The 124,078-nt window shown below is 41.8% G+C and overlaps 2 protein-coding genes and 1 long non-coding RNA gene across 6 annotated transcripts; 2 read left to right on the top strand and 1 right to left on the bottom strand.

The window, feature by feature from the left end:
* Window positions 1–647: 647 nt before the first annotated feature.
* C28H2orf15 (chromosome 28 C2orf15 homolog) lies at window positions 648–7,066 on the bottom strand. The gene is given in 3 exon segments (XM_032469550.1): window positions 648–1,785; window positions 6,806–6,926; window positions 7,063–7,066. Coding segments are annotated over 3 exon segments (471 nt in total). The 3' UTR covers window positions 648–1,439.
* A 192-nt stretch (window positions 7,067–7,258) lies between these two features.
* Window positions 7,259–66,290, top strand: TSGA10 (testis specific 10). 4 transcript variants are annotated; one of them, XM_032469545.1, is made up of 20 exons: window positions 7,259–7,405; window positions 14,424–14,552; window positions 24,262–24,477; window positions 24,749–24,814; window positions 25,815–25,982; window positions 26,378–26,533; window positions 30,080–30,250; window positions 30,339–30,416; window positions 31,359–31,510; window positions 38,222–38,337; window positions 40,770–40,924; window positions 44,793–44,848; window positions 45,977–46,145; window positions 48,671–48,781; window positions 51,750–51,935; window positions 56,369–56,578; window positions 57,885–58,087; window positions 59,615–59,719; window positions 59,898–60,047; window positions 64,783–66,290. In XM_032469545.1, exons 5-20 carry the CDS (start codon window positions 25,932–25,934, stop codon window positions 64,805–64,807), a joined length of 2,094 nt encoding a protein of 697 aa, XP_032325436.1. In that variant the 5' UTR covers window positions 7,259–7,405; window positions 14,424–14,552; window positions 24,262–24,477; window positions 24,749–24,814; window positions 25,815–25,931; the 3' UTR covers window positions 64,808–66,290. The 4 variants fall into 4 exon arrangements, with proteins under 4 accessions (XP_032325436.1, XP_032325435.1, XP_032325437.1 ...); XM_032469544.1 differs by lacking the exon at window positions 7,259–7,405 and adding an exon at window positions 7,536–7,665; XM_032469546.1 differs by lacking the exons at window positions 7,259–7,405; window positions 14,424–14,552 and having other exon boundaries at window positions 24,412–24,477; window positions 25,859–25,982.
* Window positions 66,291–77,560: 11,270 nt separating this feature from the next.
* On the top strand, window positions 77,561–105,347 carry LOC116660400. Its single transcript, XR_004315907.1, has 3 exons — window positions 77,561–77,820; window positions 95,514–95,624; window positions 104,912–105,347. It is a non-coding gene; the product is annotated as an uncharacterized LOC116660400 (long non-coding RNA).
* Window positions 105,348–124,078: the final 18,731 nt, after the last annotated feature.

A 124,078-nucleotide genomic window follows, 5' to 3' on the forward strand; every position in this document is an offset into this window, starting at 1 on the left:
TCCCGTACTCACTCTTTTCCCCAGGGAGCCTCCGTGCATCCAGCCTCTTCTTCCTCACTTCCCACTTCCAAACCATCACTGTGTCCTGCCAGACTTCACCTGGACTCTGTCCCCTTCTCACCTCGACACCATCACCACTATCTCACTTGGACAACCATGTCACTGCAAAAGCTATCAATGTCATGTCCTCTGAGAAGCCTTCCTTAAAAATCAAGTTTTGTTTATATCTTCTTTTCTGTCTCTCTAAACATTTTAATTTTCTTCACAGCACATCACAGTTTGTATCTTATGTAATTACTGTCTGATGTTCTATTTTGCTCAGTAGACAGACAGTAAACACTATGAAGGCAGTGGCTCTTTGGTTCACCACTCTATCCCTAGCACCAAGCACAGTGCCAGGCTCGATGAACAAATGGATGATTTGTGTATTTTTTCCCTCCCAAAGAATTATGTTCTATAAACAATAAAAGGCATCACCTTATTGGCTTATGTTCCACTCAATGATTTTTTAAAAAATTCTAGGCCCTACAAATACATTATATCTGTTTAGTATTTTTCTGATTTAGAAAATATTTCTTCCTCTAAAAGAAGATGCTTTTTTCTCCTTTGAATATCCCTTTGTGACTATTAAGGAGATTACTCTAGTTGGTCATTAGAGATCATTAGAGATTAAAGTACAGGAGAATGTTCAGAACATACATAATGGAAACAGCTAGTCACTATATGGCCAGACACAAATGATTTTAATTTCATCTAACATTATTTGAGACAATACTGTTGTTTCCAAATACTAGATATTTCAGTCAGAATGGCAAACTGATACATATATACAATAATTTTTTTAATAGTAGGCTGTTTTCTTTATATTAAATATCGGTGGTATAAAATGGTAACATCTGCAAGATAAAGTGTTACACGTGGAAATAACTATTTTGTAATGGAAATGAATTCAGTGTGGGTAAAAAAAAAAAGTTTTTAAAAGGATGATTTGAAACGTGAAATTCATGTTGAGGTACGTAATTTACCAGTCTTTTACAGAGTTTACCTGCAGTGATCTTTTAAAGAACAGAACTGCAAAAATGCAGGAAAATAATGTATTCTAAAGCAAAACCCCCAATTGGAACTCCAACATACAAAATCAATACACCAGAAATAATGTGAAATATTGATGTCAAATCGTTTGGGCACTGTTTTTTGATCACTTGTTAAGGAAATACATTATAATTAGAATGTTTTGGTGCCATTTAAATACTGTTACACAAAAACTTCTGATTTTTGACAATAAAAAATTGTAGATTTATAGATTTATAGATAGTAAAAAATAAATAATCATCTCCCTTCATTTTGTCAGGTTTTCCTAATAAGGTTAAGTTCTCATTCAACATGCCCTCTTAGTCAAAAGCAAATTTTGGTTTCTTTGGTCAGATACACGGATAACTTCATTCCACATCTGTCATTTCTATCCCATCACTTTCTTTCACATATACCACCGAACCCAAGGCTTTCTCTGAAAAAGATCCTGTTCCAGTGTCTTTACTCCTTGTAAAGTTTTCTTGGTTTGTATCTTCTAATCTTACTTTCTTGGTGTTTTGAAATAACCGAGTCACTGGTTCCAATTTGCTTTTCTCAGTTCCTTGCATTAAGTGATCATCCACTTTTGAATCCGCACGCATAGCAGATACTCGAGTAGCAGATTTACTAAGAGGAAATCCCATTGGGGCAGCTTAATAAGTACCGTTTGCCGGCACCTCTTTAAGTAGTAGAAGCGTTTCTTCAACTTGATTCCTTGGGGAAGAAAATGGTAACAAGTGAATACAGTGGGAATGTCAACTAACTTCATGGCAGTGTTTGTTTTAATGAAATTTCATGGTGATGATGGCAAAAATATCAAGTAAAATCTTCCACCTTTCAGGAGTTACATTTTCTGTTGGGGAGGGTTTGTAGGTTCTGTAGATTCTCTTTCTGAGAATTCCTTTTTAAATTCCTTTTTAAACCTTTTTATTTTTTAAAGGAATTTACCAGATTTTATATTTCATCACCTTGCAAAAATAATAGAATTTCTCTATGTAGTCTTTTCTAGGATTCTTACTATCAAAAACTTTTAATTTATTATTAATGGATTAAAGAAATAATTATTGAAGGCCAAACACTCTGTTAGATGTTCTGGACAAAAAATAAAGATGCCCAAACAACAGTAAACATTTACCAACCTAATAATACATCATCCAAATATATGAAGCAAAAACTGACAGAAATGAAGGGAGAATTAGACAGTTGTACAATAACAGTTGGAGACTCCAAACTCAACTCAATAATGGATAGAACAACCAGACAGAAGACCAGTAAGGAAATAGAAGACTTAACACAATAAACCAACTAGATCTAACATATGTTTAGAGCACTCCACCCAACAACAACAGGATACATATTCTTAAGTGCACATGGGACATTATCCAGGATAGACCATATGTTAGGCCACAAATTAAGTCTCAGTAGATTTTAAAAGATGGAAGTCATACAAAGTATTTTCTCTGACCACAATGGGATGAAGTCAGTAATCAACTACAGAGGTAAAACAGGAAAATTCACAAATTTGTGAAATTAAACAGCACACTCTTAACCAATGGATCAAAAATATCACAAAGGAAATTTTAAAAAATACTGACAGATGGAAGTAAATAAAAATACATAAAAACTTAAGGGATGAAGGAAAATCGGTGCTAAGAGGGAAACTTATAGCTGTGAATACATTAAAAAAACAAGGAACATCTCAAATCAGCAACCTAATTTTACAGCTTAAGGTACTAGGAAAAGAACAAACTTAACCCACTGTTAGCAGAAGGAAGGAAACAAGATCAGAGCAGAGATAAATGAAATAGAGACTAGAAAAACAAAAGAGAAAAATCAATTAAAAACAAAAGTAGTTTTTTGAAAAGATCAACAAAATTGACAACCCTTTAGATAGATGGACTAAGAAAAAATGAAAGCTCAAATTACTAAATCAGAAATGAAAGGGGTTATTACTACTGATTCTATGGAAATAAAAAGCATTATAAGAGTGCTATGAACAGTTGTATGCCAACAAATTGGATAGCCTAGTTAAAATGGACAAATTCCTTGAAATACGAAACCTACCAAGACTGAGTCAATAAGAAACAGAAAATCTGAATAGACCTATGACTGCTTAGACCATTCAGAGGGGAAAAGGCAGTCTTTTCAACAAAATGTGCTGGGAAAATTGGCTATCCACATGCAAAAGAATGAAGTTGGAAATACTAAAAGAACAATGAAACATACCACATTTGAAATCAACAAAGGTAAAATAATGATAATGTATGTGATTATCAACTAGCACATTAAGCTTCAGTCTAATAGAGGGACTGAGAAAGAATTAAATGCAATAGGGTAGGTCTGGTCCTATGAGTCTCAGCTTAACCTCTCTGGGCTCTTGAGGATATGAGAGGAGAAGAAGTCTATTGGGGACCTCTTTGACCTGGTATTCGGGTTGCCATTCAGGAAGGCACCTTGAATGCATATGGAAGAATAAAGATCCATAAGGACTAAATAAATTTGGATACACACACACACACACACACACACACACACACAGAGACTTGCCTGACCATATTTTAAGATACGCTACAAAGTCAAAATAATAAAAAAAAGTTTAGTACAAGTGCAGAAGCAAATAAATGACCTATAGAACATGACAGAGCTCCAACTTGGATGTAGGTATGTACAGGAGCTTCACATATGATAAAAGTGGCAACATACAGCAAAAGGCATGGAACAGAATAAGTTTAGTGTGAACACTGGTTCACTATGTGGATAAAAATAAAGCAGGATCCCTATCTTACATACCAAAGTGGACTCCAAATGAAGTAGAGACCTAAATGTTAATGGTTCAACTATAAATGCGATTTTAAAAATGTAGGACAATGTGTTTGTCACTTTATAGTGCAGAAGGATTTTTTGAATAAGAAATAAAACAAGGTGAGTCCTATGAATGCTCACTGCCTAGAATTTCAGGCTTTAGCACAAATAGGGAGAACACAGATTGAGTCTGGTCATTTCAATGAGTTGAGAAGAAAGTTTGTGGAGGCCAAGATGGCTAGAATTTGTGGAGAGAGGAGAGAGGTGCAGCAAGAGAAAGGGCTCCAGAGATCTGCAGAAGATACCCCACAATTCTTTGGCTGAGTACTGATCAGTGAATGTGCGTAAGGAAACTATTGGGCCCTGGGGAAAAAACACCAAAAAGGAGAAGGCAGAATAGTCCTTAGAGCTTACACAGGACCAAGAATAGAGTTCTTAGAAAGGTATTGTCTCAGTAATAGGGTCAAATTAGCCCTCAATAAACACTATTTTGGACCTAACAAAGCTTAAGAGCAAGCTTCTAAAGCAAGTCTGTCCAATAGAACTTTCTGCAATGATGGAAATATTCTCTATGTTTGACTAATATAGTAGCCGCTGGCCACATGTACGTGTTGGCAAGTGGAATTCTACCGAACCACCAGGGAAAGCTGGCTGTTGGAATTTGAAAAGTATAGGGTACCAATGAGGAACTAACTTTTAAATTTTATTTAATTTCTTTATCATCACTTCAAATAGCCACATGTAGCTAGTAGTTACTATTTTCAACAGGGCAGCTCTAAAGAACCAAACTGTTTCCAAATAAACTTACTGCATCTCAGAAAAAAGCCTAAATATATTTAAAGAAAAACCAAAACTGAAACCTCCAGCACCCAACCATGTCAAATCTGCAATGTCTGGCAGCCAGTAAAAACTTACCAGAAATGAAAACAAGCAGAAGAATGTGACTCATAACCAGGAGAAAAAAAGTCAGTTAATAGAAACAATCCCAGGAATGACACAGATGATAGAATTAGTACACAACCAACAGCTCTTTTAAATATATTCCATACTTCCAAGAAAGTAGAAAAAAGCATGAGCATGATAAGTGAGAGATGGAAGATATTTTTTAAAAATTCAAACTTCCAGAGATGAAAAATACAAATCTGATATGAATAAATGTTGTAGGTGGGATTAACACAACCAAAGGAAAGAAGAGTGAGCTTTAAGATAAATCAGTATAAGTTGTCCTGTTAAAAAACAAAACGAACAGAGCATCAATTAGCTGTAGAACAACAAGCAGTTTAATGTGTGTAACTGAGTCCCAGATTTTTTTTTAGGGGATCAGGGAGGTACTGAGGAAGGCAAAAGGCAAAACAGAGGTTTTTGTAGTGAAGCTTGTGAAATGATGGAGAAACCCAGAACTTAGACTTACACAGGAGTATCTGTCACAACCGAGAGAGCAAACCTACTAAATAAAAGGGTTTCATGGGATAGGATGGGGCACTCACCACTCTGCATATCCACAAAGGGAAGAAAATTTTCACTTTCTTGGGCTGGGGGAGGGAGTCAATAGTCAATAGTTCAGTCAATAGAAGGAAAATCTTCACACCCTGGTTTGGTTTTAAAATGATCTTTTCCCTACATTCTTTCCAAAGAATCTTCAGTAAAATCTAGGTGGCAAACATAAATGCTTAACCTTTTCATGTTTTTTCCCTAAAGGAAGTACCTTCCTACCTCCTATATTAATAATTCACTTCTCCCTGCAGACCTTCGACTCCATCTGAGAGTTCTGAGGTTTATACACTTCTCCCTATTTTTTTTTTAACAATGCTAGCTAATGAGAACATTTTATTCAAAATAATCGTAGTATCTAAAGAGGAAATAAGATTATGCTTTGTTTTGTTTCAGGACGGTCTTTGAGAGCTCATGCTTCTTTGTAACTTATTTTACCAGTTAGGTATAATTGTATTTTGCAAGAAATGTACCTGTTGGGACCTCTCACTTCTTTATCTAAAATAACAGGGAAACTCAATTTAATTTTTTCCCATCTAGCTATACTTGCAAGGTATATCTGAAAATAAATGATACAAAATATGAGAAAATGTACTGGCACAAATAGGGCTAAAAAATCAGAGGAGAGATCAGAAAAACATATCGCACATATTTAAATGTAATTCAGTGAAATTTGTTCTAATATAAAATGTGTTTATGCCTGCCAATAATATATTGTGGGGGGAAAATGAGTACTCACCTGGCAAAACCAGGAATTGTTAGTCTCTTCAAATGTGAGATTACTTTTGGAATACACAGGCGAATACTATGTCAAGATCATCAGAGGACAGCTATAAAAAACCTAGTTTATCTATTTCATCTGTAGGAAAAGACAGGGAGATAAAGCCACCATTAGAGTTCAGCAGCCCTTGAGTTATTTAAGAAAACTGGAACACGTTAAACACTAAGAAATGTTAAAAAGACAGTATTTCTTCTTAAGCTGGGCTCCAAAAATTTGGCAGAATAATTCAGTTCTCATTCTTTTTTACTAAAAAGCTCATTTCTTCACTTTTAGGTAATGTGGTCAATATTAACATAGATGGAAGGCCAAAAATAATATTACACCTGGCTAAGTTAAATGAGTGTTCCCAGACTGAAGGCTCCTAATTGACAGAAGACAAGTTTAAATGGTATTAAACAGGAAAGCAATCGATTCAACATTAAATGTCGAGTGAGATAATACACTTTTTCCTTTTTTTTTTTTTTTTTTTTTTTGTTAACCATCATTAGTTTCCCCGAAAAGGGGATTCGGAGAAGGCCTGGCTTGTGGAGAAGGTAGGTATACCGGTGAGAAACCTGCGCTTTCATTGCTAGTTCTGTCTCTCCCCGCTTCAGCCCAGACTGGATCGTGCCGAGGACCGGGGGCCGCAGGCTCCCCAGACTGCAGGCTGCCGGTGCTCACCGAACAGGCCGGCTCTCTCTCCCGAGGAGGCAGCAGTGGTACCGGACCTGGATGCTCCCCGCAAACCGGCCCTTGACTGCGGCGGGAGAGCGCACTGCCCTCCCAGCGCCCACGAGCAACTCTAGGGAGTAATGAGTTCACTGAACGTGGGTCCAGAGTGGTACCCGATCCCCGGGGAAAGTGGCACAAAAAAGCCGCAGCAAAGCGGCAGGTGCTCCAGAGCTAAGGGAAGGTGGCCGGAGGCAATATAGCCCTGCGCATGCGCGTTCCGCCCAGGTGCGGCCGCCGCCCGCAGGGAGTAAGGGAAAAGTCTTGGGAAAGAGGGTAGCTGCTGGTTACTAGGAGACAGGACGCTCGGGTGGGTCGTCTAGACGCTGCGTGGGCGTACGCCTGCGCGGCGCGGATGGACCAGGAAGAGGCCTTTGCTGGGCGCCCTGTAAGGTGGACGTACGCGTCGCTACGTGCGTAGGTGCGCGCGCACCGCTTGTAGTCCCCGCTAGAGGGAGTGTCGAGCCAGGTACGCGTGCGCACGGGGACTTGGGGCGCGCGGGACGGAAGCGGAGCGAAGGCGCCGGAGAGGTGGAGGACAAGCCCCCTCAGGTACAGAGCGTGAGGGCGGGGCCGACGGCGGCGCCGACCGGCGCTAACCGCCCCCGCCTCCTTCCCGCCGGGTCCCGCCTCCCTCCGCCCCCTGGGGCGGGGCCGGGTCGATTTGGGGTGGGAAGGGAGGAGAAAGGGGCGGAGGATGGAGTCGGGGAGGGACCTGGATCCCCGGCGGAGGCCCGGTCCCGGCAGTCAGCGAGATGAGCTCCGGGGAGGACGACAGGCCGAGGACCCCGGGGAGGGACCCTCAGCTCCAGGTAGAAGCACCGGGATGCGCTGGGTTGGGGTAAAGCAACTCCTGAGCCCGAAGGTCTCTGTGAGGGCAGCTGCAGGAGGGCGGGTGTGGCGGGGGGGTTAGGGGCCGCGGGCGACCCCTGAGGTGGGTATTCTCTGCGGGAGCCGCTGTGAGGGACAGTAGCGGGCAGAGTTGCGGTCCCGGGAGGCCCTCTGGGAGCAAGTTTTGCCCCTGTTGTCGTTTCTTGGGAGCTTAGGGTTGAGCCCAGTTCCTATGGTGACCGCTTCGCTTCCTGCCGCAGCTCTCCGGTTGGTTGTTGGGGGTACTGTTCTGTTTAGATACGCTCTGGAGTGGAGCTGAGGAATTTGAAAGTCAGATTTGGGAGTTCAACCTGGCTCTTCCTCACTCCCAGTCTCTCAATTCCAAGCCACTTTATAGACTGGGAGGTGAAGGGCCCAGATTACGTAGGCATTTGCATGAAAATCTCATATAATTACTGTAGAAATTATACACAAGAAAGGCAGGGTAAACTGGCTTTCTTTTCAAAAAATATTTGAGACTTAAATAACTTTGTGGCGGTCGTGGACCTGATACCTAACTACGTATGGGAATACATTTTTGTTGTTGTTGTCCTTTAAATAAAGTCAAGGATAGTGGTTTCAGGAAAAGTTTGCATAAGTGATAGGGTCTCTGTGTTTTCCTTCTTCCTTTCCAGACCATTATATATCAGAATATTTCTTGTTTTAAATTTCCTCTACGGGTTTGCAGAATTTCAAGTACACTTTTTTTTTTAACCTGTAAGGAAATAAATCGAAGAATAATCAGTTTGAAACTAGAATAAGTTATAACTATAAAAGGAAAGTGTCACATTATTCAAATCTGCTTCCAGGATAAAACTGAGTTTTGTTTGTATTTTAATTGATCAGTGAACTAAACCATTCAGTCTTAATTAGTGGGACATAACTAGGGAGGTACATTCATGAAATATTTAAACAGTATACATTTTAGCATTATTTAATGGCAGCTTCCAAAATATATGTTGTTTACCTTCTGAAAAAAAAATCACTGCTTATAGCCCGGCATATAATCAGATGCAGGTATGCTCTAGGCTCTTTGTCTGACTTCTTTTTCAGTTGCTTCCTTTTCAGTTTGTTTTAGGATAATCTGCTTTTAAAGTACTCCATATACAGAGGCAATTAGAGCAGATTTTATTATTTATTACCCTTTCCCCATCATACGCTCCTTTTTGTCCCCAGATGTAGTCCCTATGGTGACTTCTGTGATAGCCACTTCCTTGTTTTTCCTTATAGTTTGACCATCTTTGTGTGTGAACATGCACATACTAGTTTGGCTCGTTTTTAAACTTCTTATAAATGAAACTGTACTAAGTATTCCTTTGTATTTTGCTTCGTGACTCAACATTGTTTTTAAGATTTATCGTTGTCACCTGCAATTAGTCTGTTGTTTGGTGTTACACTGTAAGAGTATACCGCAATTTATCTACTGTACTGTTGGTGGACACCAAGATTTCTACAGTTTTTGATAAATGGGAACAACACTGCTGGGAATTTTCTTGTACGTGTACCCCCCTATAATCTTTTGAAATAAGCTAGTTAGTAAGGTGGTTCTGCTTGTCTTAGTTATGCTATTAACATCAGTCTATATTATTAAATTTTTTTGGTTCAGAAAAGCCTCTTGACTACACTATTTAACCCCTTCTTAAGTTTCCAAGAGGAAATGATAAATGATACTTCTCCTAAGGCCATTGTTTTCTGCTCCTTAAAAAAGGCAAGTTATTTCTTTACAGCATGGTCTGGATTGAAGAGAAGTGAGGAGCTTGGGTTTGACTGGAGAGATTATTTGTTTTTTAAAAAGATTAAACAAGTGGCCTTAGTATTTTGTTTGAAGTGAATTTCCAAAACATGTATTCACTTATTTTTATTATAAATACAAAGCCTATCTCAAAATTACTCATAAAATTTTATGTGGTTTTCTATATCCTTCTGTTAGTGAAGCTATTCCTTTCTAATTCAAAGTGTCTTATGTTTCTAAACTTTTGGAGCCAATTTTATAAAGAGAGAACAAGTTGACCTTTTGTGGAACCAGATTTCAGAATTTCATATAATGTACTCCAGTATTTTCAATTATTCTATCAAAATATTCAGTAAATGTTTGTTGAGCACATGTTATATGCCTGGTCTTTTGCTCAACTCTAATGATTCTTTTTAGCATGTGGTCTTACCTCCTATTTCACTGAAATTAAAATTCTGCCAGGCAGGAACTTCTTCAAATTTCTACCCCTTCTCATCTCAGTCTTCACCCAACCTTGCTTTTCTGTCTTGACTCAAAGGACAGTGCACATCCTTTACCTGGATTTCCTCTTATGAGCTTAGTGGCCTTTCTCCATTATTTCACGTTAACCCATGTCTTGGGAATCTTCGTTGTGTGTATACTGTAAGGATTCTTAATTTGGAGTACAAGAACTTTGGGGAGTTCTTGAACCCCCTGAATTGTAATGTTTTGTATGTGTTTGTATTTTCCTGAGGTGAAGACTCAGGGCTTTTGCTTAATTCTGAAAGAGGTCCTTGATTTGAAGAGAATTAAGACACAAGTTTTTCTCCTCTTGTATTGACCCTTCAACAACCTTGGTCTTCTTCCAACTTTCGCTCTACATCTTTTCTTAGAATCATGCTTTCTAAAAGAAGTCTACATATTCTGTTTCTTTTTCTTTACTACTCACTCATTTATTAGTCCTCTTCAGACTTGCTCATACCCCATCCCTACTGTTGAAACTGCTTTGTTTAAATCATCAAAATTCATTACTTGGGAAATGTCTTATTGAGTGCTAACTTTGTGCTCAGCCTTTTTCTAGGCACTAGGGATATAACAGGGACCAGACAAGAGCCTAGATCGCTTGGAAATTACATTCTGGTAGAGGGTGGCAGACAGTAAACAAATGAAGAAGTAAGTGATATAATTTCATATAGTGTTGAATGTGAATAACCTAATGGCAGAGTTACAGGAGAGAGGCTATTTTAGGTAAAAGGTTAGGGAAGGCCCTCTGATATTTTAGCCAAAATGCTGAGGGGAGGAAAGAGCCATTTGTGCAAAGGATTAGGGGAGAGAGCGTTCCTGGCAGAGGGAACGCAAGGGAGGAGGCCTCAAAGTGGAAGGAGATTGGCACAGTAGAGGAACAGAAAGGAAACCGATAAAGCTGGTGGGTGAACAAAGAAGAGGGCACTAGGTCTGTTTAGGGAAGTGAAGGCAGGGGCCAAATCACGTAGGATCTTAAAAAGTTTGGCTTTTATTCTTATTGCTGTGGGAAGCCATGGGAGTGTTTTTGAGCAGGATCTGATTATTTTAAAGTGATTTTTACGGTTTCAGTTTGGAAAACAGGTTGTAGGGAGCAACAGTAGAGGCAGAAAGACCAGCCAGGAGACTGTTGCAGTAATCTATGTAGAGATCATGGAGACCCGAACCAAGGAGGTGATAGTAAAAATGTACAGAAGTGGATGGATTGGGCATATATTTTGGAGGTAGACCCAAAAGGGCTTGTTGATGGATTTGATGAGGTTCAGGGTAAGAGGAAACAATGATAACTGCTTGGTTTTTAACTTGTCACTACAAAAATGATGGTGTTATTTGACATGGGAAAGAGTGGGAGGGAGCAGAGTGGAGGCAGGGCTGAGAGCAGGTGTGCAGGTCGGGGAATTAAGAGGTCTGTTTTAACATGTTACAGTTGTGATGACTCTGGACATCCAGTGAACACAATTTAATGTGTTAAGTTCTGCAGTGGAGATATGTTCATAGTTTAGGGGAACATGGAAGATATATCCTGAGTCTTTTGAGGGGAAGTAGAAATCAGAAATACTTTTTTGTAGTCCTTCTCTCTGTATTTCTTGTTCCTCCCTCTGATGTGGCACTAATCATGCTGTAGTGTAATTTCTGATTTATTTGTTCTGGACTTCTCTAGATTCACTGAGGGCTGAAATTGTAAGTTTTTATTTGTTTTCCATCTTTCTGTCCCCCAAATCTAATATTGGTTGATCCTTATTCTAGCTGTTTGTAAATTTGTCTGGTAAGTGAATAAATGACTTACAGTCTGATAGTATGAACTCAAACAGTGATAGTAGTGATAGAAGAAATGTATTTGAGAGAGATTGTAATGAGAAGACTGGTAGGATGTGATGGCTGATAAGATAAGTTGAGTCAGTGAGAGGAATTAGTAATAGTAGTAATTGTAAATAATAATAATATATAACACTTATTATTTATTGCCAGGCACTGTTCTGAGTGTTTTACATATAATAACTCATTTAATCCTCACAACAACTCTATGATGCAAGCACTATTATCATGCCTACTTTGTAGATGAGGAAGCCAGGGCCAGAGAAGTAACTTGCCCATGGTCATGCAGCTCAGAAGTGGCAGGACATAAGCAGTCTGACTCTACAGAGCATGCTCTTAACCACTGTCTTGTGTCCCAACTGCGAATGACTGTGCTTCTGGCTTGGGTGTTTATGATGACAACTTGCTGCTTACAAAGTACTTTCCTTGCTTTCTCTGAGATCTGTACAGGGACACAAGTTCCATTCAAAGTTCCATTGAAAGATCACGGGAATGTGAAAGAAATTTAGGTGGCCTGAGGTGGAGAAATTGGCAAGCCAGGCGTGGGCAATTCAGATACACTGATTTCTTTCCCTTTTTATTGCCTCAAAATCTAGTGCAGGGAAAGTAGCAACTCTAATATGACTGCTCACAGTTATTGCGTTGACTCCTGGTCTTTTTCTGCTTTTAATATCTAGACTAGCCTGGTAGTTAATTTTATAGAATACCCATTTAACTTTTCAGTTTACCAAAGACGGACAGTTCCATTTTCTCTGCTTTAGTACACTGGTTCATTATCAGCCTCTGCAGTTTGTATTGTACCTTCCTGTTATCTGAAGAACTCTGTGCAGGTTGGTGGGAATACAGAACGCTGTAGGGTATTACTTGTTAAGATTCTAGTAAGTGTGTGAGGAAGACATACCCAGAAAAAATAAATAGCTACATAAATTGTTCTATAAGTGATATACACAGAAGTCTTAATGCAGAGGTGATCACTTCTTGATGGAGAAGACAGAAAACCTAGAGAATATGGAATTCAAACTGAGCCTCAGAAGTGTCTTTAATTAAACAGAAGAGTGAGGGCAGATGGCAAGGCTCATGAACAAAAGATAGTATGTTTCTGAGTGTATGTATAAAGAAGGTGTAGAATAGTTTGTGTTTCACACAGGGGTTCTTGGGGGTGTTACGTAGGAGCTAACTTTGGAGAAGTGGGGCCGGACCAAACATGAGGACCTCTGAGTGTTAGGCAGGTTTAGATTTTAGAAAAAATATATCCTTACTATTCAAGGAATAGTCTCTACTAGCCAAATAGCAGACCAGCTTTTTAGAAGTGCACTATTTCAGGCCTACTGTGAATAAGAATCTGCATTTTAGCAAGATTCCCAAATGATTTTTATGTTCACTAAAATTTGAAAAGCACTGCTATAGTGAAAAGTCACTTGATTCTGTTATACTAAGTCAAATGTTTATAACTAGGAACACATTTTTCAACAAATTGTGGAAGAAATAGTAGTTAGGATTTCAGCCTTAACCCATAAAGGCCCAGAATGATTCTTAATTAGAAATACTTTCTGAGATATAATGCTGAAGTTCCGGGAGAGTCAGTAACTGCTGGAATGGAGAACAGAAAAAGCAGATTTGTGTCTTGTTTAGGGAAAAGGAAAATAAACCTGTCAGACTGTGAAGTGCTGGGTTGCACAGAGTGTAACACAGTCAGTGACTGGGGGATCCAGATCCTATAATTTCCGAAGCCCTAGATTTGGGAGAATAGCAGCGTGTTGCCAGGAGAGACCTAGGATGCTTGTAGTGAATTCTCTCTCTCTTAACAAAATGGCAGCCCTGATTCAGAGAAAGAACAAATTATTTCCCTAAATCATACTGTTTCTAAGATACATAGCCGAGTAAAAAAAGCACAATGCAAGATAGTATATATAGTATGCTAAAGTGAAAATTATTTGTACAGAAGCTGTGTGTATTTGTAATGTTGCTAGATTTCACACAGCTATTCTCCATAAATATTGTATCAATTTACACTGCCACTAGTCATGTATAAGAAAGCTAAATTTTATATCCAACTTTATGATCTTTGCCAATGTGATGGTTAAAAAATGGTATCTCAGTGTTGTTTTATTTGTATCCCTTTAAATGGTGAAACTGAATATCTTTAAATCTATTTAAAAGCCATTTCTATGAAGTATCCATATTTTGACCAATTTTTCTGTTAGGGTATTTCTTTTCCTTTTTTATTTATAGAAATTATTTGTATATTAGGGAAGTTAGCCCTTTGTGATGTGGGTAGCACATTTTTTTTTGTTAATACACGGAAACAATAATAAACAGGTAGCTAGTGGCAACTATATTGGATAACACAGACCTGGAAGTAGACTACTTAATTTGCTGCTGACCCCTGTTTCCTTAGATAGCAATGGGGTATGTCTTTTTTGAAAAGCATGTTTGATATTGTAGTTTTATATTTGAAAACCACAGGAAAGGCTTTATAATATAAATTTTTAAGAAAGTAAATCTTGATGAAATCGTTTTAACTGATCAGACAAGGTTAAAAACAATCTTTTGATTGAATGTTCTTAATTTTCAGAATTTTGATTGTTGTGGGAAATCACAAGACTGTTTTAAACTTGAATGTCTCTGTATTATTCCCATTCTTTCCACTAGGTTACCACCAAAGAACATGATTTTGGTCTAGGGGCTCCAGTTTCTGAAGCTGAAAAATACCAGAATATTCTCCAGCTAGAACAAGAAGTGAGAAATCAAGACAAACTCATCTCTACACTGAAATTACAGGTTACATTTAATTTATGCACATACTTCCCTGAATTAATTTGGGACAGGGGCCTATATTAAAATAAGATAGAGAATAAATACTAATTCATTGCTCATGTAAATCTTATGGGTGTAAAATCATTCCATTTTTTTTTCCTTTTTAAAAAAATTACTTTTTACTGCCTTGTTTATTTCTTTTTTTAATTTTATTTTTTTGGGGGTTTATATATTTATTTATTTAGTTTATTTAAATTTTTGTTTAATGGAGGTACTGGGGATTGAACCCAGGACCTTGTGCATGCTAAACACATACTCTATCACTGAACTGTACCCTCCTCTCTCCAAAATCATTCCATTTTTGCGTTAGCCATTTTGATGCACATAGATTCGGAGTTAGTGAGTACAAACTATGTGCCAAGTATTGTATCAAGTGCTCTCAAATGCGTAATCTTCCTTAATCATCCCAACCTTGGGAAATTGTAATGTTATTTCCACTTTATAAACATGAAAGCTAAAGTTCCAAGAGGTTAAAGAATTATGATATTTAACTACTGAGTGACAGAGCTCGGATTTCTTTGAACTCCCAAGTTCAGTATTGTTTCTGTTCTGGTGCCTGACATGTGGTATTAATAAAGGCTATTAATGAAAATCCCTCTTCTTGGAAAATGGAGTAGACTCACTTTTCCTTATTCTCCCACTAAGTACAGCTAAAAACCCCTTAACATTATGTATAAAACAAACATAAGAACACTCTGAAAGGTGGGAAGAAGGAAGACTGGCCAGGGGCCTCAGCACACAATGTATGACTAGTTAGTGAGTTCCTGGATTTTCTTTTTGCTCCTTGTATCCCAGGCAGAGTACTGGAAAAACTGGCATCCAGAAACAATGGGTGCAGACAAAAATAGGTCTCAGAAAAGTCATCCGTCTCTAGCCAAAGGACTAGGAATGGGGTGGCCTAGAAAGGCAGACTACTTTTAGACAATAACTGCCCACTCTAAGCAAACACCATGGGAAAAACCTATAGCTCTGTTCCTGCCAGCAAAGGCTGAGTAAAGAGCCTGGACATCTGCCCTTGCTAGGCTGTAACAAGGAGCCCCATCCTTGCTTCATCTCTCCCCACCCTGCCCCAGAAGGCCCCCATCCTACCAGGGTGGCATCAGAGATGAAAGCTGAGTGGGGAACCAAGACTTTTGTGCCCATCAGGCAGTAAGGAAGTCCCCAATCCCATAGTGTTCATGGAGACCTCAGGGGGAGCCTAGAAATCCACCTTCACATGGCAGTAAGAGATGCCCCCTTTCCTCTTTGCTGGGGCGATGTCAGAGAGACTTAATGCATAGGCAGGACCTTTACCGCCCTCCAGCAGTAGCAGGTCTACCCGTCTACAGTGGCAGTGAAGGATACATGGGTGTAGTAATGAGGGGCCTCTGTTCTACCTAGCTCGGGTGGTATCAGCAGAGGCCTAGTGGGAAGCCTGAACTCCCATTTCTGCCTAGCAGTAACAAGGAGCCCCACCCTCCCAAGGTGTCAATGAAGGCCAAGTGGAGAAATAAGACTTCCACTCCCATCCAGCAGTAACAAGGCAGTCCCCCTTTTCTAGCTTAAGCAGTGTCACAAGAAGCCTACTAAAAGACAAGAGCCAGTGTCTTAGAATACCAGGTCTCAATTAAAAAAAAAAATCACTCCTTATCCCAAGAATAAGGAAGACCTCAACCTCTATGAGAAAAGGCAATCAGGAGATGCCAGCACAGAGATGAATCAGATATGACAATTATCTGACAAGGATTTTAAATCAGCCATCATATAAATGCTTCAACAAGCAATACTGAGTGTGCTTGAAACAAACAAAACAATAGAAATTCTCATCAAAGAAATAAAAGATATAAAGTAGAGCCAAATGGAAATTTTGGTAGCAAACAAGATGTTCTTCAATAGGTGAACAGATAAACAAGCTGTGATACGTGATAGAATGTTATTCATTGATAAAAAGAAATGAGCTATTAAGCCATAAAAAGACATGAAGGAACCTAAAAGCACATTGCTATGTGAAAAAAGCCAATCTGAAAAGGTTACATACTCTATGATTCCAACTCTATGACCTTCTGGGAAAGACAAAACATAAGAGACTGGTTGCCAGGGATTTGGAGGGAGAGGGGTGAATGGAGACCCAGGGACTTTTAGGACAATGAAACTATTCTGTATGATATAGTAATGATGGATATATATCACTATACATTTGTCAAAACCCATAGAATCTACAATTCAAAGAATGAACCCTAATGTAAACTGGACTTTAGTTAATAATTTATCAATGTTGGTTTATTGCTTGTAACAAATGTATCACATTAAAATAAGATGTAAATAAGGAGAAACTGTGTGTGTTTGGGGGCAGGGGAATGGAGAAAGGGGTATGTGGAAACTCTTTGTACACCCTGATCACTTTTTCTGTAAACCTAAAACTACTCTTAAAAAAGTAAAGTCTATCAAAAAAAGATATAGAAGAAGGTATTTCTGAATTATATATCTGTTAAGGAATTAATATTCACACTATATAAAGAACTACAAGTCAACAACAACAAAAACGAACAATCCAGTTCAAAATTGGACAATTTTGTTCAGGCATTTGTTCAGAGGAGACATACAAATAGCCATTAAGCACATGAAAAGATGCTCAACATCACCAGTCATTAAGGAAATGCATATCAAAACCACAGTGAGATACTCCTTCACACCCATTATGATGGCTATTACCAAAAACCAGAAAACAGCAAGTATTGGTGAGGATTGGAGAATCTGGAGCTCTTGTGCATTGCTGGTGGGAATATAAAATGATGTATCCATGGTAGAAGAAAAGTTTGGCAGTTCCTCCAAGTTAAATATATAATTACCATATGATCAACTATTCCACTCCTAGGTATGTCCCCGAAAGATTAAAAGCACGGACTGAAACATACACTTGTACACCAGTGTTCATAACAGTATTATTCACAATAGCCAAAAGGTGGAAACAACCCAAATGTCCATGGACAGGTGAATAGATAAACAAATGGAATATTATTCAGCCTTAAAGAAGAATGAAATTCTGATATGAGACTACAAGGTAGATGAGCCTTGAAAACAGCATGCTAATTGAAATAAAGCAGGCACAGAAGAACAGATATTGTATGATTCCACTTATGTGAGGTACCTAGAGTAGGCAAATTCACAGGTAATTATTTAATGGGTACAGAGTTTCTGTTTGTAATGATGAAAAATTTCTGGAAATGGATATGGGATGGTTGCACAACATTGTGGATGTATATAATGCCACTGAATTGTACACTTAAAAATGGCAAGAATGGTAAATTTTATGATGTTGTATTTTACCACAATAAAAATGTTTTAAAACATACAATAACTGAAATTAAAAACTCAGTGTTCTCAAACAAAAAAATGAAGAGGAGAGAAGAATGAATTAGTGAACATGAGAATAGAAATACAGAGATTACCTAATCTGAACAATAGAAAACGGATTGAAAAAAATGTGAACAGAGGCTCAGGTACAGGTGGGACTATAACAAAAGATCTACATTTGCATCATTGGAGTCCGAAAAAGAGAGATAAGAGAGTGTGGGGATGAAAAAGTATTTTGAAGCAATAATGGCTAAATGTCCCCTAAATTTAGCAAAAGACATATATACAGATTAAAGAAAGGGAGTGAAAACCTCCCTGGAATCTTCCAAGGAAATCTACACCAAGACACTTTGTGTTCAAAGTGAAAACTAAAGACAAAAACCAATCCTGAAAGAAACTAGAGAAACAATTCATTACTAATAGGGGAGCACCAGTTCAAATGACAGCTGATCTGAAAACATGGAGATCAGAAGGAAGTGGCACAACACTTTTCAAGTACTGGAAGAAAAGAACTGTCAGCCCACTACGTGTTCTGTATTTAGAAAAGTATCCTTCAGAAATGAAGGGAAAATTAAGACATTCTCAGGTGAAGAAAACTAAGAGAATTTGTTGCCAGCAGAAAGACCCTAAAAGAATAGCTAAAGGAATGTCTCTAACTAGGAAGAAAGTGATAAAACAAGGAAAAGAAGAGCAAAAATATGGATAAATGCAATAGAATTTCTACTTTTCTAAATTATGTTAAATGTAATTCTCAATGCATGTAGAGGAAATAGTTAAGACAATTATTTAATTAATACAGGATGGGGAGGGATATAAAGGGAGGTAGGTTTCTACACTTCACTTGAACTGGTAAAATACAGGTTGTGATAACTTATGAATATATAATGAAACACCTAGAGCAACCACGAAAAATCTGTACAAAGAGATACACTCAAAAACACTGGATAAATCAAAATGGAATTCTAAAAAAATGTTCAAGTCAGCCAGAGGAAAGCAGGTAAAACAAAACAAAGAAAAATCAAAAAATGGAAAACAACAAAAAAGTCACTCTTGAATTTTAACATAAAAGTAGTTACGTTAAATACATAGTCTAAATACATCAATTAAAAGAAATTGGCAGAATGGATTAAAAAAGCATGACTTTCTAATTACCTCTCTTCCCAACCTCCCCCTCCAAAAAGAGAGAAACCAGAAAGGTGATTTTAAAAAAAGCATGACCTAGCTTTATGCTGTCTATAAGAAATTCTTAGAAAATCTCATAAAATCTAAAGTCTACAGTGTAAATACTAAAACTAATAAATGAGTTTAACAAGGTCATAATACAAGACAAACATAATTAATTGTATTTTTGTATGTTATCAGTTAACATGTGGAAGTAAAAATTAAAAATGCAATACCACTTACAATCACTCAAACAGAAAACGGAATCCTTAGATGTAAATCCAACAAAATAAGTATGAACTTAAATTCTGAAAACTATGAAATGCTAATAAGAGAAATCAAGGAAGTGCTAAACAGATGTTCATGGATTGGAAGCCTCAACATAGTAAAGATGTCAGTTCTTTCCAAATTGATACACAGATTTAATGCAATTCCCATCAATATCCAAGCAAAAATAATTTTTGAAAGAGAACAAAGTCATTGTCCTTGGTTTAAAGATTTAATATATAGCTACAGTAATTAAAACTGTATGATGCTATCACTAGAGGAATAGACACAGATCAGTGACACAGAATACAGAATCCAGAAATAGCCTTACACAAGTAAAACCAAATGATTTTGACAGGTGCAAGTGCAATCTGATGAGGAAAGATAGTCTTTTCAATAAATGGTGCCAGAGCAGCTGGATATCTGTTAGGGAAAAAACTAAGCCTAGACAAACCTCACACCTTGTACAAAAATTAACTCAAAATGGACCATCGATTTAAATGTAAAGCATAAAACTATGAAACTTAAAAACCAATTTTTTTCAATGGAGGTACTGGGGATTGAATTTAGGACCTTGTCCAAGTTAAGCATGTGCTCTACCGCTGAGCTAAACCCATCCCCCAAAACTATGAAGCTATTAAAAAGTAACATAGGAGAAAATCTTTAGGACCTTGTGATTGGTGAAGAGTTCTTAGACATGACACCAAAAGCATGATTCGTAAAAGAAAAGAATTGATAATTTGGATTTCATCAACATTTAACCCTTTTGCTCTTCGAAAGACCCTTTTATTTGATAAGATGGAAAGACAAGCTATAACCCCTATTTCTGTCAGAGGAATCGTATCTAGGACACACAAAGAACTCTCAGAATTCAGTAGTAAAAAACAAATAGTCCAATTAGAAAGTGGACAAAAGACATGAAGAGATATTTCGCCGAAGGATATATTTTTGACAAATAAGCCCACAAAAAGATGTTCATCCTTTCTAAACATCAAGAAATTGTGAAGTAAAACCATGATGAAATAACAATGTATACCATTAAGAACAGGTAAAATAAAGAATGACGATACCAAATGCTAGCAAAGATGAGGAGAAACTGGATCACTCATATGTTCCTGGTGGGAATAAGGAATGGTACAGCCACTCTGGAAAACAGTTTAATCCTTAAAAAACTAAACATACATTTATCATACAACCCAGCAATTGCACTTTTGGAAATTATTCCAGAGAAATGAAAACCATATCCACTCAAAAACCTGTATACAGTTGTTCATAGCAGCTTTATTTGTTATAGCCCCGACTGGAAACATCCAAAACTTCCCTTAATCGGTGCATGATTAAAGTAACTTGTGGTAGTCCATATTATGGAATATTAATCTGCAATAAAAAGGAATGAACTTGATCCACATAACAACAGGGCACTCTGCTGAGTGAAAAGCCAGTGTCAACAGATAACATACTATTTTCTGTATCATATAACTATTTATGTAACATGCTCGAAATGACAAAATTACAGAGATTAGTAGTGGTTGCTAAGAGTTCAGGGGGTACGGAGAGGCTGTGACTATAAAGGAGTAATGGGAGAGTCTTTGTGGTGATGGAATAGTTCTGTGTCCTGTTGAGGTAGTTACAGCAGTTTACACATGCGGTGAAATGGTTTAGAACAACAGGCACACTTTGTACCAATGTCAAATCTCTGGGTTTGATATTGTACTATAATTATTTAAGATGTAACTGTTGGGGGAAACTGGGTTAAAGACACATGAGACCTCTGCACTAGGTTTACAACTTTCTGTTATTTCAAAATAAAGACTTTTTAAAAATAAAAGCTACGTTTTGAGTACCTGTTACCTGCCAGAAATTTACTTGAACTCTGATACTCTAACCACAACCCTGCAAATTGTAGATACTCTCTCCATTTAACAGATGAGACTCAAGGGGCTTCCATTTATTTTTTCTGAAGTCAGATGCACCTCTTAGGATCAAGAAAATATGATAAATTGCCTGAGGTTAAGTGATTGGTGAGGAACTACAGCAGGACTTAAACCTGCCTACCTCAGTCTAAAAGCCCACACGCTTTCTAAACTCTCCCTTTAAAGTACTTGTGTCTTGGAGTAAAAGTAGGGCTTGATGTCGAGGTGAAGGGAGTATTCATTTATTTATTTGCAATGTATTTTATTCGTTTAATAATAATTTGAGCAGTATATCCTAGATATATAATAAATGATTCAGAAATTAGAGACATTAGCCCTTTAAAGTTGCTTAGAGTTTAGTAGAAGGGACAGGGAAGTCAACAAATGATTATAATACATCTTATAAAATGCTAAGATAAAATGATATGAGAAGCTTTATGGGAGCACAGAGAGGAGATGCATTTAACCTCTCCTGGTGCAGTGGAAGGTTAGCAAATGTTTTCAGCATCTCTTGTTGCTCTGAGAAGTAGCACTGTAGAAGCCATGAACAAAGACGAACTGACATAAATAGATGAATTTTGCTTATCTCACATTCTATAGTTAAAAAAATACTAGTAATGAAAATAGGTAATAAAAGTAGAGAAAGTGAAGAAACTTAGTGAAAGCATGGATGAGAATAGCAAACAAAAATCATTATACATGGTTTCTGTACTAGTCGCTACAGAGGTGTGTTGCAGATCGCTTTAAAATTCCTAGACACAAAGGCAGCAAATTAAATAATTTATGGTCCAAAGAATAAAAACCAACCAGGTATACAAAAGAAGTACATGTTTTCCTGAAACTGAGACCTGAGCAAGAATTCTCAGCATAGATCAGAGGATTCTTATAAAGTATATATGTATAACATTTTCAGTGGCTTCCCTAATACAGGTTTTAAATGAATTTAGTGAGATTGTTTCTTACAGGTCTGGAGCTTAGGTATATATTAGGGGTGGTGGAAAGGGCTGGACAGGGCAGTAGGGCTGGAATCACAAATGGTATTTTTTCATCTTATTGTCAATGTGATGAAGCACCATAAGGTTACAGGAATTACCTCAAATTTGCATTTCAACAGATTTTTGGCTGTAGATGGGAGAAGGCCAAAAAAGAAGAGAGTAGGAGAAATTGCTGAAATTCAGCCTAGTTGTGATAAAAGACTCAGCTAAAGAAATAAGTGCATTTACAGTTTCCCTTTTGCTTTTTTAAAAATACTTCAAATTTTTCTTGTTTCCTGGATTTGACAGTTTAAACTCTTTACCTGTAAATCTCACAAATTAGTGTGACTTACAGAGTACTAAGGTGAGAGTTGGATTAAAATAATGGCTTTTATCGTGCTTCTTGGTGTGTACTTGAGTGTAATAAATGTCGTTGTAGTATACTTAGTTATATATAATTCATGACCTTTAGGATATTTCCTTATATTGTGACAAATAATAGATAGTTTATATTTTTAAAGAAAACTTTGTTGATTTTGGTGGCTTGGAAAGAGCTGTCTCTATAGTTATTTGAAAAGGGCGAAGTAAGAATGATGTCAGGACTAAGAATAAAGTTATAGAAGGGATTTAGCAATTTTAAATGCTTCTTAAAGACCAAGACTGTTTTTATTTTTACATCTTGCACAGGGTACCAACACAGTGCCTTGAATATAGTAAGTGCTCAAAAAATCTTTGTTAAATACACAAAGAGAGACAAGTCCTATGGAAAAGGACCTTTGTGCTACCACTTTATCTCATAGATACTTCTGTTACGGCACTTAACATACTGTGTGTTTTCTCAAGTAAACAGTACATTCTCTGAGGGCAGATCCTAACCTATCTTTGTATCTTTTGAATTTAACATAGTTCCTGACATATTATCGTTGTTCATTGGGTCTAATATTTTTTTTTTCCTTTAAAGGCATTTGGATACCTTCGTGATAGAAAAGGCCCTTTTCTTCATCCGTTGATGGTTTGATAGTGGGCTGGGAAAGAAAACTGTGGTCCTCCACGTTAGTCAGCAAATACTTGATTGATTTGGTATTTAGCTTAGTCAAGTAAGTTACTGATGCATTCAAAAGGGCTTTTCTAAAGAGTTAACATATTTTGATAACAATAATTAGAAATTCAGTTCTAAGGATGCCTAATTGATACTAATGATTAAAATTAAATTTCAAGACTGGTTTCTGTTTTTTGAGGGGGCGGTAAAATTTATTCTAGGAAGAGCAATTCATTGAAAGATAAAACTGTTTTAAAATTAACATATATGTATTGTTCATTGTTTCTAAGAACAATTTAGAACTTTAGCTTTTTAAACTTACACAGCTATCAAAGGAATAAAGCCAACCACAAAATAAGAATCAACAGAATGCAGTAATCCAATCATAAAGGACAGTCAAATATGCTTACACATATTCAAGGAGTCAATCATCTTAGTTATAAATAAGTAGTTCATTTGTGTCCTTTTTTTTTTTAGATTCCACATATAAGCAATATCAAATGGCATTTTTCTTTCCCTTTCTGGCTTAGTTCACTTAGAATGACGATTTCCAGGTCCATCCATGTTGCTGCAAATGGCATTATTTTATTCTTTTTTATGGCTGAGTAGTATTCCATTGTATAAATATACCACATCTTCTTTATCCAGCAAGACTGGTTTCATTTTGCAGATGTAAATATCTGGCTATTTTTCTAATCGTTTTGTTAAAAAATCAGCAGTAATTAAGTTCATTTTTTAATTATTAAACTGTAAATTGTCTTGAAAAATATAGCTATAAACCTTCACATTTTCACTTAACATGTTTTTTTTCAGATAGGTAATACAGTCACATGGTACAAAATTCAGAAAGTAAAAAAAGATACATAGTTAAGTCTCCTTGTCAGGGAAGCAAACCTCCCTTCCTGATTCCAGTCACCTAGTTGTTCTCCTCAGAGGGAAGCTCAGGAAGTATTTTAATGTGATTATTTTCTTTCTAATTATAACAGATTGAAGATCTCAAACAGACAAATCATGGCTTGGAAGAATATGCTAGGAAACTCTTGGATAGTAAGGAGGTGGTAAGCAGTCAAGTAGATGATTTAACCAGCCACAATGAGCATCTTTGTCAAGAATTGATTAAAATTGACCAACTAGCAGAGCAACTAGAAAAAGAGAAAAATTTTGTGGTGGATACCGCCGACAAGGAACTTGAAGAAGCAAAGGTATTAGATTTACCACTATTGTTCCAGTTTATAAGGGATAATTTGGGAAAATAAAATAAATGAGTATTTTAGACAATACAATGGATAATTTAAAGGAACTGCTACCTTTTAAAGTAGGTAAACATAAAGAAGTAGATTATCTTTTCTTTCATAAAATATTCACTGCTTGCATGTTTCCATTTTTAAGTGGCTTCCTTTTTCGATGCTCTTTCCAATTAAATTAGTTTAAATATTTTACACCTAAGTAACAATATTTCTGGTGGTTTTTCAGATTGAACACATTTGCCAGCAAAATAATATAATTGTATTGGAAGATACAATAAAACGGCTTAGATCTGTAAGTATATTTTTTATAAATATATGTTAGGGAATCATTTTTACTCTGTTAGTAAGACTACAAACAGTTGTATATGTTTTGGCCCTCATGTATATTGTGAGCAATAAAAAATGTTTGTTTTCTACAATCATCCTGGTGCACAGGGGTCCTCCCATTTGTAAGAGCGATGCTGTTCTTGCTCCATTTCATCATCACTCCTTTCTTTCCTAGAGGTGGAGAGAGCTTTTGGTTGATTTTATTATTGCCCTTAGCTGTTACTTGATTAAAATGATGACTGTGAGTAATTTAATTCTCAAAATATAAGATGTATTTGTCTACACATTAACTTTCATTCCTCTTAGTAATAAATATTTTTAAGTCAAATTCTGTTACTTAGTTCTGAGTTATATTTCTCTTTGTCTAACGATTTGAAATGAAAACTGCTCTGTTTAGACATTTTAATTTTGTCCTTTAAAATATTTGAAACACCCTCTCTGAATATGTATCTATACTTTTTTCCCAATCAAGTATTGGTAAAATAAATATTGTAAAAGAAATATTTCTAAATATATTAAAATGAATGGGAATGCACTTGAAAGTATATACAGGTATAAAATATCCAGCATTCATTTATTTTATTCATTCATTGAACAATTATTGAACAAAACTTGGAGGCTATGAACAGATACAAGTTTCTCTAAGCAAATTAATTCCACTTCTAGAACTAATGACTAGATCTGTTACAAGAGACATTTCTGGCCTCTCTGAAATTTGTTAAGTATTTTTCTTCAAAATTATTGGGTAAATTTAGGGATGTTTTCAGTGAAATAAAAATTCAGTGTACATTCAAAAATGCTGGAAAAGAAAGGTATCTAACTCCTTTTTTGAAAGTATTAATGAATTATTTTTAAAATACCAAATTTGTTATTTTTAAGGATCCTGTTTGTTTTTTACTTTCATTTAGAAAATGGTGCTATAGTTTAGCTTGAAATAATGGCCTAATTTTTTCCTCCTTGGCAAGATAATTTTAGAGACTGAAAAAGCACAAAATAAATCTCCTTCCAGACTTGATTCCTTTGTCAAAACTTTAGAAGCAGACAGAGATCACTACAAGAGTGAAGCTCAAAAATTGAGAAAGATGATCAGAAGTAGATCTAAAAGCCCGAGACGCCCATCTCCATCTACCCGGGTAGGTTTTGGAAACTTATAAATATTTTGGAGTTTGTTGCACAAACAGTGACATTTATTCTTTGATTTACCTAGTCTGGAAGTAATTAATTTTAACTTGGCATGAATTGGTGTATCAAGGAGGCTGGGAGACGGAGCTCTCTTTGATGTCAGGGTGAACCATTGAAGTTGATTCTTCATCCCCAGCATTAGTAGTGGTTGGGAGGTGACCAGACAAATATGCAGCAGTTTGGGATGAAGCTGTTGTCAAGAGAGATGATTTTTAAACTTTTTTTCATCATTTTGTTATGTCACCGTATTTGCTTAAGTAGAGATTGTGTCCTGCCATCAGTAGCACCGTTCTACTAGTAACACATATCAAAGAAGAATTTCATATTTCTTATATAATAATTGTAGGGTACAAACTGTGATGTTGAGCTTTTGAAGACCACAAGAGACCGTGAAGAACTCAAATGTATGCTGGAAAAATATGAGCGTCATTTGGCAGAAATTCAGGGTAATGTCAAGGTTCTTACGTCTGAGAGAGATAAGACCTTTCTTCTGTATGAGCAGGTAAACTTATATATAAGCAAACAAAATATGTAAATAATAACATTCAGTTCTAGAAATAGGTAATTCTTTCCTATAAGAAAGTTTAAATCTGCCAGTCAAACTAATCTAACTAACATTTGGGAATTACCTTTGTTCTTAAGATTTTCTCAATGAAATGGAATGTATTTCCAATATAATAAGTGTGTGTACACACACACACACACACACACACACACATTATCCGCATACCCAAACAATCAAGTTATACTTGCATAGAAATAGTCTGATTTTTGGAATAAGAAATGGAGAAAGTGCTAAATGTTAGGGTAGGGGTGAGTTCAAGGGAAAAAGATTTGGATTTGGGGGTTAAAAAATACAAACACATCACTTTGATGCACTGTCAATCACTTTAGGAACTGCTATATAATTTGTTTCAGAGAGTAAAATTAATTTGTAGTTTATTTTTAGCTTAAGGTTATGTAACCCTTATACCAAATAGCTTCTTTACTCAACAAATATTAAACCCCATATATCACCAATATAATTTCTTTTAAAAATATCAAATTTTATTAAGAATTACAACTACTAAGTGCAGTGTTCTAGGCTTGATACTCTAAAAGATAAAAATTATAATAAGACAGACACTGTTTTCTATATCTGCAGTTTAGTTGGGGAGATTATTAAGTCTTGTGTTTATCTTTGTTACTTACTGTAAGTGGTGTAGAAGATATTGTAAGAAATAAAAGAGATGAATGTTTTTAGTTATGGTAACCAAGAAGATCTTTGCTAGATGATGTGGAGTTTGAGTCCTGAAGGATTACCTTTCTGTTATCTCGAAAAGAGTAAGAAGGAACATTACAGACTAGAGGAATGGTATGAAGCAAAGGATAAAGACAGGAGAATCAGTACTTAAATGGACCGGTTATTACTAGAATAAAAGGTATGAGTGAGTGGAGTAAGGGGGAGCTAAGGCTTGAGAGCTGGATTGGACTGGAAACTTGTTCTGTGAAGGCCAAGATAATAAGCAGCTCGGGCTCTGCAGGCCATGTGATCACTGTCACAGCTGTTCAGCTCTGCTGTCATGGTGTGAAAGCAGCCATACATAGTATACAAACGAATGGGTCTGGCTGTGTTACAGTATCATTTACGGACACTGAAATTTGAATTTCTCAGCATTTTTACCTGCTTTGAAATATTTATCTATTTTTGATTTTTTTTTCAACCATTTAAAAATGTAAAAAAACATTTTCAGCTTACAGAGCTATAAAAACAGGAGGGAGGCTGAATTTGGCCTGTGAACTATACATAGTTTGCCAACTTTGAGCTATATGGTGGCGGCTATTCAGTGGGCCCTCTAGGGGTTTATGCTTCACTTTATTATAAGAAATGGATAGTCTGTTTTTTTAAAGTGGAAGAAATATGACCAAAGCCACATTTTTACAATTTTAACCTGGTAACAGTTCTACATTATGTCTTACATAATCTTTCTATGTTGTCATCTTATATAACAATTTCTCCTTTAAGAGAATTGGAGGGGGAAGAAACCATGGACTCTTCAGAAGGCTGTTAGGGTAGTCCATGCGTGAGGCATTAAGGAACTAATCTAGGGTACCGTCAGTGAAAATAAAGATAGGACAGATGCAAAAGACATTGACAAAGAATACTTGACAAGATTTGATTTTAGCATAAAGAAGGACAAATGGAAATAACTGGAGTTTCGTTTTGAATGACTGAAGAACTGTGCGAATAGAAACACAGGAAAGTTATTGGTGATTTGAGGGAAAGATGTGTTTGGTTCCAGAGAGATAGGGGAAGATGATGGTCCTACATTCAAGTGGTAATTGCCATCAGGCAGTAAGAAGTGTGGGACTGGAGTGGTAAGAGAGGCAAGTGCTGAATATGTAGATTTAGAAGTCACCTGCTTAGAGGTGAGTTTTGATCCTCAAAGTGGATGAGGTTTCTGAATGAGAAGATTATAAATAGCAGAACAGAGAAATCAAACTGTATTCTTGAGAAGTTTTATTCAGTTGATAGAGGAACCGTTGAAAGAGATAAAGAGGACAGGAAATCAATGTTACCTGCCCCAAGAAGGAAGGAGTCCCAAGGAGGGTGTTGAAAACAATGTCAAGTATTGCCGAAATATCAAGAACAGGAACTGAGAAGAGGCCATTAGATTTGGTGAGGTCATTAGTTGAAATTCTGTAGAGTGGTGGGTCTGGGAGCCAGGTTAGACTGTGGTGAAAGAGTGGGTAATAAGGAACAGGCACTGGGTACAGACTATGGCACTTAAAAAAAAGGTGTATCACAGGAAGAAGAGACGTGCATTGATAAATGGGACAGCAGGATTAAGTGACAGTTTTTCAGAATATGGGAGCCCTGTGCATACTCAACAAGTAGAGAAAGAGCCAGTGAAGAGGGTATTCAAAATGATATTCAAGTGAGAGCAAATAGTTATAATTGAGTCAGGGATATCTTAGAAATCACTTCAGGAAACGAGGTCCAGGATTCTGGTCAAGACTTAGCTGTGGAATTTGGGAAGTGATATGCCTTCTTCTGAGACTCAGAGACTAGTCGAATAGATAGTGATCAACATCAAGAGGAAGGAACGCAATGGACGTAAGTAGCGAAGTAGGATATGAAGTCATCTGCAGATAGAATAGATGCGGAACCCGAGGATGTTGCTGAACACGTGTGTGAAGAGTATGTTGGGTTGTCAGTTAGGATTGATGAGCCTTTCTCTCAGGGTAAAAGTAGCCAGCACATGGGAATAGCATATACATTTTTGTAGAGAAACAGTACGATAATATTTATTAAACTAGTATTCTGCCTGAATTGTGCTGAATTCAAATTTATATTTCAAAATGGATGGAGTACACCATATATATTTCTTCGTGAAACATTCTCTCTTGTATTGACTGCCTCCAAGTTAGTTTTTAAAAAAAATTTGGCAAAGATATTGTAAACCAAACTTCTATTTGTAGACATTCATTTGCATTTGGGAGCATCATTTGCATTTATTTGCATAAACTCATTAAAGAATTATATCATTATCTTGCTGCATCCAGATTCATATATTCACATGGCCTGCAAAGCCCAAGCTATTTATTATCTTGGCCTTTACAGAAAAAGTTTTCAGACTCCTCCTCTAGTCCAATCCAGCTCTCAAGCCTTAGCTCCCCCTTACTTCCCTCACTCATACCTTTTATACTAGTCATAACTAATCCATTTAAGTCCTGGTTTTCCTGTCTTTATCCTTTGCTTCATACCATTCCTCTAATCTGGAATGTTCCTTCTTACTCCTTTCAAGACAATAGAAACCCCATTCATCCTTCAGAACTCAATAGGGAATATATATATTCTATATAAACAGAATTAAGGGAATTCAATTTTCTGTTACCAAATTTAATTGATTATGAATTCATCTGTAGTATGTTGTTATAATGCTTTTTAAAAAAACAGTAGACAGGAGAAAAACCAGCATTTTAACTGGCTGGTTGTAAGATAGCTATATTTATTTAAGTCCTAATGCTTGTTAAACAGAAGTCTGTCTGTGCATTTTAATATTAGGCACAGGAAGAAATTGCCCGACTTCGACGAGAAATGATGAAAAGCTGTAAGTCTCCCAAATCAACAACAGCACATGCCATCCTCCGGCGGGTAGAGACTGAAAGAGATGTGGCCTTCACCGATTTACGAAGAATGACCACAGAACGAGATAGTCTGAGGGAAAGGCTAAAGGTTTGAAAGAATTTTATCTATATGAGCATTTGTGAAACACAATGCAATGACTTGAAGGCACTTTGTTTTGTTTTTGTTTTTTAAACAGATTGCCCAAGAGACAGCATTTAATGAGAAGGCTCACTTGGAACAAAGGATAGAGGAGCTGGAGTGTACTGTTCATAATGTAAAGAAAAATCACTTTTGCACTTTTGGCTATAAACTGTCAGAGGCTTCCCCCTTTCCCCTTTTTCTATACTAAGAAGTTATTTTTCTAAGATTGTGTTTATAATTTCACAATATTTAAGGTGGTATGTATGGTGTAAATTGTCACTTTTTCATTGTTTATTTCCTTTAAAAAATGTGAGTAAAGCCATTTTTGTGTTAGGTTGCAAAGTGTTTTTTTGTTTTTTGTTTTTGTAAAAAGCACTAGGGAGGCATTCTCAGGGATTTTAGCAATTTTCTCATCTCCCTATTTCATTAAAGACAACATTGCCAAATACAGAGAAACTGGCTTATTCTACCTAAAGAGTAACTTGAGTAGAGAAAATTATGGTGAACTGAAAATTAATGAGAAAAATATATTTTAAATGAATTTAATTGTGAAGCATCACCTTTTTACTAATCAGGGATTTGAGATGCTGTGAGTATGTATTTGAGATGTTATGACTATATAAACAGAATTAAGGGAATTTGACTTTCTGTTACCAAATTTAATTGATTATAACTTCATCTGTATTATGTTGTTATAATGAGTTAAAAAAAGCAGTAGATAGGAGAAAAATAATTTTTTTTCATAATTCCACATTATATGTGTAATTTGTTAATGTTGAGCAACAAATAAGAAATCCTGCAAATAGAGTATGTGTGCTAGAGTCAAACTGAACCAGGTTGAAAATGCAGATGCATGTACTGTGATAGGCTTTATGGGAAAGCTGTGCTGGGCTTGTCTGGGTTCCTCCTCCCCAGTATCTTGTCCATACAGCCTCCCGCAGTGGTCATCTGCTCCAATTATCTCATCGTGTGAATCTTGTCACATTTCAGTTTGTGCAAAGAGAAGCTGTCTCTTTAGGGAGATCCCTAAGATGTTTTTAGTGATGGCAGTAACCTTGTCACTCTGCTTGTGTAGCTTGATGATGAACGTATGGAGCAAATGTCAAACATGACTTTGATGAAGGAAACCATAACCACTGTGGAAAAAGAAATGAAATCACTAGCAAGAAAGGCAATGGACACTGAAAGTGAACTTGGCAGACAAAAAGCAGAGAATAATTCCTTGAGGTAAACTAAATTACCTTTAACAACTAAAAGTTTACTATAAATAATAGCTCTGCTTTTTCTGGTGTATTTTACGATGATAATTAAATTAGTTGTTGACTTTAATTTCTGAGAGGATTATTATGAAGCGATCATAGAAACCTCAGCACACATTGAATGATTTCCTGAAGGTCAATGATAGGCTGGTAATGCCACACTTAACTAGGAATCAAACTTTTAGTAATCTTGTATTTGCAGAAAGCCTCAACGTTTAACTGAAAGAGATTTTACAAAGCCCTTCTGGGTAAAGAGCATATGTGACTTTGGTATTTCATTGTTTAATTATTAAGTCTAAAGCTAATACTTGGTTCATATATGAGTTCCCAGAGTCCTGCCTCTTTGGTCTTTCAAGGCTCTCTGGTGCACGCCTTGGAATCACTTGTCAGGACAGAGACCCACTCAAATTCTTTCCTTTCATTTATTTTTTACTTTCCTGCTTAAAGGATATTGCAAACTCAGGTAAAATAAAAATAATAATAAAATAAGAACAACAACAACAAAGAAAGCCTTGGAAAATAGAGAAAAGTATACAGGAAATTTAAATCACCCATGATTCCATAACCCAGAGAAAACTATTAATAATAATAGAGCTGTTATTTCTAACCAGGAATACTTCTGTGTGTATATAAGCTTTTATGTAACTGATACCATCCTATACTAAGTTGTATATTTGGCCGATTTCACTTAATTGTATGTCATGAACATTTTTGCATGTTATTAGAAGTTCTTTGAAAGCATTTTAGTGGTTTATTAAAAATACATTCGAACAGATAAATGTATAACAATTTTGAGGGGTTTTTGTGTATATTTGTTTTCAGTATCGCTAAGGTATAATTGACATACGTACAGTAAACTGCATTTTTAAAGTGTTCAGTTTGATAAGTTTCGATATGTGTATGTCTGTAAAACCATCACCACAATCAGGATAATGGCCCTCTCCATCACTCCCAAAAGTTTCCTCATACCCCTCTAACCTTGCCCCTCCCCAGGCAACCACTTACTTGCTTTCTGTCATAGAGACTTGTCTTGATTTTCTAAAATGTCACATAACTGAAATCATACCGTATGTATTCTTTTGCAGGGCTACTTTCATTCACTTATTTTGAAATTTATCCATGTTGTCACATATGATCAATAGTTTATTCCTTTTTGTTGCTAAGTAGTATTCCATTGTATGAATATACCACATAAACATTTCAGTTGTTTCCAATTTGGGGCTATAACAAAACTTATGAGCATTCTTACATGAGTCTTTGAATGGACATAATGCTTTTATTTCTCTTGGGTAAATACTTTAGAGTAGAATGACTGAGTCATATGATAAATGTATGTTTAACTTTTGAAGAAAGCATTAAACTGTTTTCCAAAGTGATGTACTGTTTTATTTTATGTTTACATCAGCAGTGTGTGGGTATTCCAGTTGTTACATATCCTCACCAACACTTGGTATGCAGTATCTTTATAATTTTAGCCATTCGGATAGGTGCATGTCATGGTTTTGATTTGCCTTCTCTAATAATTAGTGATTTTCAGCATCTGTTTATGTCCTTATGTGCCATACATATATCTTCTTTAGTGTCTGTTCAGAACGTTTGCACACTTTTATTGAGTTGTTTGTATTATTAAGTCATAAAAATTCTTTCTGTATTATAGATAGATTCTTTTGTCAGGTTCATATATGTTTGGCAAATTTTTTTTTCTCAGTCTGTGGCTTGCCTTTTTATTTTCTTAAGTGCCTTTTAAAGAGGAAATGTTTTTGATTTTGATTAAGTGAAAGTTACTGAGTTTTAAAAATTTATGTCCAACTTTTGTGTTTTTTTAAAGAAGTCGTTGTTAAGCCTAAGGTCACTGAGATTTTTCTCCCATGTTTTCTTCTAGCAGTTTTATACATTTAAATCTATAATCTTACATTTCTTACATTTGAATCTGTGATTCAAGTTAATTTTTGTATGTAGTACAAGGTGTAGACCAAAGTTCACTTTCTTTGCATATGGATATCCAATTGTTCAAAAACTTCCTACACTAGATTGTTTTGCACCTTAATAGAAAGTCAATTCATATATGTATAGGTATATTTCTTGATTAACTATTTTGTTTGATACATCTATTTATACATCTTGATGCCAATACAACACTCCTGACTACTTTTTTTAAAGTCATCAAATTAAGTAGTGTTACTCCTCCAACTTTGTTCTTTCTCAAAGTTGTTTTGGGTATTCTGGTTCCTTTGCATTTTATCTTAATTTTAGAATCAGCTTCTACAAAAAAGCCTGCTTGATAATTTGATTGGAATTGGGGAAAAATCCCCACTCATGAACACAGTATCTCTCCATTTCTTTAGGTCCTTAATTTCCTTCAGCAATGTTTTATAGTTTTTTTGTGTATAGGTCTTACATTTTCTTTTGTCAACTTTGTCCCTATGTATTTTCTGTTTTTTGATGCTGTTGTAAATGGAATTTTAGAATTTCACTTTCTAATTGTTTATTGCTTGTATATGAAAATAAAATTGTTTTTGAAAATACACTTTGTATTATAGAACAGTTTTTAGATTTACAGAAAAATTGTGATGATAGAGCAGAGTACTTACATACCTCACACCCAATTTTCTCTATTATTACCATCTTACATTAATATGGTACCTTTGTTAAAATTAATAAATCAATATTGATACACTATAATTAACTAAAGTCCATAATTTATTCTGATTTCCTTAGTTTTTCCCTAATGTCCTTTTTCTGTTCCAGGACCCCATCCAGGACACCACATTACACTTAGTTGTCATGTCTCCTTAGGCTTCTCTTGGCTATGACAGTCTCAGACTTTACTTGTTTTTGGTGACCTTGACAGTTTTGAGGAGTACTGATCAGGTATTTTTAGAATGTATCTCAACTGGGGTTTGTCTGATGGTTTTCTCATGATTAGACTGAGTAATATGGGTTTTTTTCTTATTTTTTATTGAAGTATAATTGATTTACAGTATTAGTTTCAGGTGTACAGCAAAGTGATTCAGTTATACATACACATACATACATATATATTTTTTCAGTTTCCTTTCCATTACAGCTCATTAAAAGAAATTGAATATAGTTCTCTGTGCTATACAGTAGGTCCTTGTTGTTTATCTGTTTTATGTATAGTAATGTATATCTGCTCATCTCAAACTCCTAATCTGTCCCTCCCTACTCCCCCCAATAACCACAGTTTTTGTTCTATGTCCGTGAGTTAGTTTTTGTAAATAAAATTTGTATCTTTTCTCTTTAGATTCCACTTATAAGTGACATCGTATGATATTTATCTTTCTCTATCTGACTTATACTTCACTTAATGTGATAATCTCTGGTGCATCCATGTTGCTGCAAGTGGCATTATTTCATTCTTTTTTTATGGCTGAGTAATATTCCATATATCACATCTTTTTTATCCATTCATTTGTCAATGGACCTTTAGGTTGTTTCCATGGAGACTGAGTAATACGTTTTTGAGAGAAAGGTCACACAGGTAAAGTGGCATTTTAGGGTACACATACATCCAGGGTATCATGAGTACATCCTATCAATATGATTTATCACTGTTGATTTTGATTTTGCTCACCTGGCTGAGGTATTGTTTTCCTTGAAATCATATAGTTAATTGCCTTCTCAGAATGGCTTCTTTCATTTAGCAATGTGCATTTAAGGTTCATCTATGTCTTTTCATGCCTTGATAGCTCATTTCTTCTTCTTATTGAATAATATTCTATTAGATGTATGTACCACAGTGTTTATCCATGCATCTATTGAAGAATATCTTGGTTGCTTCCACTTCTTGGCAGTTGTGAATAAAGCTGCTATAAACTTTTATGTGAAGGTTTTTATGTGGACAGAAGTTTTCAGATCAGTTTAGGAAATACCTAGGATCACAACTGTTGAATTGTATAATAAAACTATATTTAGCTTTTTAAGAAACTGCCAGCTTCTCCTCCAAAGTTACAGCACCATTTTGCATTCCTACCAGCAATGAATGAGACTTTCTGCTTTATAACCTTGTCAACATTTGGTATTGTCAGATTTTTTATTTTAGCCATTACAGTAGGTGTGTAGTGACACCTCATTGTTTTAATTTGCAATGCTTTAGTGACAAATGATGTGGAGCATCTTTTGATATTGTTATTTACCATCTGTTTATCTTGGGTGAAGTGTCTGTTTAGATCTTTTGCCTATTTTTTAGCTGTTTGTTTGTCTATTATTTTGGATCATATTCTTATCAGATATGTGTTTTGCAAGTATATTCTCCCAGTCTATACCTTGTCTTTTTATTCTTTTTGTAGTGTCTTTTGCAGAGTAGAAATTTAAAATTTTGTTAGAGTTCAGCTTACCAACTTTTTCTTTCTTTATTTTGGTGTAGTATTTAAAAACTCATTACCAAACCCCAAGAGCACATATTTTTCTCCTGTATTTTCTTTTAGAAGTTGTATAGTTTAGCATTTTATACTTAAGGTCAGTGATCTATGATGAGTTAATTTTTATGAAAACTGTAAAGTCTGTGTCTAGATTTCCTTAATATGCATATGGATATCCTAAAATTGTTTCAGTACCATTTGTTGAAAGACTGCTCTTTTTCTATTATTTTTGCTCCTTTGTCAAAAATCAGTTGCCTGTATATATGTGGGCCTGTTTCTGGCTCTCCATTCTGCTCCATTAATCTATTTTGTTTACTCTTTTGCCAACCATGCTGTCTTGATTACTATAACTTTATAACAAGTCTTGAAACTAGGTTGTGTGAATCTTCCAACTTTGTCTTCTTTAATATTATATTGGCTATTCTGGGTCTTCTGCCTTTCCCTGTAAACTTTTGTATAAGTTTGTCAGTATCTGTAAAAGACCTTTCTGAGATTTCAGCTGGGTTTGCATTGAATCTATGGGTCAAGTTGGGAAGAACTGACATCTTAACAATATGGAGTGTTTCAATACATGAACATGGAATATTTCTCCATTTATTTACATCTTTACTTTCTTTCATCAGTGTTTTGCAGTTCTCTGTATGTAGATACTGTACATTAATTTTGGCAAGTTCTAAGCCATTATCACCTCAAATATTTCTTATGCTCTTGTTCTCTTCTTTTTAATCCTGGTATTTCAATTATACCCACAGTTCTTGGATATTCTGTTCTTTTTCAAAAAATTCTTTTTTCTCTTTGCATTTTAGTTTGGGAATTTTTTATTGACTTATCTTTAAGTTCAGTAATTTATCCTTGACCATGTCCAGTGTACTGATGAGCCCATTGGGGCATTCTTTATTTTTGTCACAGTATTTTGCTTTTCAGCATTTTCTTTTGATTTTCTCAGAGCTTCCATCTTTCTGCTTATGTTACCCTCCTGTTACTGCATGTTTATTTTTTCTGTTAGTGCCTTTAACTAATTAATTTGAGTTGTTTAAAATGTTTTGACTGATAATTTCCATGTCTGTGCTATAGCTCAATCTGGTTCTGATCCTTCAGATGGTGTTTTTGCTTGACTTTTGGTATGCCTTGTAATTTTTCGTTGAAAGCCAGACATATTGTATTGGATATTAGTTAATTGAGGTAAACAGGCCTTTAGTGTGAATGTTTATGTTAATCTGGCTGGGAGTTGAAGTGTGGTCAGTCTTTGTTGTAGGTGCCAGAGGCTTCAGATATCTCTATTGCCCTGTTTTTTCTTTCTCCTCTTGACGTTAGGCTTCCCTATGTACTCCTCTTCAATGAGCGTCTCCATCTCTTTCAGCCTTTTCAGTTGTAATTCACTGCGATTCTCCTGGAGCCCTGTTAGTGGGTTGGTGAGGTGAACAGAAGGGAACATGTTCTATAGTCTTGTACTAAAATCTCAGTCTTCTGTGGGCCTGTGTCTGTGGGCTGTGATATTTACAAGTGTTTTTCCAGTGTTATAATTTTGATTTATTTTACCCATTTATGTGAAACAGGAAGGCTCTAAAGAGTAAAGTGGGAGTAATGTTGTTCTCCAATAAAGTCTTTTCACTTGAAGAGTAAGTCTTTATTATGAAGAATGCTTTAGGCATATTTCCAGAAATTATAGTCTGTTTACTTGTTTTTTATTGACTAGGAACTCCAGGAGGGTAGGATCACTGCCCGCCTAGTTCACCGTAGCTTCCGCAACATCTAGTGCCCGGTGCATACTGGACACTTAATAAATAGATTGAACGAATTGCTGTTCATTACAGATTTATTTATAATAGTGAAAACCTGAAATGAACCTAAATGTATAATATTAGGGGAGTACTTAATTAAGTGGTTATGTTTACTTAAAAGTAAATAGTATATTGCTCATATAATGTTTTTCAGCCAGAAATTGATGATTTGGAGGGCTGAATATAAGACTGAAAAATATTAAAGATTAAGTGTAAGTTAAAAAAATCAGGACTTAATTTTCAATTTAGACTATGGTAACTTTAAAATATGCATTGCAAAAAAATACTGAACAGTAGACATCAAAATGCTAATAGTTGCTTATGTTGAAGTGGTGAATTGTGGGTCCCTTTTTACCCTTTATTTTCCAAATCTCCTGTCAAATAGTTTTATAATGAAAACACTAAAAAGAAAAAAAATGTGTAGTAGTGTCCTTAATAGTTTTTAGATTAAAATACACTAAAAAGTTGATAAACATAAAAATTTCAGAACTAGTTTTATTATTAAAATATTTACAGACTTTTGTATGAAAACACAGAAAAAGATCTTTCTGATACTCAGCGACACCTTGCTAAGAAAAAATATGAGCTACAGCTTACTCAGGAGAAAATTATGTGCTTGGATGAAAAAATTGGTGAGTTTTTTTCCTGATGTTACTTTTTTTAAGTCTGGATTTTAAAAAAGTGTCTTCTCTTTAGTTATAAAATAGATAAATTTGGAAATACGCCCTTAAATTAAAAGTTTTTAATAAAAAATCATGGGAAAATGTATTTTTTCTTTGAAAGTAAATTTTTTTACTTAGATTTAGGACCATAAATGCTAAGATTATGGCTTTATATTTTTCAGTGAAGAAATAGCCAAACAAGTCAGCAACAGTTTGTAATTTTGTGATGATTACTTTTAAATTTACAAGTTTTTTTGTATTATATTACAGCCTGCCCATAATTGTTGTAATTAAATATATACAAATATACTACCCTTGGTGGGAAGTGTATGTATATTTGGCCATATCTTTGATATCACTTGAATTTATAGAGAAAATTATTTTTATAAAGTCTCCTATTATTGTGTCTTACCAGTGATCTTTATGAAAATATGGTCATAACTTAATCCTGTAACTGTAAGTAAAATTTTGGTTAGGACTATAAAAGAGCCTATTTTAAAACTGAGTAAATATTTTTAAGGTTTGCTGTTACGCAGTTCAAAAATATCTGGCATAAGCATTAGGTGAATGGAGGTGCTTTTACTGAGATAGGAAATATTAAAAATATATAAAAGGGGAATATTGAGGAACTCATTTTTGGATGTTTTAAGTCCATGTGAAAATATAGGGTAAGCAGGTAAAGAGTTTATATTTCAGAAGAGAAATTTAAGCTAAAGATACACATTTGAGACACATCAGGATATAAATGATACTTTAAAACCATGGAATCACCCAGGGGAAATATAGAGAATGAGGATTCCAGGGGTGAGTAAGAAGGAGCCAAAGAAGTGGGAAGAAAACCCAGAAGTGAGTGTCATTTTTGGAGGCAAGAGAGCAAAATGTTCTAAAATGGAGGATATGATCAATTGTCAGATACTTTTGAGAAGCAAAACAAGATGAGGATGAAAAAATATTGATTGGATTTGGCACATTGGAGGTTTTGGTAACACTGACCAAAAAACCTTTGAATTATAGTGTTGGATGTGGAAGATGGAGTAGGAATGACTGGAAAGTATGGAAGTAGAGGCAGGAGAGGAGAGGTCTTAAGTTTGATTAAGAGTAGCCGAGGGCTGGGAGGGTATAGCTCAAGTGGCAAGAGCACGTGCCCAGCATGTAAGAGGCCCTGAGCTCAATCCCCAGTCCCCCGCTCCAAAAATAAATAAACAAACGTAATTACCGCCCCCCGCAAAGAAAATAGAAAATTTGAAAATAAAAGATTGAGGCCTTGTGGTGACAAGACAAAGAAAAAGCAGAAAAACAGGGTTGTAGCTTAAGTGGGATGTTGGGGTTGAGGATCTTTTTAAAACACTAGAGCTGTTTCAGAGTTCATTTTATGCCTATGGGAATGAACTCAGATATCATAATACCCACAACATGGTTTGGGCTTGCCTGGAAAAGGGACATGATATATTATATAGATCACCCTGTTGTCATATGGGATTACCTCTCAATGCTGCAGTGGATGGCCCTTGGTGAGAGGTCTAGTCACAAAGAGCTTCCTTTGTAGGGCTCCAGACCAGTGGTGCTCAAACTTCTTCACCTGGAGAGCTACTAAAGCCCACTGGAGCCAGACTCCTAGAAGTAGGATATGACCAGGGCTTTTGTATCTTTACCAGTTTCCTCAAGTGGTTCTTAAGCTTCGTTGTACATTAGAATAACTTGAAGGGTGCTTGTTAACTCTTAAATTGTTCTGCCCACTTAGAATTTCTAATTCAGTAGATCTTGAGTTGGACCTAAGAATTTGTATTTCTAACAAGTTCCCAGGTGACGTTGATAGTGCTGGTTGAGAAACCATAACCTGAAAACCACTATTCTGTACCACTCAGGCCTTCAACACTGACGTTGGCTTGCCAATCAAATCAGCCTTCCTGGGCTGATTTTTTTCTAGGAAATTTTATAACACTATTATAGAAAAATCAGAGTATTAGAAGATATTTGACTCGGAAGATGACTTAATTGCATATTTTATTAATCTCTGTTAGTTACCAACTTATATACAACAGTGATTCTAAACTAGAGGGAGGGGTAGAGGAGGAAAATGAACAGTCCACCTACTTCATCCACCCACCCTCTCCTCCTCCAACACATTTAAGTCTGCTTTAAGAACTTGTGGTATAGAGCTTTCCTTTGCTGTTCTAATTCTAATTCTGTGCTTTTATTTTTATAAGTTCTTTAGAAATTCATGATTCATCTTCATTTTTAATCACTAACAACAAAAGCCATTTTTTATGTGGGATACAGTATTTTATTTTTAGTCATTGAATATAATATCAGAGAACTTACTTTGAAAAGTACTTCAATCTGCTTAAGTCGGAAAAAAACTTATCTTGATTAAAACAATGCCTTTATGATTACACATTTAGATAATTTTACAAGACAAAGTATTGCCCAGCGGGAAGAAATCAGCATTCTTGGTGCAACCCTCAATGATCTGGCTAAAGAAAAGGAATGCCTGCAAGCATGTTTGGATAAAAAATCTGAGAATATTGCATCCCTTGGAGAGAGTTTGGCAATGAAAGTATGTTCTAAGTGTGGTTTAAAAGAAATATTTAAACTTGAATCTGAATAAAATAATAGGATTTTTTCAATTTTTTTCCCTAGAGAACCGAAACTTTAAAAAACTGATTTTGAAATATTTCAAGATAGTCTTAGGAAATATGTGTTCAAATTCACTAGCTAATATTTTTAAATAGATTTTTCTCATCAATTTGTGATTAACATTCACTAACAAAAAGTAATTCAAATATCAAAATGTAAAGCATAATAAAAAAAAGACAGTGAGACTGATTTCTTTTTAAAAGCACACCAGAACTTATATTTTCAGGTAGCTACCTTGGGAGGCAATATGTTTATTCCATTATAACTGCCTTTGTAATTGTATGCAGAACTAGGGGCACATTTTTACATCATCCTCAGCATTTGAGAGTAGATCGTAGGGAACTGGTGAATGAAGCTGAACGATAATCTCTGTCCTGCATTTTGTTGTTCAAACAGCAACAACAAAAAAAAGCATTTTCAAAAAGGCAGGGAAATACTGATCCCCGTTTCTAGCTCATAAACTGATTCTGAAGGCAATTCCTAAACTGTTTTCTACATATGTCTTAAGCAAAGGCAGCATCATTGGAATAAGTTCTTTCCCCTCTCTAAGGGAACTACTTCATTCATTTATCCAACCATCCATCCAACAAACATTTATTGACATGTACCAAGTATTGTGTTAGAAACGAGAATGAGTGGGCATGCCTTCCAAAGGCCTATGGTATAATTCAGAGAAAGATAAGTGAAAGATCCTGTTATGACAGAATGTGCTAAGTGTCATAATGACGAATGCACAATGTACGATTGGAGTTTGGCAGAAACATACCAGCAGCCTGAGGGTTGGAGTAGTGGAGGAGGAAGATTTAGAAAGCCTTCCAGGAAGTGATGCTGCCTGGACTGCCCTGAAAGAAGACTAGGAAAGCCAGAAAACGATTTAGAGAAAAGAGTGATCGAGGCAGTTAGACCACCTTTTAGAGAAGGGTGATCCAAACAGGTAGAGCAGCTTATATGAAAGCCCAGTGGCTTTCATAAGAGAATTTCATGAGATTTCTTGATAATTTAGTATGTCCAGAGAATGGAATGCAAAGAGGTGAATATAGGGGAAGGAAGGGAGGCAAAAGATGAGATGGAATAGATAAGCAACAAATCAAAATTACATGGGATGTTGAGTTTAGATTCTATCATCGTGGATATAGAGGATCATTGAAATAATATAAAGGAAATGTTACAACTAAATCTTTATTTTGAAACATTATCGTGGCACTTGTTAATCCATGTAAAAGATGCATTGTAGGGAAATGAGAATAGTGACAAGGACACTAGTTAGGAGCACTATGATATGGACTGTATTGGGATAGTTGGCAGCACCTGTGAGAGAAACAGACAGCTCTGTTAAGGAAGTAAGACTGGCAAGATGTACTATCTGACTTAGGAACCACATGAATAGTTCCTATGCATGAAGGAGGAAGCACAGGAAGCAGAACGAGCTGAAAGGAAGATTACTGACATGCCTTCCGGACATGTAGTTGAAATACTTTTAGGCTCTTGAATTTTAAGATTCGGAGAGAAAATTGAAGTTAATAGATTCAGGAATCATGAGCATAATTGAAGTTATCAAAGTACATGAGGTAGTAAATTTTGGTTTACTTGTTGAAAAGTCTGACTTACTACTTTATAGTTAATACCTTTTAATATTTTAAAAATTTTATGGTTTTTTTTGCAGGTGGGATTTTCGTTTTTATTATATTCCGACCACTTTTTGAATAGTTAAACATGATTTTTTTAAAGAACATTAACATTTAGAAACAAATTATTCATATCTTTCTGAATCTCATTTCCCTCTGTTATAGCTCATATTTCACATTTCTCTCATTCTGCTAACTGTACCAAAATTATCTTTTCCTTCACAAGGAATATTGAGTTGCAAGTCCATTTCAAAATTAAGAGCTTTGTATTGCATTGTGAATGTAAACACATCCATCCTACAAAGGGAAAAATAACTTTTAAAAACAGTGTTAAACATTCAGAAGAGGAAATGATCTCTACAATGATATTTCAGAACTGAATTTACAATACCTTTTAGTGAAAAGTAGTAATTTTATAGTTTGATCTGGACATTACAGAAATAAATTATTATGGAAAAGTCTACATTATAGTGAATAAGGTGCAATTTTTTTTCTGGTAATCATAGTTTGAAAAAATGTTCTACTACTTGCTACCAATTAAAAGAAAACTCAATAGCAAGATTATAGATTTTTGAGCCATATATGTGCAAAATTTTAAGTCTGTTTCTTTTTTTCTAAGTAGATTTATGACCATCCTGTCTAGATTGAATTTTTAACAACTTGAATTTATGTCTCTGATTAGACAAACATATTGAGGGACGAGGAATATCAAATTGATAATGATGGCATAAATTTCAACAGTTGGAGAAATGGTGCAATTAGGGTCATATTAAGAGAAAAATAGACTACGAGGTATATATTTTGGATTCTACTCAATTACTTTGTTGCCTTGGATACTTTACAATGTTCTTAGAGAATCTTACTTTCAAGATGGATTTCTATTGATAAAGGAAACTCCTTTTAGTCTTATGAGCCACATTTAAAGCTTAACCAAGTAATGACTGTCAGAAGCACTTTTCAGAATTTAATGTTAAATTATATTTCAAAATCTTGTGTAAATATTCCATTTTAGGCAGTATTTTCTCTTTTGAGCTTTTCCTCCATTGGCTTCTGCTTCTTAAAGGGATTTAACAGTTTTGCTAATGGATATTTTAACCAGACTTCAATATCCATTGTTGCCAGATGTGGAATCTGCACCATTCTACCAGAAACCCAAGCTAAAAATACCCTGGAGATGAGCACATGAATAAAGAAAGATAACACACACACACACACACACACACGCACACAACTGTCTCTGTTGAATAGGAAAAGCACTGGTTGGGAAATATAGGTTTACTTTTTCATCTTGTTACTTGGTTGCTAAGGATTTGAAAATTCAAAGGGCAAAGTGAAATCTAGTTATTTAGTGAAAATTAATTTCTTATTTTTTTAAGACTAATGTTTGTCCTAAGTATGTGTAGATTTGTAACTAGTTCAGAATCAGTGAGTTTTAAAAGGAGGAGGCATGGGAACAATATGGATGGAATTAAGATATTCATCTTCATTTCAGTCTTGACTGACTCAATTCACTCTGCTCCCTCACCACACCCTTGAAAAGGAAGAATATTCATAGTTTATTTTTTTATACCTTTGTTCTAGGCCTAATGCTTACCTCCTTATTAGCTCACACCTAAAATTAATAGTACAATTTAATAAGTAATTCCACTGGGGCAGCTTTTTGAAGATGATATTGATGACTAATATAAATATTATACTTGATCAAAGTTATTATTCTTAATAACTAAATTTAGCTTTTCGTGATTTGCTTTCCTGAGATGTGTAACATGAAGAAGTGAGGAAGTAAAACAGTCCTGTTCCCAGTATAGAACACTGCAAAGCCAAACCACTGGTTTTCTTCCAAAAACAGGGTGCTTATGTGTTCTTGTGCTGCTGGGTGACTGCACAAAACATCTTTTAAACAGTATTTGATATGATGATCTCATATCAATAATCCTAAGTATAGTATTTGCTTTAATAAGTATAATCTATTATTTGTATCCAGTACAGACACATTGATATATTAGGCTTTAGTTTTAAAGTGTAGCAAAAAAGAATAGAGCATAAATGTTTAAAACCAAATGGAAATCAAAAAAGGAGGGGAAATTCTTTTAGTTCATTCAGTTTTAACAGAAATAACAGTTTAAGATAATTTTTTATTTAATACTTATATTACTTTTCAAGGAAAAGACCATTTCAGGCATGAAGAATATCATTGCTGAGATGGAACAGGCATCAAGGTAAATCACTTATTCTACAAGAATTTGGGCACCTACTGGGGGCAAAGTATGGTAGGTACAAAGATAGTAAGAAGCAAGGGGCTTAATGTTATGTACAAGATGATAAATCTCTAATGTTGAAAGGAAGCCTAAGTCTGTGGAAATAAAGAGAGGCTATGGTGTTTGCCAAGCAAAGGAAAGAGAAGGGCATTCAAGGTGGAAGGAATAGCAAAGAGCCACAGAGAACCACAGACCATGTTCAGCAGCCTGTTGAATGACAAGTGGGCGAGTGTGTTGGAACCCAGAGCGTAAGGGGAGAAGTAAAGGGAGGAGAGTAAGCAGGCAGGAGGGGCCTGTGTTACAGACAGATGGGCCTCGATTTTACCCTTTGGGCAATGAGAAATCATTAAAGAATTCTGAGGTATTTATGTTAGAAGGATTACCCAGGCTGAAGAGGTGATGATAGATTGGGGTTGAGGTGTGAGGACAGGAGTGAGGCACTTTGAGGGAGAGAATCTAGGAAAATGCCAGGGTTCTGGCTAAGGAGGAATACTGGACATGATGAAACTATATGGGAAATTTTTCTTCCTCTGAATTTGAAGAGCCTTTGAGACCTTCTTGTAGGTATGTCCAGTAGACAGTTAAACATGAGTCTAGAGTGTAAGGGAGAGGCTGGGGCTGATGACTTCAGAGTCGTCTGGGGACAGATGTGGTTGAGAGTCATGGATGTGAATAGGATTTGTCTGAGAGAAGAGGTGGAGTGAGCAGAATCAGGAGGCTGAGGCTTAAGCCCTGAGAACCATTACTTTTTAAGAGGGCAGAGGAAGAGAAACCTGCAGAGGAGACTAAGCCAAAAAGGCCAGAGGTAGGATGAAGGCTTTCTTACACTTGAGAGTCAGAAGTTTTGAAGTAACTGAGCAGATCACTGACTGTTGTGTATATGTGGCATCCGTTTTCATAGTGAAATGTTGGCAACACAGAGAAACTCTAATGCACTGTCTTCGCAGCATTTATTCCTACAAATTTAAATGCTTTTAAAACTTCTTCAAATTTTTTCAGTGCCAACTGTCCATCTTCTGTCTTGTGATAATTTGTTACTCTGTTTCGGTAAAATGTCTCTTCTGATGTACTGTTTGATCTGTGGAATAGACAGTCGACTGAAGCCCTGATTATGTGTGAACAAGACATTTCCAGAATGCGTCGGCAACTGGATGAAACCAATGACGAGCTGGCCCAGATTGCCAGGGAAAGGGATATCTTGGCTCATGAGAATGACAGTCTCCAGGAACAGTTTTCTAAAGCTAAACAAGAAAACCAGGTATATTTGTTCCTAGAATCGTTTTCCCTAAGAAAAACAGACATTTCTTCTGAGGCATAGCCCTCATTTCATTTTGTTGAAAACCTCAGGCTTTAGAACCAGCCTTTTTTTTTTTTTAACCTTTATTACACAGAATATACTGCATAATTTGCTAAATGAAAATTTCAGACATATGGTGTTAAATATTAAAGAAAAGAGGGAATAGGGTTATAATTAATTTGTATTAAACTTTAGGAAGTATTTCCTTAGTGAAGGAGAAATATTTGAATAAATCAACAAATGAGATAACCTTCAGAAACTTTTAAGAAAAGGGTTCATTTATTTGATGGACTATCACTCTGTTTGAATATGAGTATATGGACTGTGCCACATTATTTGGTCCTCTTTAGCACTATGATTCTTTTTCTTTTTAGGAAAATTTCTTTTATAATTGCTCCTTCTCTAAGCCAGTGTATTTCAGCTTCATCCACAGCCCTCATTTTCAGTACCACTATTTTATTTATTTATTTAAAAAAATTTTTTAATTGAAGTATAGTCAGTGTCACTATTTTAATTTTAATATTAAAAAATTCTGTCTGGAAACATTTTCCCCCCTTAAAATTCTTCAATTCAAGTCATTTCCCTCACTTTGCTATCACTCTCAATGTGTTTGCATCATAAAAGTCTGTATTTTTTAACTGTTAAATATTTTAAATTTACATACACAGATATAAAGATGCAAAGCTTTGTTAATTATTAAAAAGTTTCCTGTGCTGTTAATGTACTTTGTTCAAAAGTTAATGAATAGTAGGATTCTGGAACACAAAAGGGACATTACATCGACATGAAAGAAATCTGAATAAAATACGGACTTTAGTTAATAATGTAGCAGTATTGGCTCATTGATTGTGACAAATGTACCATGTAATTTGTAAGGTGTTAACAACAGAGGAAGCTGAGTGTAGGGTCCATGGATACTCTCTATACTATTTTCACAAATTTTCTGCAAGTCTAAAACTATTCTAAAATAAAGATTATTTTGTAAAAATTAATAGCAATAAAAACAAAAGATGTGAATTATAGGATCTACTTTTGTGTACTCTATTTATAGCTAGAGCAAAATAGGCTAATGGTAAATATAACTTACATTTATAAAAAATTAGATTAAAAACTCTCATCGTTACCATCCACAGTTAGCCACTGTTAATGTATTTTTTACTGACTTTCAATGTACTTAAAAAATTTTATATTATATTTCACATGAACTTTTTAATACAGCTGGCGTAAAACTATATACCACTTTATATCATGCTTTGTTCTACATGAGAAGGCAGCTTGTGAGTGTGAGTCCCCCTGCCTGGCTTGTGATCGTATCATTTAATTTCTATAAATCTCTTCATCGACTGGAAACACGGAGAGTAAATGAGAATATGTCTAGCAAGCACTTGCCAGAGTGTCTAGCATAATCACTCAATAAATGTTTTGTAGCTATTATTAGCTTACGATACCATCATACGTACCTCCTTGCTTTGTTACAACTTCATAAACATTTTTTATAATCAGAGGAAAATTAGTATTATAACAATTTACCAATGTTCAAGAGTATTTTTTCCTTTGTTTGGGTCATAGGTTCCAAGGGTTAGAAGGTGGGTCCCTGTGCACTGCAGGCTATTTAAGAACCCATAATAGAAACCTTAAAAGAATTTCTCCCTCAGTGTCACAACTTTAAACAAATTGAGTTGAGATGTTTTTAGTGTTTATCCTGATTTTTTTCACTAAATAAACATTTCATTTTCCTCTGTTATTAAAAATCATTCCAAACATTTCTCATGGATGCATAGCATTCTATGTGGTTTTACCGCTACATAGATACTATTATTTACTGCATCATTCACCTAAGTGAATAAATACTATCACTATAGCAAATAATGCCTTAATGCACATTCTTTTTCTTTCAGTTTTATAGATTTAATTTCAAATTGAATCAAGCGCTTATGAGATTTCTTTATCAAATTAAGATCTTTCTAAGTGAGCATTTTCAAATATAATGAATACCCCGTATCCATTTCCCACCTTTAACACAAAGCAACATACCTGTCTTTCCTGTTTTTATGAACATTTAAAAGTGTCTTTTGATACATAACTAGGCTGCAGATCACATATTTGCTTTTTGCAGATTTTCACTTACTCCAACGATATGTGGAAATGCCCATTCATTGCTATGACAGAAAAGCTTTAAGTCTTTGCTAATTTGATAGGCAAAATAGTATTTTATTAATTTAATTAGCATTTCTTTGATTACTACTAAATTTTAACTTTTTTCAAGTATTAATCGACTTTTGCTTCCTTTCTGCGAATTTAGTTTGGGTTCTTTGCCGATTTACTGTTTGGTCTTGTGTTTTCTCACTGTCTTTGTTTGAGTTTTATACATTAGGTACATTAGCTTTTATTTACTATGTTTATTGTAAATATTTAAAAATTTATTTATGGGGCTTTGACAGAGTAATTTTTAAGTTTTTCTAGTCAAACTTGTCTTTTTCTTATAGGCACTGTCTAAAAAATTGAATGATACTCATAATGAACTTAGTGACATAAAACAGAAGGTCCAAGATACTAATTTGGAAGTTAATAAACTGAAGAATATATTAAAGTCCGAAGTACGTATACTTATATATATTTTTTTCCCTTTGCTCATGATACCTAAGAATTTTCATTAAAGTTATTGATTGACTATACTCATAGCTGAATCAAGTGCATTTTTAAAATACATAGCATATTTTAGTGTTGATAATGATACGTTAACTATATATTCAGAATGTCACCAGTGTCTAGAAAAGTAACTCAAGTTTTAGTTTGCCATGAAACAATGTTTGGATGAAGGACAGGGGGCCAGAATCAACTTGAGCCCACTTACATTTGAAAATGGTAGTTTACAATTACAAACCTTTGACGAGAGAGGCTCCACCTGACTGTGTAGCAGGTAAGAACTGATCACTGTTGCGGGGCCATCTGTTTCTTAGGACCAGAGGGCAGGTGGCTCTCTTCTGCATTCTCTGTTAGTAACCATTTGACCAGGCGCATGTGTCAGACATCAGATGATTCCCACTAAATTTGGGTACATGTGTTCACAACCCTGGAATAAACAGACAGCTTGACCAAGGATGTTAGGTACGTCCATTTGCCAAAATATTATCGAAAATAATGTTGGATTAACTGCTGTAGTAGGTGTAGTGTTACCTACATAACAATCAAACCATTGATAGGAATTCCTCCACACAAACTGTTTTTCTTATTTTATATAACATATCATTTAATATCAGTTCACAAACATATCTTGAGCATTTCTTTATAGTGTGCATAAGACTGTTTTGGACTTTGAGAGAGAAGATATTCTAAGGAAACTCCAGAATTGCGATCTTGCTTTCGGGCAGCAAGGAGCCTTACATTGCCAAAGCAGATAATTTCCTACATTTCTTGAATTTAAGGTGCTAGCAAAGCAGTGTCATAAACTGACTGAAGCTTTGGAGTCAGATAGGTCTGACTCCTCTTCTCACTAATGACATGGGCTTCTATAGACTAGTCAGCCTCCCTCAGTCTCGGTGTCCCACCTGTAAGGGAAGAACACCCAAGTGAGTAAAACAGGCCTGCACAGTGAGCCCTTGAAGTCTGTCCTGGAATAGGGCAGAATATAAATAAATGAATATCTGAACAACATTGAACATAGTAAGCGTTCAGTCAATGTTAGACACTTCCCTTTTTCTCCCGACTCTGTCACATTTTCTAAAATGCCACCACTGGGGCTTTCAGATTCCGGAATTGTGTTTTCAGATATCACACATCAAACTTCTCTCAGCTTTTAGCATCCTAGGATGAGTTCCTTTATGAGATTCCCTTTCACAACATAGCAGGCACCCGCCTGAGAGAACGAACCATAGGTCCCGTTTGGTAGGGAGGTCCGTTAAGAACTGTTGAGTAGTTTATTCATTCACTCATTTGTTCAGTGTGCGGTATGCTGGGTGTTGAGATGCCAGAGATGAAAAACTGAGAGGAAACAGAGTGGAACCCTAGGCAGTGAGGACCACGTGAGCAAAGACGTAGGGGTTAGAATGTAGATTCTACAGAGAGTGTGGAGTGTAGAGGTGGCTGGTAACAGAGAGGTAAGAAGGACTCGTTTGAACTATATTTTCAGGAAGCTGTTATGACAGCATAAGCCCAGAAGTTATTTGAAGAGTTGCCTTTTAGAAAGATTGTTGTGGAACTGCTGGAAGAATAAATCAGAAGGGTAACAGAATCAGAAGGAGGAAGAGCAGTTAGGAGACACTATAAAATTCAGTTTAAGTATATTATACCATGTACCTCCTAAGTACATACTCTATGCACAACTGTTATCTTTAGTACAGTAATAGAAAACGCCCATCAGATTCCTACTGGCACATTTGGAATATCTGAATCTTAAAAGCCAGTAGAGTAGTTTTAATATGTTAACTTGTTAACCAACAGACGTGGCAAAGATCTTTTCATATTAGTACAACTAGACCACAAGATGGCAATATTAACTGAATTTCAACCAGTCTTCTACTTAATCATACCTGTGAGAACTTAAATATGATTTGAAAGCCTTAAAGGGTGAGACGTTGTTTATTGCAATTTGATCATTTATTTAGCCCAGTGTTTCTGAGAAGGAAATGTATTGTTTATTAACAAGAAGGAGAGAAAGAGATCTCATGCCTTTTAAGTTAATTACCAAAATTATAAATGGTTTTTTTAGAATGAGTTGGCCAAACCATTCTACTAAAATATATTTTTTAAAGTAGCTTCATAATTATTACTCAATATAGTATATAGTTTGTGGAGCTGATTGTTTTCCTCTAGAAATAAGACCCTATTTAGTCATGATACAACTTTTAAGGTTTTTAAAATGTGGTCCTATAGTGTATGCACAGTATATACATGAATGTGTATTTATGAATAGCGTTTATTGGCACAGGTTTGATATTTTACTTCTGAGCAATTTCATGCAAGGTATTAGAACAGAGAGCAAAAGTAAATCATAGAACAGTCCCTGATAGAGAAAATTAAGGTTGGGGTTATGAAGGAAAGACAGGAACCCGAGAGGAAATACACCAAACCAAAAGCATTATCAGAAGTTGACACTTACGCTGTGCAAGCAGTCAGAAGCTCTGTAGCCATAGTACAACTCACAAGAGTGGCCAGGAACAAGGGAATACACAGATACCAGAGGTCGGTCAAGGCAGAAGCTCAGAAACCAGACCAGCAAGTAGGCAGTAAGCAGATACGTGGGAAAAGGAGGCAATGAAGGGTTTTGTTTGAACAGAAGCCAATATAAGAACATGGTCATCGAGGTCTTGAAGATAAGACTAACTACTTAACTTTACTCGGTGAGTGAGCGTGATTCAGGAGCTGGGGCAGATCCTGGCCCCATTCCCTTTCGTTAATTACAGGATGACCAGTTTTCTAAACTGAGGGTATAGATGGGATTCCTTGAGGTTATGTTACAAATGGTCCTCGTGGCAAGTAAATTCCCAATGACCTGACAATGTTGAATCTGCATCACATGTTTGACATTTTACACTTTTAAACTAATGCCCAAAATTTGCTTTTTAGGAATCTGAGAACCGGCAAATGATGGACCAACTCCGAAAAGCCAATGAAGATGCTGAAAACTGGGAAAACAAGGCCCGTCAAGCAGAGGCAGATAACAATACCCTCAAATTAGAACTTATCACTGCTGAGGCCGAGGGTAACAGATTAAAAGAAAAAGTAGATTCCCTCACTAGAGAGCTCGAGCAGGTAAATTTGGGGAAATGTGCTTGTAGTATCTCCTGCATCATATTTAAGAGAGTTTTGTTTGCCTTTCCATAAATCAAGTATGTAAACAAACACTTAAGTTATTTAAATATACTGTGATTGTTAGCCGGTTAACAGTTCTCCACTCTGGTTCTCTAATCTCTTGCCTACCCTACAACTAGAATAATCTTTAGCATTTAAAAAAATTAGGAACTATTTCAAGCTTGCCAAAACAGTGCCCCCCAAAAAAGTAATATAAAAGATGCACATATACCCATCTCCCAGGTTGAAGGATGCTAACTAACATTTTACCGTATTTATAAAGAGTACATTTATTCTTTAAATAAAGTCTCTCTTTATTTAAAGAAATGAAACATTGCTGGTACAATTCCTCATCCTTTCCCCTCCTCCCTCCCTAATGGTTGGTGTGTAGAACTTTCATACCAGTTTATAAGTCTTTTGCATCTGTTTATACTTTTTCTACATACCTGTCACCCACAAATGATGTGTAACCTTTTGCGTGCTTTAAGATTTTTTAAGTGGTAATATACTGTAGATATTCATTTGCAATTTGCCTTTTTTGTTCTATATTATAATTTTGAAATATATCTATTTTAGCACATATAGTGTACATCTAAACAGTTGCATCTATAGTCATGAATAAAATATTTTATTTTTAAATTTCATTTCTGTACAGAAGGACATTTAACTGTCTTCACTTTTTCTATAGTAGAATGCTGTGGCAAACATCCTTTCACATTTCTCTGTGGGTATATATTCCTCCAGGTGTATGTATGCCCGAAAGTGGAATAACTGCATCCAGGACGTGCAGTTTTAACTCTCTAAGTGTTGTCAAATTGTTCTCTAAAGATTTATTCTTCCACAGAAAATCAAGGAGTTATCATTTTCTCAAATACTTATCAATATTTGGTGTTATCAGACTTTTAAATTTTTTCCATACTTTTTGTTTTGTGTTTCCTTGATTACAAGTGAAATTGAAGCTCTTTTCATGTGTCTTGGCCATTCAGGATTCCTCTTCTGTGAATTTTCTCTTGGTTTTTCTCTTAAATGAATTTTCATAAACTTTGCCCATTTTTCTATTGCATTGCTTATCTTTTTCATATGGATTTGTAGGAATTATCTGTCCTTGATAATAATCCTTTTAAATATATTAGTTATCTTCTTTTTGTCTGTGGCTTGTATTTCACTGTGCTTGCAATATGAACAGAAGTGTTAAATCTGATATTGTCAGGATTATTGTCAGCCTTTTTCTGTTTGTTCTATGCTCTTACTCTTCTTTAAGAATCCTTTAGTATCCCAAGACCAGAAAGATATTTTCTTATATTTTCACTTTAAAGTTCTAAATCCTAAAAGTATGTGAAAATTTGCCCTTCGTATTTAGATCTTTAATTCACTTTAACTTTGAAAATAATTCTTGTCTTTTTTTTTGTTGTTGTTGAGAAGTCTGTTTTCAAGCTAACTGTCATTATTTATAAGTCTGTCTTTTGTCATTGGTTCCTTTTAAAGTCTTCTCTTTCTCCTTGTTTGTGGTTTTCCTGTTATATGTCTAGGCATGGATTTATTTATTTATTTTTGGCTTTGGTTTTGTTGTGCCTCTTCAATCAGAGTATTGATGCCTTTTATTAGTTTCAGAAAATTCTCAGATGTAATATCTTTGAATATTGCTTTCTCCAAATTCACTCTACTGTCTCCTTCAACTTTTATAATATGCCCAAATGTTTATTAATCTTTTTATCATAGTTTCTGTATGTTTATTTCTCTTCTGTGATCTGTCTTCTAGCTCATTCTTTTCTCTTCAGCTGTGCTAGTCCGTACTTTGATGCAGTCTTTTTTTTTTTTTTTAATTTTCTTGACTACTTTTCCTTCTTTCCAGAAATTCTTTTTGATGTTTCTTCAAATCTGGCTTCTTTTTGAAAGTGTTATTCTTTTCTTTTCAATTTGTCTTTAATGAACATTTAAGCATATTTTCCCATGCCTTATAAAATGTCTGTTCAGTAATTTGAAGTTCTGGAAGTCTGACCTTGCTATATATGTTGTGTTGCTCTGACTCTGACTCATAGCGGATTGTGTCCTCTTGTGTTTGACTGTCAGCTCCCCTGAAGTAAAACTACCCCACCCCCTGCTATAGAATCTAATATGGCCAGGGAGATGGGTTTGCTTCTACAAAAGGACTCCAAGTTATCGCAGGCATGGAACAGACTTTAGGTTAAAGTTTAGAACTGGGTGTAGTGTAAAGTCAGATTCCAAAATTGGGTGAATCCAGACCTAATGTTTCAGTTTCTTACAGAAGACATTTTTTTCTCTATCCAGAATCTAGGTCAGGATAAACTTTTGGTTGTCTCCCTGTGAGGTTGAATGGCTTTTTTTCTCTGGAGCCTCCTTTCAAGGGCCCCAGATTACATGCAGATCTCAGTTCTGACTATCCATTAGTCCTAAATTCTTGTCGCCTATTCTTGCTTGAGTGTGTTAAGCCATTCACAGTTACTGGGTCTTCTAACCCCCAGTTCTTAGCTTCAGGCCTGCTCATTTGCTCCTTGCTCTGGTTTTGTCTTCTCTTTATTTTTTTGGCATGTGAGAATTTCTCTTTTTTACCTGAAAGCTCAGCTATGAATTGCAAAAATAATTTTTTGTTCTATTTATCCAGAAGGTTTTCCACTTAGTTTAATCAACTATCTTACTAGAACCTGAAACATCCAAAGTGATCTCTTCACAACACAGAACTGATCACATAACCTCCCTCTGGAAGATCTTTTAGTAGAGATAAAGATCTAAATTTGAACATGGCTTAGACGCTCTGTTTTGTCATTTGTATACCTTTTCAACTGCATCTCCTACGCTCCTCCCTGTGGTCTCTGAGCTCTAGCCGTCCTAGCCTTCTCTCTGTTCTTGCTTTGCACTTAGCTGTCCTCTGATTGAAAAGCCACCCTCCCAACACACAGTGTATATCTACTCACCTTTCAGATCTCAGTTCAAGTGGCATTTACTCAGTTAAGCCTTTCCTGAATTCCTTGATCCTCTTAGTCACTTTCGTCTGTTACACACTTTTGTCTCTAGAAATATTTGCTTAATGTGCATTTACATGTTCATCTGTATGATTATTTTATTGATACATGACTCTACTCATGAGAGCAGGGACCATTTTGCTTTCCATTGGATATGCATCTAGCCACATTGACTGGAACTTAGAATATACTCAATAAGTGTGGAATGGATGGATAGGTGGACGGATGGGTAGATGGGTGGGTGGATAGATGGATGGTTAGATAGAAGGTTGAAGAATGAGTGAGAAGTAGAGTCAGTGAGGAAGGAATAGAGGGAGAAAGATAGGAGTGAATTGTGGCCAAATAACTTATTCCAGGAGCAATTTTTTGTGTGCATTGTACTTGTAAAGGAAGAAAAATTTCTTTATTTGCCTCTCAGTTCTGTTAGCTTCACATAATAGCAAATACTTCTCTGTAGGTGGCAGTGTACTTACAAAAGACATTTTTTCTGAAAACAAAAACAAAAACAAAAAACGAGGGTGGAATTGTCTTGAACATTTAAAAGCATTTACATAACTTCAATTTCATATTACAGTTTTAAAACCTGCTCTTATTTTCCATAATGTGGATGTATTCTTGATTTATACTTGCCCAGAGTCTTTTTCCCTCAGAGTTATTAGTGTTGGATAATTATTGGTCCTCATTTTATGATATTACAGCTGGTATAAACGTGCCATTCAAGAATGGAAAATGGGGGGTGGGAAGGGACTGGGATTTCAAAATGTAGAGTAGATAAACAAGATTGTACTGTGTAGCACAGGGAAATATATACAGGATCTTGTGATGGATCACAGTGAAAGAGAACGTGACAATGAATGTATGTATGTTCATGTATAACTGAAAAATTGTGCTCTGCACTGGAATTTGATACAACATTGTAAAATGACTATAACTCAATAAAAATGTTTACATATAAAAAAAAAGAAAAAGCCATTCTACCACAAAAAAAAAAAAAAAGAATGGAAAATGGGTATTGTGAGTGAAAGTGGCTGATGTTTTGTCTTTAACAATGGTGATATTTATATTATAGAATAATTGAAACTATAGCAAATATAGACAGAACTATAGGCTAAACATGTAAATCTCAACTAGCTTTGGGTCTGAGACATTTAATTGAGATAAGTTGTTTTCTAAGTACATTAGAAAGAATGACCAGTTGACCACTTTCCTCATGGATTTTATATATAGAAATCTGAAACCTGAATTTCTTTCCCAGAATGTTTTGTACATACTGTTATCACCTATATCATTTAAAGTTCCTTGTAATCTAAAAGTACTATCATTAAAAGATTGCCCCACATTGTTTTCCATGTTGTCGTCTTTTTTTTTTAAGTTAAGAAAACGTCTCTATATATAATAATTTTGTCCTTGCAGCACTTAAATGCAGAACGGTCCTACAAGTCCCAGATTTCTACTTTACATAAGTCTATTGTAAAGATGGAAGAGGAGCTTCAGAAGGTTCAGTTCGAAAAAGTATCTGCCCTTGCAGACTTGTCTTCCACAAGGGAACTTTGTATTAAACTTGACTCAAGCAAAGAACTTCTTAATCGACAGCTGGTTGCTAAAGATCAAGAGATAGAAATGGTATGTAATACATTTTAAAATAGTTCTTTCAATATTACTATTACCATAAAATTACCACAATTTAAAAAAACCAAACTATTTTTATAAAATATCACATCAAGCCATGCCTTTCAACTTGAGATTTTATTTTTAAAGTAAAAGAAATTAATGTATGCTGTATTCCAAACAATTCAAGGTCAGAATAGAAACTCTTCCTTTGAGTATGTAATTTGCATTTACTTTTAGCCAAAAGAATTATAAAACACATTGACATATCAATCAACAAAGAACCATGAGATTGAGGATTATCCAGCTAAATTATAACTTTAATGATATTCTTTTAACCTAAATTTATTTAATGATTGGCTGATTAATTACTAATTAATCTTGCTTTAACTTTTATTTGATTATTATTAGTAAGGGTGCATTAATTCTGTATGTTTACTAATTAGCTGTATTTTATAAATTGTCTGTTCATATCATTAGTTCATTTTTCTCATCAATTTGTTCATCTTCCTTATATAGGATATTAACTGTTTGCTGAGTTTATTTTTATCTGTTTTTTTTCCTTGTAAATTTTGGTTGTTTATAATGATAATCAATATGTTTATTTTTTCTATGGTCAAATATCATTTTTTAAATTGTTTCTAGTCTACACCTAATTGTTTCTAGTTCTTCCCCACCCGCCTACTCCTCTCCTAATTATTTCAATTTTATTTAACTTTCTTTTCTTAGAGTTTTATCTTTTCACATTTAACTTTAAAAAATGCACATATAATTTATTATAATGTATATTGTGAGATAGGAATAATTTTTTTTCTAAATAGTGATGTCTGGTTTTCCCCCTCTTGAAGAAACATTTGGCTTACAGAGCATTATTTAGGCTCAAGATAACCTTCAAAAAGTGAAGTTTCCCATAGGATCATGCAAGAGAGGGAATATGCAATTGCTCCTTATCTTAACTATGGAATACGATGACATTCCATCCCTGGTGGTTAGGTGTTTGTAACTCACCTAACTCAAGACAAAGCAGTACTCACAGATACTACCATGTCAGTCTTGCAGAAATATATTCAGAAATATCAAAGCTGAAAATGGGAGTTGTTTGCAGTTTGGGATTAATCATACTCTTTACTTAAATGAATTTTCTGATATCAGAGGGTTGGGGAAAGTGATATTCTGTGTGTGTGTGTGTATCTGGTAAGGAGGACACGATTTGTAATCAAGAAATTAAATTTATGACATAATACAGAAATTTGTCTCTGATAATAAATCGGTTAAGTGAACAAATGGGAATAAGTATAGGTGTCTTCCTGTTATTGTACAGATGGAGAATGAGTTAGATTCTGCTCGTTCTGAAATAGAACTCCTCAGGAGTCAGATGACAAATGAGAGGATCTCCATGCAGAATCTAGAAGCTTTGCTGGTGGCCAATCGAGACAAAGAATATCAGTCTCAGATAGCACTTCAAGAAAAAGAATCTGAAATTCAGCTTCTTAAAGAACACCTTTGTTTGGCAGAAAATAAAATGTGAGTTGGCTAGCAATATGATAACATAAAGTCATATTTCTTAAATTTTGAGTACATTATAGGCTAAAGCTGGAATTTAGACAATTTAGTGCCATAATTTTTTCCATCAGAGCTTTGCGTATAAGAGAACATCTATTGATTTAACAATATTATGTTTAGGAAATCTTATAACCAGATAAGAAAAAAATTAAGTACTCTGAAACCAGAAGAATTTTTCTATTTTTGGACCTACCTTGTATTGCTACCTAGTCTGTTTGTCACACAGTATTTCTCTATGTACCTATAAGTATATACTGGGTACCTGGAAGAACCATGTATTCACAGAATGCTGCAGGCTTCCCCCAGAGCATTGATTTTGACTTTTTAAAAAAAGAATCCCTAGTGCCTTTAGCACCTTATTACAGGACTGGAGGGTTGGGTGGAAATGCCTGCCTGGATCATGAGTATTTTATTGTTAAACTTGGTCACCCCCCACAAAACCTGACGAGGACCCTTAGCCTCTGTTCTTATCTGTCCACCTGCAACACTTTCATCCAGCCTCAACTCTGCCCTCCCATCCTAGTGTGGGATGTGGGGAAGGACAGGAAGCAATGTCTCAGGAATCAGCCACTTGTAGGAGCCCCTGGCTGAGCCAAGGCTGCAAAGCCAGGGCCAGTTTCCTTCCGAAACTTTTTAGGTTGTGGCAGCTGTGATTGAGCCATTCTTTTCAGTCACTGCAGTTGGGCTTTTGTGATACATTCAACCAGTTCTGCAGGATTATTTTCTCAAACTGGAGGTGGAAACCTGCCTCAGTGGAGTGTGCCAAAACTCCCACCTTAAGGGGGACATTCTGTTTTAGACTTGCTGGTAAGTACTGCCACTTAGAACTGGTAAGCCTGATAAGCTTCTGTGTTCTTATTCTCTAAAGTTTAGACTCCAGCAGTCTACAATGCAGTCCTGAAAGCCAGCAACGAGGATAGAATGTCCTGTGCCAGCAGCGTTTGTCTCTGTCATTATTGTCCTTATGATAGGGGCTCTATCACAGGGTTTTTGAGCCATTGTTTAGCCCTAAGGACTATCCTGTTAAATTGAAGAGAGTGGATATATCAAATTTCACTACAAATATACATAAGGCATTTGGTTGCTTAAATGTTTATATACACACACAGAGCATATTAATCATGGTGCTAGTGTGTCCAGTCTTATATGCACTGGAATATATGTATAATACCTGAAAGTACACTTGTAAAAATGATCTGCAGTAAAGAGATAATAAATAATATCACCCCATCTAAACATTGGGAAACTGAGACGGGGAAGGTTTAACTAATTGAATGGGGCTGGGACAGTTTAGGCTTTTAGTAGGCTACTTTGCACATTTACTACATCTAAACTTGGCATTATTTTCGATGTGCTAATACGTCTATTAAAATCACAATTTTGCTTGGATCCAGCGAGAAACCATTGCCAGCATGGTTTCATGTACTCTAGGAGTCCTAGCCATATTTTACCTTTAATTAGCTGTCACTCTTACATTCCTTTACACAGGGCCATCCAGAGTAGAGACGTGGCCCAGTTCAGGAATGTCGTAACGCAGTTGGAAGCTGATTTAGACATTACCAAGAGACAGCTAGGGACAGAGCGCTTTGAAAGGTAAGCCTTTCAAACACTATGCAGTGTTCAGCCTGGAGAGCATTGCTTCTTAGAGAACAACAGATTTTGGTTATTTCATGATGGTTATATTTTCAAGTATGATTTTAACTACAGTTTTATGACAGTATTAATAATGTCACTGGAGATAAAGTTTGAAAGCCTCATTATTTTGCTTTAGGGAGAGGGCCGTGCAAGAACTTCGCCGCCAGAATTACTCAAGTAATGCTTATCATTTGAGTTCTGCGATGAAGCCAAATGCAAAATGTCATTCACCAGAACGTGTTCACCATCGATCTCCTGACCGAGGCCTAGATCGATCATTAGAAGAGTAAGTGCGTTAAGGATCCATTCTTCGGGAACCACATAGCAATAGAAACTGCATATTTGAGGGGATAAGAAAACTCAGTAACAGTCTGTCATTAGTAGTGCTGTTTAAACATGATTACATAATTAGATATGTTGACCAAAAATATACTGCTAATCAGTTTTATATAAATATACCAGAGAAAGGTGTCTATTCTATCTAATGTTTACATAAATTATATTTTTAAAATCTGATTTTTAAAAATTTCTACAAGACACATTTTTCTCATATACCTTCATTAACAAAATATTGGCTAATTATTAACAGCACCATAAAATACATATACTCTAGGAAAGTAATAGGCTAAATTTTCAGGGGAAAATATCTTATATTCCGGTATTTTACAAATTTTATAAAAATATTTTTATTTGGAAATAGCTTCAAGCTTACAAGAAGTTAACAAAAATAAAAATAAAATAATACAAAGAACATCTGTATACCTTTTACCCATACTCACTATTATTAAAATTTTACCCCATTTGCTTTCTTTCTTTTTGGGGGAGGTAATTAGATTTATTTGTTTATATTTAGAGGAGGTACTGGGGGTTGAACATAGGACCTTGTGTGTGTTAAGCATGTGCTCTACCACTCGAGCTATCCCCTCCGCCCCATCCCCATTTGCTTTTTACGTGTTTGAGACCACATACGAGCTATCTCACACACTCTCACATGCTACGTCCTCCTTTCTCCCTCTCTCTCTCTCCCTCTCCCTCTGTCTCTTGCTTTCTTCCCACCACCCCACAACAGACGTTTTTAAACAGTAACCAGTACCTCCAGTTGGAACCATCGTCACAAGTTTCTTCCTTGCCTCCTTCCACTCTGTATTTGTGTGTCCTTTCTTCAGTGAGAATCTGGTTCAACATCAACATACCTACTCAACAGCAGTGGCACAGTTACTTATTTGCTCAGTCCCAGAATGCATCTAAAATACTTTCAGAATTTCTTCACCTATATCACTACAATAAACAGACCAACTCAAATGCTCAGAATCTGTTTACAGTTCTTCCTTCCCATCCCTGTATACACCCTTAACCGAGTCTTGAGGGCATATAGTCAAATACTATGTTCCTAAACTACTTGGATTAATTTTCTTTTTTTCCCTTTCACTGTGGTCATCGTATACATTTGAAATAACATTAGATTCATTTGTCTCAGTTTGCTTTCATTTTTCACTTTTCTTGATTATGTTGAGACATCCTAACCAAGAAGAAGAGATTTCTTCCCATTTGTTCAAATTTGCTTTGTGTCTTTCAGGAATGGCTTGTAATTTTCTCTATATAGGTTTTGAACATTTCTTGTTAAATTCATTCCTAAATACTTTATTTTGTTGTTGTTGCTATTGTAAATGGGGTTTCTTTCATTTATTGTATCTTCAAAAAATGCTATTTTTGCATGTTAATTTTCTATCATGTTACCACGCTAAATTCTTTTATGGTTTCATTAAGTTTGTCTTTGATTCTTTAGGGGTTTCCAAGTATACTATCATGTTATTTGCAAAAGGAGATAATTTTTATTTCTTCTTTTCCTATTTTATCTCTTGAATTGTATTCTCTAGTTAATTGTATTCACTAGTGTCTTCAGAGTAATGATAAATAGTAGTGGCAAAAGTGGACATCCTTGTTTTAATTCTGACCTTTAGTGGGAATGCCTCTACAGTTTGCCCATTAAGTAAGATGCTGGCATTAGGATTGAGGTTTGTATGTTTTATGGCATTAAGGAAACACCACCCATTCCTAGTTTTTCAAGATTTTTTATTAGGAAAGAATGTTTTTGTCAAGGGCTTTTTCAGTATCTATGAAGATATGATTCTTCTCTTTAGAACTATTAATATGTGAGTTATATTAATAAATTTTTCAGCTACTGACCCATCTTTGAATTTCTGGCATAGACTCTATTTGATCATAGTGTATTATTTTCTTAGTGTTCATTAAAATTTTATTTATTTTAGGTTTGTGTATCAATATTCTTAAGTGATATTGGTCTATAATTTTCTCTTTGTGATATTTTTATCAAGTTTAGATACCAATGTTATATTTGCTTCAAAAGAAGAATTTGAAAGTTTTTTGTTTACTGTGCTTTGAAACAGTTTATATAGTTTGGAATTATCTGATCTGTAAGGATTTGGGTGAATTTACCTGTGAAACCACATAGCTGTCGTTCTTTTTTTTTTTTTTTTTTTTGGCATGTTCTTCCTTGATAACTTATTCTATTTCTTCATTGGAAATTGGTCTTTTTAAGCTTTCTATCTCTACTTTATTTGTCTAAAATTTATCCAGATTTTCAAATTTATTTGCACAGAAGTAACCACTGCAGTATTTTATAAATTTTACAATTTCCTCTATATCAATAGTTATATCCTGCTGTCATTTCTTATTTGTATATGTGTGCTTCCCCTTTTTGTTTGTTGATTGCCTTAGCCTATGGTTTGTTTACTTTGTTTATTGCTTCAAAGAACCAGCATTTTGATTTACTGATTTAACCTATTTTCATTTCTCTATCTTAATATCTGTTTCTATTTATATTATTTCCTTACTTGGGCTAGCTTTTCATTTACTATGCTGGAATTTTTTCTGTTAGCTTTTTGTGTTAGAAATTTAATTCATTTATTGCCATTCTTTCATTTTTATTGATGTAGACATTCAAGGCTCTGATTTTTTCTGTGATCGCTGCTTTAAATGTATTACATAGATTCTGATATGTGGTGTTTTTGTGATCATTATTTTTCAGAAATTTTCTAATTTCTGTTTGTATTTTCACCTTTACCCAGGAGTTATTTGATAGAATATCTTTTAATTTTCCAGTGAAAAGGGTTTTTTTGTTGTTGTTGTTTTGGTTTCATTTCTAATTTCTAGTGTTACTGCATTGTGATTAGAGACTCTTGTTTGTAATATTTCTATTTTATGGAAACTACTGATGTTTTCTTTGTACTTTACTACATGATCAATTTTTGTGAACAGTTAATGTGCACTTGAGAAGATACGTTCTTTCTTATCAGAGTGTAGTGTAATGTATCTATTTAGTTCTTTTATAATGTCATTTAATTTTTGTTCACATGACCTATTTTACTAAGAATGGTGTCTTAAAATCTCCTATTATATGTTTTTATTTCTTCTTGTATCTCCTATAAATTTTGTTTTATATAGGTAGTTTGTTGTTTTATTTGTTGCATAGATATTCTGAACTGTCATATCTTCATTGTGAATGTGGCTTTTATGGTTATTTACTGATGCATTTAATTTTTTTGGAAGGAGGAAGGATTGACATCTACTTTGTCTGGTATTAGAATTACAACTCCTGTTTCCATATTGTCTCCATTTACCTGGTAAATCTTTGTCCATCTCTTTATTTTTAGCTTTTTTGAATCACTGCATTTAAGTATCTCTCTTGTATATAGCATGGATTTGAATTTTGCTTTATAATCCATTTTGAAATTCTTTTCTTAAAATAGGTAAGTTAAGCTCCTTTACATTATTGATATGGCAGTTTAATTTGGTCTCAACTCTGTCATATTATCCTATATTATGATAACTGTGTTTAACCATGTTTTATTTACTGTATTTCTTTCTCAATTTGGTTATTCTTCTTTGTGCACATTTCTTTTCACACTCAAAAGATTGAATTGTGTTTTATTATAGATTACCTTTTCATTAATATTTTTAATAGTAGCCTTAATCCTTCTTTTAAAAAATGTAAGCTTCTGCTGTTTGTTTTAAATGGTATCCTCTGACTGCCAGCTATTATCCAAACAACGGTCAATGTACTTAATTTACTTTCCTCAACCAGTGATCTGTTTGCTTTTCCTATAGTGTTGCCTTTTCCGGTTGTCATATAAATGGAATCAGATAGTCTGTAGTCTATAGTGGCTGACTTTCACTCACCCTTATATATCTGAGATTTATCCAGTTTGTTGTATGTATCAGATATTACTGGATATTCTTTTTAACCGCTGAGTAATGTTGCGTTGTATGGCTATAACGAGGTTTTGTTTTGTTTCGCTTTACTTTTTATTTTGAAATGATTGTAGGTATTTGCGAAAATAGTACAGATAGTTCCACGTATCCTTCCCCCATTTTCTTCCCCCAGCTTTTCCCAATGGCAATATCTTACAAATCAGGAAACTGACATTGGTAGTCAGTGAACTAGTCTATAGGCCTTACTCAGTTTTCACTACTTTTTACGTGCACTTGTTTGTGTGTGTGTGCAGTTTTTTTACATACCACACATGTAATAATACCTCAGTCGAGGTACTGAGTTGCGCCATCAGCACCAGGGAACTCATTCCTTCATGACACACCTTTGTAGTCACAGTTCTCGCGTCCTCCTCCCTACCCGCGAGCAAACACTAATTTCTTCTCCATCTCTGTAATTCTGTCATTTCAGGAATATTATATAAATGGAATCACACACAGGTTGTAACTTTGAGACTTTTTTCATTTACCACAATGTCCATAAGATTTGTCCGAATTGTTGTATGTCAATTGTTCATTCCTTTTTATTATTGAACATTATTCCATGATATGGATGTTATCACAGTTTGTGAAAATTGAGTGAGAAAGTACATTGTATCTGTTCTCCTTCACAGAAGCTGGGGGGAAGAAATCTCAAGTATTGCCTAAGTAATGTTAGAATAGATTTTTCATGTATTGTGAAGTCATTGAGTTAAAACTATTAATCTATGTAATTTTTTCCTCTCTTGCAGGAATCTTTGCTATAGAGATTTCTGACACGTGGAAAAATTCTTCACATCCTTGGGAGAGGTCAAAGTTACAAACTGATTTTTTTTTTTTTTTTGCTATATGATTGCATTATCTTTTGAATGCTTAACAATGTTAAATGTATTTATTAACTTTGTGCCTCTGAATCTCTGTTTTCATGTGCCATATCACAGCGATCTGAGATGACTTATAAAAACAAAAGTGCATATGGCTCTTTCTATCCATACAGTAATAGTGAGTGTAAAATCTGCTTACTTCACTATTGAACATGGTTATGTTAACTATCCGGAGTAAATAAAGAAGCTTATAAAAAGAGGGAAAAGTGTTTTTACAAAACTGATTTTTTCTTTGTGATTTATGCTTTCATGGCTAGAGAAGTTGTGCCAACCTGGGCACAATTGACCAATACTGGCCTAGGACCCCGTTTTCCATTTTGGAGCCAAGCTGACATAAATTCCAGGCCATAATCTGACTTGAGAACAGTAGATAGTAGGAGTGTGTCAGGGTTTTTAAATGCATAGTATTGTGCCACTAATTAACATACATTTTCTACAATTGTGTTTACCCCTACTATTTTTAGAAAGGTAGGTGATGCTATCTATATCTGTCAAGAATGTAGGATTTTTTAATAAAAATCTGTATTTTTAATACGTTTTCTTTAAAATATTAAAATACTGCAATCAACTTAATTGCCATTTTATTTATTTTTTTTTGCCTATGGCAGCTGTCTATAATGTAGACTAACAAGTTCAGTGATGTTTCCTTATTTGCCCTAAAATCTCCCAAATCTCTTCCCTTTTCTGTCCATAGGCCTTGATTTAATGTTGATATTGCAATTTGAACACTACTGTATTTTACTGATATAAGCTATTTGTACTCTTGCCATTTTAATAAAAAAAGTCCTGTCATTAATAGTATTCATATGATGTAGACAGTTTCTCATTTTATGTAATCACTGTTCATTATGACTACAGTAATGTAGGCTAGTGCCCTGATTTAGGTCTTGTTTATTCATTAGCACTCTAACATTCCACCATAAATTCATGATATATATTCATTTTACTTTGATTTTTAAAAACCTTGAGGTTTACTCATCTAATTCAAGAGAGTTATTACAGATTGGTTTAAAAAATTGAATGATTAAAAATAAGATATCCTTTTATAAACATGTTACAGAATAATATACAGAAAAGTTGTTCTTGCTAATATTAAATAATATACCAGTAAATATGCAGAATTAACCTTTGCTAAGTGGCAAAGCATTAGATCATCATAACATTAACTTCAGTCTGTATCCACCTCCTGTAAGAGCTGCCAAGGAGCCACCAAGGGCACTTACCACACGTTTCGTGTGGGGAGGGCAGGATGCAGGGAGAGGGGCATGAGAGAGTATGTAAGAAAATGTTTCCATACTTGATTAAATGTATACTGTACTTGACTTGTGCCATCTATTGCAGAATACTTAAAAGGAAAATTATATGGTAAGTACGAAGGGGCCAACATTATCCAAAGGTAGGGAAACCTTAACTGTATACTATGTTAAAATTCAAAGAAAAAATTATTTCTTATGATAATGTTTAAGAACACTGTTTTAAATGAGAGTCTAATTGCTTGATGTTAATGTATAATAGCTTATCAATATGATAAAGCCAGTACAGAAAATGCAATAAAATACACAACATAAAAACTATACCAAACTTTTTTTTCCTTTGATGACAAAGAAATCTGAAAAAGAACTCTCACCTTTGAAATGTCATGTTTAATACAAAATGTCCAGTCTTGCTGAAGTAAGGGTGTTTTAAAAGAGGATTGTTAACCATGTGGGTTAAATATCTCATAGGCACTGTCTTGGTACAGCCAAACTGAATTCAACAATGTCTCCTCCTTGCATTCTCTGCCCTTGTTTCCCACCGAAGAGGTCACCAGCCACTCTGTCAGATGCCTGAACCCTGAGCTCAGATGCCACCCCAGGTCACTTCCTTCCCTTCTCATTCCACACATTCAGTCAACTTAAATGTCATTTCTTACTATACATTTTTGCTGAAAGAAACTAAAGAAGACCTAAATAAGTGGAAAGACATCCCGTGTTCATGGTCTGGAAGGCTTAATATTAAGATGAACTACTTCCCTAAACCATCTTCAGATTAAATACAATCTTTATCAAAACTCCAATAGGGTTTACTGTTTTTTTTTTTTTTTTTGCAGAAATGGAAAAGCCAATCCTAAAAATCACATGGAGTTGCAAAGGACCCAAAATAGCCCAAACAATCTTGAAACAGGAGAACGAAGTTGGAGGAGTCACATTTCCCAATTTTGAAACTCACTGCAGAGCTGTAGTAATCAAAATCGTACAGTACTGGCATACAGACAGACATAAGGGTAAATAGAATAGAATTGAGAGTCCAGAAATAAACCTATACATCTGTGGTCAATTGCTTTTGACAAGGGTGCCGAGAGCATTCAATGGGGAAAGAACAGTCTCTTCAACAAGTGGCACTGTGACAACCGGACATCCACATGCCAAAGAAAGTAGTTGGACCCTGCCACACACCACATGCAAAATCAACTCAAAATCATATACTTAAAATTTAAGTGCTAAAACTATAGAACTCTTTGAAGAAAACACAGAGGCAAATCTTCATGCCCTTGTATTTCACGGTGGTTTCTTAAATAGGACTTAAATGACAAACAACAACAAACGTAGATGAGTTGGACTTCATCAGAACTGAAAACATCGTGCATCAAAGGGCATTATCAAGAAAGTGAAAGACAACCCACATCACTTGAGGAAATATTGGCAAGTTTTGTATCTCATAAGGGTGTAGTATCCAGAATATATAAAGAATTTTTACGACTCAACAACAAAAAACATTTCAATTAAAAAATAGGCAGAGGGCTTGAATAGAAATTTCTCCGAAGAAGATATACAAATGGGCAATAAGCATATGAAAAGATGCTCAATGTCAATGGTCATTAGGAAAATGGACATCAAATCTACAGTAATACACCACTTCACATGCACTAGGACGGCTATAATAGAAAAGACAGACAGTAAGTATCAACGAGGGTGCGGAGGAATTGGAACACTCATACGATGCTCGTGTGAATGTAAAATGGTGCAGCCACCACGGAAAACAGCTTGGAAGTTCCTCAATAAGTATAATAAAATTACCATATGACCCAGCAATTCAAGTCCTACATGTATGCCCAAAAGATTTGAAAATGTCTTCAAACAGAAACTTGTATGTGAAAATCCATTGATCACAGCTCTAATTCACAATAGGCAAAGAGTGGAAACAACCCAAACGTCCAACAGCTGATGAATGGATAAACAAAATGTGTCACATACCTACGATGGAATATTACTCAGTTGTAAATATGAATGAAGTACTGATGCATGCGACAACACAGGTATCCCTGGAAAACACGGTGGTCAGGGAAAGAATCCAGACACAACCCACATGTTTTATGATTCCATTCATACGAAATATCCAGAACAGGCAAATCCACAAAGATAGAAAGCAGGTCAGTGGTTGCCAAGCAGCAATGGAGAGAGACCGTTTAGTGGGTACAGGGTTTCCGCTTAGGGTGATAAGTTCTGGAACTAAATAAATGGGAATTGTAAATGCACTTAGTGCCACTGAATTGTACAGTTTTTAAATGTTTAAAATGGTAAAATTTATGTTATATGTATTTTACCACAAAAAAGTTACTTCCTCAAGGTTTCTCTGACTCCTACTTTTGGTCTGACTGGGTCAGATTTCTCTCTAAAAGCACCTCGTATTTCTCCTTTGAAAGACTTACCATAGTTACAATTATTTGTCTCATTCTGTCTTTCTGTCTGTACTATAAGGAATCGATTCTGCCTTCCCCATTGTATCTCCTAGGGTGTAGCATAATGCTTGACACATACTAGGTATTCTATAAATAGTTATGAAACCCAAAAAGGAATGAATTATCCCCAATTCCTAACAATTCTATTTCCTAATTATCTTTGAAATGCATCCACTTTTCTCTACCCTCACTTTAATCCAGACCATAGTAACCGCTTAATCTAAAATAATACAACAAACTACTATTTGCTCTCTCTGCTTTCAGCCATACTTCCATCTAATCCATTCTCCACACTGCAGTCAAAGAAGTACTTTTAAAACACAGATATGATCACTGCCCCCTCTACACAGGCACCCTCTGAGTTCCAAATTTACCATTGAAGCCCGAGCTCTTTAACATCACCTCACACACCTCTCTGATTTGGTTCTTTTTTTAAAATCTCTTCAACGTCATACCTCACTGTCCCCTACCCCCACCTTACAATTACAGTTATAGTTATTCTGAATTGTTTTCAGTGCCTTGAACATTTTATGCTCTTTTATCTCTTGGCCTTTACACATGCTGTTTCCTCTGCCTGGATCATTCATTTTTCTCTCTTCTATTTCCCTCCCAGCCTGAAAAATTCTTGTTTGTCTTAACATTCTGTCCTCAGCACCTAGCACAGTGCCTGGCACATCGTGTATGCTCAATAAATACATATTTTTTAAATGCAAGTATTTCTTGTCTAATTTCTATGTATTCTTCTATTCATTACTAATTTCACTTATCCTCTGTGCTCCACTGCATTCTTACTGTATCATCTTCTTTGTGTGTCATACCTGCTAGACTGTGATCTCCATGAAGGCAGGAATAGTCTGATTTATTGATCATTGTGCAGACCGTGCCAAACTTACGGTGGCTTCCAGTTGATACGTATTCATTGGAAGATTATAGAGCATAGGTGATTAGGATCAGAGGATCTAGAGTCCCATTGCTTGAATTTACATTATGTTTCCACTTACTAGCTGTGTGCTTGGGCAAGTTTGCACATAAGCTTTCTAAATTTTGTCTTCCTAATCTGTAAAAGGTATTATTTACAATGGTACCTAGCTCAAAATAGAATCATGTGAATTAACTGAGAGTATGTCCAACGTGCTTGGTCTCAGTACAGTGTCAGATGCATAGCAGGTGGTCAGTTGATGTTTTTATTATTTGTTGAATTAATACAGGTTTCAGAATCAAGAGAGAAAACTTGGCTGGAAAAAGATTTGTTAGTGCTCAGCAGGTCTGGGATAGGAGATCAAACAGGTGAAAAAGAAGATGGGGAAAACAAAAACCAGTTTTGGAAGGGAAAGATTCATCATGGTTTACCAGATGACTCAATCGTAAACAGTACTTCATAGTCATAACAATGTAAGCACTGAATATAAATCTAAGCAAAATTACAAAATTAATTACTGAAAGGGTAAAGGAATGGGAAAGAAGTAATGTGTCATAAAGGCCTTAGAAGGAAATAAAGCTAAATTCTCTTCTTTTGTAACGGTAAGTCAATAGATAATGCCTACAACTGCAAAGTCAAGAAATGGTGATACGAGTATGTTTGTTAGAGAAAAGGACACCAAAGCAATCTGCTAAAAGAGGTAAAAGTGGTTGTGTCCGGGAGGGAGAAATGCAAGGGTGGGAGGTAGGCTGGCTGGAGATACTTGTCTTAATAACTTTGTAGAACTATTTGAATCTTCTGTAATTTTGATAAAAATTAAAACAAAAATGTGTAAGTATTAAGTTTTTGTTTTCTTTCATTTTAAGAGAGAAGGTAAGAAACAGATCAATAGCTAGAAGAGTTTGAAATCTTTTCTAATCTCATCAGCCCTAAATTATTATGCCCTTCTCTGACCTCCCATTAAAGTGATAAATGCCATTTTAGGCATTTATCACATAATGCCTTTTTTACACCTATTTGTGTATATGTGTTTTCATTTTCTAATAGACTTTGAATATTTTGAGGGAAGGTAACATAGTTTCACCCACTTTTTTATGTTTATCCCCAGCCTTCCCCCACTATAAACTGTCCTTTGTACCTCACAGGTGATCTTTAAATGTATGCCGAATGGGTGAAAGTGTATTTGGCAAGGTCCTCACTTCTTGTGTTTTTGCTTTGTTTCATCAGATAACAATACCAGGATCCAGTTTTAAGTTTTTCTGCCTCTAACCATGCTGAAAATGTAAGTAGGTGCTTAATAAATGCCAGTATAATTTACAGGTGCAGTATCAGATCTCTAAATTTTGAACAAGATAACAAGATTAATCAGTATGCCAAAACTAATTTTCCTAAACAGTCTACATTGTTCAGACAGGCATGCATTTCCTAGGGCTTTTTTTTCAGGATTTAAAAAAGAAATTACACACACCCTTGCAAAATGGTGATAGAGGCAGCAAACAGTAATCTATACTTGTCATTTACATCTTGAAGGGGTTCATTTACTAGCATGTTAGTTTATTAGCCGAAGTTTCTAGAACGAGGACAGTTGAAGGGGTTGGGTAGAAAGGGACCTCGTCTGGAGAAGGCAGGCCTAGGGCATCTGCGGAGCAGGTCTCTGAGCTGGAAGAGGACTCCATGTGCCCCCACAGCAAGCTTTGCCTCCATCACAACTTCGCAAGAGGGTCAGCATCCCTTATGCAGTTTTGTAAAGACTCAACATGGTCAGGCGATAGGCAACTAGATATAAAAATACAGTCATGAAAAACTTTCATACCTATGTGAAATAAATCAGTCTCTCAGTCCTTTAAAATGGAGAGCTCGTAAAGACAGCAGTGAAATGATGAACAGTTGTTTCAAGAGTCACCCTGTTAGCAGATGCCATCCCACTGGTTTTAAGGAAGTCTCCAGACCTATCAGGCCTCAGAGGCAGTCAGTGCATACAGAATTCTCATGTCCCTATTTTTCCATGGAAACAATGAAGAAGTAATTCCTCATCCTACTTTCGCTCTAGACACTATTTTCAGCGTCCCATTTGCTGTGGAAACACTCCTTCACTCTCTCACCGTAATGTCGTATCATTTCACTGACAAGAGCCACGGAAGAGCTGCTCCCACAGTTTGCAGAAGAGAGTGTGTGTTTTGGGTATGAAAATGCCTTAGGGAACATTGTTTTGCTCATAACTCAGACAAAAATAAGGACCTGCCCAAACAGTGATAATTAGAAAATCTTTCTGTGATTAAAAAAAACAACAACCCTGCGTTTCCTTTTAAAATATTTATTTATATTTTATTATTTATAATCTATCAAATGAATAAGATGCCACACGCCTATCAAATGAATAGGAGTGTTACCAATCTGTTCAACTAAGAAGATATGTTCTCCGGCAAATTTTGGTGGTGACTTCCAGGGACTCAGGAAGCTACAGCATCCAGGAGAGGTGAGCAGATGCTGTAATATACCTGCTTTTAGCTAAGTTCAGCCACCAGCATGTAACCTTGGGCTGGTCACTTTCTGGTCTCCCATAAAATGGGCCTGAGGAGTGTGATCTCTGAGATCCTGGACAGATCTCACCTTGCAAACTGGGAATTCCAGGCACGCAGCACATCACACCTGGGAGGCAAGGCAAGCTCCAGGAAGCTTCAACTCAAGGAAAGTCGTGAACGACAGCGGGTACCCAGAAACACAGCAGTGTGTTCATTGGCAGAGATTGTCACTCTTATTCAGTGCCTTACATTTATACTCCCACATTTGTTCTCCTTGCTTCTAAATTAGTCAGCGTAAAGACTTTTACAAGATTAGCTGGTTTAAAGCCACATTTGCAAAAGGAGCTATGTGGGCCAGCACATAAATCACATCCATGCTTGTTCTATCCCTCTGGGATAAAACCAACAGAAAAGAAAAGTAGTGGTTTAGACTTTTTCTTTATAAGCATAATTAAAGTCTCATTTCTCTTATTTAAAAATATTATTCCACAGAAACACAAAATTGGCATTGTTCCAAAACAGTCTTCCAGATTCAGCCCCAGTCCAGGAAGCTGATATCTTTGGATATGCAAATACTTGTTAGGTTAGAATAAGGGTTATGAAAGTGCAGGATTTTATGGAAAATAACACTACTACTGATTAAAAAAAAACTAACAAAACTATGATTTTTGAATGCTGTAACAGGAGAACACTTTTTTTTAAAAAAAAAGGAATAATTAAATCTTATAAAATTTGAGTTGGTTGAAACTGTAAGCATTTTTGAGTTATCAGAAGATACTGTTATAGGCATTCCTGAAAGGTCTATAAATTGCTGAAGCGTATTTAAATAGCTGCTCAAGTTTCCAAAATTTCAGACTGTCAGTTTTTGGCATTTGTCTCCCCTACCACACACCCCTCCAAACCCACCACCAAAAGCAAAAGGTGCCTGGAAGAGTCTGAATCCTAATTTCTTTTCTTTTCTTTTTTTTTTTTCCTTTATTTTTATTTATTTGGGGGAGGGATTAGTTAGGTTTATTTGTTTATTTATTTTTGGAGGGGGTACTGGGGATTGAATCCTGGACCTTGTGTGTCTAAGCATACTCTCCCCACCCCCCAGATCCTAATTTGAATGATAACCTCCGTTTAAAATATTAAGCTTATTCAGCTAGGATTCAACTAAGGCGTGTCTAACGGGGCCTCTGCCCTAGACTGTGCCAGTGAGTAGATACTGGAGAAGCAGAGTTTCCAGCAATGAGACTAGGGAATTCTAAAATAAATTCTGCATTAGTTTCCTATTGATGCAGTAGCAGATTACCACAAGTTTAGTGGTTTAAACGATACAGTTTAATTATCTTACAGGCCTGGAAGCCAGGAGTGAGCTATATGTCTCATGAGGCTAAAATCAAGGTGTCGGGCAGAGGCTGATCCTTCTGGAGAGTAGAGGGGAGAATCCATTCCCTTGTCTTCTTGAGATTCTAGAGGCTGCCTGCTCTCCTTGGCTTGCGGCCCCTCCCTCTGCCTTCAAAGTCAGCACTATTGAGCTGAGTCCATCTCACTTGACCATGTCTCTGGTCCTCACCTGTCCCCCTCTTCCCTTTTAGGCACCCTCGTGTTTACATTGGGCCCACCTGGATAATCCAGGAAAATCTCCCTATTTTAAGGTCATTTTAAGGTTTCAACTAGGAAGGCATAGCAGGAGGACCGAGAGATGAGGGCGGGGGGGTGGGGGGTGCGGGTAACAGAGCAGTCGGGGTGATGTCCTTGGGGATCAGGACTAGGAAGGGTGGAGGCTGGGCAAGGAGGACTCTTGAGACAAGACAGCAGAGCAATCAAAGAGCCGAAGGTCCCAGAAAGGTGGAGGAGCAGAAGTTTGGGAAACGGGGAGCAAGACCAAGGTGGAAAGTGTTGGGAAGAGAGAGTGGGTACCGCAGATGAATACCCTGGAGGTGGAGCGATCCAGGGTCATGATGGGTCATGAAGGAGGTTCATGGATTCATATTTCACAAGCAGCTCCTCTCTCCCAGCACTGTGCTAAGGACATGCAACCATAACGTTCAAGACAGCTACAGACACACAACCTCTTGGGGTTGTGCTCTGGTGAGGGAATTCAGTATGAAACCCAAATGAAACCCAAAATAAACCACTGTAGTGCGCTGTGCACTCTAAAGAAAATAATAAGTACAAGTGAGAAATGTGGGTCAGGAATAAAGACCAGAGAAGTGGCGGTCGAGCTGAAACCCTGGGGATGAGAGGGAGTTCGCCAGGTGCAGGTGGGGGAGGAGGAGGGGGAGGGCAGGCATGAAGCACTCAGGGGAGGGGCTGTCCAGCAAGGGCCCCTGAGGCAGGAAAGAGGTCAGGGTGTACAGGAGCTGGAGGAAGGCTGCCGGCTGGGCTGGAGTGGAGCGAGCAGAGGGTGGTACAGAAAGGAGGCCCAGGAGGTGTGCAGGGAACAGGTTAGGTGCACTACAGGGTGTGGGTTTTATCCTAACTGCATGGAAGCCAGGGAGGGGTCTTGAAAGAGGGAAATGACTGGGTCACTGATATGACTGGAGAAGGGTGGGAGGGACAGTGGCTGGGATCTGGACAGACAGCCTGAGGAGAAATCCCTTGGGGGTCTGACAGTGACACAGCTCAATCCGACCTCTGTCACCAAGGCTTACCTGGGCAACGAGCCTGCCATCATGAGAAGGTTGACATCCTTTTTCCTCCGTGGTTCCTGACTGGACCTCGGCTCTAATCCTCTACCCAGGTAGGGATGCATGTGCCTAATAGGGTCTGCATTTTCAGAACCCAAGGGAAGACCCAAGAACAGAATCCTGGGACGGAGCCCTGTCCTGCAGAAGAATCTCCCGGGTACCAGCCCGGGTTAGTGAGAACTGGTGCTTTGGGCAGACCCCTTTCCCCCATCAATGATGGCCCTCTGGTCTGACTAAACGATGATTCAGGAGAGTGGAGACTAGACTTAAATACTCTTGCTTTCTCATAGCCCAGAGGATGCCTCTTCTTCAGTGTGGGAAGGGGTGAGTTTCCTTTCTTTTTTAAGCTAAAAGTTGTTTCCAGTTTGCAGAGTGAGATGCCATTTACAGAAAGGCAGCCTGTTCAGTGCCAAGAGCGCAGAATGTGGGTCCCAACCCTGGCTCTGCCACTCCCTTCCAGCCAGACCTTGGGCTGTCACTCCTTGACAACAGGGAGCTGAGGGCAGTGCCTTATCTGTAAAATGGGATAATTGTGGGTCTTCCCTCAGGGATCTCCTGGGGACTAAATGGTCTAAATGAGCAACAAATTGTAAATGGCTTAGAACAGCACCTGGAATTTGGTAAAAAATGTGTTCCCAGGCGAGGTGCAATATATTTAGAAGTAATTTGGTGGCACAGTCTTCTTTCTTCTGCCTTATCAGTGAGGTTCTCGTTCCTGGGAAGGGGGTGTTCAGAGATAGCGGAGAGAAATTTTCTGGAGTCCCGGAAAACAAAACAAAACAAAAAACCCAACGCTCTGCTCTTAGCTTTCTGAATGTCGGTGTAGGCTTCCAGAAACTCCACGTGGGGGCTGTTTCCTTGGAACTTCTGGCAAAACTTCACTGACATTTTAGCCTTTTCTCAGGCTGGCTTCGAGGTTTGGTCCATGAGGCACTACGGAGGGAAAGAGCTCCCTTGAAGGCCAAATGGCAGGTCCTTGGGGACTGGAGATGGAGGAGGGACATTTTTCCTTTTGAGGCTTTTAAAGCATGAAGGTGCTTGCTCTATGTAGCGCCAGATAATCTCCCATTTTCCTAACGGATTCACAAAGTTCCTCCACCACTTTCTATTTTGGGTGTTAACGCTGTTCTTTCTCAGCCTTAAACTAATCATCAAGAGCTTCAGTTTTTGTCCTTTCAAAACCTTCAGGAACTTCATAAGCCACCCACAGCACACACAAATAAAGCCAGAGGTTTAAGATTGTCTGGAAACAAATGAAATCCTTACGTAAAAAGGTGATTTGTAGAGTCAATAAATATTTAGTAGCTACAACAAAAAATGAATGTGATTTTGAACAGCAAGGAGTAGAGGGTCAAGGTGGGAGAGGAGAGAAAGGGGTGTAGATTTGTTTGCAGTTGTTTGTTTAGTTCGAGGATTCTGAAGAAAAGCAAACACACATCCCTAACAAAGTCATTGTCTCTGACTGTCATGGGTCACCTGCCCATGGTGAGTACAGGTTATTAACCTGGGGGTCTATAGACTCACAATATATTTTTGTTCCTTTCACACAGGGAATGTAAAGTGCTCAAGGGCAAAAGGGGCTTTTAAGAGAAGAGCTTGTGCCAAAGGGATTATTAAAATATTTTAAAAAATAAACTTCTCTTTATATGATCAAGTAACTGTGATCTGTCTGTAGCTTCTCCCTGCCTGGGATTCTTCTATTTGGGATTTTGATCCCGTTTAAAGCCAGAGGTGGAAAGGTCCCCTTCCAGGGTTCTACCCTGGCTCTGCTGTAGGTATTGGTAGAAACGCGGGTTTCTCCAGTCCTCAGTGTCCGCATGGAAGAATCATCAGACCCACCACCCCAGGATGTGGCACAGATTCCGGGGGTCCCCACCTAACAGCTCCAACATCGCTGATCCTCAGATGTCGAGTGTCACTCGAGTGTCGCTCTCGTGATCTCTTCTAGCTGGTATGAAAGTTTCTCGGGGTTCAGCTGGCGTGGCCTCGCTTCCCTGCGAGCCACAGTTCACGTGCATCTTCCCTCCCCGCTCTTGAGGCAGGTGGTTGGGGTGGGGGCGCCCGGGCTGTGCAGGCCGAGGAGTCAGCTCCCTGATAGATTCACCCAAGGCCGGCACATTTGCTAAGACGCTTTCCTGAAATGGCCCAGCCCGTCTCTAAAGGAAAAGAAGGGGAGCCAGCGAGGCTGAGAAGCCTTCAAGGGCCTTTCTTCCCACACTCGCAGTGTCACAACAATGATTCACCCCAAGATAGGGCGGCAGCTTCCCTAATTAGCCTGGAAACGCTCCGGACCCACATAGTTATTAAAACAAACAACTTTTACTTTTATTTCGATGCACAGTTCCCACCCACGACGCCCCCCTGACCCAACTCGTGCCCCGGCCCTCTAGCCGCCGGCTTGGCGAGGGGGATCCCGAGCACCCCTAGCCCTGCGCCGTCGGGCCGCAGAGCCCCCAGATGACCCCGGAGGTCAAGGCTGGAGTCGGGGCCACATCCCCTGCGGCGGGGGCGCCTCGTGCTCCGGGCCGTCGGGTCCTCCCGCGGACCCCGGCCCCGCGCAGGAGGGGCGGCCGGGCCCGGAGCCCCGACAGCGCCGCCGCGGGGTGCGGAGGGTGGGGGGGATGTGGGAGGGGGGAGGGGGTCCCCGCGGGCAGCCGGGCCCGCGCCCCGCCGCCCGCCGGCGCCTCCCCCACGAGCTCGCGCCCCGACTCGGCCCGGAGGCTGCGGGAGCGGCGCGCCGCGGGGGAGGTGCGCGCGGCGGGCGAGCGAGCGAGCGAGCGGAGCGCCGGCCGCCCCCGCCGAGCCGCGAGCAGCCGAGCCGAGCCGGCGCGCCCGGGGCGGGGAGCGCGCGCCCAGGCCGGGCGAGGGCCGGCGCCGGAGGGTCGTGCCCGCGCCCGCGTCCTGGTCTCGGCACCCCGAGCGGGCGGCGGCGAGGCGGGGCGGCCACCTGCTGCGCCGCGTGCGGGTCCGGCGTCCGCGTGGCCTCGGGCGGTGACCGCAGCCCCGCCACCCACCCCCACCCGGCAGACCGAGCCTCCGGCGCCTCGCGGGGCGGGCGGCGCTCCGGTGCAGGTACAGGGCAGTGGGGGCGGGGGGTGTAGTGGGGGGCGGGGACCCGCGCGTGGGCCGGGGCCGGGCGGCTGGGTGTGGGGGCGCGGGGCGCGGGCCGCCAGGTGCCTCTCGGACGGCGGACGGGACCGGGCGCCCTCCCGGAGGCCGCCTCTCGGGGCGGCGCGGGGCCGGGCGCCGAGACCAGCCGGACGCGCTCCCGCAAGTGCCCGAAGTTTCCCTGTGCTCACTTTGCCGGACTTTACTTTGAATTGTGAGGCGAACCGGCCATTGATGGCGTTGAGAAAATAGAAGAGGGAGAAAGCCGGGTGTAGGCTGTTAGCAGACGAAGTCTGTGCGCCTTCTGCCCCCGAAGGCCACGGCAGAGAAAATAGTGGACCAAGTCATTAACTGTTTTCCTTCTGCTTCAGGTAATGGTTTATTTGTTGTATAGGTTTTAGGGTTTCACGACAGGCCATCCGTGAGAGATTCTGGGCTTAAGCTAAGAAACGTTCAAATTTCTAATCAACAGATACGTGTTGAACAGACGCTTCGTAACAGGGAGGGCTTTAATGTGAGGTGAACAGGCGATCGGAGCTTAAGTAGTAACTAAAATGTAGTCGTTACCAACGAAGTGTTGGCTTTTGCCATGCAAAGTGGAAAGGAGTGCCACCGTTTGGACTGGCCGAGCGCAGGTACAGGTGGCACCTGGCATGGTGTCACTGCTAAGTACCAAATTTCGAGCCAGAAATCCATCAAGAGACAAGCAGCTGCGAGAACCCACCCCACACCTTCCCCAACTGATATCTTAAAATATCCTGCTCCCTTATTCCCGCCTGCACGCTTCCTTCATTTACATAACACGTGCACGTGAGGGCGGGATAGACTGTTTAGACCCCGGGTCCTCTCGCTGGAGCGCAGTCACCCCCCCCCCCCGGCTCACACCGGATGATGGAGCATCCTGGTCACTCCTTAGAGTCCTTTGAGGTCACAAAATTGTGAGGAGAAACATACCCCGAGGCAGGGCAGTGGCATCAGGGGTCCCTGCCCTTGGGGGCTGGTGGACAAGGGTTGAGCCGGGTTGGTTTCTTGGCTTTGCTCCCGGTGCTGTGCTGAGCCGTATTGGAGCCTAAGGCAGAAGGAAGAATCAGTAATGCGGATCCTGTCTCTATTTAAAATTGAGATATTTTGGGCAATGTGGATTTTGTGCTAATTTCCATGTTTTCAAACAGATCATTGTAACATTTATCTTTGGAGTCTTTTGGTACCCCCTTCAATTTTGTGCCTGAAGCTAGTGCCTCGCTTGCCTCCCCCTAGTTCTAGACTTGCCTGCGGGTCAAGTTTCTTAACCTCTCTGAGTACCTCATTTATAAAATAAAAAAAGCGGCCCCTCCCTGGGTGCTGCGCAGCTAATACACAGCATCTCGCCGCTGTGCAGGACCGGGCATGTAGGGCACGCGCAGGGATGGCCGTCCTTTTCGAGCTGTCACTCCGCTGGGTCATCTTGAGCGGCTCACTGAGTCTTGCTGGGTCTCAGTTTGACTCAGCAGAGGGGGAGTACTGTTGGCCAGCTCCCGGGGTTACATGAGAGAATGGGGAGAAGGCGCTTGGCCCTCCAGGAGGGTAAGTTTTCCGTGATGGCGCAGTGAGCCTGGATTTGCCTTGGCAAGCTTGCCCGCTTTTCCTCTGGACCTTAGCCATGTGCCTTGTGCACAGACACTCGTAAATTCTGCTCGTGTTGCATGGAGACCCTGTGGGAGCATTTGAATCCGAGGAGAGTGGGGATGTTTCCTGCCCTGGGTTATTGGGGAAGGGTGAAAGTCATCAGCCTCAAGTTGTGGTGTGCAAAATTTTTAATAAGTGAGCTTAATTTCGCCACTGCAAACAAATGACTTTGGTTCCTTTTGATATATGTAGTCCTCGGTCATGATTGTGATTTTCCTGAGCCTAATTCAAGTGATTTTGTCTCAGTCACTATCTAGCTTAAAGCAGCTTAGTCCCTGCAGAGTCAGTCTGTCTCTCCAGGTCACCCTTGGAGGCCCCTTCTCACTGTGAGTGGTCTCTGGGCACCTGGAGCAGGTCGTGGTCACATTGGGGCGTAGGGGAGAGCAGCCTCTTCCTGTCCTCTGATGAGTTTCTCATCACCCAGCCTGCTTTTCCTGTTTCCACTGAGAATTGTCCAGCCGGGGACGCTGCAGAGAGCCACACTGGGGACCTGGCTCCTGCATCTTGCCCTGAGGTCCCCACACCCTGGGTCTCTGCTGGGCCCCTGGGAACCTGCCCATTTTGTGCAGAACAACCCAGGAAGCCGTACCTGCTGTGCAGAGTGCTCTCCAGCGTTCACTGCAGGAGGCAGGACAGACCCCCCTGTCTTCTGCGTCCCCCTCAGCCTCCCAGGGGTTTCTCTTCCCTCCCTCACCATCCCTTCTCCTCCAGGCAGAGTGCGGAGGGGCAGGGGCTCTCACCTTCAGGATCCCTCTCTCCCGGTACTGGAAGAGCCCTTTTCTACCTGTGAGGCAGGAATCCTTCTCCGGTTGTATCTTCTGTTCCCTTAACGTTGTGGCTTAGAGTAAAGCTCTTGATACGTAAAGGGAATTTATACATCCTTTTCTCTTAACCCACCCCCCCATCTCTGGAGAAACCAGATGCACCCTGATGAGGTGGGAAGGTGGCAGGGAGGAGTGAGCTGGGGAAATGGACAAGAAGACCCCTCCCCCAGCCCCCGTCTTTTGGTTTATGTGCACTGGACTTCTTATTACCTGGAAAAGCCTGTCAAGGCTGTAGGGCCTGTTGGAGATACATCAGGGGCTGGGAGGAAACGGGAAAAGAGCCTGGTGGTCGGTGGGGAGGAGAGGCGGTGTCTGCCTGCTCACCACTGAGCCCAGCCCAGGGGACCAGTTTCACGTGCATAAGTGTCTTCCAGAGGATCCCCTATTAATGCTGCTGCTGCTTCACCATCAGAATGACCCACTGTGTGCTTGGCGTTTACTAAAAGCTGCAGGAAAAATCCAAGTCATAATTGATTCTTCCAGGTGCTTGAGGACTATTTGGAGAATAAGATTAGCCTTTATGAAGCCTAAAGCTGTACACCCACGCCCTGGGTTTTGTTCACACTCTGTGAGTGGAAAGGAAAGTGGTCAGGGAAGGCTTCTTGGAGGAGGTGGGACTTTTAAGTAACATTAAGACTTGGTCACACAGACATGAGTGGAAAGAGAACTTCCCATGGGGAGGAGCTCTTGAATTTCTAGAGACTGGAGGCTGCCCACGAGGGCCCACCTAAGACCTGCCCCTTCCTGGTGTCAGGCTTACCCCTTTCGTTGTCTGGGTCGCTGTAAATCTGGGCACAGGCAGTGTCATCTGTGCATGGGACGGCAGGCCCGGTCAGCATGCTGAACACCTCGTGTTTTCCGCCAGCTGAAAGGAAATCAGAGGAGTTCTCATCTAATCCTGTTACTCCGAGTTGTCTACATCTGGAAAGTTGTTTTAAACTTTTGGGTCAGGTAAATGGTTCTTAAGAGACATATTTGTGATTCTAAGGAGTGACCCGAGTTTTCTGTGTTGCTTTAACCTGCTGTGCCCCCTAATCCTGAGCTCACTGGGTCACAAACCAGTAGATGCCGTGGGAGCGCTCAGCACATTTAGCAGCAGGTTGACAGGAAATGATCAGCCGGGTGTGGCCACGCCCCCTCCCTGGTGCTGGCCACTAACTGTGCGGACTCTTGCACTGTTCCTACAGATTCCGGGCAGGAAGGGTTCTCAAATACTTCTTTTATGATTAAGGTATCTGTGGGGAAACAAACTACAAAAGAGCCTTTTGAAAGGTGTAGAACGTTATTTATTTACTCAAGCCTTTTCCTGGTCGTGGTGCGTGGGACTGGCTTTTAAATGTATGAAGTTTGAGGACTTCTGGAATCCTTGCCCGCACCTCTGAGGTCCATGCACCAATCTCCCCATGGTTTCTGTCCCCAGATTCTCATGTCTTTGGGAAACAACAGAAGCATTAGCCGAGGTGTGCCAGTTTCCCAAGAAACTGTTCTCAGAATGACTGTCCCTGAATGTGGGGTGTGGGATGTGAAAATGCCAGAGGGGCTTTGCTTTCTTAGAGTGGGTGGTCCAGCCGAGGAGGGAAGTCAGGGCTCTTCTTTCAGCTCTGCTGCTTAGTCCCTCTGACCCCGTAGAACAGGGGTGGTGATTCACACGCACACATTCACACAAGCATCACTTGAGGTGCTGTATCAGCAGAGAAAATGCTTCATAAATTATTTGTAGCTATTACTCTTCTGTTGTCTTTCTTAGAATGCAGAAGGGCATTTGTTATATTCCAAATTAGGACCCCCTAATACCCTAAAGCAATAAAAGGGCCTTCCACATCTGAGGTCTGCTGTACCTAGGGCTCTGAGCAGAGCTAGCGGTAGGTGGGTGTCAGGTGGGAGATGACCTTGATGCACTTTAAAGCACACTGCGGCAGCGAGGAGCCAGGGGAAGGAGATGGGGAAGGTCACACAGGTAGGAGAGGGCCCAGGCAGTGGGAGACCCTCAGCCCCTGGGTCCCGGGGACCCACAGCTCTCATGTTCCAGCCTTCCCTGCTCCTGTGGTTACAAGTAGGAGCTGCAGGGCCACAGGCGGGGCCACAGGTGGGAGGTGCCCTGGGCCAGTGACACACACATTTACTCTGCTGGTGAGACGTAGGGACAGTTCCGCCCTGTGACATCCACAGCTCACCAGTGAGCTGGCTGTACAGCCGTGGATCAGAGGACCAGATGGGTGTAACCAGTGGGTAACCGAATTGCAGTCAGCACTAGGTTCCTGTTGTGTGTTCAGTCTCCTGCGTGTGAGTATATCATGAGTGTTTAGTATCTTTTCAGCATTTAGTGTATCATGAATATTTACTGCCCCGCTGCCTGGGTATATTTAGTGCCTCCTAAGTATTAGGTGTCTGTTGGTCCTTCGCCCCTTCTCTCTGATACACACGTGCTCTCCTTACTGCGTTTTCATCTCTGCTTAACGTGTCTTACGAGAGTCGTCCGTCCCTCTTGCTGTCTTTTCCGCATCCGCTGCTCCAAGCCCGTGCAAGCTGGTCTCGGCTCCTCACTCTTTGGTCCTGCCTGTGGCCATGTGGCCGGGCACAACCTCTGCCCCTGACGGGTGCTGGGGCGGGTGCGGTGGGCCTGGGGGACTCAGACTTGAGTCTCTTGGGCCCTCACTGCTCTGCAGCTGATGTGGGGAACACAGGGAGCTGCTCTGAAGTGGCGTCTCCACGGGCACCTGCTATTCTAACCTGGGTTTGATACCTAACTCCTGGTCCCGAGGTTCCATCAGCTCGCCTGCTTCATTATTCATCATTTCTCCCCCTGCCCCTCCCCGGGGAGTGGTAGCAAGACCGTTCTCATGGGTCCTCCTGCAGTGAGGTCGTGTGACTTCGACATTGCAGTGCTCACCCTGCTAATGGAAGCGAGGACGGGGAGGAGGAGGATGGGGTTTGTCGGGCGGTCAGTCCCACCTACTCGACATCTGAACCCGGCGGCCGCACCATCCCACCTGGTGACTCACCTTCTGTGCCTGGGTATCCTTTCCACGGGAAAAGACCTGGCCACGTATATTTGGACGGTTGCTGGGTGTCAGCCACATGCTCCATTGGAAACCAGGTCTTCAGATCATCTTGGATTAGCATTTCCCGTGTGTGCTTGGGTGTAAGCGGGTTCTTCGTGTACAAGCACAAAACGTTTTGCAGATTTGAGTCACCTGTTTTCTGACAGGTCCTCTCAGGGGTCCTCACTTTGGCTTCATGGTGTCTGTTAGCAAAGTCGGGTCTGTGCGTCTAGGGCTGCTGGGAAGCAAGGCTTATCTGGTGCCACATTCTAGAATTGAAAGTACTAGGAGCATTTCATGGGCCCTGGGGAATCCCTGGGGGGTCTCTCAGTGGCAGAAGGACCACTGTGGACAGGACTCCACCAGGCCAGCTGGCGGGGAGGGCCCAGAAGGCAGTGAACCTGGTGCAGGGCAGGCCCACCAACCGTCTGGGGCTCCCACCAGGCTTGTGAGTTGGCTCCTTCCAGGCAGCGGCTCTTTGCTGTCCCCTCCCTCGGGTGGATTGAGGCCAGGGGCCACGTATCAGACAGTCTCTTCCATCCAGCGAACCCAGGGGCAGGATGGTAACATTTGGGGGTGGGTCCTTCAAAACGTTGTCTGTGCTGTTCTGAATATATACATGAACGCAAGTACATATTATTATAAAAAGGTAACGTCTGCGTTGTTTTCTGGGCTGCCTTTTCAAGAAGGGTAGCGTGGGTTGAATCCCTTTCCTACCTCATTAGAGTCTCTTCCTCGCCGCTGCGGGGGATTCCATGGGCGGGGTCAGCCCCAGCTCACCTGCCAAGCCCTCTGCTGGATGGACATCTGCTTAGGTCATTTTCAACCTTACAACAATGAACATTGTCATCGGTGCTCTTTTGTGCATTTGTCTGGTTGGTTCCTTCGAAGTCTTATCTCCTAAGTAGGTTTCCTGTGTGTGTCCAAGCCTCCTCCTTTGACATGTCTGGCCCTAAGTCTTTTTTTTTCTTTTCACACCAACAAGATGTCATGCATCTTGGTCGACAGCATCTTCAGCATCCATGCTCTTCAGGATTTGCTCTGGTTAGTGTCAGCAGAAGAGGTTTTAATGCAGGAAATTCAGGGATAACAGGATTGGTGGAGGCTCAGCCAGACCTGTGGGAATGACTCCCCACCCAGAGCAACACCACAGAGCTGTCCTGCTGGGAGCTGCCTCCCACCCCAGACCCTCTGCAGGGAGCTTCCCACCTGCTGCTTGGCATCCATTGTGGAGCTGTGGTCGAGGCTCTGGGACCCCCGCCACCACCCATGGGAAAACCTGATTCCTCCACGGTGGTGCCTGTTGGCAGAGAGGCACAGGAAATCTTGCCATGTGGGGAGTGTGGCCAGGATGGAGGCGGGAAGTGTGGTCCTGGATTTCCAGCCTCCAGCATGCAGTGAACAAGTTGGGTAGGGTGAACTGTATTTCAGCTTCTTTCTTTCTCTCTCTCTCTTTTTTTTCCTTCAAATTTTGTACTTTTTATGTTCTATTTGATGCAGGCAGAGGTGAGAGTCCCAGAATTCAACCATGGCTTCAGTGGGTCTGGTCCCTGCCTCACAGAGTCAGTCTTTTGTCCCCTCTAGAGAAGGTCAAGGTCGTTTCTTTGATAAGGTTTTCATTTGTCTCCTCTTCAGAGCCCTTTGACATGAGCCCCAGTCCCCTTCCTGCTCTCCCTTAGAAATCAGATTGGAAGCTTCCCAGCCTGAGCTTCAAATAGGTTAAAAAAATATATATCTATATCTATATCTGTATCTCTGTGTTTCTTAAGGTGAAGCCACAGACAAATAGCACCTGCAGACATGCCTTCTATTCAGACCATGTATTTGAAAATCAGGTTCTCAGAGACCTACCTTTGCGGGAAGGTGTGGGCTGGGAGTGGGTGTCTGGCTCTGCTCTCTCGCTGGGGAGGCCTTGGTTCTGCTGCCCCTTTCGGGGGGTGTGGTGTTCACACTGAATGCCCTCGGTCGTCGGGCGTGGGTGGAAGCAGGAGGGAGCCCACTGTTAAGTTAATCGCTAACTTTTTTTTCAGGGGCCATAATTGATCAGTAGGCAATTTACCGACCGTATTTCTCTCTGCCTCTTCGAACAGGCTTTGTGCTTAATTAGTGTGAATTCAGGTGTTTGTATAGTTCCAAGCTCCCCCTCTGAGCGGTTTCTGGATTTTCAGTTGTTCCAGGAAAGCATTGCTGAGGATGAATTCCAGGAAAGACTGTGTCTTCAGCATCCCAGGGTCTCTGGGTGGCAGCCACCAGCCTGAGGGTGCATGCTCTCCTGACCCTCCGCAGGTCCTCTGCCCCTTGTGGTTCAAGCTCCCCTTTTAGAGATCGGCAAGCCTGCTGCTCCCCAGCTCGAAGCTCTGAGGTGGATGGCGGAGTGAGGAGGGAGCCCGGCCCCCTCTAACTCAAGGTCGGGTGAGACAGCCCTTGGGACTAGTCCTTGGAGGGTCCAGCGGGTCATAGATTCAGCAGGGTCCATCAGAGGAACCCATGTCTTTTAAAAAAGGCTTTTTCTTTGAGGAAGGAAAGTAATTAGACTTATATTATTTATTTATCCTTTCATCTATTTGTTTATCTTAACGGAGATACTGGGGCTTGAACCCAGGACCTCCTGTATGCTAAGCACACACTCTACCACTGAGCTACACCCTCCTCCCTGAAGAGCAGGAAGTGATATGTGTTGGCTCCATCCTGACTGATTTACCTTCGGTTTCTACAGCCCTGCTTTCTGTGATTTCTATGTAACAGATAATTCTCTTTCTTTAATTTTAGGGGGGGTGAACGTTGGTTGTATATTATGACATAAGCTGTAATAATTGTTTTCCCAGCCACAGATGTTTTTCTTTGAACTTTTCTAACCATACAAAATGAGATTCTGAATTTTGCGTGTGGCACATTAACACTGGCTGGTCCAGGCTGCTGTTGCATAACTCCCCCCCCGCCCCCCACCCGTCTTGTGTTTTAATATAATTACTAAAGTGTGAGTATGTGTGCGATTAGAAGACTCTCTTTCCAGCCCCAGAGAGCAGGTGAGGTCAGAGCCCATCACCAGATTTACCTCCTGTTTTACCTCGCCTCATTTTGGGTCGTTCATCTTCAGCATCTCATTTGATCCTTACGCTGTGCATTTTAGAGATGAGGAGACTAAGGCCCAGAGAAGTAAAGTGACTTGGCCAGGGCCTCTCAGCCAGTGAGCGACAGAGCTGTGGACCCAGCTTCACCCCGGGTTCTCTCCGGCGGTGATTTCCCCTGGGAAAAAAAACACTGTTGGCTCACTGGCTAACACGCCAGGTGCTGCCTGGGTCGCTTCGTCCCTCACAGTCTTTAGCCCCATTTTATGGAGGAGCAGACTGAGGCACAGAGTGGTTATGAGACTTACCTAAACGACCAGCACACAGTGGAGTAGGGATTTAAACCCAATGTCCTTCTTTTGTGGCCTGTTTGTAACCCGTCTTGATCTGTTAACTCGGAAATGGCCCAGAAGCGTCCTTGTAACTTGCCCAAGGGTTTCACCTAACGGGAGTGAACATTCTTGGCAAATCACTCCGCGGCATGTACACAGGAGAGAATTAGAAAGGATGTGTTATTGTTATTAAGCCTGACTTACCTCTACCCCTCTCTCTCTTTTTTTGTTAAAACATCCCTAGTTAGAATTGAATAAGGCTTCGTGACTGGGAGCTCTGGGTGCAAAGCCTGACTCTCCAGCCACGTGACCTCTCAGTGCCCCAGTTCCCTGTCTGGAAAGTGGGGACGGCACTGGTCCCCGCCTCCGAGGGTTGTTATGTGGACTGACTGGGATACTAGAGCCTGTGACGTGCCGTCTGTGACAGTAAAAACCGAAGGGGTGCAGTGAGGGGGTCGGACTGCAGCCCCGGCTGGCTGAGCGTGTTCTGTGTTCCAGGCACCATCAGGTACTTAAGGATACAGGATCCCACCAATTCTCGGAATAACCTCAGAGAGTAGAAACAGTTATCCCTGTTTGGAGGTGAGGAAACAGAAGCTCAGGAGATGAAAGCAATGTCGCTGTCCCCATCTGAGGACAGCTAGGCAGGCAGAGAGGGAGGTGGTCACCTGAAGCCCTGGAGGTAGGGGATGGGGTCCAGAGCTCCCGCTGCTGGGACCCTGCCTTGGCACCAGGTCAGCAGTTGGGTGGCACAAAGGTGGCTGCGTCCTGAGTCTTTCTGGCTTCACGGGGTGAGTCTAAGTGAATTGTTCACCGTGTGCCGGCGTGATTAGCTGAAGGAGCAGATACTTCTGAAACATCATCTGTTCTTGTTTCTCCCCAGTTCCTGGATAAACACTTCTGTTGTGATAGCAACACACTATTACAGCATTCTTTGCTCTTCTCGGGGACGTATATTCTTTTGTGCAAAGTTGCAGTTTAAGCTCACACTGTCAACCAAAGCGGAATTGCCGTCTGAATTCACTTCAAGACACAACATCCAGGATGGCCTGCTGCGGTGTGTGGTCTCCTAAGGGCTGTCAGTTCTCCCCTAAAGCCAGGGTTCCTGGTCTCTCTGAGTAGGAGGCCCCCTTTGTAACACTGAACAATTAGGGAAACCTTTCACACGACAGCAATTGTATTTTCAATATATCCGAATATCAGTGAGGAAACTGTATGGAAACAAAAAGACACTATGACTTTTGAGGCTCATCTAGATGACGTATGTTATTAATCACACCTACGCTTATTTAAAAATAATTACCTGTATGTGACATGATAGTGATGCCATTTACCGCTAACGCTTGTCTTTCAGGGAGTCACATGTAGAGAACTAAGGATCTGCGTTTAGAGATTTCATATTTGTAGCCTTTCAAAGACGTGGATATGCCCTCCTGTGGTTTGCGTTCTCCTCCTGGGCACTTTGCTTGCAATTTCAGTAGCTTCCACCAGAGGGTGCTCGGGATCATGAGGCTTCTGCAGTGGATGAGTCTTCACTCCAGCTGTGAAAGTGTAATTTTCTACTCCCCCAATTTTCTTTTAGGACAAAAATACTTTAATTAAAAGAAAACATATTGTGTGGCTCAGTGGTAAAGTGCATGCTTAGCATGTACAAAGTCCTGAGTTCAATCCCCAGTCCCTCCATTAAAATTTTAAAAAATAATAAAATAAAATTGTCTTAAAAAAAGAAAGAAATGCACAAAATTAAGGGACAAAAATCATTATAAAAAGGAAAACATATGAATTAAGAGAAAATTGTCTAAAAGAGGTAATCAAACATGAAGACAAATGTAAAAGATATAGATTAAATAACACCAAAATTCCGATTATGAATTGCTGTTAAGTTTTCTCTCATTCTGGATGTATTTTTAAAAAGCAATCGCTGCATCAGCCACTGCACTGCTTCCAAAAAGTCTGAAGTGTCACAGTGTTGTAGAGCTTTGGCATTAGAAAACACAGGGTGTCTTAGCCAGTTAAGGACCGTGAAGCATCCTGGACCCCACTCCTCTCCCTGGACCCTACCTAGGTTAAAAAGAAGTTTTAATATACAATAATATTTTTATTTTTATATAAATGCAATTGTAAAACATATTTAAAAAATTTTTTTCAAGTAGAGGAAGGCAGAAATGCCTAGGGTCCCAGAATGTCACGATGCAGCCCTGGCTGGGAGTGTGACAGAGGCTCTGAGCCAAGTCATAGAGGTGGGGATGACCCAGGGCAGGGAGGGACCACTTCGTGGTGGGGCTTACCCATGTGGTGTGCAGAATGGGGCTGCGGAAAATCAGGGACCCCGAAAGGACCCCCACCCCCAACCTTGGCTGGAGCCTATTCAGTGAAGGCAAACAGCCCTTGTTTCGCAGGCTCAGGACCAAGTGCTTGGGTGCCTGCAGCTCAGGCATCACTGGGAGGGAGAGCTGCTTGTGACGCTTAGGCCCTTCAGAGTCTTGGCAAAGCCAGAAAAGGTCGATTTCTCGGTTAAGGGGTACTTTTTGGCCCTAGTCCCAGCCTGGTCACTTGGCGGTGAGATGTACGCCATTGAATGTGTTTCCTCGTCTGGAAGTTGGGGCGATACTACACTGAGTTTGCTCAGGGAATTAGGTGATACTTGTCAGGGGCCTTCAGAGTCTGGTGCCTGGCCTCCAGACACATCGAGTGTTGCTCCCGTCTCCTCTGCTTGTCGACGTGGCCTCGTTCAGGGGAGGCTGGGAGGTGGAGGCGCGCTTGCCTGGGCTGGACTTGGCCTGGTGTCAGCCCCGCTTGCAGCCGCCCTGGCCTCACCCCCCGGGCTGACTCAGGAGGTCTGGGTGGGACCGTAGTTTGTGTTTAACAAGCTTTGCTGGTGAATCTGCTGTGTGGCCGGGGTGGAGAGCCTTGGCCTTCACCTGAGCGTGTCTGGGCCGTGGTGGGATGGATCTGATTTCCAAGACTCGCGGGAGGGAGGATCCCAAGACCTGGTCTGGGGAGATTCCAGGCGCCCAGGGCTGGGCTGGCCGGCACTGTGTCCGCCGCAAAGAGGCACAGACGCTCCTTTGTCCTCGGCCCTGTGGGCCTCCCTGTCTTCCTGGAAAAGTTTTCCTTTTGGCTTCTCTGCCCCTGGGGTGCACGTTCCCAGCTTCCTTCATCCACTCTGTCAGCACACATTTGCCACCGCCAGGTGCACCGCACTGTGATTGGGGCAGGGTTCCGGGCGTTGGGCCCGGCCATCCAGCATCACCTGACAGGGCTCCGGCGGTAAATGGCTTATCGTAAAGTAGGATGCCATTTCTACAGCCAGGGCCGCCTGGGGAGAGGCACCTCTCTGGAGTTGGAGGAAGGGTCTGGTGTGCATGGGACAGGATGCGGACCACGCGGAGGGCTGCAGAAGGCAGAGGAGTTGAAGGGAGGGGACTCGGGAGGAAAGCACTGGCGCCTTTTAGTGGTCACAGCCCTGGGGGCCGGCGCGGGTGACCGCACAGCCAAGGCTTTGCAACCAGCGGTGCCTGGCCCACATGTGGAAGTATGCACAGTCAGTCTCTCTGCCTGTAAGAAAGTCGAGAAAGGTGGTGGGGAACTGTTCCATTCATGGTAGAATCAAAGGTGGAATTCCTAGGAAGGACGCTCAGAGATGTTTAGAACCTGCGTGAAGAACAGTAGAAAATTGTTCCGGAGACCCCCGAAGAGAAATTCTGTAAACGAAGGTGTTTGGCATGTTCCTGCCAGAGAGGGAGCGCTATTTTAAGTATTTACATTGTTCCCAAATTAATTTATGTGTTTGATGACGTTTCCAGCCAGAATCTGGGTGGATCACCAATCAGATATGAAAACATATTATCAATTTATAATAATTTAAACATTTTGAGTTGGGCTGGGAATTGAAAGGCTATCCATAGAACAGACTAGAAAATCTGGAAAATAGAGGTTAATAGCTTTAGTTCATATTTAACCACCTGGAAAACCATCAGGTTCCTAAGTCATGTCAAACCCCAAAATAAATTCCATGTGGATTAACATTTTAAATGAAAAAATGAAGTCATGAAATTCACTTTAGCTGAGAACTTAAGAAATTATGGCATGAGAATCATCTTTCTAGACGTGTTACCACAGGCAAAAGCCACAAGGCCAAAATTGTTTTGTTTGTGCATTGGGGGAACCAAAACTTCAGTATGCCAAAAGAAAAAACTCCAAAACAAAATAAAAAATCAGTTGATAAACTGAAGGGGAAAAAAAACCTTATGCTACGTGCATGAAAAATACCCTCTTACGTAAACATAATAATTGAAAAACTCATATGAATGAGCTTGCCAATAGGAAATTGGGTGAAGGATGTGAATTCGTTCACAGAAGGGAAATAAATGGCAGAAAATGTGAGAAAGAAAGTCATCCTTAAAGTAATCAAATAGGTGTGTATTAAAATTAGATACTATGTTCTGCTACCAAATTAGCAATTTTTTTGGTGTGTATTGTTTTTGTTTGTCCGTTTTTGTGAATGATGGTACTTGGAGCAAACGGAGATGTGTAGCAAGGACTCTCGTATGCCTTTAGGAGGGGACAGTACAAGCTTTCTGCCAAGCCGTTTGGCAGTATGTCCCAAAACCCTTAAAAGAATTCACCCCTTCATCCTGGTGATTCTGCTTGTAAGAATTTTCCCCAAGGAAACAATTAAACCTGCAGTCAAAAGATATTGATGCAAGGATGTTCATCACAATGCTATTTACAAAGATGAAAAATTGAAAGCAATTTAATACCCAATCAGGGGGAATGAGTCGTTCATACGTTGAGTGTGGTCAAGCTCTTAGGAATGTTTCTGAAGGATGCTTAGTCACAAGGGGACTTCATGACCTCAGGTGAAGTGAAGAAGGCGGGAAGGAGGGTGGGCTGGAGCTGGAGGGGGAGCGGGACCCGTGGGAGAGAGCCAGGGCCAAAGTGAAGATGGGAGGTGTGCTGGGAGAATAGGCTAGTCTTCATTTTTTTCAGGGCAGATACTGGGTGCAAGGCACTGTCATTCAGGCTTGATTTAGAGGACTGGAAGGTTTGGGTTGACGGAACCAAAGGAAGGGGTCCTGATGTCCGGCAGACTCTCACTCAGGATAACGGACGAGCGCTTTGCAGTGTGGTCCAGGGTCCACCTGGCCCCTGCAGAGGCTTTGCCTCAGGGACTGTGCCCCCTCCTGACTGCTTATTCCCCCCCACCTGCCCATCCCCCCACCCCCTTCCTAGTCTCAATGTGCCTGAGGGATTGGAGTTCAAAACCAAACAAAAACTTAGTATATGTAATTTTTAAAAATCAGAATAGAAAACCTTTAAAAAGAGGGGTTGTATTCTATATGAGAACAAATTTATATATTGTTTATGTGAGTGTATAGGGAAGAGACTGGAAGGAAACATCATGTTTCTGGTCATCTCTGATAGAATTATGGGAGATTTAATATTTGTATTTTTTCTTATAATCAGCATGGATGACTTTTTAAAAAAAACAGGTTTATTGAGATATAATTGACATATAATCTGCACACATTTAAAGTGCACAGTTTGATCAGTTTTGACATATTTATATACCTGTGAAACCAACACCACACTCAAGGTAATGAACACATCCATCACCCTCAGGGGTGGCTCACGCCCTCCCTCCATCCTCCCCGCCTCCCATGTCCCCTGCAAGGCATCCACTGGTCCACTCTGTCACTGTTACTCAGTTTACATTCCCTAGGGTTTTATATGCATGGAATCATGCAGAACGTCCTCTCTTTATCTGGTTTCTTTCAGCCTGTAATTATTGTGATTCATCCATGTGGTTGCGAGCGTCGGTGGTTTATTCCTTTTATTGCTGGGTGATATTCCATTGTGTGGATAGAGCTCAGTGTTCTTACAGTCCAATGACTTACTGTTAGAATTAGGAGGATCCCCACTATTCTGCGTGTTACCCTGACATCGGATGGGGTCGTGGGAGTTTGGGCTCTGGCTGTCCATTCCTCTTTGGAAGCTGGGGGCAGTTTTCCAGGCCTGACCCTGGGGCTGTCATTCACCAAACGAAAGGCTTGGCCGGGCCTTTGAACACTCGTGCTGTCAGTAGTCAGAGTTTTGATTTTGGTTCCAAGGAGACGGAGAGCTGGTTAACAGACATTTGGAAGACTTGCTCGTGTGCTTCCCCACCAAGAGTCCAGGAGCTGGAGAAAGCTGTGTTGAACGAGCCTGACCTCTTGGCACAGATGGGCGTGGAGTGTGTGACTATCACGTATCACACAAACCTGGGCTGTGCTGTGCGCGCCGCCGCGGGGCCACCCAGCTCAACCCCTGTCCCTGCCCCGCGGCCCCTCTGTGCACATGCCCGGTGCAGCCCCCACCCCCACCTCTCTGCTGCTCTTGTCCTTCTTGTGGGCAAAGCCGATCCCCCCCCCCAACCCCTCCCCACTTAGGTGGTTTTCATGAAGTTCCTCCTTCTCCTGGATTAGCACAAACCAAGGCAACACCTGCAGGTCTCCAGACAGTCATATTCTCCCCAGTCCCCAAGCATCCCTGGTCCCTGTGTCACAGCGACAGGCACTGGTATGCCCCTGCCCCATTCATTCATGGTGCCCCCCTGCATCTCTGGGGATCCTCGGAGGAGCCTCCTGTGTGCTCAGAAGCGAGTGTGTGGTGATGTTCTGCTCTGGCCTCCCGGGCAATCCTGGGCTCAAAGGAAGAACTTAGCCACCCTGGTTCCATGCAGAAAGGGAAGCCCCTCTCCCACACTCTGTGCCTCCTTGTCCCTGAGCCTGAGTCCCCTAAGGTCTGTCATGAGATGTCCTTTTCTGTCTTTCCTTATCATTTGGATTAGGAGCCAGATCCCATCCCTGGGCCAAGCCAGGAAATGGACACTCACATCCAAGTTGACCACCCCCCACCCTCATTTCTCTAGGCTGTGCACCTCAATGACTATTCCTTCACCCAAGCCGCCCACACTGGCAGAGACCCGTGACTGCCTGGGTGCCTGGCTCTCCTGCTCTGGACCACACACTCCTTGCCCACTGGGCACCCGAGGACTGCCAGACGCGCCCCGGGAGCTGGGAACAGTCCTGGAAGCAGCCTTGGGCTGAGATTCATCTTTCCCTCCTTCTCTCTCAGGGTCCTTAATTCCAAGGAGGAGACTGTCAAAAATGGAACCAGGAGGAAGGGCAGGCGGCTGCGTCCCCCCGAGGGGTGCCCACTGCCGGGGTGGTGCGCCCAGGGCCGCCGGTCTTCCCCACGGACTTTCCTGTTTGCGCGGAGGGAGACACTGAAGAGACTGTGGTTAAGCCGTGAACTCGGGAACCGGCTTCCCGAGGGGCGGTGGAGGGGACAGGACAGGAGGCTCCTCTCTCTGGGGCAGGGGCTCCTGTTTTTTAAAAAGTCTCCTTGGCAGAGGATGGAAGCCAACAGCAGGTCCGCCGGGACCTGGCCCAGCCCGAGTGGTCCTAGCGCCGCAGTGGGGCACAGGCAGCACCAGCCTCTGGGACCCGAGTGGGTGGAGGCAAGTCCAGAGCAGCAGCTTTCTGGGGCTCCTGCGGGCTCAGCTCCCAGACCTTTTCGTCGCTGTGGTTCCAACATCCGGGGCCACGTGGTGGTGGCGCAGGAGCTGGGGCCTGGGGAGCCCGGGGAAGCACCTGGGGGCGAAGAGGGAGCGTCAGGGCTGGCCAGGACCCTGTCAGTTTCTCAGGAGGCCCCTCCTTGTGTGTTCCTTTCCTGCCTGTTTCTACTGGTGGTGTCCGTGTGTGTGTGTGTGTGTGTGCTTGATGCCCAGCACAGCGAGGGGGACCTACCCCACTGGAAACCTGGCTCTCCGAGGCTTCCTGCCTGTGGTGGAGGTTCAGAGGCAGCTTTGAGTAAATCTCTGTGCTGCTGTTTGCACTGGCTGCGTTGCTGTGTGGTGCTGGAGGGGGCGGAGGAGGAGACTGACTTTCTAAGTAGAAGGTCCATTAGAAGAGTTCCAGGACCACAGTTGCCCAGCTGTTGGCTCTTGCCTCCTCTCCCTGGGCTGTTTCCTGACTTTGACTCCTGACTCCTGACCACAAATGGGGCACGTGGACAAGCCGGCCGGCTTCACACTGGTCAGTGGGTCACCAGGAATGAGAAATGATGATAAATCTGTAACAGACGATCTCTAAGCCGGTTAATAACAGGCTACTTACTCTGGTGCTTGTTGAGGATGCTGGCCCTCAGAGGTTTAAAGTAACTTCTCCCAGGTCGTCCTGCTTCTAAATGGTGGAGTTGGAGTTTGACAACCCCGCCCCGCAGCCTGTCTGGCTCTGAACTGTATTCTCCCTGCCACGTTACACCTGGTCACTGCAGAATCACTGGCCATAGGCGGGCACTTTTCTGGGGCTTCCGCATAGTTTAATTAATCCTCAAAACAGTCCTGCAGTAGGTTTTGTTCTGATTATTTATTCTGATTGCTGGGAGGCTCAGAGCTTGTAAATAACTTGCCCAACCACATGCATTGGTTAGGGTTTCTCTGCCCCTGCAGATCTCACTCTCCATGACCCCTGGATGCCCAGACCTGCCCTTCGATGGGAGGTGTGGTCCTTAGCTACTACGGGGCTTGCCGTCCAAGTCTGACCTGTGTTTCTTGCATCTAACGACTGCTGATGTGTGCCCCTCCCCTCGCGGCCTTGATACTCCCTGTTTCCCAAACACCCCCAGACCTGTTTCCTCATTTTCTGGGCAGAAGTAACTGTTTGCTGTCTTCCCTTCTAGTGCTGTATACGTACCTCCCCTACAGGTGGCACAGAGGCGGCTGACTCTGAGATTTCTTGAAGGTGAAGACGATGCCTGAGGTTCTGGGGACCTGCAGAAGAATAACACATAGTAGGTGTTCAGTAAGTGGTTTTTGAATTAGGTTGAATTGTACTTTTAGATACAGAGTCTCCCTTCTTTTCTGATCTAATGCTTTTTATGTTGGAGAACTTTGGCAATAGGGCGAGAATTTTCACATGCCAAGTGGGTCGTGATGGTAGACAGTAATACAGGTTTAATTTTTAACTCCAGATTCTGACTCCATGATTGTGTGCTGTGAGCATATGGCTGGACATCTCAAGAAATCCATGGAGTTTAAAACTGGGGCTCATTCCTACTAGTGTGATTTGTGGAGGTGACTCGAGACCTCAGACCCCCCTCCGGGTTGGAGGACCCCTGGCCCTGGACTGCCAGGGCACCCGGGGGTGCCTGGCGGCCCTTCTCCTGGCCCCTGCTTCCAGACCCCTCTGCAATGAGTCAGAACATGTGCAGCGTGGGCTTGTGCGGGTGGCAGGGAGCCCGGAATTAGCTCAGCTGTGCCTCAGCGGGGCTGCCGCGGGGAGTGGGTGGCTGTGCCCGGCGGGGCTGAGAGGCAGACGGCCCTGAGCGGCAGCAGGGGTGGCTCTGCTCTCAGGAGCCATCACAGGCCTTGCCGGGGCGTTGGGGAAGCCTGTCTGTGCCTGGCCCACGCCCGATGTGGACCAGTGGCCGGGCAGGGGATCTGTGCAACCACGCCGGTGTGAGCCCCGCACACCCGAGGCAGATGTGGGGCCGGGCGGGCAGGGCCGGCTCAGCCCCGGGGAGGAGGGGGAGGCCGACGGGGCACAGGCCTCCCTGTGCTGATTGTCCCGTCCGGCCCAGAGCCTTTACCTGCCCGCGGCACACCCAGGGGGCCCGAGCCACCTGTAGCCTGAGTCCCTCCACCCAGGACGGCAGGCCTCCTCCTCTGTTTGGTGTTTTTATTTTTTGCAAACTGCCTTTTTGTTCAAAGGAAGGGGCTGGTTAATGTGGCTATTTTAATAAATTGCCAAAGGCTTTCTTCTCCTGTGCCCTTTTTCCTGCTCTCCCTGGTCTCCGGCACAGGTATTTGTCCAGGACACTAGTGGTGGTCGCCAGAGGAAACAGGGCAGAACGCTTACCCTCCCACCGTAGTTAGGGGAGAGCAGGAGGGCAGCCACATGCCTCCCGGGGCGGGGAGGGGCCTGGCACGCGTGTCGCCGTCAGTGAGTCAGCTAAGGTGGAACAGTAAACTATTTAATCACATGTCAGCGTTGTTCTGGAAAAAACATTTTCAAAGGATCTGGTATGCAGTATGGGCACACGATGTTACATCTGCGGTTCTCCCGTTGCCATGGGAAACGCACGCGAGCAGAGTGATGGGTGCGTTTGGGGTTTCCGTGGGTTTAACCACGTGAGTTGAATGGTTTGGGGAGGAAAACAAAGCATCCCGGGGTTTTCAGGGTCGCTCAGTGGATAGCTTCTGCCTTAGGGTGCCAGCCTGGCCTTGGTCACCAGAGTTTGGGTTCAGGAGGTCACAGTGGCCTGGCTCCTGAGTGCAGCCGATTGGCGTCCTGTCCGGCAGACAACCGGCAGCTCCTGTTCCTTCAGGTGCCCTCCCTTCTGGCTCTGGTACCCATCTGGCCTTCCTCGTGATGTTGGATATGGGAGAAGCTCAGAAGACGGGTGTTGGACCACACCTGGACCTGGCACACTGAGTGGTGGGTGGGGGTGGCATTGTCATCTGTGGGAGTCTAAAACTTAAAGTAGGGACCACACTCTGTCAGATTCATCCATTCAGTGCGTGGCCTTGTGCTCTGCTTACGGAGGTCCAGGACCTTCGGTCAGTGCTTGTGAGCTGGCATCTGGCACCAGGCCCCTGGGGGTATCTGTGCAAAGGGTCCCACAATCTGGAGGAGCCTTCCCATCGATAGAACCATCTGTTTTGTTCAAGACACAGCAAGCACCCACAGTCTTGTTTGGGGCCCCCATTAACTGTGAGGTGGGCAGGTCCTTTGAAGGACAAGATACCTGGGCCCCAGAGAATGGAGGGGATGTGCCTGCACTTGGAGCAGAACCACAGGCACAAAGGGTTTCCCACCTGCTTCTCGGTCACCCCCTGGCAGGGTGCCTGGCGTCCCATGAGGACACCCTGCCAGGCTGTACCCAGAACTCTGGATGCAGTGACCTCAGTGGTGAGCCTGGAGCTGGGGAATCTTGGAGTAAGAATAGATCCAGAGTTTGGATGACTTTTGTGTTTTCCAGATATGAACACTGACGCTGAGAAGAGCAAAGTAATTTGTAGTAGTTTAAATGCTGGAAGAATTATTTTGGGACAAAATTAAAAAACAAAGTCCCCATCGGGGTTGATAGCGCTTGGCCAGCGCCATCGGTATGACCTTTGTCTCAGCTGCTCTGTGCGCCCGCACCCTCCAGCTGGGGCACAGACGCTGGTTCCCCTTTCCTGGCAGCTGCGTGGGTTTGAGGACGACTTCTCAATCTCCCTTGAAAAATAAAAGATGTCTTAGATTTTTTGAATTCTTTGCATCCAGCAAGCTCTCTGGAACCCGAGTCCTGAACTGCCCATTTTACTGAGAGGTAGTTGCGTGCGCCCTCAAGCTGGACAGCTGACCTGGGGCACCTTATTTGATCCCCGAGAGTTGGCGCGGTTATTGGCTCCACTTTGCAGAAAAGCAAACGTGTGCACTGGGGCGAGACCCCTGCCAGGTCCCCCTAGAAACAGGCGGTCGGGTGTCACTGGGAGCCCAAGCGGTCTCAGGGTTGTGGGGGGTGGTTCCTCGGAGCAGTGGTTTAGGAAGCCTCTCAGGCTGTGTTTGCCGAGAAAGCATTGCTCTGTGCCGTTCACAAAAGGCTCATGGGGTGTCTTGCCTGCAGGTTGTCCGGGCCAACAGTTGCCTGGTGAGAGGTCCGTGAACTCTGCTTTTGCAGGTGGGGGCATCTGGGGGTGGGGTGGGGGGCTGAGGTGGGAGGTGGTGCCGGGCTGGGGGAAGGAATAGAGTCCCCCCAAGTGTGATGTGGGGAAGAAGCACCCAGTGACAGGACAGGGTTACTGCTGACTGAGGTTTCACTGAGCCAGTGGCGGGGTTGGGGGGTGGTGAGGAGGTTGAGAACCTGCACAAAATGCAGCCATTTCCTCCTTCAGGATTAAATTACCCCTTTGCGAAAGCTGCCAGAGCCCTGATACCCGTTCCTTTTATTTTTAGCCTCCCTCAGCCATATCGTTGCCCCTTTGGCACGCCCGCTGATGGGCTCTGGCCCCAGGGACAGGCTCTGTGAGTTTACAGGTGGCTCAGGAACCAGGGAAAAAGAGCAGCTGGCCGGGTAGCTTGGGGTGTGTGGGCAGGTGGGGAGTTCCGTGCCGGGGCCCTGCTCCCCAGGGAGGCTGGGGCATCAGGTTTCAATGGGCCTTAGCAGGTCAGAGCAGGAATGTGCAGGAGGGAGGCAGTTCCATTTTGCACGACTGGCCCCGTGTTTGCTCCTGTCAGGCAGCCTGACAGCTTATTTAGTTTGCATTTGCAAGGTCCCTGAACATTGGTGTGATGATGGTTGCCAGGGTCCAGATTACGTGGAAACGTTCTGAACTTCCTCTGGGATCCTTTAGCTAATAATCATGACAGCTTTCGCCGACGTTCAATAGGAATTTTTCATACCTGCCCACCTCTTCTTGTTAGTTACAGCAGTTACACTGCACAGCTGTTACATGTAAATCAGAAGAAAATTGAACTTAATAAAGAAAATAACTCCATGAACTAACAAGCTGCGCCCTGAGAAGCCAGGGAATCTAATGGACGTATCTTAAGGGGAATTTAAGAATTTGCCACTGCCGTCGAGGGCTCTGGAAAATATGCATTTCGGTGTGTGCTCAGAAGCCTTGTGCAGAGGTTGGCTGATGGCTCCCAGCCAGTCTCTTCTGACTCTTCGCCGGAGAGTTCTCACCGGCATCTGAGGGAGCCAAGTTTCTGGGATGCTGGTTCACTGTGCAAGGCTTAAAATCGGGACACGTCTGTATAGCGTCTGCTCCTGGCGTTTGCGTTAAGCTTTTAAACATAGGTTTGGGGCAGTGGGCTTCTCCTGTGTTGCCCTCTGAACCTCAGGGGTTCTCCTGGCTAGTTCTACACATGAGTACGGGGACTCAGTCCAGGCTGAGAGAAGACAGCGGAGGTGTAAGGGACACAAGACCCCGCAGTAGAAATTGTAGGCCCAGGCTGCTTCTCAAGGGCAGACCTCAGCCCTTGGTAGGTTCTGAACGTTGTGGGTGGAGGCGGTGCAGGGTGGGGGCGGGGGAAGGCCATTGGATCTGTGAGCCACCTTGACACCGAGCCTCGGTCTTTTGTCCAGGGCAAGTGGCAGCTTGTACCAGGGAGGGGAGGGGGCGGTTCTTTCAGGTGTTTGTCTGCCTGAAAGACATTCCCGGCAATAGGGTGAGTTTGAGTTTGGGTTTTTATTTGGGCGGATGAAATCTTTCTCTCCCTGCCGAGCTGTGAGGGTGACAAGCCATCCAGAGGCCGTGGGTGGGAGAAGCCGTGTGTCATCCAGCTGGGTGGTCAGGAGAGACCGAGGGCCGCCCCCCACACCCTGCCCTGCTTTGCAGGGAGGGGCAGGCATTTACTAGGAAATAACTTTTGTAGGAGGGTTGACTTGGTCCTGCATTTGTAGGAGTAACAACGTGTGACCCATTCTTGGCTCACAGCCAGGGAGTTGAAATTATCTAGGTGAGACCTGATACTTCCAGGTGACCTCAGGGCTCTCCAGGCCACACATTTGGGTTCCTCTGCCCTCGTGGCCAGTTTCCCAAGTGATATGGCCCTTCAGTTCACTGTTTACAGCTTTGAACAAGGAAGATTAGGGGACTGCTGGCTCCTAGAATGGCTGTGGCTGGGCTCGGCCAGGAAATCTGTGGGAGGGGGTCCTCTTAACTCCAGCCTTCCAAACTGCCTGTCTACCTGGTGGGAGAGATAACTGGCCTCACATTCCCTTGGGTTTATCCGAAAGGACATCTTATCCTGCTGCCTTGCCAAATTTGCACAGGTGTTTAACAGGTGTCAAAGCAGCATTTTCTGCTTCAAGAAAAACTCCATCGTCAGTCTTTTTCTGTGGTCTTAGAGTAGGTCAGCTCATTCGGCAGTTTCTTCCACAGAGCAGCCAGAGTCAGAATGTAACCTGACTTCTGATCCCAGCCATGGGGGAGTAATAGATACTGGATTTACTCTTTTCTGGTCAGGGGAGGGAGGTAATTAGGTTTATTTATTTATTTATAGAGGAGGTACCGGGGATCGAACCCAGGACCTCATGCCTGCTAAGCGTGTGCTCTGCCACTTGAGCTTTATCCTCCCCCCTTGGATTTACTCTTTTTCCCACAGTTTTGATACTGGGTGAAATGTATGAAGCAGCTGTTTTCAGAAATGGGACAATATTCAGTGGTCTGTGACCCAGATGGAAGCATTCCAGGCAAGCTCTCCATCCATCCTGGCTGTATGTCAGGGACCACCTTCAAAACTAAGTCACGGGGAAGTGAAGACCAACGGAGAGCTGGGCAGAGGACACAGAGGTCAGGATTTGGGGTGCTGAGGCAGCTGGAATTTGTGGGGCACAGTGTATGGGAGAGGAAGGTTCTGAGCAGAGAAGAGACTTCAGAAATCTTCAAAGTGGTCACCTAGTGTCTTTTGTAATACTCAGCTGTGTTTGCAAAGGACAAGGCTCTTTGAGGCTCAGCAGAGAACTACTGGGGAGCAGGTAGTGAGCCGAATGGAGGTGCTGGAGGTCACACAGTGCTGGAGACTTAGAGCCCTGACCTGCCAGAGTGAGGGCCTCTTACTGAACACCTGAGGCCACAGAAAGGCCACACCTTAGGAACAAGGTTGCTCTACTCTGGAGTAAGGACCACACTATACCCACAGTAACAAAACCTCAGAACAGCCTCGTTAGGATCAGGATGGTATGCCAGTCAGCTAGCTGTCTGCCAGAACAACACAACACTATTGAAACAAAGTGTTAACAACAGTATCCAGCATATGATAGAAAAAAATCACTAGACATGCACACAGTGTGATCAGTGACAAAGAAAAAGGTCAGTAGATACAAACCCATACAAACATAATGAGCAAGCAGAGAGGAATTTCAGTAGAGAAACTGAAATTTAAGGAATGACCAAATAGAAATTTTAGAACTGAAAAATATAGAATCTTGAATGAAAAATTCACTAGAGGCAGTTTGGGAACCATAGAAGAAAATACCAGTGAACTTTGAAGGTAGATAAATAGAAACCATTCAAACTGAAGCACAGAATGAAAAAACATTGGAAAAAAAATGAACACACACACACACACACACACACACACACACACACACAATGGAACACACTACTCAGCCATAAAAAAGAATAAAATAATGACATTGGCAGCAACATGGATGGACCTGGAAATTTTCACACTAAGTGAAGTATGCCAGAAAGAGAAAGAAAAATTATATGATATCACTTATACGTGGAACCTTAAAAGAAAAGACACAAATGAACTTACTTACAAAACAGAAACAGACTCAGACATAGAAAACAAACTTATTCCACTATAGGTTATTACAATATATTGGGTGAGATTCCCTGTGCTATATAGTAAATCTTTGTTGCTGATTAAATATTTTTAAATTTTAAAGAAAGGATTAATTCCTTGAGATTGAGGGACCTGGTCTCGTCCCTTGGTGTTGCCTGGTGGCCAGTGCTGGGCCCTTGGCCACTTCTTGCCACTGGACAGACAGACTGTGCGGGGAAGAGAGGCCATGTGGACTTTTGCTGGGACTGGAATCTGGGCAGAGTGGGCCGGCTCCCACAGCAGCAGGTGAATCTCCTGTTCTGTGTCCCAGCTCTGCTGGGAGACACGCCACCTCTCCAGTATTCAAGGCCCCTCCCTCTGAGGTTTGTTGGGACAGAGGGGTGTTTCTGGCATCTTGGCAGACATGAACTGACTGTCCAGTCGCACAGAGGAGGCTGTTCATTGTGACTTCTCTCTGGATTTCAGCCTCTGTCCCCTCCTTTTGGAAAAACACATCCTTCCTGGCAGAAATTGGTGCATCTTTCTACTTAAGAGAATGAAGGTGGTCTTGTGTGGGGTGGGCCTGGGCGGCCCTCCTGCTTCCTGAGCACAGTGGTGGCATCTCTGTTGCAATTGGCCTTTGCTGTCCGTGAGGACAGCATATGAGGCCTCTTGTCCATGCACCCTTGAAGGCCCCCTGCTGTGTTGCCCTGGGCCCAGAGTGTCCCCGCTGTGGCAGGTAAGAGACTCGAGGTGTGCCCTGCCTGCCTGACAGCCTGGGAGAGCTGGCCTGCCATCTGACCTTCCTTGTCTAAGCTTGGTGACGTTTATCATCTGGCCTCACGTCGGCACGTGTCGCGTGACATTGGACTCTGATGCTTCACTGTGGACATGTCTTCTCTGCCCCATGACCTAGGGGAGGGAGGAGTCTATCTCAGATCTCTGAGACCCCCACGTGGCCTACTGTGTTGACTTGCATGTGGCCCTTTAAATGAGCATGGATTGCTGACCGTTGTTTCTTTTTGGTGTGAAAAAAAAAAAGCAATAAAACTCATTTGGGTTATTTTTTTTAGGTTCCACATACAAGTGATATCATATGGTATTTGTCTTTCTCTGTCTGACTCACTTCACTTATTATGATGATCTCTGGGTCCATTCATGTTGCTGCAAATGGCATGATTTCATTCTTTTTTATGGCTGAGTAGTATACTATTGTTTACCAGAAACTTACACAACATTGTAAATCAACTGCACTTCAAAAAAAAAAAAAAATGGCAGTAAAACTCCAATAACAGCAATAGAACTCCATGCTCCAGCTGAGTGACCAGTAGAATTTTCCTTCAGCTGAACCGTTGCCTTTGTATCTTCACCGTTTGGTAGCTAAATCTGCTGCTATCAACTCTCCATCAGTTATGTGTGCATTCACCACTTGCAAGTTGTACATGACAAACTGTAAATCCCACATCGACCTCTTCAGCTGCTCAACAGGCTCAGGGGAGGTGGGGAGAGCTTGGGGAGCACCTGATATTATGGAACCTAAGCAAGCTGCAGGGGGAGAAGGAAGCTGGCTGGAGGAACCCCACGGTGGGCTCTGTGGTCTGGGAGTCATCTGGAACCCCCTTCCTTGAGGGCAGAGGGATGCATCGCTTCTGTTCCCAGAACCCCGCCGAGCACCTGCAGAGGAGCTCGGTGGTGTTTGCTGAGTAAATTGTCAAGTGAGTGTGCCCTCCCAGTGGCCTTGTAACTCAGAATTCTGTGACTACCTGAGCAGAGGCTCTGTGCTCTCCTCTCTTATTTTTATGAGGATGGCAAGGAGAATCAATAGCTCAGGCTTCACTGGATCTCCCAAGTTGGGTTTGTGAAGAATTAAAGGTTAATTTTTCTGGGGGCCCCTATGACAGAGACAATCTCTTTGGCATCCATGAAGGAGAAAACGTAGGTGATAAAAATCAGCGCTGCCAGTGCCGTGTGCTCAGTACCAGATGGGTAAAAGGAACAATCTATCTGTGCACGCAGCAGCTTGGGTGCATCTCAGAAGCATCATGCTTAGTGAAAGAGGCTAGTCTCAAAATGTTACGTACTGTACCATTCCATTTGTGACATTCTGGAAAAGACAGGACTGCCGTGGTGGAGAACACATCCTAGGCTGCCAGGGGCTGGGGGAGGGGGAGCGTGTGACTATAACAGAGCAGCGCGGGGGAGGGTTTTTTTTGGGGGGGATGGGATGGTTCCAGGTCCTGGCTGTGGGGGTGGCTGCGTGACTCTATGCATGTAGCACAACTCCTGGGACTGTGCCCCACAAAACGAGGCAGATTTCCTGTGTGATCATTTAAAATTAAATAATTCCAGAAGAGTGAGCAGTGCCTGAATTGTAGGGTCACTGACGACAGGTTCAGGGCCCCCCTCCTCTCCGGAAAGTAACCACCTCTGTGCTGAGAGGTTTGGAAAGATGCCCAACCCGGGCTCACTTCCGTATCGGGAGTGTCAGTCTGCTGACGGTTGTCAGGATGCACCCAAGGTCACCGTTTGGCTTTCTTTGTTGCATAAAAGATTGTGGGGTTTGCGCCTCTGCTCCAGACTTGCCCCTTACGGTGTATGTAGGATGCAGTTTGGGTGATTTTTTTTTTTTTTTGGCCACTCTCAAGATTTCCTTTTGTGTAAGTATTTATATGAATGTTTATATAATTATAAGTGTTCCTATGAAATTGATCAGTTTAGAACAATGATTCCCTTTCAGCTGTTAATTTATTCCTTTGAAATATTCTCCGAAAACACGCCCAGAACTGTGAACGATCTGCATTTCTCTCTCCCCAGCAAAGCCAAGTCACCTGTCTTGGGAAGTGACTCCACCATCCACTCACCTGCCTGAGTTTGAAGCCCAGGGTGGATGGATCCTTGTTACCTCTCCCCAGGCCTGCTTTAGCACCATGCCTTGTATATTCTCTGTCCTCAGACTGGCCCATTCCTCTTCACCCCGTGTCACCACCCCCCAGCTCTACCCTTCAGCCAAGAAGATCTTCCTGATCTCAGATTTGATCAGATCCTTCTCTGGCTGGAAATCTTGTTATGTTCTCATTGCCTTTAGACTAGAGTCCAGACACCTTAACATGCTTTAATATTCTTGAATCAACTGGCTTCTCTCTGCTTGTTTCTCTAGCTTAGTCGCCGTGCCCACCTCCTAATCCAGCCCTCACACATCTCACTGTGTCCTTGCAGAATCCTATTCCCGGTCCGTGGATTCGTGCCCCTAACCCCCGACCACATGGTGTATCTCTGGCAGATTTTCTATCCACCTGTCCAGCCTAGACATCACTTCCTTCTGGGCTGGGCATCCCACCTTCTTGTTCTCGGAGTCGCGTGTTCTTCTGTCCTGGCACTGGCCACGCTGTATCATCATCGCCCCCAGATCTTTGGGGACAGGTCTCCCCTGTGTTGCCACTACTGTGTTCTGGGCTCCAAGCACAGGGCCTAGAGCTAGAAGGCGCTGAGGGAACATTTTATGATGAATGGACAGAGTCATCTGTAAAATCCCAGAGCCAGCGACCAGTAGGATTTAATGCCTTCTGAACTGCCTGCGGTCTGGTCGGGGAAATAACTGCTGAAACACTGGAATAATAATAATTGTGTTAAACCAGGTGACGGGGACTCCAAATACCGCCGAGGGAGAGGACGGGGACTGGAAGAGTTGAGGCAGCTGAAGACAGTCTCCGAGAGCTCCCTTCTGTGGGGAGTTTCACAGAAACCCTTCTGCACAGCATCACAAATCATTCCTCTGCCTGACCTCACGTTAGAGATTCACCTCCTTTCTCACACTCTGCCGGCTGCTGCCCACTCACCAAAGCTGAGCCCAAAGGGCCTGCCCCCTCCGTCGGTGGGCAACGTCAGGTCACCCCGAGGTTTTTGTCCCGTTTCAGGGGAGTCGCATCTTCTGCTGCTCTGTGTGGCCACTCTGCCCAGCATCATGCTCTGTCCCCAGCTCTCACGTGCTGTGGATGTGTGGTTGCTTCTCTGCTCCAGTGAATGGGGAAACACTTCCCAGTTTGTCCCCTCCTGGGCTGTCCCTCCCTGTCCCACGAGGTCCCGTGGCCAGACGGTTACAGAGATGGGGTGGGGGTGCCTGCTCCCCCCTCCTTCTCCTTCCCACTCTTCTTCCCCACCCTGCACCCAAAAAGGTGACTTTCCACTTGGAAGGCATAGGTCTTGAGTCCAAGTTTGGGCACCCGTGTTGCTGATTGGAAACTCAGATGGGTTCAGACAGCAGCCCCCACCTTGGGTTTGCCACCCAGCTGCAGCTGGGGCCCCCGTGTCCCGCTCATGTGCTCAGGCCCTTGACCCTGGGTGGCTGGGGGGAGCTGGGCTGGTGAGCGCTCTGCTCCAGCAGGTCCCCGTGGTACTCCCGGGCAGGGGAGGGGTGTGCCTCGTGCCTGGGCTGGCTCGGCCATCTCTGAAGTCATGTCCAGCCAGCCTGGTCTTCAGGATCCTTGGGGACAGCTTGTCTTGTTCTCACAGCCGCCCAGACTGCCTGGGGACGGGCCCTGGAGTGTGGACCGGCTCTGCTGGCTTCACAGTTCTGCCAGGGCCGAGGGCCCCGTCTGTTCTTGCTTGAAGTCTTGTCTGATTTCCTGACTGAAGCAAACCTCCAGGAACAGAGTGATCTAGTGGTCATGGCTTCTGGGCACTGCCCATGTGGCCTGGCCCTTGGTTTGCCCTGGCTTCCCACTGACCCACCGGTGTGGTGCGTGGACTAGTCGCTGGCTTCTCTGGGTCTGCTTCCTGGCCCCTCAGGTGAGGGATTTGCATGAGGTGATCGCTGGGAGTCTCTCCAGAAGTGTGATTTTGTGAAGTTGCTGTTCTGGAAGTTAGAGTTTGGGCTGGTTGACCAGGCACACACATCTACCCTCCTCCCTTGCCGGGTCCCTCTCCAGGGGTGGACAGTGAGCTGAAAAGAAGTGGAGTCATGATACCCTCCGCAAACTGGAAATTCAGAGGGATCCCTAGAAGGTAAAAGCAGAATGGGTTGACAGAGAAACCAGAGCAGCGGCCTACGATCCTGGAGAGACCCGTGAGTCTTTCATGGGGGCCCTGGAAAGCTCCGAGCTTCTTGTGATCGAACACGAGGAATCAGAACTGTGTGTGGAGCTGCTGCCTCCACCCCCTCTCCACTGCCCCAAGAACCCCTACTGCCTCCGGAATAAAACCAAGAGCATTCTCTGAAGGTGGACAGACTGGCTGGACAGTCTCCTAGTGGTGGTGTTGGGGTCTGACACAGTCATGGCACAGCCTGAGGTCACTTGAGACCTCTGAACAGACACGGAGGAGAATAAAATGAGGAAAGAGGACGCTGTCCTGGAATGAAAGACATCACGTGCTTTGCACGCAGAATAGAGCTTTCCTATTGTCACCAGTCATGAGTGTCTCGGCCCCCCAGCCTCCCATCCAAAGGAGAGGCCTGGGGGAAATACATTCCAGCAAAACTTCAGACTCATTATGGATAAGGAAATATTGTTAAAACTTCTGGAGAGGAAAAGCCGGTTGCCAAAAAGAACAGAATCAAACTGGCAGCAGACTTCTCCTCAGCACCACCTGAAGCACAGTGATGCAGTGTCTGCCAGGGGTAGGGGAGCTGATTTCCAGCATAGAAGGCTGCTCCTGGCTACATTATTAACCAGTGTGAGGACCAGTGAAGGCATTTTCGTGCCTGGAGGAAGTCAGAAGTTCACCGTGACATCCCAAATGGGGAAAACAAAAAAAGAAATCAGTCAAAGAGACCCTCTGGGTAAAGCCAAAAAAACCCGCAACACTCTAACAACAGCAACAGGCACTGCTTGGTGTACAAGACACAGAGGGACGATGATTCAGAAGAAGGGAAGAAGGCTGGAGAAAAGTAGAAATCTTTAAAAGACCCTGACTCTGGAAGGTTCCCGGGCCCACTGTTTGCTGGACTGTGAGTGGTCCTGTGGCATTGTGTCCGCCCTCCCGCTCCTGGCCGTAGGCTCCCACGTTGTCCCCTCCCCTCCAGTGCTGCTGTTTCTACCCCTGTGTGTGTTTCCAGCTCCACTGGGAGGAGGTAGCGTTGACACAGGCGGGACCATGGAGGGTGGGCAGGGGGCATGGTTTGGACCCTGTTGAAGGAGCACTTTGGAGTCACCTGGGGAGCTTTGCCGCAGCCTGATGCCCACGCCCATTCCTGGCTAATTACGTCAGAACCGCCGGGGATGGCACCCAGATGACTCCACCCTGCGGTCCCGGGGAGTTCAAGTGAATTCATAGGATGGGAGAAGTCAGCGCCGTCGCTGGGCTCCTGCTCATGGCCTGGGATTCCCCAGTAAAAGACCATCTGTTCAGACCGAGAAGGTCAGAAATAGACTGGGGAGTCTCTTTTCTTTCCAGTTCTCTTTTAATTTACATGATTAACTTCAAAAATCAAACACTGCAGCAGCATCAAGAGTAAAAAGCTAAATCCCTTCCCAGAGATAAGCCGTTGTGCGTCCCTCCAGCTCTTCTGTACTTTCACACAACAGGAGGTGAGCGCAGGGCTCTTTCTGCACTCGGGATGAGGGCAGTTCCGGGGTCTGCCACAGCCCCTGTTTCCACGATGTGAGGAAGGCAGGGCTTGCTGACCCCAGTCACCTCCAGCTTGCCAAAGCGCTGGCATCTCAGGTTGGAGAGAATTTCTTTGGAGATGTTATCAGCGATCCCATTTTCATCCTTGCATCTGGAGGTGGTGGAAAGGGCCTTGCTGGATGGATGGCACTCCTGCCAGGGGTGTGGCCAGAGTAATGGCTCCCCGAGAGGGACGTGGCCCCAGGGGTCCCCAGAGAGTTTGTGAGCCTGCAGTGGGGAGGTGGGCCCAGGTCAAGGGCAGTGTTGCTGGAGGGAGGCAGGGGTAGGGGAGCTGAGACCACCTGGAGAGCCCTGGATCCGTCCTTGGGGGCCCTTGGCCCAGGTCAGGCAGGTGTCCACACAGCTTCTCCCATGGGCCTCTGGGCCTCCATTAGCCAGAGAGCGGAGACACCACCCTCTAGTCCACTGGACAGGACCGGAGTGTTTGATGCCAAAGTAGGCGGGCTAGTCATCTGCTATTTCAGAAAGCCTGAAAAAGCTATGGCTGCGATGTTTGCACGTGGCAGAAATAGATCCACAAAGCAAGTTTAGTAAGAGTGTGAGGAAGGGTAGGGATGGTTTCTGCTTCGCTCTAAGGAGTCCAGCTTGCTCTGTAACCAGTTACATTTATATATATGTAATATGCGTTATATATTTACATATATACATACACACATGCATGCATGGTGGGGTTTACATTTTTTGCAAAAATGAAATCATACTGTGTTTGCATATTTTTCTGCATATCTTTACTTAAATCTCATAATTTATTTTATAGATACTCCCATGTCAGTAAATAGATCTCATTTCTTTTAGCCACTCTTTAGTATTCCAAATAATTAATCATTCCCATATCAAGAAGTATTTATAATATGACTAACTAAAAAGTGGCTGCAGGGAACATATTTGCTCATTTACCTGTATGTGCCTCTGAATATGTCTAGAGAACCAACTCCCACAAGTGTAATTGCTAGGTCTTAGGATGAATACATTTAAAGATTTTGATAGAAACTGCCAAGTGGCTATCAAAAAAAGGTGTATGGTTTTTAAAGTACCAGAAGCATTTGGGAGCATTTCTCACACTTTGCCAAAGATGAATTGTATCTACCTTTTAAATTTTTCAAGAGGCCAGTTGTTACATTAGGTTATTAGTGGGGCTAACCAGTTTTTTTTACTGGCTATTTCCTATTGTGTGAATTGTCTTTATATATCCCTTGCCTGCTTTTCAGTGGAATGTTTGCATTTTTTCATATTGCTTTATAAGAGCGCTTTATAAATTAAGGATATATATTCCATTTCTTATATATATTTCATATATTTTCTCCCAGCATGACTCATGTCTTCAGCTTTATTGAAAAGCTTTCACAGTGTAGAAAAGGTTTGGAAGAGATGAAATAAGAAGCCACCTACTTTTAGGATTGAAAAAAAAGAAGAAAGGGGCTTATGATTCACATACAACTTTTCAAACGTGCTCAACTTTACCAATAAGAAAAAAAAAAAGATCCATGAATCACGTTGTTATAATTCTACTAGATTGCTTTTGTTTTTGCTTCTCTCCTACTTTGAGAATGGTAGAGATACAGTTCAGATATCCCAGGACAAGGTTATGAACCACCACCACAGTCTAATTCCAGAACATTTCCATTACCCGCAAAGAAGCTACAATCCATTAGTAGTCTTCTTTGCACATTTAAACTGGAATTCACCCGTGAAGCCATCTGGGCATGGGCTTTTCTTTGTGGAAAGTTTCAAAATTCCTAATTCAATCTCTGTAGATGTAACAGTCACTTAAAACTTTCTTGAGTCAGTTTTGGTAGTTTGTGTCTTTCGAGGAACATGTCCATTTCATCTCCGTTCTCTAGTTTGTTGGCACGCAGTTATTCATAGAATTCCTTTGTAATCATTTTTATTTCTGTAAGTTTAATAGTGATGGCTCCTCTTTCATTGTTGATTTTGTAGCATGAGTCTTTTCTCCTTTTTTCTTGGCCAGTCCAGCTAAAGGTTTGTCAATTTTGTTGACCTTTTCAAAGAACCAACTTTTGGCTTTGTTGATCTCCTCTATTGTTTTTCTGTTTTCAGTTTCACTAATTTCCTCTCAAATCTTTATTATTTTTTTCCTTCTTCTTGTTTTCAGTTTAATTTGCTCTTTTTCCAGTTTCTTACGGTGGGATGTCAGGCAATTGCTTGAGGTTTTTCTTCCTTTTTAATATAGTCATTTAGAGCTATAAATGTCCTGGTAAGTACTGCTTTAGCTGCATCGATAAATTTTTGTTTTTATTGATCTCAAACTATTTTCTAATGTCTCTTGTGATTTTTTTCCTTGACCCATTGGTTACTTAGGAGTGTGTTATTTAATTTCCACATATTTTGTGAATTTCCCAAATTTCCTTCTTATTGATTTCAAATTTAATTCTGTTGTGGTTGGAGAACATACATAGTGTGATTTTAACCTTTTCAAATGTATTGAGGATGTTTTATGGCCTAAGAAATGTTCTGTGTCTGTCAGGTCTAGTTGGTTTATCACATTTTTAAAGTCTTCTATTTCCTTGTTGATCTTACATCTATTTGTGCTATAATTATTGAAATGGAGCATTGAAGACTTCAACTATTACTGCCTAATTGTCTGTTTCTTCCTTCAATTCTGTTAGTTTTGCTGCATATAATTTGGAGCTCTGTTATTAGGTGCACATATGGGTATAGTTGTTAAATTTTGATTGCTTGACCCTGTTATCATTATATAATTTCCCACTTTGTCTCTAGTCATTTATGTCTTGAACTCTATTTTGTCTGATAGAGTAGAGCCACTCCAGCTCTGTTTTTGTTACAGTTAGCATGACATATCTTTTCCTCATCTTTTTACTTCCAACCTATTTGTGTCTTTGAAGTTAAAGTTATCTCTTGTAGACAGCATATAGTTGGATCACTTTTTAATCCATTTTATCAGTCTCTCTCTTTTATTTGGAATGTTTACCTCGTTTTCATTTAATGTAATTACTGATAAGGTGGGATTTACATTTGCCATTTTGGGCTTTGGTTTCTGTATGTCGTAAGCCTTTTTTGTTCCTCTGTTCCTCCATTGCTTCCTTCTTTTGTGTTAAATAGATATTTTCTACTGTACCATTTAAACTCCCTTGTCATTTTTTTTACCTTTTTGGGAGTTATTTTCTTAGTAGTTGCCCTTGGGAATTATGATTTTAATATATAACGATTCAGTTCAGAGTAATACCAGCATAATTTTAATAGTACATAGAAAACTTCCTCTTATATAACTCCATTCCCTCCCCTCTTTTCAGTGCTGTTATTGTCATACAAATTATAACTTCATACACCATGTGCTCCTCAACACAGATTTGTGAATTATTGCTTTATGCAACTGTCTTTTAAATTAGATAGAAGGAAAAAAAAGTTAAGCAGTAATACATTTATGTCGGCTTTTATGTTTACCCATGTAATTGCCTTTACTCAGCTCACCTGTACTCAAGTCAATTTTTCCGTGTGGTTTTGAGTTACTGTCTATGCCCATTAGTATTTCTTGTAGGGCAGGTTTACTAGTGCCAATTTCTCTCAGTTTTTGTTTATCTGGGAATGTCTTAGTTTGTCTTATTCCTTCCTTCATTTTTAGCAATTGAGGTGAAATTCATAGAACACAAAATTAGCCATTTTAAAGGGAACAATTTAGTGGCATTTAGTACATTCACCACCTCTATCTAGTTCCAAAACACTTCTTTTTTTTCACTCCAAAAGGAAATTCTGTACCCGTTAAGCGGTTTCCCCCCATTCTTTCATTGTTGAAGAATAGGGTGCTGGATCTCATGTTCTTCATCGACAGTCTTTTGCTTTTAGCACTTTGGATGGTTCATCCTACTGCTTTCTGGTCCTGTGGCTTCTGATGGGAAATCAGCTGCTAATCTTATCGAGGATCCCTTGGAGGGGATGAGTCCCTTCAAGATTTTCTCATGTCTTTGACAGCTTGATTACCACGTGTCTTGGTGTGGATCTCTTTGAGTTTATCCTGCTTGGAGTTTGTTGAATTTCTAGGGTGTATAGATTATGGTTGTCCTCAAATTTTAGAAGTGTTCAGCTATTAGGTCTTCAAATGTTCTTTCTGCACCATTCTCTCCTCTCCTGAGATTCCTAATATGCACATGTTGGTATGCTCAGTGATGTCACACAGGTCTTTAAGGCTCAGTCTATTTTTTTTCATTGTGTTTCTGTTTCCCAGGCTGCTTAATCTCGATTGACGAATCTTCAAGTTCACTGAATCTTTCAGTGTAAATCCACTATTGAATCCCTCCAGTGATTTTTTAAAAATTTCACTTATTGTACTTTCCAATGTCAGAATTTCTATTTGGTTCTCTTTTGTAAATTGGTCTCTTCATTCATGTTGTATATTTGTTGAGACATCATTCTCATCCTCTGTTTAATACACGGTTTCTTGATTCTTTGAACGTATTTAAAATAGCCGATTTAAGTTCTTTCTCAAGTTAAGTCCGACATCTGGGCTTCCCATGTATGGATTGTGTTTTTGTTTCTTTGTATGTTTTGTAATTTTTTTGTTGAACATTTACAATATATAATGTGGCACCTTCAGAGATCACATTCTCCAGCATTTGTTGTTGTTTGTCTATTGACTTTTCTGAACTAATTCTTTAAAGTCTGTATTTTTTGTCATGTGAGGCCACTGAAGTCTCAGCTAATGATTGGACAGGGACGTTCTTAAACATTTAGAATCAGTCAGCCTCCCAGTCTTTGCTGAGGGACTCGGTGTGGTGCTTCTAGGATGTGTGATTTCTAGAATTCTGACACAGTTGATTTTAACCTTTTTTTTTTTTTTGGCCAGCTGTCTCATTGTTTTTATGGAGGAGAGATTTTGGAGGGGTCCTTATTCCACCATTTTTGATGATGTCATTTGCTTTTGGTTTTATTATTTAAAGTGTTTTGAGTCACACTGTATGTTTGGCATCATTATATTTGGTGAGCTAGGAGAGCTCAGTTTCACCACGAATTCACTGTGTCCTGGGGCAAGTTACAGAACCCGTCAGCCTCGGTTACGTTACTTGGAAAATGATTGGCTGCCAAGTGAAAGCTCCAGTTTTTCCACCTCTGAAAATCTGAGCTTCTAAAGGCCACATTTTCATCTGCTTTTTCAGTTCTTTCTCATGCGGCTTTACTGAGTTAATTTTTAAAAAGTCTTGCCACACACCCTGTCGATTGTATTTTTGTGATAATTATTTCATCCTGGATTGTAAATGTTCTTTCAGTAGCATCATCATGGCTCTTGGCTGCTGTTTATTCCTGCTGACTATAAAAAAAATGCAGTTGTTCTTCTCACCCTTGTCCCCCACCCCCTTGGGTTAGCAGCTCCTTGGCAGGAAGTGGAAGAAGAAGCCTTTAAACTGGCCCTGTCTGGAGGTAGGATGCCACAGCCCCCGAGCCACACATCTCATGCCCCTTTCACAGTTGCTGACGAATCCACCCCAACCACAGATCTCAGCCCCTGTCCTGAGTGTGCCATCTTTGTAAACCGCAGCCCCTGTGCTTGGACTTCACCTTCCTTCCCATAGTCCAGTAGCACAGGTGCCTAACTGCCGTGGACACACACCTGCTCCCCACACGCCTGTGCCTGTCTGCGCCAGGCGCCCTTTCCCTGCCCTCCTAATGCCCAGCTCCATGGACACTTGTTTCCAGGGTTCAAAGACGGGACAGTATCTGGCATTGCTCTCTGGAAGGCCCAGATTCATCCTCCTGTTTCTCCGGTACCTGCAGGTGGGGATCAGAGCATCATCCTTTGCTTCCCTCTTTCCATTGAAGTGGGGCTGGGTGGCTGGGACGGGGCACGGGTGTCCTGGTGGTGTGGCCAGGCAGGCTGGCTTCCAGGGAGAGAGTGGGGTTCCAGTCCAGCCCCACCATCTTATCTTTTCTCTCTCCCTCTCCCTCCACCCCTCCCCCTCCCTCTCTGGGACCCTACGCTGCTCATCCTGGCAGGAAGGGGCAGGCGTTGGCCCTCCTCCTTCCAGGGCCTCTTTGGCACCAGGTTCTAACCCACAGTGCCACTCACGCCCTCTGCTGGCCCGTGTCTCCAGGAGGATGGGGCGCCTGTGGGTCTGCAGCCCCCATCCCTCAGCGCAGGCCGCTCCCCAGCCGCAGATCGCAGATCGTCTCCTGTGGGCAGCACTGTTTCCACATCCCGGAGAGTGAGGGACGGGACAGCCAGAGCAGGCCTTGTGTGGAGGTGGTGTGTGTGGGCGCCATGTGCTGCGTTCTGAGTGATGCCAAAAATAACGGTGCGCGCGGAGCCCTCCCGTCGTCTGCACGCTCCTTGTGCATTACATCATCTCACCCGGCCGCGCGCGCAGCTCTGACAGGTGAGAACCCGAGACCCGGCCGGTAAGCGACAACCAGGACTCCTGTGCAGACAGCCACCTGTTCTTCTCAGGCCCAGGTTTGCCCTTCTGTTGGGTGTGGAATGTTAACTCCTCTGCTTGGTCGCACAAGTTGTGCCGTGTGTAAGGGCTGCAAAGATGTGCTGTCTTCAAGGTGGGCGGGGACCAGTGAGAGCAGCGCGCCTGCTGTGAACTCAGCCCCAGGCCAGACTTCCCCCGTGCAGGTCTCAGGCCACCAGGGTGGGTACCCCAGAAACAGCTTGGTTTTCCTCTTAACTCTGCTTTTTTTCTGCGCCGAGCCCATGGAGTGCATGGCCATCAGCCTCCATCTCAGCCGGTGTAGTGTTTCTTTCAGCCCTCAGCATGCAGTGGGCAGCACCTTGGTTCTGGGAGGCGGGCTGTGGGCATGGTGTCTGGTGGGAGAAAGGCTGGGGGGCCCTTGGCGCCATCCATCCAGTCTATCGAGACCTCCATCCTCCCGCCTCTGCGCCAGTTTCTCTGGGTCGGTGTTGGGTCTCCCCGGTTGTGGTCCCTTTGGCTTTGGTGAACTGCCACCCCCAGGCTGCCTCTGAAGCCCAGGAGTCATCTTTCTGAAGATGAAACATCTGAGGCTGGCTTTCCTAGGCACCTCCCACAACCCTTCCCCCCAGGCATCGTGCTGCCACTGCCCAGTTCCACCTGGGTCTGCCGGCCTCTAAAGCCCCAGCCCTTCATCCTGTGCCAGATTGTTTCCCACCTAATGGAAGAAGCAAGGCCAGCAGAGTACACTGGGCACATGCAGGGAATGGGACAGAACTAGGAGTTGGCTTATTCTGCTGGTGACTGAGCTGTTCAAAGGTGACTCTGATACAGCGGGGTTATGCCTCTGCCCTGTGTAAATCTGCAATGAGCAGACTCTTCCTTTACCAAAACCTACCTTACCATTTGCCCCAGCCTCTCCCGGGTGCAGGTGTCCTGAAAGTGTACCAGACTTCTTTGTCCTAAAGATCTAAAAATAGAACCAAAGTGTGTCCGGGCCACTCCAGAGGGTTCAGATGGCTTGACATCACTCATACAGCCCGTTTGCCCGAGGAATTAGTTGGGACTCTTTTTTTGCAAATAAGGCTTGCAAAGGCTTGTTTGGGTTTTAAAAAACCAGAGAGATGGACTTTGTAGCTTAGGTAGCTGGAAAATCACTGATAGCTGACATCAGGAACAGCTGGATCCAGGACTCTAAACAGAGTCCCCAGGTACATGGCTTTTTTTCTTTTTGTCTCTTGGTGTTTATTTCTCCTCTAGACTCACATCCTTCCAGACCCAACAAAAAAGTATTCCCTTTCAACAATTCCGTAAAAGTCCTGAGACTCACTCTGTTTGGCCTGAAATGAGTCACATGCCTGTCCCTGAAACAGCCACTCCTGCCAGCGGGTGCAGCTGCACTGACCAGCTTGGGCCTGGGCCATGTCTGCAGCTCCTGTCTTGGGGGCCACACCCTGCATTAAAAGTCAGGTGCTGGCAGGCTCTTACCGACTTCTTGGGCGTCTGGGCCTGGGTGAGCACAGTTTCCATCCCTCCTGGAGGAGTAGCGCCCCCCCCCCCCCGCTGTTGTGCCCAGAAATGGTGTCACTGCCTCTGCTGCCATGCAGCCTGAGTGGCCTTTAGCCCCCCTCCCCCGAGGGGTTCCCATTCCTAGGAAGCTGCAGTCAGTCCCTCAGTTCTCCTTTATTTGACCTTTGGTGACTCAGGAAAACCTTCTATTACAGAGACTGGAGCACTAAATGTAGAACGTGTGCTTTAGATCCGTTACCCCGACAGTTCCCAGACCCTCCCTAAGGGCTGGACAGCTTCCTTCCCCTTCCCTGGAACCGTTTATTCAGCGTGCAGCCCAGCAGTGATGAGTGGGTGGATCTTTCTGGGCTACCCTCAGCCTGTATTGTAAGAGGCCCCTCTCAGAAGGGGACTGGATCCATGTGACGTGCCTTCTCTCCCCAACCAGTGATGCTGTGTGCCCAGCTCCCCACCGCCCTGCATCACGGACCAGGACACACGGGGGCCACGAACGCTCCCATGCCTGCGTGGTGCAGGTACCAGGCTTGGGGCAGCTCCTTGTCCTTGTGAGTGAGCACTGTGTCCTTACACGTGGGGAGTGTCCCTGCAGGTGGCCCAGCTGAGGGCTCCCCTGCTGACATGAGGGCCACTCAGAGGTCCTGACATGCCTCCGGGGCAGTGGTTCTCTGCTGTGGCTGCATTTGAAGTCACCTGGGTCCCACTGCCAGCAACTGGGATTGGGCAGGACCTCCCTGGATATCAGCAATTTTTAAAGCTCCCCAGGGGATTCTGATGTGCAACAGGGGTCGAGAACAACGGATGTAAACCAGTAGTTCTCAGACCTTAACGTGTGGAGAAATCAGCCGGGGAGCCTGTCCCAGGTGGATTCTGAGTCCACTGGTCTGGGTGGAGCCTGAGAGTCTGCACCTCTAACTAGCTCCCAGGTGGCACTGGGGGTGCTGGGCACAGGCTGCACTTTGAGTGGCTGGGGAACTGGCCATCCATCCCTGAGGCCTCGGAACATCCCTGGCAGGGGGCAGGTGGACACTGCAGCCTGGGTCCGTACCCGCCATCAGATTCCATCCCACCAGGCTGCCCGCAGCAGCGAGCAGGGCCTCAGGCTCTGCAGACACTGCCACCAGCCTTCCAGGTCCCCGCAGTAGTGCTGACAGCCGTCCTGGGGGCAGGTGAGGCACAGGTGCTCCAGGCTGATCAACCTGTCAATGCCTCAAGCCATGAAGCAGAGCACTTGGGAGGATTTCCCTCCCAGGGGCAGCGTCAGCAGGGCAGATGTTTTCCTCCTGTGCTTGGCCGTGGGCTTACTGGACACACCTGCCAGAGAGCTGGGCCAGGGGCTCCTGACCTCTGTCTTCCCTCGGAGCCCAGTGCAGCTGAGCATCTGGAGGGCACCCTTCTGGTCACATCTGGCTGCTGCATCCTTGTCCTTGGGGAGAAGTGCGACTGAATGGAGATGGAAGAGGGCCCCCTAGCTGTGCGGCCCCCTGACCTCACTGCCGGAGACCTGGAAACCTGTTCCCACCCCAGGACCCAGCTCCGGCAGACACACCAGAAACAGGAGTCCCAAGGTCCCCGGGCTCCACCCTCCACCCCATTCTGGTGCTGGGGCCACCTGCCACCTGGTGACTCTCCTTCTCTGCTTAACGACTCGGAGTTGCCTGGCTTGGATGAAGCACTCGTAATACTCAGTTCAGCTAACATTTAAAGAGTAAATATATGTGAAATATTTACAGCAGTTCTTGGCATGTGTAAGCTGCCACCAGCATCATGCTTTGGCTTACTAGAAAGTAGTGTGAGAAATCCCCGGTGTCCTCACTTGTTCACCGATCCGCCGCCTGATCCACGCAGCCTGCCTTCCCCTGGCCGCTTTCCTGCACATCCGTCAACAGAGGAATTCACGGGTGCTCCCTTACCGACTATACTACTGTGCCCAGTGCTGTGTCCGCAGGTGACTCTGGCCAGTTAAGGAGTGTGTGGTTTATATGTTGTACTATATTAATCACTGTACACTTATTAAGTATCTACTGCATCCTTGACTCCTTGGAATATACAGAAATAATCAAATTTATTGGCATTCTTCTCAAAGACTTCTCAGTCCGATTGAGGAGGCCAGTCTGACCCCCTGAGTGCTAACTGTTATGGGGGCATCTACATCCCTCCCGCATGGCAGTATTTAAGAAACTGGGAGCTTGGCTGCTTTGCCAAGGTCCTTAAAATACTGAGAGGATGGAATAATTCGTAATATTAGATGTCCTCATGTAAGGAGCCAAATGTGTGTTCACGTTGCTCCATGTCCCTCAATCTCCAAATGTGATGTCTCCGAATTACAGAATAGGAGGATATTTATGTCAGATCCAACCAACCCCCGCATCTGAATCACACAGGAGCACTTTGTCAGAGAATCCTACCAAATGGCTCGCACGAAATCAACTATTTGAGAATATTTCTTTTTCCCCTTAGGAGTTCCGAAGAAAGTTAATAAAGCGAAGAACCTTATGAAAAGGAATTTCTGCTCTTGGATTTTCTAAGTGCAGGTAATGAGTCGCAGGTAAATGATATTTACCTAGTATCTCCTGTGCGTATGTATCAGGGCTCCGGAGATGAGAAGAGCTTGTCTCTGCTCTCCAGAAGCTCCAAGTCCAGGAGGGGAAATGAGTACAAAATACTGTGGTAAGTGGGCAGAGGCTCAGAGGAAGGGTGCAGGGTGCCCAGCAAGGGCAGAGGTTTCTCAGGGTAAAGGCACTGGTGTGTGTGGCTGAGGCCTGGGGAAGCAGACATGCAGAGTGGCCAGTGGCTGAGTGTGTGTGTTGGAGGGGTGGGGGGATGGCAGGAGGCGAGGTGGCCAGGCCAGACCAAAGGGGCTTTCTGTGGTATAACCATTGCCACTTCATTTTTTTGGATCACAAACAAGCAATATACCAAGAACTAGAGTTTGAAAATATATTTTCAATGTATGTCGTTCTTCATGCAAACATGTCTTTTCCTCTGTTGGCTAACAAAAGCATCTCCACAGAAAAAGAAGTTTGTGCCGATTTCACAGACCTTTATTTTTCTGAATTAATCTAATAGACTCTCAGGTATCAGAGTCCAGATCACTCATATCATAACTGAGACGGAGGTCCAGAGAGGGAAGTGACTTGTCCCGAGTCACTCAGCTGGTTACTGGCTAATTAGTGGTAGACGAGGCCAGAACCCAGTCCTATAGAATTATTGCAATTTCTGCCAACAGTGTCGGCAGGCTTCCAGCCAAGCGCTGCTCCAGGCAACTGGCAGTCGCCGCCTGTGTGGTGAGCAGTTCTGAGAATGGTGCTCTGGTTGATTACTGATGTCTGCCCAGGGCGGGTGCTGGGAGGGTGGCAGTACCTGTGCCTGGTGTTGCCATTCTGATTTCTGAGCAGCCTGCTCCTTCCGCTGCTCATGGCCTCAGAGCAAAGGCCGTGTTCAGTGAGGAATGTCAGCAGAATGGGCAAAGTGGGAAAAGTAATTTCACAATAGCTTCATGCTCTGCAGTGCATTTGTCCTGGTTGTCTCTTAAACTATTCTTTAAGTTGAAGTGAAAACTAAGTTGCTGCTTTTTTAGTTACTAAACTAGCGAGGTGAGTTTAGACCTATAAAGTCATTATAGTAACATTGACAAGTTGGGAGGGTGCCCAGTGCCCTGTGTGGCCGAGGTGGGGAGACCCTCTGGCAACGTGTGCGGAAGGCCTGCCTCTCCCAGCTCAGTGCTGCCCCAGAGTTATGATCAACTGGGAAGAACTGTGAAAAGCTGCCCCTGTGGCAGCTTGACCTACAGCTGCTCTTTCCATTTTGGGGATTTGCGGGGGCCTTTTTTGTGGTTAAAGAGCAGTATAACTCATGATGGCCGTTGTGGTCTTTATAATGTCCCTTTGGGATATTAAGCGAGTCAAGGACACAGAGGTGGCACACAGCGCCACTGCTGTAAAGGTTAGCTTCTGAACAGCACGCTGCACAGGGAAGATCTGAAGTTGTCTGACTCACTCCTGACCCTTGTAAGTAGCCACTCTGAGTAACGCAAGTGCTCCCTTGGGCTTGGGGCCTCAATTGTTGGGTTGGACTGCCTTTGCAGCTGCGAAGAATCCACCCCTACTGAACCCACCTCTTCTGTCGGTGTTTAAACAGTTCAAAATGTTACATGAGGAAAATGCACACGGTGATGTTCTTAAAATTCCGGGAGTGAACAATGGCTACTCCTGGAGGCATGAGTGGTGATAAAAGACATGATCACATACTGAGATGCAGGGCATCGTTCTGCTTCATACATGAGTTCACTTGAATTTGATGTTAATCAAACAGCCCGTTTGTGGCCTATCAAACATACATTGCACATCTGCTTTTATTACTAAAGGAAAGGGCTCATGGACTAGAAGTAGAGAATGTCCATGTTAAAAGTAAAGATCAAATGCCTCCCTTCCTTGGATGCAATGCTGATCCTCCTTTGATGATAAGACTCGGGTTCCAGATGCCCAGGCCATGCTGTATGTGTATGTGCTGGTCTCTTCTTTTGAAACCTTGAGGACATGTATCCCTGACTTGTGTAATGTTCTTTGTTCTGACAAGATATGAAACTGTGCTGAAAACCCTGCTTCTCTGGAGCAGTTTCTCAGAGTCATCTGGGAAGCTGGCTTCTGGGCTGGTCCTCAGTTTGGCTCAAAGAAAACTCCTTCCTGTTCTTACTGTTGCTTGTTTATTGATTACTTTTGTCGACAGTGGGCTAGGGGGCACGAGGTGTGGGGTCTCCCCCAGGCTGATTCCCAGGGGAGACCCTGTTCTACGTCCCTGTCCCAGGTCAGTTTGGATCGGGGACTGTTCCCACCCTGGGGCCAGAGCACAGCGGGCTGGTCCTGTGTGTGTGTGTGTGTGCGCACACGCACGTGCGAGGGGGTCGTTAGAGGTTGTGGAGCCGAGGGGATGCTGTGTCCTGGGATGGAAGCCGCCTGGAGCCGGCCGGCACTGACCTTGAACAAGTCGCCTGCCTTTCTTGCAGGCGGTGCTTGTTAAGCTCAGCAGTGATGGTTTCTCCTCCAGCTCTTTGTCAGAGGAATGATGTGGAGACAAATGGGGAAGCAAATGTGAAAGTACCTTGGAAAAATGACAGAAACTGCTTGTCACAGACACAGGCTCTTGCTTCAGCAGTGGAGGGGGCGGGGCCGACGTGGCTGAGCTGGGCTGTGTGCCCTGCCCGCCCGCCCGCCCGTCCACGGCAGAACCTGACACCTGGCCCCGCTTCAGGGCTGGAGACCAGCCGCACCGCACGTCTGCAGGGGTGGGAAACAGCCTCAGAGAGGGAAGGGAACTTAAGTCCAAGTCCCGGGTCCTAAGTCTCAGCCTGTTTACAATACACTGCCTTGTAGTTTCTCCTATTTATGAACAAAATATACATTCAGTTGGAAAAATTGCAAAGCATAGAAAAGTGCAGAGAGAAAGTATAAAATACTCCTAATTCTGTGACCTAGACATAGATGCAGATCACTCTTTCTGGGGTCCTTCCTGTATTTCTTTTATGCATTAAGATACTTGTAAAAAAAATAAAAAAATAGCAGTGGTGTTACCCAGCCAAGCTTGGTTTCGTTTGCCTGTGCACCCAGTAAAGCCGATCTGCCGACACTGGGTCGTGGTGAAGGAAGGTGCAGCGTTGATTGCAGGGCACCAAGCAAGGAGTCTGGGCAGCCAGTGCTCAAGACACCCGAATGCCCCGAAGGGTTTCAGCAAAGCATTTTTAAAGGCCAGGTAAGGGAGGGGCATCCCAGGGTATGTGTTCAGTTCTCTGATTGGTTGATGGTGAGGTGACAGGGTGGTGTCACAGGGGTTAACGTTATCAGTAGGTCTGGGGGTTACTCACTCATGATCATCAAGTAGTTAATTTCTTCCATTTGGGGGTGGTTTTACGACCTGTAAAACAACTCAGGACATGTGCATCAGATACTATTATCTGGGTCCCTCAGAGAGGAGCCACAGCAGAGGATATGGGGGAAGGGTCTGTCCCAGGAAGGCCCCACCGGGTCCTGCTCGCTTACAGTGGGTTTCACAGCACATGCTATTTTGTAGCACAACGCTCATCAATGGAGGGTCCGTAGGAGCCTCACTGGTGTCACTTGGGAGCTTGTTAGAAAAACAAGACTCTCAGGCCTCTCCCCAGACTTACTGAAGCAGAATCTGTGCTCAGCAAGCTCGTCATGTACAGTGGTGCACATCCCCCTGAGAGGCACGGTGGTGGCCTGTTTTCCCCCTTGCAGTGTGTTGTGAATTCTCCCTTGTCAATCAGCATTTTCATGTAACACGGTTTTTAGCGACGACACGGCACTCCCTCGTATGGCAGTGTCCCAGCACCACAGCCAGTCTCCTGTTTATGTCTCCTATTTTTTAAAATACGTTTTATTTTTAATTTTTTTAATGGGTGTACTGGGGATTGAACCCAGGACCTCGTGCATGCTAAGCACGCGCTTCACCGCTGAGCTGCACCCACCCCCCGCCACGTGTCCTACTGATGAGACTTTTGAATGTTTGTAGGGTGCTGTTTTCAGGGCACACTTGGTTATGTCCTGAGGACAAATCCCCAGAAGTGCGGTTACTGGATCAGTGAGGGTTCTGAAGGCTTTTGATACACGCTGCCAAATTCTAGCCCAGAGAAGGTATGACGTGACCGGTCACTTGAAATCTTGGCCTGGGCTTCTCAGGAGGCAGCTGAGCGCGTGGGGAAGAGCTCCCACTTGGGAGAGGTACAGGCCTTGATGTGTGTGTCTGATTTTCTGCTGGCTCAGTGATCTTGGACCAGTTGCTTAACTTCTCTGACCCTCTGTCTTCTCCCCTGCAGAAAGGAGATGTACCACTTAATTCAGAGGGCGTTGCCAGGGAGGCAGGTTTTGCTGGGCTGCAGTGGACGATTTCCCTCTGGCAGGGGGGCGTGGTCTGTGTACCTGCCAGTTGTGGTCTCCAGGAGCACTGAGTGAGATAGAATAGAAACCACCTTGGAGCTGGTACCTGGTTCATTCTCTTTCCTCTGAATAAAATGAGCTCAGAGGCCTGCGGAGGTCCTGTCACAAAGTCCTTTGATTCTTTTTTATGAAAGATTTTCTGTTACAGTTGATAAATTGCTTCATAACAGGAAGGCACCAGGGTGTCACTGGCCTTTAGTTTGGTTCTCAGGTGTCCCGTGTCCCGTGTCCTGAGGCTTGGGCACAGCAAAGGAGGGCAAAGAAAGCATCAAAGAGAGGAAATTCCTGAAAATTTTCTTAAAATTGAGCAGAGAGTTAAGACATTGCAGATCATGCCGTGGCGAGCACACTTGGAGGTGGTCGAGGGGGCAGAGGGAAGGCGTGTGTGCGGGAGCGGTGGTGTCAGGGCCCTCCCTCATCTTCAGGGTCCCTCTCAGCCCCCAGGGCATTCAACAGTGGCCCCCAAGGGATGACACCGCATCCCCTTGTGGGGTTGT

This window comes from Camelus ferus, chromosome 28, assembly GCF_009834535.1.
Source record: "Camelus ferus isolate YT-003-E chromosome 28, BCGSAC_Cfer_1.0, whole genome shotgun sequence".
Lineage (NCBI taxonomy): Eukaryota > Metazoa > Chordata > Mammalia > Artiodactyla > Camelidae > Camelus > Camelus ferus.

What these genes read in the sequence shown, in the direction of transcription:
- TSGA10 (XM_032469544.1), top strand. Translation starts at nt 7,609, where the DNA reads ATGAGCTCCGGGGAGGACGACAGGCCGAGGACCCCGGGGAGGGACCCT. An exon ending in TGGAGTGTACTGTTCATAAT is followed by an intron (nt 30,417 to 31,358) that starts GTAAAGAAAAAT and finishes CTGCTTGTGTAG; the next exon opens with CTTGATGATGAACGTATGGA. An exon ending in GTGCTTGGATGAAAAAATTG is followed by an intron (nt 38,338 to 40,769) that starts GTGAGTTTTTTT and finishes TTACACATTTAG; the next exon opens with ATAATTTTACAAGACAAAGT.